Here is a 144,179-nt window from a genome sequence, read left to right on the forward strand (position 1 = left end):
TTTCCTCACCCTCGCAGACCCTGAATCCCTCCGCCTGGGAGCTCTTAAAACTCTTCCTCCTCAAGACCCTAACTGTCCTGCCTGTCGGAGACCTAAAGTCCCTTAATAAGAAACCCCCGATTTCCTCAGCCTCACAGATCCCAAGTTTTCTCACCCTGCGCATTCTACATCAGCCAAAAGATCCCCAGTCCCCTCTGTCTGAGGACCCTAGTTACTTCAGCCCTTGGGACCCAGATCTCCTCAAGCCGAGCGACTTCTCCCTTGGACGTAGAACCTACGTTATGCCCAGATTTTTCTGAGTGTCCAGGAGGAGATCCTCAAAACCCTTCTTGGAGAAACATTCCCTCTGCTGTACTGGAACAGAGTCCTGATTTGAACCTGACCCCAGTCCAGCAGTTAGGGGTTTCCGGGTCTCCTCAAAAATCCATCACCCACAGACACATCCCTCCCAGTGCCTTCCCTCAGAGGGGCTGAATTGTAGGGGAACCAAAGAAACCAAATCTAGTTCACATTAGGCTGATCTGTCATATCTAGTCAGGATCCGTCCATCCCACCAATACCCTCACCCTGACTTTCCCCTCACCTTCCTGCCCTGGACACTCCACCCAAGGAAGACACACCAGGCTCTGGACACTGGTCTGGGCTCTCTCAGCACCTTCTTCTTCCACAGGCTCCTTGGCCTTGAGCACTCCAATGGCCATGAGGCCGAACAGGTCTCCAGAGGAGAGCACTGAGGGAGATCCCGGGAGAACAGAGTGGAAGCCCACGGTGAGAGTTGGAGGCGGCAAACCTGGGCTCTAAGCCAGCTCTATAGGAAGGACATGGCGCTGGTCCGTGAAGCACCACAGACTGGTTGCCCAGGCAACTGAGTGAACTCCCCTGTGACTGTACACAGCTTGGGAATGCCTGATCCTGTCTGAGATGGTGGGGTGGAGTGGGACAAAACAGGACACTAGCTTCGTCAACTGCCCTGTGTCCAGGGAGAGTTAGGAAAATGCTCAGTGTTTGTTCAGTTAGGCAGGACACAGTCGGGAAGGAAAGCCTTCATCCCAGGTCTCACAAAGACCATCCAGTAGCTTCAGGCTACTCCCTGCACAAAAGGTGGAGGAGAAGGCTCAGCTCTAAGGTCTGACTTAGATTAGTAAATCACTGATGAAACCTATTATTTTCCTTAGGCCACAGATGCTTTCAAAGACATCTCCGTATACTTCTCCAAGGAAGAATGGGAAGAGATGGGAGAATGGGAAAAAATCCGATATAGGAATGTGAAAAGAAACTACGAAGCGCTGATTGCTATAGGTAACAGGAAGTCCTGGGCGCCTGTGAGCCTGGGAAACATGAAACAGGTCTTCAGCCTCAGTGTTCACTTGCCGGCTCTTAGGTGGCTTCATCTGCTCACAGTTCCCTTTTGTGTGGAGACTAACCTGGAGGAAATGTTGACAGTTTTGTACCAAAGGGAGGATGACCTTGCAGTGCAGAGCTCACCTCTTGCCTTGTTCTAGATTCCCCCAGTCCATCCCACTGATTCCCTGACTTTGTGACACTTCCCATTGCTTCTGTGCTTTGTTTCTCCTTCTTAGAACAAATATTTTGCTTCTTTCCAGGTTTCAAAGCCACTCGACCGGATTTCATGCATCACCGCAGACAGGTCATCAAACCCCAGGTAGATGACACTGAGGATTCTGATGAAGAATGGACACCAAGGCAGCAAGGTGAGAGGCCAAGAGGATTTGGAGGTGTCTTCCTGAAACCAGCCTGGGCTTAGGTCTCACTACATCTCAGCCATTAGCAAAGAAAACATAATTTTCAGCATTCCGAAGTGGTTGTGGCTGAATATTTACATAAGTCTGAATGAAGATGAATGTATAGGTTTTCCAGTGTAATTCTCAAAAGTTTTATGGTTAAAATTTATCATTCTTTTTAAAAGGAATTATTTTTGCTAAACATTCTTAGTGAAAGGCAGTTAAAGAAACCTTAGAAATAAATTCACCAAACAGATTTAATACTAATCTCATTGGTTATTGGATTAAATCTCTTCGATGAGGAAATGATTATCATATTATGTCAAGATTATTTATGTATGTATATAAAACAAAACCCATGATCTTCTTACCCTAAGGTTAAACTAATTCTTTATTTTGATTCTGGGAAAGGGTTTGAGAGAACTATTTATTCTCCATGATATTTCCCACATTTCACTGACCAGAGATGGCATCAGGTAAATAAAATGAAGTACACTCATCATAAAATAGAAGTGAGCAGCTCACTTCCTCTTCTGCTGCTCAGTTTAGAAGAGTTAATCTGCCTAGACTGCAGAAAACAAATTAGATAGTTCTATGATTCTCCATCTATGGATTTCTGTTCTCCCAGATTTTTAAAAATTATTTATTTAGTTTTTGCTGCACTGGGTCTTTGTTGCTGTCCATGGGCTTTCTCTGGTTGCGCTGAGTGTCTTCTCGTTGCAGAGCATGTGCAGGCTCTGTAACTTGTGACACACAGGCTTAGCTGCCCCGCAGAAAGTGGGATCTTCCTGGACCAGCCATCAAACCTGTGTCCTCTGCATTGGCAGGCAGATTCTCATCCACTGTGCACCAGGGAAGTCCCTCTGTTCCATTAGGTTATTAAAACTAGTGAAAGGGACATGAAAACCAAACATTTGGTTGTCTGCAAATGTTTTGACATAAGGAGAGATTCTTCATAGGGAATACATACGCCTCGGTTCACCATACACCTGCACGTCTTTATTTACCTTTTCAACAATTTCTGAGTGTGTGGCACACTGTTGCTAACTATGTGCACGTTAGTATTAGTGGCCATAGTGCTAATCGCTCAGTCATGTCTGACTCTGCCTACCCATAGACTGTAGCCCACCAGGCTCCTCTGTCCGTGGGATTCTCTAGGCAAGAATCCTGGAGTGGGTTGCCATCTCCTGCTCCAGGTGATCTTCCCAACCCAGGAACTGGGCCTGCATCTGTTGCATCTCCTGCATTGCAGGTGGATTTTTTACCGCTGAGCCACAGGGGATATATACACATTGCTGTACAACAAATCTGTAGAAATGTTACATCTTGCGTGAGTGAAGCCCTAACCCACTGAGTAACAATTCTCCAATCCTTCCTCCTCACAGTCCTTGGCAACCACGATTATATTTTCTGTTTCCATGGATTTGGTTAATTTAGATACCTCATAGACGTGGAATCAGGCAATATTTGTCTTTTTTGATTGGTTCATTTCACTTAGTATAATATCATCAAGGCCCATCCATGACAGAGCATATGACAGAAATCTTTTTTAAGGCTTCAAAACATTCCGTTGTGTGCATGTGGATATAAGAGCTGTAACATATATCTTATATATAATCTTTATCTTTTATCCACCAATGAACATTTAGGTTGCTTACACATCTTGCCCATTGGGAATAATGCGGAAATGACCATACATGTGCCCACTATTTATTCAATAACTTGCTTTCAATTTTTTATGGAAATACACTTTTGAGTGGGATTGCTAGATCATACAGCAGTTCTAATTTTCTGTGGAAACTCCATACTGTTTTCTAGAAAGCTTGGAACATTTTACATTGCCAACAATAGTGTATAAGTGTTCCAATTTCTCCATATCCTTACCAAGCTTGCTATTGTCTTCTTATACATATTGCCCATCACAGAAGGTTTCAATTTGTATTTCCCTTTTGATTAGTAATATTGGGCATCGTTTCATATGTTTGTTGGCCATTTGTGTATTTTCTCTGGAGAAATGTCTATTCAATCCCTTCTCTCACTGTTAGTCAGCTCAGACTGCCATAACAAAGCAGACTGCATTCCTTAAGCCACAGAAATTTGTTTTCTTACAATGCTGGAGTGTGGAAATTTGATATCAAGGTGCCATCATGGTCAATCAGGGTCTCTTCCTGGCTTATAGGTAGCCTTCATACTGGTGTATGATTAGTAACTCCTTACCAGATGCATATTTTACAAATCTTTTCTACCATCCTGTAGGTGGCCTTTTCAACTCTGTTCAGTGTCCTTTTCTGCACAGAGGCTTTAAGATTAATCTCATTTGTCTATTCTTACTTTGTTACTAATACTTGTGTACTTGGCACCATATCTAAGAAATCATTGCTGTTTCAGTGTCGTGAAGCTTCACCCTTGTTTTCTTCTAAGAGTCTTATCAAGTCTTGCATTTAGGTCTTCAATCCATTCTGAATTGATTTTTCTTCAAGATGTAAGATGTTCATTATTTTGCATATGGTTATTTTGTTTCCCCAGCACCATTCATTACAGGGATTAAACTTTCCCCATTATCCTGACACCCTAGATGAAGATCATTAGACCATGTATCCAAGAGTTTATTTCTGGCTGTCTATACTGTTCCATTGATTGACATATCTGTCTTTATGCCAGCCAGCTTCCTCAGTGGCTCAGCAGGTGAACAATCTGCCTTCAGTGCAGGAGACACAGGAGATGCGGGTTCACTCCATGGGTTAAGAAGATCCCCTGGAGAAGGAAATGGCAACCCTGTCCAGTGTTCTTGCCTGAGAAATCCCCTGGACAGAGAAGCCTGGTGGGCTACAGTCCAAAAGGTCACAAAAAGTCAAGAAGACTCAGCGACTAAGGATACATTTTTTGCCAAATCTACACTCTTTTGGTTCCTGTACATTTGTAGTATATTCGGAAATCAGAGGCTTCCAGCTTTGCTGTTCTTTCTAAGATTGCTTTGCCTATTTGGGGTGCTCTGAGATTCTGTGTTAACTGTTGGATGGATTTTCTATATCTGAAAAAAATTCCATTGGGATTTTAATAGGAATTGCATTGAATCTTTAAATTGCTTTGGGTAGTATGAACAGCTTAATAATATTAAGCCTCCAAATCCATAAACATGAGACACCTATCTATTTATTTATGTCAGATTCCTTTCAGCAATATTTTGTAGTTTTCAACATATAAGTCTTTCATCTCCTTAAGTTTACTCCTAATTACTTCATTCTTTTCAATGCTATTATAAATAAGATTATTTGTCCAGTGGCTAAGACTCCACACTCCCAATGCAGAGAACTTGGGTTCAGTCCCTAGTCAGGGAATTAGATCCCACATGCCGCAACAAAGACCTGGCACAAACAAATAAATAAAAATAAATATATTGTTTTTTAATTTAGCTGTTCAGTATAGCTTTAAAAAAATAAATAGGATTGTTTTCTTACTTTCCTTTCTGGAATGGTCATTCTTCATGCATGGAAAGATATTTGAATGTTGATTTTGTACCATGCAACTTTCTGTGCAGGATTTTTGTGTTTGTGGATTTAAAGATATTTCTGCACATAAAACCATGCCCCTGTGAACAGACATAATTTTACTTCTTTCTTTCCAAATGGAAGTCTTTTGTTTCCATTTCTAACCTAAAGCCCTGGCTAGCAGTTCTAATATTATGGTGAACAGAAATGTAGATATCAGGCATCCTTGCCTTTTCTCCTTGATCGTAGAAGTTTTCAGGTTTTCACTGATGACTAGGATGTTAGAGGTAGACTTTCAATATATGACCTTTATTATATTGCAGTAACTTCCTCGTATTTCTACATTGATGAGTACTTTTGTCATGAAAGGCTACTAAATTTATTAGATACTTTATGAACATCAGATGAGGCACAGATGAAGTTTCATTTTTTTTTTTTTAATTTTAAGAAAATTATGTAATGCTCCCAATGGAAGCATAGTAGTTGATGATACAGAAATCATCTTCCATTCGTCCTTTGCTAATCATTGTCTTTGTCACTCTCTGGCTTAGATTTATGTCTCCTTAGTTAGAATACCCAGAGTTTGGAAATATTTACCAACCAAAACACTGATTCTCACCATTTTTTAGGTAAACCTTCTTCGATGGCCTTCAGAGTGGAGCACAGTAAACACCAGAAGGTGAGTATTTCCCAAATCCTGTTGCCAAAATGTCCTCCTCATGGATCCAGTCACAGGTGAGAATAGGAGAAAACACAGAGATCCTGGAGACGGCTGCCTTCCTGCCCTGGATCTTTAGCACACTGTCTGATACCATCACCACCTTTACAGTTAGTAAGAACAACAGCAGTAGTAGGCAGTTCTGTTGTTACACTATTTTCATAATATTTCAGACTTTAAGCATTTTATGTGAATAAACTTACTTAAACCTTAAATCAATGCTACAGTACCTATAAGTGGGTATATAGCTATCACCATTATAGATCCAAAAAATGAGGTAAAAAACATTTGATTATATGCCTGAGATCACAGTGTCACTGGTAGTGCAATCTAAACCCATGCACGTTCTCTAAACCCCTTACAAACTGATTAAAACTTCCATAGTTCTATGAAGCTTATTCATACATCTTCATATCATTCATCTGAGAGATGTTTTCAACCTCAGTTCTTTTGTGCTGTGCTAGGGAGGGATATGCTGAGACATCTGACTAAGGGAAGCTTAAGGTCATGCTGGGCAGTTTGTAGAGTGGACAGTCCAAGATGAAGAAGGAGACAGGATCCCTACCTCAGAGCCTCCCACTCCAATAAGAGGAAGCGACTCGCAACCCTGATAAGCCTCAGGTTTATGACTTAAAATCAACAAATAAGAAAATAACAGAAGGACTTCACATAGATTACCCACTTTTGAGTAGAAACTCATCATCTGGGCATCATGTCAAATGCTCATTCTTGCAGGAGGAGTAACAGCTCCCCCTCTGAGGTCTAATAGGCGACTCTTCTGTTTGGAATCATGTGTTTAGCCTGCCCCTGTGTTGTGAGCTTTGGGAGCCTAGCCCACACCCATTCATTCTCAGAAGTCCAGGCCCAGCTCAAAGCCCCTGAGGGACCCTGAATGTTTTGTGAATGAGTGACTCCACATTTAAGCATTCATCTAGGAGTAGAAAGGTCAAAGAATGCTGAAGATAGTGTCTGTGAGCTAGACTTCAAATATAGATGCAGTTTAGGGAATACATTGATACCAGGGATGTACACTCACGTTCTTACTGTATTAAATAGCTCACACAACAATTTGTTGAAGATTATTAAATTTCATGTCCACTATAATATTAAGAATTAGCCTGTATACCAATTAATGGATCAGGAAACTGAGGAGAACCAGCTAGTCATACAGCCTTGTTCAAGGAGAACTGATGTGACCAGCTACTTTAATTCCAAATATTGTCTCTAGGACATGGCAACCTGCAACTTTCATCTCATTTTCTTTATTGTCTAAATGTGTATCTGCTGATCGTCTTTTCTCCTCTTAATCTCACGGCTTTGTCACCTTATTTGCCAGATGTGTTTTGTCCCCTCTGTAATTTTCCATACTTCCGCATCCATCAAAGGGCCACTAATTAATAGAAACCCCGGAACTCTCTACAAGCCCTCTCTTCTTTCCCTGACCTCCAGCTATTCTCCCTGCCTTGCTCTCACTTTTATGCAGAAAGTTGAAGGGGAAGAACCTTAAGATATGAATTCTAGTTTTGATTCACTATCCACCTAGGTCCTTTTATTACTCTCCAGTGTTCAGACCCTCCCCCCATATCAGGTATTTCCAAGAATTGTCAAAGTATTAACTAAAGTCATGCATGTGAAAACACTTCATAAAGTCCTAAAGAACTAAAGAAATGCATGTTGTCTTTTACTCACATGGAAGAGAAAGGCCAGGGCACCATTAAGTAAGGAATCTAGTTTGAAGGAATTGCCGGGAGCAGCAAAATCGCTGAAGACAAGTGGCTCCCAGCAGGCTCAGAAACCAGTGCCCCATCACAGAAAAGCAAGGACCCCTGGACAGCACCCCAGACAAAAAGTCGGTAAGAGAAAATTTGGGGAGTTCCTCTAATTAGTTCCTTTAATCCCTGTAGAAAAACTAATCAGTATGGCCTAGGTGTGTGGCATGGACTTTGGGTAGGTGAGGTTTAAGGTGGACTGATCTGAGACATGAAGTTAGCACTGGGGCCTTGGGAAAATCTTATTCATTTTCTGAGGTCCTGATTGCTATCTGTAAAGTGAAGATAAGGATACATAACTCATAGTGCTTGAAAGCCTTACATTAAATGCAAAAGTCTGACACCTACAAGTAGTTCAATAAACCCATCTGTGATGATGGGAACCGTGCTTTGTTAGTGTTTATGCCTAGACCTCTGCTCAGTGCCTTACATGTCATGTGCCCTTAGCATATATTTTCTGAGTAGATGTGTTGGTGAACTATTTCCTAAGTAGGAAGGTTGGGAAGTTACACCTACTAACGGGCAGTGCAGGATGCTATCACTGAACTGGGCATCTGTGGTCAGTGGAGCCTCAGTATCCTGAACCAGTAGTTAAAGGGAGAAGAAACAAAGTATAGAGAAGGGACTTCCTGGGGGTGAAGTGCTTAAGGCTCCCCGCTTCCACTGCAGGAGGTATGGGTTCCATTCCTGGTCAAGAAACTATGATCCCACAAGCCATGCAGTGTGGCCAAGAAATAAATAATGTAACATGAAAACATAAAATTACAAAAGTAAAAGTTTGAAAACTACATGTAAGAAAGTTTTAACAAAGTGTATAGATGGACAGGTAGGAGATCTCACACTTTCTGATAAAACAGGGACTAACTCCCCAGACCCCACCAGCCTTGCTTAGCTTCTGTTCTCCATCTTAGAACTCAGAAGAAAGGAGACTGGAGTGAAGAGGTACAGTCTACGGGAAAGAAAGGGCCACGTGTACCAAGAGGTCAGCGAGCCCCAGGATGACGACTACCTCTGTGAGTGACCCTGTTGGCCCACTCACGGAGAAGGGGCTACGAGGCCTTGGTCCACTAACCTCACCTCACCATTTGGTCCCCCGGCCATCCCCTTCCTCTATGACTTGGGGTGCAGGATCAAGGCCAAATGCCATGAATGCCCCAGTTCTTTCTGAAGGGCGTTACGACCAGCAACATCACGATACCTCCTCTCATCCCTGTTCTCACCTCCAGATTGTGAGGAGTGTCAGAACTTCTTCATCGACAGCTGTGCTGCCCATGGGCCCCCAAGCTTTGTAAAGGACTGTGCAGTGGAAAAGGGGCATGCCAATCGCTCAGCCCTCACTCTGCCCCCTGGGTTAAGCATCAGACTGTCGGGCATCCCTGACGCTGGGCTTGGAGTGTGGAACGAGGCGTCCGATCTGCCGCTGGGCATGCACTTTGGCCCCTATGAGGGCAAGATCACAGACGATGAAGAGGCCGCCAACAGTGGATACGCCTGGCAGGTGAGAAGCACCCATTTCCCTGTCCTCTGGCCTCTAACTGCTTGTGTGTGGTGGGGGGTACTTCATGTCTACATGTGAGGACGCAGATGGTGATAACATGGATGGCAATGACACAGTCAGCCCTGTGTACTGTGTGCCCTGGGCGTGAACACAGGACTTCCATCTAAAGGTCAGAGGAGAGGTGGGACCACAGTGTACAGACACAGAGGAGTTCCATCTAAAGGTCAGAGGAGAGGTGGGAACACAGTGTAGAGACACTCAGAACCTCTATCTAAAGGTCAGATTAGCGGTGGGACCACCTTGGTACACACTCACAGGACTTCTATCTAAAGGTCAGAGGAGAGGTGGGACCACAGTGTACAGACACTCAGGACCTCTATCTAAAGGTCAGAGGAGAGGTGGGAACACAGTGTAGAGACACTCAGGACCTCCATCTAAAGGTCAGAGGAGAGGTGGGAACACAGTGTACAGACAGACAGGACCTCTATCTAAAGATCAGAGGAGATGTGGGACCACAGTATACAGACACTGAGGACTTCTATCCAAAGGTCAGAGCAGAGGTGGGACCACAGTGTACAGACACTCAGGACCTCTATCTAAAGGTCAGAGGAGAGGTGCAAACACAGTATACAGACATCAGGACCTCTATCTAAAGGTCAGAGGAGAGGTGGGACCACAGTGTACAGACACTCAGGACCTCTATCTAAAGGTCAGAGGAGAGGTGGGAACACAGTGTACAGACACTCAGGACCTCTATCCAAAGGTCAGAGGAGAGGTGGGACCACAGTGTACAGACACTCAGGACCTCTATCTAAAGGTCAGAGGAGAGGTGGGAACACAGTGTACAGACACTCAGGACCTCTATCTAAAGGTCAGAGGAGAGGTGGGACCACAGTGCACAGACACTCAGGACCTGTATCTAAAGGTCAGAGGAGAGGTGTGAACACAGTGTACAGACACACAGAAGTGACTCCTCCTTTGTGGAGCCCTTGCCTTCAATGAACCAAGAGACTCAGACTTGGAATGATGAGTAAGGGCTTACTGTGTGGTCCGACTGGCAGTTGAATCCATGCAGGCTCAAAAGCATCAATGACTACAGAGGGAAATAGCTCTTCTATTGCTTCCTACCGATAAAAAAAAAAAAAAGACATCTTGTAACTTTTTTTCTGACACTCAGATAACCAAAGGGAGGAACTGCTACGAGTATGTGGATGGAAAGGACACGTCTTGGGCCAACTGGATGAGGTGAGTGCAGTGAGTCTGCAGTGTGTAGACATCAAGACTCCCTCCATCCCACGCCCCTTTCCTTCTCAACCTGGCTCCCTCAACAGCTTTCACATCTTCTTTCCTCTTTTCCCTCCATATCATGTTCTTTCATTTCAAAAGACACTAGAAAGTGGGAAATAAAAATATGGCATGTGCCGTCAAGATGCAAGTCTATACGCTGAACAAAACTGGTGGACTTGAAAACAACTTGAGGAGTCTAGATTCACCAGGGACACTTTAACTGACTTAGTGGACACTTACCGCACACTTTATGTTTCAGTTTAGACAGTGAACTTCGTTACTGAAGCAGATCACACAACCCATGTCCTTTTGGAGAACATACTGCAAACAGACATTAGCCAATTGATTTTAGGAAGAGTAACCTTATTTTTTTCTCTTTGAGTAACTACACAGCGCCAGGAAAACCTAATACAGGAGACCTTGGCTCTATGTGGGCAACAATCTCCTCAGGCTTGGTTCCAGTGAGAAGTGGGCCCTGAGGTCTCAGAAGGAATGGGGGGCAGGATGGCTCTGAGTGGGGCCATTTTCTGAGGGCCTCTCCTTTCATCAGGGCAGGCAGACAGTGAACAAACAATTACTGTTCCGTGTCTCAAGCTATATCAGAGCTCTCTCCAAGTGTCCGTGGGAGAGGGTGGGCAAGCGAATAGGACCCTGGATACACGTGGGAAGATGGGAGAAAGCCTTGGGAGAGAAGGCAGGCTGGGGTGAGTGCTGAGGGCTGCGTGTTAGCCAAGGAGCACCAAGTCCTGTGGATGGAAGAGAACTTAATTCAGAGTTTAGAGGAGCTGGAGGTCACCAGCCTCACGGACAGTCCAGGTGGAGATTAGTCTGGAACTGGGCTCCGGAAAATGGCTAATTAGGTAAGGAGAGAAAGGCATGGGAATTCACATTGGCCTGGTCGAAGGTGTGAATAGAAGGTCCACATGAGGGGCGGCCTCAGAGGCGGAAGGCAAGGAGCTGGGCATGGTCGGAAATTGGAGGGCACTCATCACTTGAGGTTTCTTTCCTTTTCCCGGCCTCGCCCCCAGGTATGTGAACTGTGCCCGGGACGATGAGGAGCAGAACCTGGTGGCCTTCCAGTATCACGGGCAGATCTTCTACCGAACCTGCCAGGTGGTCAGGCCAGGCTGTGAGCTGCTGGTCTGGTACGGGGACGAGTATGGTCAGGACCTTGGCATCAAGCGGAACAGCAGGGGGAAGAGTGAGCTCGCGGCCGGGAGAGGTGAGTGTCAGCCCTCTTCCAGCACCCCACCCCATCCTGGGAGCCTCCATGGTCCGATTTAGAAGCAGAGGACAATCCAGTCCAAAGTCAGTTGAGTTGCAAATAAAATGCCTCAGTATTTGATTATTTTCATATGATTGTTAGGAAAAATTTTTATATTAAAAATGCTAGTTCTAATTTTTAATATTTCATGCAAAATAATATGTAACATCTCCTTCTGCTGAAAGGCTTAGGAGCAAAAGGCAAGTTTTCTAGCACCTACCAGCTCTCTGCCCTTTATCTCTTTCTTCCTTAATTTCTCCCATTATTTTTTTTAAACTAAAATAAAGATTTTATTTTAAAATATTTATAGGGCAAAGATATTTTAAGAGTCACACTAGGAAATTTATGAATGACATCTGCCAATTTAAAGAAAGTAAGTGGAATTCCTTAGTCATCAGTATTTTTTAATTAATTAATTTACTTATTTATTTCATTTATTTTTATTAGTTGGAGGCTAATTACTTTACAATATTATAGTGGTTTTTGTCATACATTGACATGAATTAGCCATGGATTTACATGTATTCCCCATCCCGATCCCCCCTCCCACGTGCCTCTCAACCAGATCCCTCTGGGTCTTCCCATTGCACCCGGCCTGATCACTTGTCTCATGCATCCAGCCTGGGCTGGTGATCTGTTTCACACTAGATAATGTACATGTCTCAATGCTGTTCTCTTGAAACATCCCACCCTCGCCTTCTCCCACAGAGTCCAAAAGTCTGTTCTGTACATCTGACGCTTTTTCTGTTTTGCATATAGGGTTATCGTTACCATCTTCCTAAATTCCATATATATGTCTTAGTATACTGTAATGGCCTTTATCTTTCTGGCTTACTTCACTCTGTATAATGGGCTCCAGTTTCATCCGTCTCATTAGAACTGATTCAGATGAATTCTTTTTAATGGCTGAGTAACATTCCATGGTGTATATGTACCACAGCTTCCTTATCCATTCGTCTGCTGATGGGCATCTAGGTTGCTTCCATGTCCTGGCTATTATAAACAGTGCTGCGATGAACATTGGGGTGCACACATGTGCAGTGATGTGCATTCAGTTACTGTTCCAGTCTGTTGTCATGTGAGTTCACACTCTGTGCCAGACGGGGCTCCACGCACCGAAACAGACAGAACCACTGCCCTGGGGCAGCAGGGGCTTCATACCAGACAGGGGCTGGTGCTCTGAGGAAAACCAGCGCAGGGACCTTGCCTCAGGTCAGCGTGAGCAGAGGGTGGGGTGTGGTGCAGGACGGTGCGGCAGGGTCTCTGCAGAGATAACACCTGCGTGAAAGGATTCCAGGCAGGGGAGCAGCCAGTGCCTCAGACCCAGGGCCGGGAAGAGAGGCCATGCCAGGGGTCGCAGGAGTAAGCACAGAGGGAGAGGAAGGAGGCTGGACGGGACACGGAAGCCTCAGGGCCTGTGTCCACGTGCAGGCCCCAGGGGCCTTCCTGGGTGACACAGAACAACCGCGAGGCTTTCAGCTGCAAGCGACATGTTCTCTGTGCTAAGACGATGCTTTGGTTCACTTTTGGGAAGAGACAGCAGCGGGGAGTCCCCTCAGAGGTCAGTTCATTGCCACACATGAGGGGAGAGTGGGCTGGCTGAAGATGCTTGGGACTGAGGGTGTGAAGAATCTGGCTGGAGATGTATTTTTAAACAGGGCTTCCTAGTGCATGCTAAGTGGACTAAGCCTGAATGAAATAAATGAGGTATGAATACTGCTGAGGCTTGAGAAAGGATATGCCTTTATTTTATGATTTATGGGAAACAGAGAGGAGCAATTTGTGAACCAATTGGGGCAGCAGGAGCCAGAGACCTGTGGTCAGTGGGACCTGGGCCGCTCGGTCTCATCCAGTCTCAAACCCACTTCCTGCAGAGATCGGCACAAAGGCTGCTCTTTGAACAAGGAGCCTCAAATTCAGCTCTACTCACCTGCTCTAACCACCCCCTGTGCTGCCTCCCATATGCAGAGAGCTCCAGGCCAGGCATCCCTAACTTAACAGACCCTTTACCCTCACAGGAAGCCTCTCAGGAGATTCCACCTAAGTCATCAAGTCTTATCTCTCAGTAGGGTAAATATCTGTGGCCACTGTGACGTAACTTTTCAGATAACTACACGCAGGGAAAGTCCCTGCGATCCATCTCTATCAGGAGAGACACTGCCTTTGATGCTGCTGGAAGGTCCCTATCAGGGTGATATGTAGAAAAGGCCCTTGACACAAGCTTCCTGGATTTCTGTAGAGGTAGAGAATAAGAGTGGAATGGAAAAGTGGACTGTAAAGACACACTCAATGGGAGACAAATCCTCCCCTGTCAACACTTAGATGATTACTGGGGAGGGCCTGACCATGGCAAACCAGCTACCTGACCAAAAGCTTCCTCTTTCAGCAGAACCGAAGCCCAAGATCCACCCATGTGCCTCCTGCTCTCTGGCCTTCTCCAGTCAGAAATTCCTCAGCCAACACACCCAACGCAGTCACCCCTCTCAGACCCTCCTGAGACCATCTGAAAGACAACTCCTCCAACCAGAGGATCCCTGCCCAGGCAATCAAAATCAGCGATATTCAGATCCACACAGCCCGAGCGAAAAACCTGAGGGCCGGGAGGCCAAGGACAGGCCCCAACCTTTGCTTAAAAGCGTAAGGCTGAAGAGGATTTCAAGGGCCTCTTCCTACTCACCCAGAGGAGAAATGGGGGGTTCTGGGGTGCATGAGAGAATGAAAGACGAGCCCAGCACAACCCAGAAACTGAATCCAGAGGACACAGGCACATTGCTCACGGGGGCAGGGGTCTCAGGGATTATGAGGTTCACGTACGGAGAGTGTGGGCAAGGCTCCAAGGACAGGTCAAGTCTCACCACACACGAGAGGACACACACAGGGGAGAAGCCCTATGTTTGTGGGGAGTGTGGACGAAGCTTCAATAAGAACTTCAACCTCATCACACACCAGAGGACACACACAGGGGAGAAGCCCTATGTTTGCGGGGAGTGTGGGCGAAGCTTCAGTCAGAAGTCCGTCCTCGTCAGACATCAGAGGACACACACAGGGGAGAAGCCCTATGTTTGCAAGGAGTGTAGGCGAAGCTTCAGTCAGAAGTCCATCCTCATCATACACCAGAGGACACACACAGGGGAGAAGCCCTATGTTTGCAAGGACTGTGGGCGAAGCTTCAATGATAAGTCAAATCTCATCTCACACGAGAGGACACACACAGGGGAGAAGCCCCATGTTTGCAGGGAGTGTGGGCGAAGATTCCGTCAGAAGGCCCATCTCGTCAGACACCAGAGGACACACACAGGGGCGAAGCCCTATGTTTGCGGGGAGTGTGGGCGAAGCTTCCGTCAGAAGTCAGCCCTCAACACACACCAGAGGACACACACAGGGGCGAAGCCCTATGTTTGCGGGGAGTGTGGGCGAAGCTTCCGTCAGAAGTCAGCCCTCATCACACACCAGAGGACACACACAGGGGAGAAGCCCTATGTTTGCGGGGAGTGTGGGCGAAGCTTCAGTCAGAAGTCAGCCCTCATCAGACACCAGAGGACACACACAGGGGTGTAGCCCTATGTTTGCAGGGAGTGTGAGTGAGTCATGACCAACAAACCACACCTTAGCCACAGGAGGATTACTGCAGCCACCCCATGCTTCAGCTCTAAGGGGGCCTCAGAGGAGGTCTGTGACCCGTTACTGTCCCCAGAAGTATCACGAGAGACTTCCCAGGTGGTCCAGTGGCCAAGACTCCAATGCAGAGACCCACGTTCAATACCTGATTGGGGAACTAGCTCTCACAGGCTGCAACTAAGACACAGCACAGCCGAATAAATAAATATATGATAAATATTTTAAAGAAAGAGTGTGATAAGCACAGAATTACTTGCTAAATAGACCTTCCACTTTCGTGACAGGAGAGGAGGTAGATAAACAGCAGAGGGTTTCTTAAGTGTTCTGGAGATGTTCATGCCAATTGCCTTCGTGGTATTTTAGGTCTCCTTTTCTAATAAATTTTGTCTCCAAACAAATCTGAAGCCCAGACTATGTACTCATTCCCCCCTTATCACTGACAGTAGTGGGGTCCAGTCTTAGCTGAACCCCGGGGAAGGCAGAATTGTGGAGCCAAGTCAGTTAGGTCACTGGACAGTCAATCCTGGGTCCAGGGAGAGGAATGCACAGTGGAGTCAGACTCACCAGAGAAGGGAATTCCCTGGCCTCCTGGGAAGTGTGGCCTCTCCTCCTTATAGACCTCGGCTCTCCTTTGGCCTCTCCTGGTGGCCCTCTGGTTCCCTCTGACTTCTGTAGCTGCAAAGGTGAAGGCCACGTGCACGTGTGTGTGTGAGCACGCTCGCCTGACTCAGCATGGTCCTCCTGGTCTCTGCCGCTCCTTCGGGGTCATCACAGCATCTGGACTCCAGATGTGACCACAGGGGTCCAGTTCTCAGCCCTGCCCCCAGCAGCTGCGTGAGCTGGGGCAAGATGCTGAACCTCTCTGTGTCTCTAATCTCACTGTGATACAAGGTGGGAGCACCAGCATTTTGGTCTGATGCGTAAGCAGAGGCGGAATCTGGCAGAGGCTAGCTGAGAACGCAAGCCCCATCTTTGCTGTCTTTTGTGTTTTTTTCTTTAATATTTTTTATTTTTTTAATAGAAGGATAATTGCATTGCAGAATTTGTTTTCTGCATGTCCTCCAGCCCCCACAACTTCCAGGTCTTCAGAGCTAGACGAGGAAGGGGCCGTTCAGGCACTAGGACGCCCTGATGAGGGGGTGTGAGGTCAGGGGTGCTAAGGGAGGGCGACCTCCCTTCCAACCGCTGCTGTTCCTGCTGAGCTGGGCAGCCCCAGAGCCCGTCCACAGACAGGCAGTGCCCACATTCGTCCCCCTGCAGAGAACAGAGCCTGGAGCCGCGTTTGCATGAAATCCCTGACCGTCCCCCATCTTACCCCCACACGGAGGGTCCTTGAAGACCACACCGCGGCTTCTCTCTGCATGGGCCTCGTACCTGTGCCCGTGCGCTCTGGGCAACGCTGTTGCAACCCTGAAATTCTTAACCATGGAATACTTCATCCTTACACTTCCCTTTCATGAGTGAAGTCTGATGGGCCCCGGGGTGAGCTATGAGCAGAGCAGATGCACACACAGCACGGGTCCTGGGGTGACCAGGCTGCACAAGGGGACAAAGTGGACACAAAGCCCCCCCACCTTGGGTGAGTGAGGGTGGGGACAGCACCAGGAAGCCACGCTTGCTTAGACCTGGAACCGAGCTCCGACACAGAGTGGAGGCAATGGGGTTCTTAAGGTCGACCACACCCTCCCCTCTGTGAATGACCTCTGCCCTGGCCTGATCCTTCCAGAAGGGGTTCAGGAGGCTGAAGTCCGCCCGGCCACCAGAAGACACCAAGGGGAGAGTGGGCCACGGGGCGGCGGGGGAGGATGCGAAGTCCAGGACTCGGGGCAACGGCCCTCAGTTCCCTCAGTGTGCCAGGCTTGTGAAGCGTCTCTACATGAACCGCGTCAGTAATAACCACCCACTATTATTCTCCGGTTTCTATGCTTTCTTAAAGGAACGCGTTTGTCTGTGGCTTGGTTTCCCTACAGGAAGGGAAGCCATGTAAACTCCCCATCTTCTGTGGCTTCAGGCCGGGGCCACGGGAGGGAGATTTAGGGGTGGTGTAGGCAGAGGGGCTTCAACTGAAAAACGGTGGGGATCCAGAAACCTGCAGGGGCTTCTCACCTGCACCTCCCACCAGAGCTGGGCCTGGAATCCCCTGGAAGGCTGAGCAGGTCAAACCTTCTCCCTCCCCTCCCCTCCGCTCCCCTCCCTTCAAAAAGCTGGCTCCTGGGGCCAGCCCAAAACACCCCCAAATTCCCCATCACCCAAGCCCCACACAGGCCCTCCCTCACAGAAGTGGGATGACCTGGATGGTGGCACAGATGGTGTGTGACCCCAGAGCTGGGGGTCTCAGCTGACCTTGACAAAGGGGATTGATGCTTTACACAGCCTCCCAGCCCAGGGAGCTGCCAGCCTCCACAAGCCATGATCTGAAGCGGAGCTGGGAGATGGGGAGTGGGAATGCGAGCTCTCTGAGGTCCCATGCTGTTCCCAGGACAGCGGCCAGGCCCCACCTGACACCGTGGCTGCCCTGCACGGTCACACAGGACACCAGCAGTCACGGGACGGACAGCCAGCTGCCTCCGCCGCACGCTCCACCCTGACCACAGCGGCACCATAGCTGTACCTGCCCCGCCTGGGCACAGCTCTGCTTGGCTGCCGGGGCTCGGGGACCCTGGGTGAGTCGGTGAGGGCAGAGCTCCAGAGGCCAAGATTGTCTTCAGCCACCAGACCTGCCCTGCTTACTGGACTCATGAGCCCAGCCAGTATCTGAAACCAAGATGCCTTTGGGAGAATGACTCCACAGACGCTGACCTCAGAGCTCAGACTCCTGAAAACTTACTAAACAGATTATTTATAGTCTTTTTTTAAATAGGATGTTGGCAGGAAGCGGGGGGGGGGGGGGAATGACTCCCTTGGTGGTGCTGTGGTTAAGAATCCACCTGCCAATGCAGGAGACACGGGTTCAATCCCTGATCTGGGAAGACCCCACGTGCCGTGGAGCAACTAAGTCCGTTCACAACTACTGCAGCCCAAGAGCCTAGAGCCCCTGCTTCCCAACCAGAGCAGCCACCACAGGGAGAAGTTCAGCGCAGAAACGAGAGAGCAGCCCCCACGCCCGACAGCCAGAGAAAAGCCCGCAGAGCAGCGAAGACCCAGCAAGCCGAAAATAAATAAATAACCTTGCTTTAAGTAGGAGATCGCAGCATTCTCTGCTGATCCAGAGCCTAGGACTCAGCTCCCAACAGAGGGGGCCACGTTCAATCCCTGGTCAGGGCACTAGATCCCACATGCTGCAACTGAAGGCCCTGCATGCCACAGCTAAGACCCAGCGCAGCCAATTAAATGAATACGTAAAAGTAGGAGGCTGTTCATCTGTCACCATAGAAAACTGCGACATTTTAGGAAAAGAAAAAAAAAAAGACTTTATTTTGCTAGTGCTCATGGTTGATTGCAAAAATTTTCTCATAATACACAGCTGTTTAAAAAAAAAAAAAAAGAAATTTCGAAAATACAGAAACTAAAATCCACCCATAAATGTGTGGGGAACATCAATTACTGAAGCATCCGGCCACCACACATGGGAACACACGTCCGTGTTTTTCCTCTACAAAGAGGCTTTCAGCCTCCACCCGTCTTCCCACCAGCCTCTGCTCTGCTCACCAAGAAGACTGCGCTTTGGCCTCATGGCCGGGGGGGGGGGGGGGGGGGGGGGTGGTTTCTGTTGAACTCAGGGAGGTGGAGGAGCAGGGCTGTGTGGTTGGGGGCACCGTCTGGCCTGCAGTGAGGAGAGAAGCGCGAGTGTTCCACCTCTGGGTCCAGTAACTCCAGGAGCCTCGGGGAGCCGCCCGGGAAGAAGCCTCTCAAACACCTTCCCTGCAGTCTCCACAGTTACAGCACGTCCCACGTCTCGGGGTTCAGCTGTGGGTTAACAAGTCCTCTCTTGTTGGACAGAAAAGTGTTTCCTCAGAGAATCTGCCTGGATCTTGGCCTCGGTTGGTACAGATGTAACAGGCAGTACGTTCAGGGCTCAGGGGAGTTAGTTCTGAAGCTCTCTGGGTTTAGGGCTACAGCACCTCCTCACCTCCACCCCTTCCACGGTCATGGAGCCTTCTCTTCCAGGGGAAGGTGTTTGGCAACATCAGCCACAAAGACACATACTGAAGAGGAGAAAGCCCATGGCAGGCGGGTCTGGGTGTTCCTGGGGGAGCAGAGAGGCCTTGGACACTCCATGCTGGACCCCTGCCCCACCAGCTTCTCCTCCTTCTCGCTGGGCATGCAGCTTTCACCTGCTGGGTGCCCGCCAGTGAGGGGCTCCCAAGACACCAAGCTGGGGTTGGCGATGGGGGAGCTGGATGCCAGGGAACCCGAGACCCTGCAGCAGGTCATTGCACTGTGGACGAGGGCCGGCCTCGCTGACCGGTTAGGCCCTGTGCGTTCAGGACACCCTCTCTGGACCCCGGGTGGAGGTGCTGCTGCCCCCAGGGCCCACCTGGGTCTTAGGAGGTGGAAGAGAGACCGGGTTGTCCTTCCCACCTCCTGCCCAGAGAATGACAAAGGCCAGTTCCCAAAAGTCAGAACAGGGTGGGCAGAGTGAGTTTTGGGTCTCACAAGCTCCTTGTGAAAAGGGTTCACTGCTGCCTGGATCACTCTTGGCTGGTTCCCCTTCTGTGTTGTCTTCACATGAAATCTCACAAGGACGAGGCAGTCCAGGTGCCGACAGCATCACTTGCCCAGGTGCTGAACCCTCCTTATTTATTATGGGCAGTGAGACAGGGTGGCTGGTGTGACGCTCCCCTGGACCAGAGAGGAGACCCCCCCAGGCTGTGTCTCTTCTACTCATGAGACCCAGGTGGGCACTGAGGGCAGAGCACCTCCACCGGGGTCTGGAGAGGGTGTCCTGAATGGACAGGGCCTAACTGTCCAGTGTGGCTTCAGGGGGTACAGGCAAGAGGGGCACTAACTCCTTTCTAAATATTTCAGACAACCACTGAGTTCCTTTTGGTTTTTGGTTTCAGATCTTTTTATATGGTCCATTTTCAGAGTTTTTATTGAATCTCTTACAATATTGCTTCCATTTTATGTTTTGATTTTTTGACTGTAAGGCATGTGGGATTGTTACCAAGTCCAAGCTTGTTCTGCACACCTCACAACAGGCCGATTAATCAGAGCTGAGATGCTGAGGCAAAGAATATGACTTTACTTGGAAAGCCAGCAGATTGAGAAGATAGCAGACTAATATCTCCAAGAAACCATCTTGTCAGGGTATGGATGCCAGTGTCTTTTACAGAACACAGAGCTGGGAGGTAATGAAATAAAGTAAAAAGGCCAGTAATCTGGCAAATATCTCCTGGAATGGCCAGTCTCGGGAGGAGATGTGTTACGTTCTCCCTCCTCTAGCCATCCACAGGTGGACAGGTCCTGGACAGAGGCACAGAGGCGGGGTTTCCTGAGGCAGGCCATTATGTATGGACAGCATCCCTGTAGCAAACAGGCCAACAGGAAGCAAAAGTTAAAGTAAAACTTTCAACATGGAGTCAGATTTTGTTCTTCCCTGTAACAATTCCCCAGTGTCAGCGTCCATTCCACAATCTTATGGGAAAAGGGGTGATGATTGTTCTAATTGCCCCACTAGTTGCATCTTTTGGGGAGTGCCCACCACTGGTGCCAGTGTGCTGAATGTTGAGATTTGTCTCTTGTTGTTCTTTGGAAAGTCTCTACTTCATATGGATAGACATAATAATATTATAATACAGGTGTTGAGAGTTGTTTTATTCAGTACAAATCTTTTAGGACTTCAAAACCAGGGGGCAGCATCTAAAGTTAAGGAACTTAGCACTTTTCTGTGTGTGGGAAGATGCACCAGCCATCTCACTGAAATCATCCCCTTTGATACATACCTTACCACCTGGGACCAGCATCCTGACTTCTCCTTCCTGAGTTTCCTCGGGGATCACAGTGGGGAGTGGCTGCAGTCTGATGGCTGCTGGAAAGCAGGTATTCTTTTCTTTCCTGAGGTTCCTCAGAGCTCACCATGAGGAGTGGCTTCAGTTTGATACCTTCTAGAGAGTAGGAGGGGGAACCTGTGTCCCCATTGAGATCATCTCAGCACAGAGAGCAAGCATGTCCTGTGCCTCCAGACAACCTTCCAATGTTCAGGGCTCAGCGTTCAGCCTGCAGGATCCACAGCCGTGAGCTCAGCCACCATGGCCTGCACTTAGCTGCTATTTAGCCCTGAAACCTGTACTGCAGGAGGCCCTCTAAATGTGCCATCCTGTCCAGGAAACTCTCAGTCACACCCTCCAAGCCTGACCCAGGCCCAGCTCTGCTGAGAGGGTCTCACTGGGGACCAAGGTTCCCCCTCCTGCTCTCCTGCATTCCATACCTGAGTGGGGAGAAGGCAGGGGCTGGGGGCACAGTGCCTCCAAGCAGGTAGGGCAGACGTTCTCCCATCATGCCTTGTGGTCCATCCATGGGAACACAGTCTAATGTCACTTTTAGCAGCAGAGGACATGTGTCCCCAGATCCGGCCCACCCTATAGGAAATGTGAGCTGTGAACACTAACACAGGAAACCCCAAGTGACCTGCTTAGGCTGGAAGACTAGTTCCTGGCATGTGACCTGAAGTCTCAAAGTAGCTTCTCATTGGGATTAGCCTTCTCCAGACATAGCTTGGGGGCAGCAAGAGTGCAATAAGTGGCCCCCAGCTGGGGCAGCCACATGGTGCCTCTCGACAGCCCTGTGGAAACTGTGCACCAGAGTGACCAGGAGCCCACATTCACCCAGCAGATGGCTTCTGAGAGGTCCGTGACAGACTAAAGCAACCATGAGCCTGTACTCACAGCAGACAGCCTCTGAGAGGTCTGTGACAGACCAGAGTGACCACAAGCGTGTATTCACCCAGATGATGGCCTCTGAGAGGTCTGTGACAGTCCAGAGTTTCCAGAAGCATGCATTCACCCAGCTGATGGGCTCTGAGGGGTCTGTGACAGACCAGAGTGACCACAAGCATGTATTCACCCAGATGATGGCCTCTGAGAGGTCTGTGACAGGTCAGAGTGACCACGAGCCTGCACTCACCCTGCGGATAGCCTCTGAGAGGTCTGTGACAGACCAGAGTGACCACAAACCTGCATTCACACAGAGGACAGACTCTGAGAGGTCTGAGACAGGTCAGAGTGATCGCGAGCCTGCCCTCACCCAGTGGTGAATTCTTGACTGGAGAATCCCATGGACAGAAGAGCCTGGTGGGCTACAGTCCATGGGGTTACAAAGAGTCAGACACAACTGAGCGCCTGAGCACACACACATGAAACAGAAATGGACTCAGGGACAGAGGGAACAGACTGGCGCTCTCCGAGGAGGAGGGGGCAGTGGAGGGATGGAGTGGGAGGCTGGGGTCAACAGATGTAATTTTTGTAAGTAGAATGGATAAACAAGGCCCTGCTGCATAGCAGAGAACCATATTCAGTATCCAATGATGAACTATAAAAGAATATTTATAAAAAGAATGTATATGTGTGTATAAGTGTATCCCTGAGCTATGCAGCAGAAATTAACACATTGTAAACCAGCTATACTACAAAAAAAAAAAAAAAAATACTGATCAAAAAAAAAAAAAACAAACAAAAAAACAGACACTAGCCAATTACAACAGACACTCAACCCAGGAGCACCAAGTCCCGAGCAGTCAGAACATGGACCAACCAGTCAGAAGAGGGGCCGACAGGAGACGGGGTCCCACGGCGGCCCACAGGCTGGCTAGGAGCCCTGGGCGCCGTAAGCCTCAAGTGTCGCTGGAGGAAATGAGAATTCTACCCACACGACTCCCCCTCCAGCTCAAAACAAAGCGGCTCTGCTTCCCCTGACCCCTTAACTGAGGGGCCCCGGGACGCCCTGGCTTGGTTCTGGGACCAGGAATGTACTGGTCGGATCCCAATGCAGGGGAGGTCTGTGAGGGCAGCTCTGGAGTGGGTGGGCCAGGATGAGCGCAACAGCTCTGCCCGTTCCTCGAAGATCGGATGAAACAGAGCCCAGGAGGCCGGAAAGTGTTCTAACGAAGGGCAGGCCCCACGTCGGTGCCTCCGCTCTCAGGCTGAGGCCCAGCGCTGGCCCCATGTGCCGGTCTGCAGAGCGTTCTGCACACGCCCTGATGCCTCAGCTGCTGAGCCCCAAGGAGAAGGCTTGTGATGGCAGCCATGCCCACAGGCACCAGCAGCACTGACCATCTGGCTCCCGGCCCAACAGCGAGGTCCAGCTGAGACCAGTGGACACGTGGTCAGTGGTGCTCCAGGGTGGGCCCCGTGTCACCAATAAATGGCAGTGTCACAGTGCAGGCCAGCAGGACTCAGCCTGGCAGATTGCTAGACTCAGCGGGGACACACCGACCCACGAACACTTCCGGCCCTGGGTCAGGCAGAGACCCAAACAGGCAGACAACTGCAGAGAGCAGGGTCCACGGCACAGACAAGGTGCACCCATCCACGGGCAGGGAAGGGGCACCATCTCAGGGGGCACCCTTAATCCCCCAGCTTAAGCATAAAGGTGGTAGGAGGTGGTAGGAACAGCCTTGGAGCTGCTTTTAAGTCATGCAGGGCAGGACATGCAGGTGCATGAAGGCCAGAGGGAATGTACCATAGAAAACAGAGTGTCTGGGGAACAGACGGGCTTGGGTGGAGCTGAGCTCAAGGGGGCTGGGAGTCCGGACCCAGAAACCCTGTACGCCTCTCTCCCATCTTGGCCTCCTAATCTACTTAACCCCCACTCTGCAGCCTGACGCCGCCTGTCCTGCGCATCTCCACACTCGGACCGGCCACTCATTCACAGATATTTGCTTAGCACCTGCCTCTGGCCAGGTCGTGTTCCAGGCATGGGACAGCCGTGAGGAGACAGACAATAACCCCAGTCCTTGGGGAGCAGAAACTCTACCAGAGGCCAGATGCACCGCTCCTGAGGCCGAGCCCCGGCCTTGCCCTCCTCACCCACCGGCCGGCCCGCTGGAGCTCTGGGGCCAGATGCAGTTCTGTCTGAACATCCCCGCTCCTCCAGAAGGCGCCTCTCTGGACTCGCCGCCCGTCAGCCCCTGCCTCCCCGAGTCCTGTGTCCTTCTCGGCACAGACCACCATCTGAAACGGCATCGCCGCCACCTGTGTGACCTCAGTGTACCTGGCGATGTCACGTCCTCGGTGAAGGAAGTTCCCGGCTGCCCTCACGCCCTTCCTGCTGAGTTCCCACCACAGATTCCGTCAGGGTGGCCTGGAAGGACTCTCCACATGGGTGTGGAGCAGGGGCTCAGTGGGGCCGGAGAGAGTGGGCCCCTGGGCCGCTCCAGTGGTCAGGGTAGACAGGGACCTCCCAGCAGTGGCTCGGACTGGCCGGCAGGCCGATCAGCTTCCTTCTCCCTGGGACCACGAGGGGGCAAGGCTCTCATTGCTGCCCAGGAAGGGCTGTCAGTTCCACAGTCCTGAGCACCCTGTGAGCTGTTACACGTTTTACCTATGTGATCTCAACTCCCTGAGGCAGAACGCTCTGGGCTACACACTTGGAAGGATCTAGTGGAGTGGTTTCAGTTCAGTTCAGTCGCTCAGTCATGTCCGACTCTTCGCGACCCCATGGACTGCAGCACACCAGGCCTCCCTGTGCATCACCAACTCCTGGAGTTTACTCAAACCCATGTCCATTGAGTCGTTGAGGCCATCCAACCATCTCATCCTCTGTCGTCCCCTTCTCCTCCCGCCTTCAGTCTTTCCCATCATCAGTCAGACATGACTGAGCAACTGAACTGAACTGATGCGACTGTGAATAAATGCAAGAGGAAGAAATCAAAGTCCTGTCCCCTTTGTTTATCATACTGCTTCCTGAATGTGAGCCCTTCCTTCTATGAGTCCCTAGACTTCTCAAGGGGGGCAGGCAAAGGTCTTGAGGTATGAGCCTGCTGGGTTCCCCTCTCTGCCGACTGAGAATTGAAGCCAGCTTTCTATTTCCTCCAGACTCAGTCTCCATGTTCTTTTATTCAGCTCAGCGGGCAGAGAAGGCCAAGATTTTGGTCAGCAACAATACCACTAACCTGATCACCAGGTTAATCTGAATTAACACCACCATGCATAGCCTACTAATTAGACTCACAAGCCTACTCCTCCTTAATCAATGATAACAGCCTCAATTTCTCAATTGTTTTCTCCCACTCCCTATGGACACCACCACTGATTTTAACTACATGGTTATGACCCCTTATACTAATAGTCAACACCTCATATTAAAAGAATCTCTATCAGAAAAAAAATATTATCACTGCTAGTCATACTATAATTACTTTAATTATAACATTTAGTGCCATAAAATTCATTCTTTTATATATTCTATTTGGAGCAACACTAGTTTCAACACTCATTATCATTACCCAAAGAGGAAATCAAGCAAAACACCTTAATGCAGGTCTCTATTCATTTTATACCCTAGTTTGTTCTCTCCCCCTCTTAGGAATACTTGTCTACATTCAAAATACAGTAGGACCTTTAAATAGTCTAATGCTGAGCCCAATCAGTATCCAACTCTTGATCCAATGGTTTCATATGGTTAGTATGCATAATTGCCTTTACAGTAAAAATACAATCTTATGGCCTCCACCTTTGACTACCTAAAGCACATGAAGAGGCCCCTATTGCAGGCTTCATAAATCTGGCTATGCTGCCAGCACTACTAAACTTTGTATGCTATGGTATACTACAAATTATGAATTACAATAATTTGAAACCCACTAACAGACTTCATAGGGTATCCACTCATTCTATTGTCCTTATGAGGCATACTTATAACCAGCTCAATTTGCTTATGCCAGACAGACCTAAAATCAATCACTGCATACTCTTCTGTCAGCCACATAGCACTTTGCTATCCTTACCCGAACACCTTGAAGTGGTATAGGAGCCACAGCCCTAAGAATTGCCCATAGTCTTACATCCTCTGTATTGTTCTGCCTGGCAAATTCAAATTACCAGGTCCATCGCCAAACAATAATCCTAGCCTAAAGCCTACAAATGTCCCTCCTACTAATAGCAACCTGATGATTACCAGCAAGTTAAACAAACCTAGCTCTACCCCCAACTATTAACTTGACTGGAGAGCTATTTGTAGTAATATCCTTCTCGTGATAAAACATTGCAATTATTTTAATAGGAATCCATATAGTAATTGCTGCCCTATACTCTTTATATATACTCATTACAACACAGTGAGGCAAATACACACACCACATAAACAGTATCTCTCCATCTTTTACATGAGAAAATGCTCTCATATTATTACCCATCCTACCTCTTCTACTCCTATCCTTAAACCGAAAAATTATTCTAGGCCCCTATACTGTATATATAGTTTAGAAAAAAACACTTGATTGTGAATCTAGTAAGAGAAGACAATACCTTCTTATTTACCACAGAAGTATATAAGAATTGCTGGTTCCACACTCCCATGACTAACAGCATGGCTTTTTCAAACTCTCCATTGGTGTTAGGAACCAAATAATTGGTGCAACTCCAAACAAAAGTAATAAATTAAATTTCCTCTTTCACTCTCGCCTCACTATTTATATCATCCATCATAATAACAAGCACTAACATTTATAAAACCACCACATACCCTCTATATGTAAGATTCTCTCATATGCCTTCACCATTAGCTTAGCTCCAACAATAATATTCATGTATACAGACCAAGAGATAATTATCTCAAACTGGCACTGAATCACACTACAAACCCTTAAGCTATCATTCAGTTCTAAAATAGATTATTTCTCAATAATGTGTGCTGGTGGCCCTATTTGTCATATGATCAACTATAGACTTCTCAATATGATCCATTCACTCAGACCCCAACATTAACTGATTCTTCAAACACTCCTTTTCCTTGTTACAATACTAATTCTTGTTACCACTAATAATCTCTTCCAATTACATACTGGCTGAGAAGGAGCAGGGATTACATCCTTTCTGCTCATTGGATGATGGTGTGGATGGCAGATGCAAACACGGCAGCACTACAGGCAATTTTGTATAACACCTCAGTCGCTCAGCTGTGTCCGACTCTTTGCGACCCCATGGACTGCAGCCCACCAGGCCCCTCAGTCCATGGGATGTTCCAGGCAAGAATCCTGGAGTGGGTTGCCATTTCCTTCCCCAGGGCCAAAACACCTCAGCAAAGCTCAAAGACTGACTGGAAAGAGGAGGCAGACGGCTGGCTTGTGCTGCATGGGTGTGGGGATGCAGGGCACGGGGGCGTGGATGTGAGAAAGCGGGGCCAGGGGGGTGTGGACCTGTTTTGTATAACCCTGCGCTGCTGCTGCTGCTGCTAAGTCGCTTCAGTCGTGTCCGACTCTGTGTAACCCCATAGACGGCAGCCCACCAGGCTCTTCCGTCCCTGGGATTCTTCGGGCAACTACACTGGAGTGGGTTGCCATTTCCTTCTCCAATGCGTGAAAGAGAAAAGTGAAAGTGAAGTCACTCCGTCGTGTCTGATTCTTCGCGACCCCATGGACCACAGCCTACCAGGCTCCTCCATTCATGGGATTTTCCAGGCAAGAGTACTAGAGTGGGGTGCCATTGCCTTCTCCAAACCCTAGGCTGATACAGGTTTTATTAAAACAACAGCATGATTCTTACTTAACTTCAATGCTTGACACTTACAACAAATTTTTATCCTCAGTTCAGTTCAGTTGCTCAGTCGTGTCCAACTTTTTGCGACCCCAAAACCTCAGCACGCCAGGCCTCGTCGTCCATCACCAACTCCCAGAGTTTACCCAACCTCACGTCCATTGAGTTGGTGATGCCATCCAACCATCTCATCCTTTGCCGTCCCCTTCGCCTCCTGCCCCCAATCCCTCCCAGCATCAGGGTCTTTACCAATGAGTCACCTCTTCCCATCAGGTGGCCAGGGTATTGGAGTTTCAGCTTCAACATCAGTCCTTCCAATGAACACCCAGTGCTTACTTCCTTCAGGATGGAATGGTTGGATCTCCTTGCAGTCCAAGGGACTCTCAAGAGTCTTCTCCAACACCACAGTTCAAAAGCATCAATTCTTTGGCGCTCAGCTTTCTTTATAGTCCAACTCTCACATCCATGCATAACTACTGAAAAAACCATAGCCTTGTCTAGACGGACCTTTGTTGGCAATGTAATGTCTCTGCTTTTTAGTATGCTGTCTTGGTTGCTCATAACTTTCCTTCCAAAGAGCAAGCGTCTCTTAATTTCATGGCTGCAATCACCATCTGCAGTGATTTTGGAGCCCTGTTTCCACTGTTTCCCCAACTATTTGCCATGAAGTGATAGGACCAGATGCCATGATCTTAGTTTTCTGAATGTTGAGTTTTAAGCCAACTTGTTCACTCTCCTCTTTCATTTTCATCAACAGGCTCTTTAGTTCTACTTCACTTTCTGCCATAAAGGTGGTGTCATCTGCATATCTGAGGTTATTGATATTTCTCCCGGTAATCTTGATTCCAGTTTGTACTTCCTCCAGCCCAGCATTTCTCATGATGTACTCTGCATATAAGTTAAATAAGCAGGGTGACAATATACAGCCTTGACATGCTTCTTTTCCTATTTGGAACCAGTCTGTTTTTCGAAGTCCACTTTTAAAGTTGCATCCTGACCTGCATACAGGTTTCTCAACAGGCAGGTAAGGTGGTTTGGTATTCCCATCTCTTTCAGAATTTTTCACAGTTTATTGTGATCCACACAGTCAAAGGCTTTGGTATAGTCAATAAAGCAGAAATACATGTTTTTCTGGAACTCTCTTGCTCAACTTGATTCAAATTGCCTCTATTAGGTTTAGTATTAGCTGCACCAGGAAAATTTGCCAATTTGGGCTACACCCACAATTACCCTCAGCAATAGAGGGCCCACATCAGTCTCAGCCCTACTCCACTCAAGCACAATAGTAGTAGCAGATATGTTCCTATTCATCCACTTCTAGCCTCTGACAGACAGCTATAAATGTACCCCATCAGTTACATTATGCCTAGCGGCTATCACAACATTTATAGCAATATGTGCCATTACCCAGAATGATATCAAAATAAATCATTGCTTTCTCCACCTCCAATCAATTAGGCCTCAGGATAGTAACAATTGGCATCAACCAACTCTACCCAGCATTCCTCTTTCTCCAAAACAATGCTCTTGACTTTTTCAAAGCCATTCTATTTATGTAACCCAGATTATTCACAACCTAAATGATGAACAAGATATTAAAAAAATAGGAGGCCTGTTTAAAGCTATGCCTTTTACTACAACCGCCCTTATCATTGGCAGCTTAGCATTGACAGGAATGCCTTTCCTCACTGGATTCTACTCTAAAGACCTAAATATTGAAACTGTGAATATGTCTTATACCAATGCCTGATCCCCTGCACAAACTGCCTCCTCACTCACAGCCGTCTCCAGCATCCTCACTATCTTCTTCATCCTACTAGGATGGCCTCAATTCTCTACTCTGATTATCATTAACAAGAACAACCCCCTCCTAATCAATTAAATGCATACTAGTTGGAAGTATTTTTGCTGGCTTTATTATCTCCAACAATATTCCCCCAACAGCAGTTCCACAAATAACCATACCTCACTACCTCAAAAGAACTGCCCTGGCCCTGAATATTCTAGGCTTCATCTTGGCACTCAAAACTAGCAGTAACACAAAATCTGAAGTTCAACTATTCAAATGTATTCAAGGATACTTTTCCACTATCATACACCGCCTGACCCCTTATTTAAACTTAATCAGCCAAAAATCTGCATCCCCCTTCTAGACTGAATCTGAGGAGAGGATATTTTGCCAAAAACCACCTCCCTTATTCAAATAAAAATGTCTGTATTAGTATCAGATCAAAAGGGGCTAATCACACTGTATTTCCTCTTTCCTTATCACCTTACTCATCAGCATAATTTAAATTTACACAAGTAATTTCTGTAATAACAATTAATTATGACCAACTAGTAACATGGTCGGTTCCCCTTCTCTACAAGCTCATTTATGGCAGCACTTACTATAGTCCACTTACTATCTCTCCATGAAACAGGATCAAATAACTCAGTAGGAATTTCATCTGATATAGACAAGATCCCATTCCATCTATATTATATATTTAAAGACATCTTGGGTGCCTTGCTACTAGTTCTGGGGTTAAAAATACTAGTCCTATTTTCACCTGACCTACTAGGAGACCCAGATAGCTACATCCCGGCAAACCTCTCAACACACCTTCACACATCAAGCCAGAATGATACTTCTTATTCACATATGCAGTCCTATGATCAAGCCCTAACAAACTAGGCAGAATTTTAGCCCAAATCTTTTCTATCCTAATCTTAGTATTAATGCCATTACTTCATACATGCAAACGACAATGCATGACATTCTGACCATTCAGCCAGTGCTTATTCTGAATTTTAGTAGTGAACCTCTTAAGACTTGCATGAATTGGAGGACAACCAGTAGAACATCCCTTTATCATCACTGGACAACTAGCATCTATTATATGTTTTTCCTTATCCTACTATCAATGCCAGTAGCTAGCATTATCTAAAATAATCTAAAATGAAGTGAAGTCTTCGTAGTATATCCATGCTTCTGGTCTTGTAAACCTGAAAAGGAAAACAATAAAACTCCCTAAGACTCCCTGCACAACTTTGTGTCAGCAACTAGTATTACTCCTTGATGGTGAACAGTAAATAAAAATAATCTAATATTAGGTTATTAATTGCACTGTTAACCCAACAGAGGCATCCACTCAAGCAAAGATGAAAAGAGGAAAAAGAACTCGGCAAACATAAACGCTGCCTGTTTACCAAAAACATCATCTCTAGCATCACTAGTATTAGAGGCACTGTGTGCCCAGTGACAATCGTTAAAGAGCTGTGGTACCCTGACTGTGCAAATGTAGCCTAATCATTGGTTCTGTAAATAAGGACTTGTATAAATGGCCACACAAGGGTTTTACTCTTACTTCTCATCAGTGAAACTGACCTTCCCATAAAGTCAGGGGAAAAAACCAATGAGACGAGAAGACCCTATGGAACTTTAATTAATTAGCCCCCCAAATAAAATTAAACCATTAAGGGATAACAGAACTTTTAATGAGCTAATAATGATTTTGATTGGGGTGACCTTGGAGAACAAAAGATCCTCCAAGTGACTTTTAAAGCCAAGACCTCCCAGACAAATCAAATTATCAATTATTGATCCAAGAAATTGATCAATGGGACAAGTAACGCTAGGGATAATAGCACAGTCTTATTTTAGAGTTCATATTAACAACAGTGTTTACAACCTTGATGTTGGATCAGGACACCTGAATGGTGTGACCAGTATTAAAGTTTTGTTTTGTTCAACAATTAAAGTTCTACATGATCTGAGTTCAGACCAGAGTCATTCAGGTCGGTTTCCATCTATTATACAATTTTCCCAGTAGGAAAGGACAAGAGAAATAAGGCCAACGTTAAATAAGTGCCTTAAAATAATGAATAATTTTATCTTAATGGATAAGTAAACATTTCCACCCAAAAACAGGCCTTATTTAAGGTGGCAGAACCTGATAACTCCATAAAACTTGAACCTGTATGATCAGAGATTTAAATCCTATCCTTAACAAACTGTTCATAATATTCTAATAGTTGTTATGCCCATCTTCCTAGCTATGGCACTCTTAACACTAGTAAAATGAAAAGTTCTAGGCTATACACAATTCTGAAAAGGCCCAAATGTTGTAGGGCCATACAGCCTACTCCAAACTATTGGCGATGCAGTCAAACTATTTATTAAAGAAGCCCTATGACCAGCCACATCCTCAGTTACTGTACTTATCCTTGAACCTATCTTTGCCCTGAGCCTAGCTTTAACCATATGAACTCCTCTACCCAAACCATCAGTTAAGTCGTTCAGTCATATCTGACTCTTTGTGAGCCCATGGACTGCAGCACGCCAGGCCTCCCTGTCCACCACCAACTCCTGGAGTTTGCTCAAACTCATGTCCATGGAGTCAGTGATGCCGTCTAACCCTCTCATCCTCTGTTGCCCCTTTCTCCTGTCGCCTTCAATAATTCCCAGCATCAGGGTCTTTTCCAATGAGTCAGTTCCTCACATCAGGTGGCCAAAGTATTGGAGGTTCAGCTTTAGCATCAGTCCTTCCAATGGATATTCAGGACTGATTTCCTTTAGGATGGACTGGACCTCAGTGCTGTCCAAGGGACTCTCAAGAGTCTTCTCCAACACCACAGTTCAAAAGCATCAATTCTTCAGCTCTCAGCTTTCTTTATAGTCCAATTCTTACATCCATACATGACTACTCTATAGTCCAACTCCCACACCCATATATAGATGAAAAACCATAGTTTTGACTAGACGGACCTTTGTAAGCACAGTAATGTCTCTGCTTTTTAATATGCTGTCTAGGTATTCTTCTCTTCTTTTCTTTCTTTTCTTCCAAGGAGCAAGCGTCTTTGAATTTCAAGGCTGCACTCACCATCTACAGTGATTTAGGAGCCCCAAAAATATAAAGTCAACCACTGTTTCCATCGTTTCCCCATCTACTTGCCATGAAGTGATGGGACCAGATGCCATGATCTTAGTTTTCTGAATATTGACTTTTAAGCCAACTTTTTCACTCTCCTCTTTCACTTTCATCAAGAGGTTCTTTAGTTCTTCTTCACTTTCTGCCATAAGGGTGGTGTCATCTGCATATCTGAGGTTATTGAAATTTCTCCCAGCAATCTCCATTCCAGCTTGTGCTTCATCCAGTCCAGCACTTTGCATGATGTACTCTGCATATAAGTTAAATAAGTAGGGTGACAATATACAGCCATGACATACTCCTTTTCCTATTTGGAACCAGTCTGTTATTCCATGTCCAGTTATAACTGTTGCTTCCTGACCTGCATACAGATTTCTCAGGAGGCAGGTCAGGTGGTCTGGTATTCCCATCTCTTGAAAAATTTTCCACACTTTATTGTAATCCAAACAGTCAAAGTTTTGGCATAGTCAGTAAAGCAGAGATAAATGTTTTTCTGACATTCTCTTGCTTTTTTGATGATTCAGTGGTTGTTGGCAATTTCATTGCTGGTCCCTCTGCCTTTTCTAAATCCAGCTTGAACATCTGGAAGTTCATGGTTCATGCTCCGTTGAAGCCTGACTTGGAGAATTTTGAGCATTACTTTGCCAGCATGTGAGATGAGTGCAGTTGTACCATAGTTTGAGCATTCTTTGGCATTGTCTTTCTTTGGGATTGGAATGAAAACTGACCTTTCCAGTCCTGTGGCCACTCCTACGTTTTATAAATTGGCTGGAACATTGAGCACAGCACTTTCACAGCATCATCTTTTAAGATTTGAAATAGCTCAACTGGAATTTCATCACCTTCACTAACTTTGTTCATAGTGATGCTTCCTAAGGCCCACTTGATTTCACATTCCAGGATGTCTGGCTCTAGGTGAGTGATCACACCATTGTGATTCTCTGGGTCACGAAGATCTTTTTTGTACAGTTCTTCTGTGTATTCTTGCCATCTCTTCTTAATATCTTCTGCTTCTGTTAGGTCCCTACCATTCCTGTCCTTTATTGTGCCCATCTTTGCATGAAATGTTCCCTTGGTATCTCTAATTTTCTTGAAGAGATCTCTAATCTTTCCCATTCTATTGTTTTCCTCTATTTCTTTGCACTGATCACTGAGAAAGGCTTTCTTATCTCTCCTGGCTCTTCTTTGGAACTCTGCATTCAAATGGGTATATCTTTCTTTTTCTCCTTTGCCTTTCACTTCTCTTCTTTTCAGAGCTATTTGTAAGGCCTCCTCAGACATCCATTTTGCCTTTTTGCATTTCTTTTTCTTGGGGATGGCCTTGATCACTGCCTCCTGTACAATGTCACAAAGCTCCATCCATAGTTATTCAGGCACTCTGTCTAGCAGATATAATCCCTTGAATCTGTTTGTCACTTCCACTATATAGTCATAAGGGTTTTGATTTGGGTCATACCGGATGGTCTAGTGGTTTTTATTATTTTCTTCTATTTCAGTCTGAATTTGGCAATAAGGAGTTCATGGTCTGAGCCACAGTCAGCTCCCAGTCTTCTTTTTGCTGACTATAATGAGCTTCTCCTTCTTTGGCTGCAAAGAATATAATCAACCAGATTTCGGTATTGACCATCTGGTGATGTTCATGTGTAGAGTCTTCCCTTGTGTTGTTGGAAGAGGGTGTTTGCTATGATGAATGCATTCTTTTGGCAAAACTCTATTAGGGTTTGCCCTGCTTCATTCTGTAGGCTAAATTCCAAGGTTATTGGGAATTCCAAAAATTCCAGGGTTTGCCCTGCTTCATTCCAAGGCTAAATTTTCCCGTTACTCCAGGTATTTCTTGATTTCCTACTTTTGCATTCCAGTCCCCTTTAATGAAAAGGACATCTTTTTGGGGTGTTAGTTATAGAAGGTCTTGTAGGTCTTCATAGAACCATTCAATTTCAGCTTCTTCAGCCTTATTGGTCGGGACATAGACTTGGATTACTGTGATATTGAATGGTTCGCCCTGGAAATGCAGAGAGATCATTCTGTCATTTTTGAGATTACATCCAAGTACTGCATCAGACTCTTTTGTTGACAATCAGGGCTACTCCATTTCTTCTAAGGAATTCTTGCCCAAAAGACATAATGGTCATCTGAATTATATTCACCCATTCTAGTCCTTTTTATTTTGCTGATTCCTGAAATATCAATGTTCACTCTTACCATCTCCTCTTGACCACTTCTAATTTGCCTTGATTCATGGACTTAACATTCCAGGTTCCTATGCTATATTGCTCTTTACAGCATCGGACTTTACTTCCATCACCAGTCACATCCACAACTCGGTGTTGCTTTTGCTTTGGCTCTGTCTCTTCATTCTTTCTGGAGTTATATCTCCACTGATCTCTAGAAGCACATTGGATACCTACCGACCTGGGGAGCTTATCTTTCATTATCCTATCTTTTTGCCTTTTCGTACTGCTCATGGGGTTCTCAAAGCAAGAATACTGAAGTGGTTTGCAATTCCTTTCTCCAGTGGCCCATGTTTTGTCAGAAATCTCCACCATGACCCGTTCGTCTTGGCTGGCTCTACACAGCATGGTTCATAGTTTCACTGACTTAGACAAGGCTGTGGTCCATGTGATCAGATTGGTTAGTTTTCTGTGATTGCGGTTTTCAGTCGTCTGTCTGTCCTCTGATGGAAATCCAATTTTCTGTTGAAGATCGAGGCTGTGTTCCCTCTCTGTTTTTTGACATGAGGCCAAACTATGGTGGAGGTGATGAAGATAATGGCGACCTCCTTCAAAAGATGCCATGCGGGCCCTGCTACAGTCAGTGTCCCCAACCCTGCAGCAGGCCACCACCAACCCACGCCTCCAGCAGAGACTCCTGGACACTCACGGGAACGTCTTGGTCAGTCTCCTGTGGGTCACTGCTCCTTTCTCCTGGGTCCTGGTGTGCACTAGGTTCTGTTGTGCCCTCCAAGAGTCTGTTTCCCCAGTCCTGTGGACGTTCTGGCAGCTCTGTGGTGGGTTAACGGTGAACTTCTCCCAGAGGGCTTATGCCATACCCAGGTCTACTGCACCCAGAGTCCCTGGTCCTGCAGCAGTCCACTGCTGACCCGTATCTCCTCAGGACACACCCAGACACAGTTCTGTCTCAGTCTCTGTGTGGCTGAGGTCCTGGTGGGCACAGGGTGCGTTTGAGCCCTCTGAGTGTCTCTGGCAGGTGTGGGGTTCGATTCTGAATGTGATTGTGCCCCTCGTACCAGGCTTCTCCTTTGCCCCTGGACGTGGGGTATCTCCTCAGAGTCACTCGAGTGTGATGCAATTGCTGCTCCAGCATATGATAGAAACATCAGTCAGTCAGTTCAGTCACTCAGTCGTGCCCGACACTTTGCGACTGCATGGACTCCAGCACACCAGGCCTCCCTGTCCATCACCAACTCCCGGAGTTTACTCAAATTCATGTCCATTGAGTCATGATGCCATCCAACCATTTAATTCTCTGTCGTCCCCTTCTGCTCCTGCCTTCATTCTTTCCCAGCATCAGGGTCTTTTCCAGTGAGTAAGTTCTTTGCATCAGGTGGCCAAAGTATTGGAGTTTCAGCTTCTACATCAGTCCTTCCAATTAACATTCAGGACTGATTACCTTTAGGATGGACTGGCTGTGCGAGGGTAACAGGCAGGAAGGCCAGGGGTCTCCAAATGGAGGAAAGAGGCTGCAAGTGCCAGACATTTTTATCTCTCTTAAGTGGCAGGAGGAAAAAAACTAGTGATATTTTTCTTCTCTATACAAATTTAAAAGGAGGTTTCTCTTAAAATGCTGTGTTGCCATGACACCTGGTTTCATCTGAAGCTAACTATTCTCAAACCTTGAGTTAACCAATACCTTGCTTTTTCTTATGGAAATGTTGTCTTAAGCTATGTTAATGTACCCCAGACTCTATCTTCAAGTTAGTTCCCACAAATGGCCCAACCTACTTACTCAGATATTGTTCCCCTAATCTATGTAAACAAAACTATTTGTTGGTATTCTGCTCTTCTACAAGATTCAGGTCAGTCATTTTATGGCCAGGGATGAATTATCTGGTGCCATTCTAAATTTTATGACACTCCTTTCTTTTCATTAACAGACTGTGAGTGACTATATAACATACAGCTAAAGAGAAGGAGGAGGGTACTCTTTTGCCCCCTTCTGACGCCTATGTCAGAAGCTTTCTCTATCTCCTTTATACTTTAATAAAACTTTATTACACAAAAGCTCTGAGCAATCCAGCCTCGTCTCTGGCCCCGGATTGAATTCGTCTCCTCCGGAGGCCAAGAATCCCGGCGTCTTACTTTCAGAAACAACCTTTCAGCTGGATCTCCTTGCAGTCCAAGGGACTCTCAAGAGTATTCTCCAATACCATAGCTCAAAAGCATCAATTCTTCAGTGCTCAGTTTTCTTTATAGTCTAACTCTTACATCCATACATGACTACTGGAAAAACAATTCCCTTGACTACACGGATCTTTGTTTGTAAAGTACTGTCTCTGCTTTTTAACAGGCTGTCTAGGTTGGTCATAACTTTTCTTAAAAGGAGTAAGCGTCGTTTTATTTCATGGCTGCAATCACCATCTCCAGTGATTTTGGAGCACAAGAAAATAAAGTCAGTCACTGTTTCCACTGTTTCCCCATCTATTTGCCATGAAGTGATGGGACCAGATACCATGATCTTAGTTTTCTGAATGTTGCAGACGCTGCTGGTAAGTCGCTTCTGTCATGTCTGACTCTGTGCGACCCGGTAGACAGAAGCCCACCAGGCTCCCCCATCCCTGGGATTCTCCAGGCAAGAACATTGGAGTGGGTTGCCATTTCCTTCTCCAATGCAAGAAAGTGAAAAGCGAAAGGGAAGTCACTCAGTCGTGTCCAACTCTTCGTGACCCCATGGAGTGTAGCCTACCAGGCTCCTCCAACCATGGGATATTCCAGGCAAGAGTGCTGGAGTGGGATGCCATTGCCTTCTCCTCTAAATTTTCAACTTTATGCAAGCTTTTTCACTCTCCTCTTTCACTTTCATTAAGGGGCTCTTCAGTTCTTCTTCACTTTCTACCATAAGGGTGGTGTCATCTGCATATCTGAGGTTATTGGTATTTCTCCCAGAAATCTTGATTCCAGCTTGTGCTTCCTCCAGCCCAGCGTTTCTCATGATGTACTCTGCATATAAGTTAAATAAGCAGGCTGACAATATACAGCCGTGACGTACTACTTTTCCTATTTGGAACCAGTCTGTTGTTCCATGTCCAGTTCTAACTGTTGCTTCCTGACCTGCATACAGGTCAGGTGGTCTGGTATTCCCATCTCTTTAAGAAATTTCCACAATTTATTGTGATCCACACAGTCAAAACTTTGGCATAGTCAATAAAGCAGAAATAGATATTTTTCTGGAATTCTCTTGCTTTTTCAATGATCCAGTGAATGTTGGCAACCTGATCTCTGGTTCCTCTGCCTTTTCTAAAACCAGCTTGAACATCTTGATGTTAACATTTCACATATTATTGAAACCATTATATCTACTAGTGTGGGCAAAAATCCCTTAGAAGAAATGGAGTAGCCATCATAGTCAACAAAAGAGTCTGAAATGCAGTACTTGGATGCAGTCTTAAAAACGACAGAAGGATTTCTGTTCATTTCCAAGGCAAACCATTCAATATCACAGTAATCCAAGGCTATGCCATGACCAGTAGTGCTGAAGAAGCTGAAGTTGAACAGTTCTATGAAGACTTGTAAGACTGGAATGCAAAAGTAGAAAGTCAAGAAACACCTCGAGTAACAGGTAAATTTGGCCTTGGAGTACAGAATGAAGCACGGCAAAGGCTAATAGAGCTCTGCCAAGAGAATGCACTGGTCAAAGCAAACGCCCTCTTTGAAAAAAGTTGTCTTAAAACTCAACAATCAGAAAACTAAGATCCTAGCATCTAGTACCATCACTTCATGGCAAATAGATGGGAAAACAATGGAAACAGTGACAGAATTTATTTGCGGGGGGGGGGGGGGGGGGCTCCACCAGTCTTCAGCAAAACGTGAACTGTGAACTTCCAGATGTGCAAGCTGGGTTTAGAAAAGACAGAGGAACCAGAGATCAAACTGCCAACATCCGCTGGATCATTGAAAAGCAAGAGAGTTCCAGAAAAACATCTATTTCTGCTTTATTGACTATGCCAGAGCCTTTGACTGTGTGGATCACAAGAAACTGTGGAAAATTCTGAAAGAGATGGGAATACCAGACCACCTGACCAGTATCCTGAGAAACCTGTATGCATGTCAGGAAGCAACAGTTAGAACTGGACATGGAACAACAGACTGGTTCCAAATAGGAAAAAGAGTAGGTCAAGGCTGTTGTTGTCACCTTGCTTATTTAACTTATATGCAGAGTACATCATGAGAAACCCCGGGCTGGAAGAAGCACAAGCTGGAATCAAGATTGCCAGGAGAAATGTCAATAATCTCAGATATGCATATGACACCACCCTTATGGCAGAAAGTGAAGATGAACTAGAGCCTCTTGATAAAAGTGAAAGAGGAGAGTGAAAATGTTGACTTAAAACTCAACATTCAGAAAACTAAAATCATGGCATCTGGTCCCATCACTTCATGGCAAATTGATGGAGAAACAGTGGAAACAGTGGCTGACTTTATTTTTGGGGGCTCCAAAATCACTGCAGATGGTGACTGCAGCCATGAAATTAAAAGACTCTTACTACTTGGAAGGAAAGTTATGAGCAACCAAGACAGCATATTAAAATCAGAGACTACTTTGCCAACAATGGTCCATTCAGTCAAGGCTATGCTTTTTCCAGTGGTCATGTATGGATGTGAGAGTTGGACTATAAAGAAAGCTGAGCACAGAAGAACGGATGCTTTTGAACTGTGGTATTGGAGAAGACTCTTGAGAGTCCCTTGGACTGCAAGGAGATCCAACCAGTCCATCCTAAAGGAGATCAGCCCTGAATGTTCATTGGAAGGACTGACAATGAAGCGGAAACTCCAATAGTTTGGCCACCTGATGCGAAGAGCTGACCCATTTGAAAAGACCCTGATGCTGGGAAAGATTGAGGGCAGGAGGAGAAGGGGATGACAGAGGATGAGATGGTTGGGTAGCATCACCAACTCAATGGACATGGGTTTGGGTAGACTCCGGGTGTTGGTGATGGACAGGGAGGCCTGGTGTGCTGCGGTTTATGGGGTCTCAAAGAATCAGACATGACTGAGCGGCTGAACTGAACTGAACTGAACTGAAAATCACTGCAGATGGGGACTGCAGTCATGAAATTAAAATAGGCTTGCTCCCCAGAAGAAAAGTTTTGACTAACCTAGACAGCGTATTCAAAATCACAGACATTACTTTGTTGACAAAGATCTGTCTAGTTAAAGCTATGATTTTTCCAGTGGTCGTGTATGGATGTGAAATTGTATTATAAAGAAAGCTGAGCACTGAGGAATTGATGCTTTTGAACTGTGGTGTTGGAGAAGTCTTTAGAATCCCTCAGACTCCAGGGAGATACAACCAGTCCATGCTAAAGGAAATCAGTCCTGAATATCCATTGGAAAGACTGATGCTAAAGCTGAAACTCCAATACTTTGGCCACCTGATGTGAAGAACTGACCATTGGAAAAGACCCTGATGCTGGGAAAGGTTGAAGGCAGGAGGAGAAGGGGACAACAGAGGATGAGATGGTGGGATGGCATCCCTGACTCAATGGATATGGATTTGGGTGGACTCCAGGAGTCAGTGATGGACAGAAGGCCTGGCGTGCTGCAGTCCATGGGGTCACAAAGAGTTGGACATGACTGAGCAACTGAACGGAACTAAATCACTATTATTAACAGTCTCCTTCCTATGAATTTGAGCAATATACCCCTGATTCCAACATGCCCATGAATACATTTACTCACAAATATTTTCTATCCGTAACACTAAGCCCTATGCATATGACACATATCCTTATCCATCCTATTATCAAGTACTCTTCCACAAGCATAACAAATGTGTCTGACTAGAGTTACTTTGAGAGAGTAAATAATAGGGATTTAAATCCTTTATATCTAGAATTATAGGAATTGAACAGACCCCTAAGAATCCAAAGTTCTTTGTGCTACCAAATTACACCACATTCTATATGTAAGGTCAGCTAATTAAACTATTGGGCCTGTACCCCAAAAATGTTCATTTATACCCTTTCTGTACTAATAAGTCCCATCATCTTTATCATTATCCTATCAACTATTTTCTCAGGATTTATTGTCATTATAATTATCTCCATTGATTACTTATCTGATTTGGCTTTGAAATAAATACATTAGGCATGATCCCCATCATAATAAATAATTCAACCCAGAAGCAACAGAAGCATCAACTAAATACTTGACACAATCCACTACATCAATATGACTCATGATAACTGTCATTATCTATTATTCTCAAGCCAAAGGACTGTCACAAAACTATTTAATCCAACAGCATCCATATTAGTAACAATAGCCTTATGAATAAAACTGGAAATATCTGCATTTCACAACGGAGTACCAGAAGGTATACAAGACATTTTACTAACATCTGGCTTAATCCTATGAACATGACAAAAACTTGCACCCATGTCTGTGCTATACCAAACTTCACCATCAATTAATTTAATAGTGTACTGTGTGCAGGGCTTAGTCGCTCAGCCGTATCTGACTCTTTTGGACTCCAGGGACTGTATCCCACCAGGCTCTTCTGCTGTGGGCATTCCCCAGGCAAGAATACTGGAGTTGGTTGCCATGCTCTCCTCCAGGGAATCTTCCCAAGTCAGGGATCAAGCCCAGGTCTTCCACATTGCAGGCAGATTCTCTATCATCTGAGCCAGCAGGGAAGCCCAAGTTGATACAAGCTATATCCACATTATCCATTATAATTGGAGGCTGAGGATGGTGAAATCAGATGCAGTATGAAAAATCACAGCCTAGTCATCAGCGGCCCACATAGGATGTATCACCCCCATCCTATTATGTAATCCCACTCTGACAGCACTAAACCTTGCTGCTGCTGCTGCTGCTAAGTCGCTTCAGTCGTGTCCGACTCTGCAGTCCCATAGACGGCAGCCCACCAGGCTCCCCCGTCCCTGGGATTCTCCAGGCAAGAACACTGGAGTGGGTTGCCATTTCCTTCTCCAATGCATGAAAGTGAAAAGTGAAAGTGAAGTTGCTCAGTCGTATCCGACTCTTAGCAACCCCATGGACTGCAGCCTACCAGGCTCCTCCATCCATTGGATTTTCCAGGCAAGAGTACTGGAGTGGGTTGCCATTGCCTTCTCCACTAAACCTGGTTATATTATCTTAACTTCCACCATATTCAGAATGTTCATAACCAACTCCACCACTACCACATTATCACTATCACATACATGCATCAAGATACCTATCATAACAACCCTTATCCTCATCATTCTATTATCAATAGGGGCCTTCCACCACTATTAGGACTGAGACCCAAGTGAATAATTACTGAAAAAACAACAACAACCAAAAAAAGCATTGTTTTACAAACAGTAATAGCAATCATGGCACTACTGTACTTCAACATATGACTCACACACTCCACAGCACTAAACTTATTCCTCTCCACAAATAACAGAGAAAACATGACGATTCTACACTATGAAACAAATAACACTCCTATCCACAATAATTGTAATAGCCACAATATTTTCACCCATAACACCAATTCTCTCAGTGCTGGAATAGGAATTTAGGTTAAATAGACCAAGAGCCTTATGAAACAAATGACACTCCTATCCACAATAACTGCAATAGCCACATATTTCTACCCATAACACCAATTCTCTCAGTGCTGGAATAGGAATTTAGGTTAACTAGACCAAGAGCCTTCAATGCCCTGTGTGTTGTGGGCTTAGTCGCTCAGTCATGTCCGACTCTTTGTGATCCCATAGACTGTAGCCCACCAGGCTCCTCTGTCCATGGGATTCTCCAGGCAAGAATCCTGGAGTGGATTGCCATTCCCTTCTCCAGGGGATCTTCCTGATCCATGAATGGAACCCAGGTCTCCTGCATTGCAAGCAGATTCTTTACTGTATGAACTACAGGAAAATTCCTGTACTACAAGGATGTTCCTTATACTTCAAAGTTCTAAGCAAGTATAATTTACTTAATTCCTGTTCATAAGGTGTGCAAGATTATATCTTACATCAATTGAATGCAAACCAGCCACTTCAAGCTAAACCCTCTCTAGACTGGTGGGCTATAACCCCACGAACTTTGAGTTAACAGCTAAATACCCTGGTCAACAGACTTTAACTTACTTCTATTTCAAAAGGAAAAAGGAAAAAAAAAAAAAAAGTGGTATAAGTCCCAGCAAATTGAACCGGCTTTTTTGAATTTGCAATTCAACGTGAAATATTCATCACAGGACTTAGTAAAAAGAAAAAGTGGATTAAACCCCTGTCTTTAGATTTACAGTCTAAAGCTTACTCAGCCATTCTGCCTATGTTCATTAACTGCCTATTATTTTCAACTAACCGTAAAGATATCGGTACTATATACTTACTAGTGCTTGAGCCGGGAGGCAGTGTTGCAGTGAAAGAGAAAAAGGAGGAATGAGTTTTTCTCCTTTCTTTTCTGACAACAAAGAAGATAAAGAGAAGAGTGAGCAGGCCTGAACATTCCTAACTTTTCTTTTTCCTGTAACTGCTCCTCACGCTGAATGTCTGGGACTAAGTTTGCTTTTCTGTCCCTAAACTCTGCAGGAGCTACACTTGGCACCTATGTTCCTTTGACTCTGCGCTAAATATATCTCCTATCTGCTGCTTACCCTTAGAACACTCTTCCCCTTGTAGTTACGTATCAGAAAGAAGGCCACAGAGTCACCGAATGCCAGACTCAGTTACTAGGTTATTGACGTCAGTCTCCCACTGTCTTTGAAACAATGCAAAAGGAAGAAATCAAGATCCTATTCCCTTTGCTCCTCATCACTGATTCCTGACTGTGAGCTCTTGCCTTCTATAAGCCCCTAGATTCCTCATGGGGGGCAGGGCACAGCTCTCGAGGCATAAGCCTACTGCGTTTCTCCTCTCTGCCTGCTAAGAACAAAAGCCACCTTTCTATCTCCTCCAAGCCCGGTCTCCATATTTTTCGTTCAGCGTCAGTGGGCAAAGAAGGCCAAGATTTTGGCTGGCAACAGTAGGCACAGCCCCAAGGTTCTTAATCTGTGCTGGGTTGGGCCAACCTGGAACTCGACTTGGAGATGACCAAGTTTATAATGTAATTGTAACAACTCATGCATTTGTAATAATTTTCATTATAGTACTCCCTATTATGATTGGAGGCTTTGGTAACTGATTAGTTTCCCTACTAGCTGGAGCTAATGACATAGTTTTCCCTGAATAAATAAGCTTCTGACTTCTCCCTCCCTCTTTCCTCTTACTGCTTGCATCACCAATTGTTGAAGCAGGCACTGGCACAGGCTGAGCTGTCTACACCTTTAGCCAGAAATCTAGCTCATGCTGGAGCTTAAGTAGACTTTACTATTTTTTCTCTACACCTAACAGGTGTTTCTTCTATCTTAGGTGTTATCAATTTTATTACTACAACTATTAATATAAACCCTTGCCATATCCCAATATCAAACACTGCTATTCATGTGATTAGTCCTAATCACAGCCATATTACTATCACTACCTGTATTGGCAGCTGGTATTTTTACTATGCTATTAACAGACTGAAATGTAAATACAGCTTTCTTTGATCCTGAAGGAGGAGAGGACCCAATACTGTATCAACATTGATCTGATTTTTCCGACATTCTGAAGTATATCTTTTGATTTTGCCAAGATTTAGAATGATTTCACATATTGTAACCTATTATTTAGGGAAAAATAAACATTCAGGTGCATGGGAATGGTCTGAGCTATAGTGTCAACTGGATTCTTAGGATTTATTGTATGAGAACATCGTATATTCACAGTAAGGATGTATGTTGACACACAAGCCTATTTCACATCAGCCACTATAATTATTACCAGACCAACAAGAGTAAAACTGTTCAGTTGATTAGCAATGCCTCATGACAGTAACATTAAATGATCCCCAGCTATAATGTGAGTCCTAGGTTTTGTATTTCTTTTCACAGTCAGAGGGTTAACAGGAACTTTCCTGGCTAATTCATCTTCAGATATTTTCTTCATGATATACACTATGTAGTTACATAGTTGCATTATGTACTTTCAGGGGGAGATTTGCTATTACAGGGGGCTTTCTGCACTGAATCTCATTATTCTCAGGCTATACTCAACTTGACATGAGCAAAAATTCACTTCATAAATGTATTTGTAGATGTTAACATAACCTTTTTCAAAACCACTTTCTAAGCCTGCTTGGAATACCACAACAATATTCTGACCACCCAGATGCATACACAGTATGAAATACTATTTCATCTATAGGCCCATTCATTTCTTTAACCACAGTAATACCAATAATTCTTATTACCTGAGAAGCATTTACATCAAGATGAGGTCTTAATAGTAGACCAACCATATCACACACTCAAAGAACCTATGCACATCATTTTAAAATAAATAAGGGAGGAATCAAACCCCCAACTACTGATTTCAAGCCAAAATCATAACCATGATTTCTTTTTGTATTTAGGAGATATTAGTAAAATATAATATCACTTTGTTGAAGTTAAGTTATAGATGAAAAAATCTGTATATATCAATGGCATATCCTCTACAACTAGACTTTCAAGATGCAACACCAGCCATCATAGAAGAATTCTTACACTTCATGATAACACATTAGTAATTGTTTTCTTAGTCAGCTCACTAGTAGTTTACATTATCTCACTTATTTTGACAACAAAACTCACACACACTAGCACTATAGACACACAAGAAGTAGACTATCCGAACAATCTTACCAGCTATTATTTTCATCTTAATTGCCTTTCTATCTCTATAAATTTTATACATAAGAGACAAAATTAACACTCCATGCCTTATGGTATAAACTATCAGTCACTAAAGATATTGAAGCTATGAATATACAGATTATGAAGACTTGAATTTTGACTCCTATATAATTCCAACATCAGAGTTAAAGCCAGGGTATTTGGAAGTAGATGATTGGGTTGTTTTACCTATAGTGATAGTTAAACAAATGTTAATTTCCACAGAAGATGTGCTACACTCATGAGCTGTGCCTTCTCCTGGACTAAAATCAGATGCCATCCCAGGGCACCTATATCAAACAATTTTTCTAACACTAATTCAGTTCAGTTCAGTCGCTCAGTCATGTCTGACTCTTTGCGACCCCGTGAACCACGGCACACCACACCTCCCAGCCCATCACCAACTCCCGGAGTCCACCCAAACCCATGTCCATCAAGTTGGTGATGCCATCCAACCATCTCATTCTCTGTCGTCCCCTTATCCTCCTGCCATCAATCCCTCCCAGCATCTGGGTCTTTTCAAATAAGGCATCTCTTTGCATCAGGTGGCCAAAGTATTGGAGTTTCAGCTTCAACATCAGTCCTTCCAATGAACATCCAGGACTGATCTCCATTAGGATGGACTGGTTGGATCTCCTTGTGGTCCAAGGGACTCTCAAGCATCTTCTCCGACACCACAGTTCAAAAGCATCAATTCTTCTCTGCTCAGTTTGCTTTATAGTCCAATACTCACATCCATACATGACCACTGGAAAGATAATACACTTGACTAGACAGACCTTTGTTGACAAAGTAATGTCTCTACTTTTTAATATGCTGTCTAGATTGCTCATAACGTTCCTTCCAAGGAGCAAGTGTCTTTTAATTTCATGGCTGCAATCACCATCTGAAGTGATTTTGGAGCCCAGAGAAATAAAGTCAACCACTGTTTCCACTGTTTCCCCATCTATTAAACATGAAGTGATGGGACCGGATGCCATGATCTTAGTTTTCTGAATGTTAAGCTTTAGCCAATATTTTCACTCTCCTCTTTCACTTTCATCAAGAGGCTCTTTAGTTCTTCTTCTCATTCTGCCATAAGGGTGATGTCATCTGCATATCTGAGGTTATTGATACTGCTCCTGGCAATCTTGATTCCAGCTTGTGCTTCCTCCAACCCAGCGTTTCTTATGATGTACTCCGCATATAAGTTAAATAAGCAGGGTGATAATATACAGCCTTGACGTACTCCTTTTTCTATGTGGAACCAGTCTGTTGTTCTATGTCCAGTTCTAACTCTTGCTTCCTGACCTGCATATAGGTTTCTCAAGAGACAGGTCAGGTGGCCTGGTATTCCCATCTCTTTCAGAATTTTCCACAGTTTCTTGTGACCCACACAGTCAAAGGCTTTGGCATAGTCAATAAAACAGAAATAGATCTTTTTCTGGAACTCTCTTGCTTTTTTGATGATCCAGTGGATGTTGGCAATTTGATCTCTGGTTCCTCTGCCTTTCTAAATCAGCTTGAACATCTGGAAGTTCACGGTTCATGTCCTGCTGAAGCCTGGCTTGGAGAATTTTAAGCACCAATTTACTAGTGTGTGAGATGAGTGCAATTGTGGGGTAGTTTGAGCATTCTTTGGCATTGCCTTTCTTAGGGATTGGAATGAAAACTGACCTTTCCAGTCCTGTGGCCATTGCTGAGTTTTCCAAATTTGCTGGCATATTAAGTGCAGCACTTTCAGAGCATCATCTTTTAGGATCTGAAATAAGTCAACTGGAATTCCATCACCTCCACTAATTTGTTCATAGTGATGCTTCCTAAGGCCCACTTGATTTCACATTCCAGGATGTCTGGCTCTAGGTGAGTGATCACACGATCATGATTATCGGGGTCATGAAGATCTTTTTTGTACAGTTCTGTGTATTCTTGCCACCTCATCTTAATATCTTCTGCTTCTGTTAGGTCCCTACCATTTCTGTCCTTTATTGAGCCCAGCTTTGCATAAAGTGTTCCCTTGGTATCTCTGATTTTCTTGAAGAGATCGCTAGTCTTTCCCATTCTATTGTTTTCCTCCATTTCTTTGCATTGATCACCGAGGAAGGCTTTCTTATCTCTCCTGGCTCTTCTTTGGAACTCTGCATTCAAATGGGAATATCTTTCCTTTTCTCCTTTGCTTTTCACTTCCCTCTTTTCACAGCTATTTGTAAGGTCTCCTCAGGCAGCCATTTTGATTTTTTGTATTTCTTTTTCTTTTCTGTATTTTTGGGGATGTTCTTGATTTCTGTCTCCTCTACAATGGCATGAACCTCCATCCATAGTTCATCAGGCATTCTGTCTATCAGATCTAGTCCCTTAAATCTATTTCTCTCTTCCACTGCATAGTCATAAGGGATTTGATTTAGGTCATACCTGAATGATCTAGTGGTTTTCCCTATTTTCTTCCATTTCACTCTGAATTTGGCAATAAGGAGTTCATGATCTGAGCCATAGTTGGCCCCTGGTCTTGTTTTTGCTGACTGTATAGAGCTTCTCCATCTTTGGCTGCAAAGAATATAATCAACCTGAATTTGGGGTCGTCCATCTGTTGATGTCCATGTGTAGAGTCTTCTCTTGTGTTGTTAGAAGAGGGTGTTTGCTATGACCAGTGCATTTTCTTAGCAGAACTCTATTAGCCTTTGCCCTGCTTCATTCTATACTCCAAGGCCAAATTTGCCTGTTACTCCAGGTGTTTCTTGACTTCCCACTTTTGCATTCCAGTCCCCTTTAATGAAAAGGACATATTTTTAGGGGTGTTAGATCTAGAAGGTCTTGTAGGTCTTCAGAGAACTGTTCAACTTCAGCTTCTTCAGCAATTACTGGTTGGGCCATAGACTTGGATTACTGTGACATTGAATGGTTTGCCTTGGAAACTAACAGGGATCATTCTGTTGTTTTTGAGATTGCATTCAGTTACTGCATCTCAGACACTTTTGTTGACTATGATGGCTACTCCACTTCTTCTAAGGGATTCCTGCCCACAGTAGTAGATATAATGGTCATCTGTGTTAAATTTACCCATTCCAGTCCACCTTAGTTTGCTGATTCCTAGAATGTCGATGTTCACTCTTGTCATCTCCTGTTTGACCATTTCCAATTTGTCTTGATTCATGGACTTAACATTCCAGGTTCCTATGCAATATTGCTCTTTGTAGCATCAAACTTTGTTTCTATCACCAGTCCCATCCACAACTGGGTGTTGTTTTCGCTTTGGCTCCATCCCTTCATTCTTTCTGGAGGTGTTTCTCCAATGATCTTCAGTAACATATTGGGCATCTACCTACCTGGGGAGTTCATCTTTCAGTGTCTTATCTTTTTGCCTTTTCACACTGTTTATGTGGTTCTCAAGGCAAGAATACTGAAGTGGTTTGCTGATCCCTTCTCCAGTGGACCACCTTGTAACCCTAACCCTAACCCACACATCTTAGTTCACTTATTCTTCAAATGTCAATGTTCACTCTTGCTATCTTCTTCTTGACCACTTCTAATTCACCTGGATTCATAGACCTAACATTCCACGTTCCTATGCAGTATTGCTCTTTATAGCATCAGACTTTACTTATACCACCATACACACCCACAACTTTTTCCTTTTTGACTTAGCCTTTTCATTCCTTCTGGATTTATTTCTTCACTCTTCTCTGGTAGCATATTGGGCACCTACCAACCAGGGGAATTCATCTTTCAGTGTCATATCTTTTTGTCTTTTCATACTGGACAACTGAATATTAAATGCCAGCTGAATTGCTAGGCAGTTTATATTCAGGAGGATTCAGGGTTTTGTAGTTGTTCGGTTGCTAAGTCTTGTCTGACTCTTTGTGACCCCATGGACTGCAGCATGCCAGGCCTCCCTGTCCCTGACTATCTCTGGGAGTTTGCTCAAACTCATGTCTGTTGAGTGGGTAAAGCCATCCAACCATCTCATCCTCTGCTGCCCACTTCTCCTCCTTTCCTCAATTTTTCCCAGCATCAGGGTCTTTTCCAATGAGACAACTCTTTGCCTCAGGTGGCCAAAAGATTGGAGCTTCAGTCCTTCCAATGAATATTCAGGGTTGATTTCACAAGAACTTTCTCTTCAACACATACAAATTATTAGTACAGCTCAATTAAAAAAAAAAAAAAAAAAAAACTCAACCAAAAAAAAATCATCCAAAGGTCTAAATGCATGTTTCTCTAAATAGGTCATAGAGATGGTGATGAAAGGACATGAAAAGATGCTCAGCATCACTAGTTCTTTCAGAAAGGCAAATCAAAAGTACCATGAGATATCACCTCACATTGGTCAGAATGGCCACATCAAAAACCTACAACAATAAATTCTGCAGAGAGTGTGGAAAGAAAGAAAGCCTCCTACACTGTTGGTGGGAATGTAAATTGGTACATCCATTAGGTAGAACATTATGGAGGTTCTTTTAAAAACTAAGCACATGGATTTCTGATTCATATCAATGTATGACAAAACCCACTGAAATGTTGTGAAGTGATTGGCCTCCAACTAATAAAAAAAATAAAAATAAATAAAAACTAAACACAGAAGTACCCAGTGACCCAGAAATCCAATACCTAGAAGTAGATCCAGAAAAAAAGCAAAATTTTAAAAGACACCTGCACTCCAAAGATCATGGCAGCACTAGGTACAATAGCCAAGACAGGGGAGCAACTTAAGTGTACAAGGACAGACGAACGGATACAGAAAATGAGGTACATATACACAATGCAATATGGCTCAGACATAAAGAAGGATGAAATAATGCCATTTCCAGTTACAGGGAAGAAACTAGAGGTGATCAAACTAAGTGAAATAACTGAGAAAGGGAAAGATAATAGAGAGTATCACTTCTGTGGAATCTAAACATGGATACAAATGAGCGTCATTACAAAATGCAAACAGATTCACAGACTCAGAAACTTACGCTTACCAAAATGGAAAGGTGGCAGGGGGTGGGGGGAGTAATGAGCTGGTACAGATCGATATTTACACGTCAAAACTGGTGCGGTTTTTGTTGTTTAGCTGTCTCAGTCGTGTCCGATTCTTTGCAACCCCATGGACTGTAGCCTGCCAGGACAAAGGATGTTCATGGGATTCTCCAGGCAAGAATACTGGAATGGTTTGCCATTTCCTTCTTCAGGTAATGTTCCCAACCTAGGGATCGAGCCCAGGTCTCCTGAAAGTCTCCTGCATTGCAGGAGGATTCTTTACCAACTGAGCTATCAGGGAAGCACGGTCCACTGAAAATCACCATTCAAAATGACACGTGCACCTTGATTTTCAGGGCAGCACTCTTTCAATAGGCAAGACATGGAATCCACCAAAAGGTCCAGTGGAAGAAAAGTGAGGACAAGGCGGTACATCTATAACTGGAACACCACTCAACCATAAAACAGAGTGAAACAAGGATGCTGTCAGCAGCATGGTGTACTAAGAAATCATCACCCCAAGTGAGGGAACTCAGACACAGAAAGAGAAATATCATGAGATATCACTTACGGGCACAATTTATAAATTCATACTAATGATCTAAATACAAAATGGACTTCATAGCCTGCGAAAATCAAATTATGAGTATCAAAAGAAATTTAGAAAGAAGGGATAATTAAGAGTTTAGGATTTACATACACACTAATATCTAACAAATGATAAGCAAATAGGACCTAGTGAAAACAACAGGGAACTCTAATAAAGAGACTGTAATAATTTATATGAGGAAAAAAATGGAAAGAGAATAGATTCACTTCTATGTAAAATGAAATTAAGTTACTGTACAGCTAAAACTAATAAAACAATGGAAATCAACCTGACTCCAATAGAAAATAAAAATTAAATTACAGAAAATTCATCTAGGGGACCCCAGACAGTGGCGACCCTACAGATTAGGTCTGTGATACACTATGATGTAAATATGACACCGCCAAGGGTTTTCACCTGGCAGAACACAGAGCAGCAACCCATTCAAAGGTGCCTGACCTCATGTGAATGTCACAAGATTAAGAGAAGAAAGACCACAGGTTAATCAGGGCAACGCCCTCAATTCAGATGTTGGGGATCTCCAAGGGGCAAGACACACAGAGGTGAAGAGCAGACATGGGGTCTCTGGGCACAGGATCCAGACCCGTGTGGATGGGGTGAGACCCACATGGTTCCCAAACCCTGCATCTGGGGCCGCATGACTCTTGGTTAGGACGCCAGGTCCCTGATGGCTGGGCCCCAAAGGCAGAAACGAGTGGGTTCCTGGAACCTCCTGGGTTCCTGGAAGCTTCTCTCATCCCAGAGAAGTCCTCCTCTCCTGCCCTTCGGTTCTCTCTGATACTGTTTTGACAGCTGTCACGATAATGCTGAACACACTACCTTGGTTCCAGTGGGCTCCGTTCTTTGTTTTCCCACTGAGGTGTTGAGAAGAGACACCAGGCGCGGGGCTAGAAGACGAGGGGCAGGTCTGGTGTCTGCTGAGCAGGGACAGCCGATGGGAAGGTGATCACATAGCAACCTCACCTGCTGCCCGTTGGTTTTTTTGCCTGATCCTTGTACCCTGGAATCAATTAGCCAGGTGAACCTGCCTCCCTACTCAAACTGAATGTGCTGGAAAACTGGAATAATTACCAAGTAGCCCACCTGAGGAGTCTCCATGAGCCTCAGGGCAGGTGAGCTTGGCAGGAGGAAAGACTAAGAGCCCTACGGCAGCACTGACCCCTGGGAGGGCCATGGAACCCCACTCAGAGGAGGGCACATTACCCAGAGAAGCCCACCTCAGCTCCAGACCCCAGACCTCTGAGCACTGACATTCAGACACAGGCACAGAGTTTTCCAGGACGGAGGCCAGGCCCAGTCCACACCCAGGTCTCCACGTCCTCGTGCACACAGAACATGGTCAGGTGTTAATATTCTCATTGCAGAAAGCAAGAAGTCTTGTCTAAACATAATCAGTGCAGACAAGATTGAAAAGTCCAAGTATTCATCCTTCAGACATGTTTGACTGTTTGTGACCACATGGACTGTAGCCCTCCAGCCTCCTCTGTCCATGGGATTCTGCAGGCAAGCATACTGGATTCAGTTGCCATTCCCTTTTCCAGGGGAACTTCCCAATCCAGAGATGAAACCAGTTCTCCTGCACTGCATGCAGATTCTTTACCATCTAAGCCACCAGGGAAATTCCTAGACAAGACAGAGAGGTCTAAATCTACCATGCAGACAGAACTTGGCCAGGTTTAAACTAGAGTTAAGTTGCTCTCCTGGAGGCACAGGTCATACACATGCAGGGTCTCTCATCATTGGACAGCGGCCTCACCCTCAGGTGGGAACTAGCAAGCAAGTTTCTTAAAGAAAAAATCATCACTGGCTCCCACATGTCACCCACATCAGGAAACCGAAAGAATCTTTGCCATTAAACACTTTAACAGGCAAAGCAAAACTGTTACCAGTATCTTTGGTCATGTGGTGGTCAGGATCCAGGGAAGATCCAGGCATTTCTTAGAGTTGAGTCCAGTGTCTTGTAAAGACAGACAGACAGTGCCCTGATTCCTTCTCCCATGCTTCCAGCAGGAGGCAGCCACACTGGAAGCCTTCTAGAAAAGGATACTCTTTATCAGAATAAGAATTGTTAAAATGGAAAGCATACTAGTTAGTATTTGCCAACCTAAAATATTCTTCAAACCTTGGCCCTCAGATCTTTGCAGTTCCCACTGGTTCCTTTGTGTTCAGATTGTCAGGGTAGAAACAGTCCATTGTTTCAAATTGGTTTCTTCTAATTCTGTTATTTGCTATTATATGAATGAAAGGTCACACTTGAAAAAATATATAAGAAAATTCTTGCAAAAAAAAAAATGGAGTCAAGGAGCCCATAAGCTGTATGAACTCTGCCTTCTAATAGTTTCAATTTCAAAGACTGAGGGCAGGAGGAGAAGGGGATGACAGAGGAGGAGATGGTTGGATAGCATCACCAACATAATGAACAGGAGTCTGAGCAAACTCTGGTAGATGGTGAAGGACAGGGAAGCCCGGCATGCTGCAATCTATGGGGTTGCAAAGGGTTGGACATGACTGAGCAACTGAACATCAAGCTTCAATTTTCTGCCTGGAGAAACCTGATAAAATAGGCACCCTGATTTTGTCACTTCTCTGTTTAAACTCTCCTAAAATGAAATTGATATTCATATCAACATGTAAGAGTTTCTGAGTTTTAAGATGTCACATCAAGGTAAGAGATGCTGGTGAGAATAGAACGCTGCTGGTGGACAAAACGTTCTTCAAATAAAGCTCTGTTTCAAACTGGATTTAAATACAACACTACATGGGTACATGAAGTATGAACCAAGAGCCTCAATATAGAAGGCAATATGTAAAAACAAATTTGATATCCCATATGTGAGAGTAAAAGCTACTGGTTTTTGCAGTAGTCATGTATGGATGTGAGAGTAGGACCACAAAGAAGGCAGAGCACTGAAGAACTAACGCTTTTGAACTGTGGTGCTAGAGAAGACTCTTGAGAGTCCCTGGGTCTGCAAGGAGATCAAACCAGTCAATCCTAAAGGAACTCAGTCCTCAACATTCATAGGAAGGACTGTCACTGAAACCAAAGCTCCAGTCTTTGGTCCCCTGATGTGAAGAGCCGACCCACTGGAAAAGACCCTGATGCTGGGAAAGGTTGAAGGCAAATGGAGAAGGGGATGACAGAGGAAGAGATGGTTGGATGGCATCACTGACTCAACTGTCATGAATTTGAGCAAGCTTCGGGAGTTGGTGATGGGCAGGGATTCCTGGCGTGCTGCAGTCCATGGGGTCACAAAGAGTCAGATACAACTTAGCCACTGAGCAGCAACTACAACAACATGAAGTGAATGTTTCTTGTCAAACCTGCATTTGGTATGCACAAACTGGCTCAGAACACTCTCCAACCCAGATTGTCTCTAAGCTGATGAAGTGTGTCACAAGTGTATGAACCAAAAGATAATGGATTCACTCCAGGATGGAATAGAATGTTACTTTGAACAGTCTGTAAAACTTACAGAGTCTGTAATCCACTCAAGATTTCAAATAATAAAACATTCAACTGAAATTTAAAGCCTCTTGGAAAGTTGCATCCTCTCTATGAAAACATTCCATAGATTTCTTTTCATAATCATTTTTCACAGTGATAACACTTTAACTCTTCAGTTGCTGATATTATTACCAAGATGAACTTGTCCTCATGGGTATGGGAGATGAAGTGGATCCATTGTGATTGCTCCTGGTCAAATGACTCTCGCAATTTCTAATTATGTTCTATATCCACAATGTTTATTTTTACATCCATCGAAGTCTACTTCTCAGATCTTTATGTACAATAGATATCTGGTGAGTTCAGATTATATTAAACACTCTTTCCATAGCTTTTCCAATGTCAATTGAATCAGAACAAGGTGAAGCAAGGAGAAGTGTTGAAGTTTTAAATGATCTCTAAGGACCCTAAAAAAAAAATAAATTAGAAATCCTAACCATTACTGGTCTATACAAAAGAATCACAATGTGTCTTTTTCATGAAATTGCAACAATTGACTAACGAGAGTTGCAACAAGTTGGAGTTATGCTTGATTTGAATTGAAACAGTTTGGATGTGGGCATATGAGGATATATAGGATGATACATACTTAAGGAGGTAACAAGTATGAATCCAAAAATTTATAAGGTGTACTTTGTAAAAAAAGGTGAAACATTTAACTTGTTTTCACTATCTGGCCCTTCCAGACTTTGCCATCATCTACTGACTCCCCTGTGGACTTGTTGGTTTAATGCCTTCAGAATAAAACTAGTCACATGCATCTTGCTTAGCTATGTTCTCTTTGTTTGAAAATGTTTATGTTTCTCTCTCCTAGTATGCTCTTATAAATGCCACTATCTGTATCACTTATTTTGTCTATAAGGTGGTCTCCTTCATTGTCCACTGTGTAACCATCCTCCGTGTATACAGATATTTACATGTCTATGTATATAGACATATCTATGTCTATATGTGTCTATAAAAGATATTTATATCTGTATATACATAGTTATGTCTATATGTACATATATATTTATATGTCTATGTATATAGATATTTATGTCTCTATGAACCTAGGTATTTATACATCTATGTACCTAGAATGTATATTACTTTTTTTCCCATTTATTTTTATTAGTTGGAAGTTAATTACTTTACAATATTGTAGTGGTTTTTGTCATACATTGACATCAATCAGCCATGGATTTACATGTGTTCCCCATCCCGATCCCCCCTCTCACCTCCTTCTCTACCCAATCCCTCTGGGTCTTCCCAGTGCACCAGGCCCGAGCACTTGTCTCATACATCCAACCTGGGCTGGTGATCTGTTTCACCCTAGATAATATACATGTTTTGATGCTGTTCTCTCAAAACATCCTACCCTCGCCTTCTCCCACAGAGTCCAAAAGACTGTTCTGTACATCTGTGTCTCTTTTTCTGTTTTGCATAGATAGTTATGTCTATATGTACATATATATTTATATGTTTATGTATATAGATATTTATGTCTCTATGAACCTATGTATTTATACATCTATGTACCTAGAATGTATATTTCTATGCATATAGACATTTGTATATCTATGTACCTAGACATTTATATCTCTATCTGGACATTTACGTATCTAAGTACCTAGATATTTACATTTATGTACACTTATGTATATACAAATAGATGTCTTACCAGTATAACAGGGCCTGTAGAAAAGGGAATGTTCCTATAAAAAGACCTGACTCTGCAACTGAACAAAAACAAAAGAGAAAATACACTCGGTTCACCTGCCACCAACAACACATGGTATATCAATGTTACTACAATATGAAATAAAGGTTACTTTAAAAAAAATAATGCTTAGGGGGACTTCCCTGCAGTCAGTGGTTCAGATTCTGTGCTTCAAATGCAGGGGGCGAGGGTTCGACACTTGGTCGGGGAACTAAAAATCCCACATACCACATGGCACTGCCAGTAAATAAAAAAAAAAATTATTACAATAAATAAATAAGAAAGTTCAGAAAGAACACACAAGCTTTTGGGTGTTTCTTCAGGTACCTTCCATATTGAATTACAGTCTTGAGTTAAAACTTGAAAGTTTCAACTTTCAAGGTAATCACAACTGGGCATGAAAAAGTCCTGACGCCTTGTGTCCATTCCCTGCAATAGCAACCTTAAAACATGCTTATGAGAACATTTCATGCAAAGATGGGCTCAGTAAAGGACATAAATGGTATGGAGCTAACAGAAGCAGAAGATATTAAGAAGTGGTGGCAAGAAAACACAGAAGAACTGTACAAAAAATATCTTCATGAACCAGATAATCACGATGGTATGATCACTCATCTAGAGCCTGACATCCTGGAATGTGAACTCAAGTGGCCTTAGGAGACATCACTGCAAACAAAGCTAGTAGAGGTGATGGAATTCCAGTTGAGCTATTTCAGATCCTAGAAGATGATGCTGTGAAAGTGCTGCAATCAATATGCCAGCAAATTTGGAAAACTCAGCAGTGGCCACAGGACTGGAAAAGGTCAGTTTTCATTCCAATCCCAAAGAAAGACAATGCCAAAGAATGCTCAAACTACTGCACAATTGCACTCATCACATACACTAGCAAAATAATGCTCAAAATTCTCCAAGCCAGGCTTGAGCAATACATGAACTGTGAACTTCCAGATCTTCAAGCTGGTTTTAGAAAAGGCAGAGAAACCAGAGATCAAATTGCCAACATCCACTGGATCATTGAAAAAGCAAGAGAGTTCCAGAAAAAAATATCTATTTCTGCTTTACTTACTATGCCAAAGCCTTTGACTGTGTGGTCACAATAAACTGTGGAAAATTCCCGAAAGATGGGAATACCAGACCACCTGACCTGCCTCTTGAGAAATCTGTATGCAGGTCAAGAAGCAACAGTCAGAACCAGACATGGAACAACAAACTGGTTCCAAATCAGGAAAGGAGCATATCAAGGCTATATATTGTCACCCTGCTTATTTAACTTCTATGCAGAGTACACCATGAGAAATACTGGGCTGGATGAAGCACAAGCTAGATTCAAGATTGCTGGGAGAAATATCAACAATGTAGATGGCACAACCCTTACGGCAGAAGGTGAAGAAGAACTAAACAGCCTCCTGATGAAAGTGAAAGAGGAGAGTGAAAATGTTGGCTTAAAGCTCAACATTCAGAAAACTAAGATCATGGCATCTGGTCCCATCACTTCATGGAAAATAGATGGGGAAACAGTAGATGACATTATTTTGGAGGGCTCCAAAATCACTGCAGATGGTGACTGCAGCCATGAAATTAAAAGACACCTATTCCTTGGAAGAAAAGTTATTACCAACCTAGACAGTATATTAAAAAGCAGAGATGTTACTTTGCTAACAAAGGTCTGTCTAGTCAAGGCTATGGTTTTTCCAGTGGTCATGTATGGATGGGAGAGTTGGACTATAAAGGAAACTAAGTGCTGAAGAATGGATGCTTTTCAACTGTGGTGTTGGAGAAGACTCGAGAGTCCCTTGGACTGCAAGGGGATCCAACCAGTCCATTCTAAACGAGATCAGACCTGAGTGTTCATTGGGAAGACTGAGGTTGAAGCTGAAACTCCAAAGCTTTGGCCCTGATGTGAAGAGCTGACTCATTTGAAAAGACCCTGATACTGAGAAAGATTGAGGGCAAGAGGAGAAGAGGACGACAGAGGATGAGATGGTTGGATGGCATCACCGACTCAGTGGACACGAGATTGGGTAAACTCCGGGAGTTACTGATAGACAGGGAGGCCTGGCATAGTACAGTCCATGGGGCTGCAAAGAGTCAGACACGACTGAGTGATTGAGTTGATCTGATAAGGGGAAAGAATATGAAGAAGAATAGATATCTATATCTATATCAAGAATAGATATCTATATGTATACCAGACCAGCTGGAATGTAAGGGATGCTGATGGTGACTGGTTCTGACTCTCAAGACTTCAATCAACTGAAGCTTGGAGTCTCCCACAGCCCAAGACCCTTAATGAACATGCCTGTAAAGTTAAAGTGTTAGTCACTCACTCATGTCTGACTCTTTGCAACCCCATGGACCACCAGCCTCCTCTGTCCATGGGATTCTCCAGGCAAGAATACTGGAGTGGACTGCCCTGCCCTCCTCTTGGGATCTTCCTCATTTAGGGGTTGAATCCGGGTCGTCAGCTATGCAGAGATTGTTTACCATCTGAGTCACCACAGAAGCCGGAACATGCCTGTACTCATAGATTAAAGCTTACCCAACTTTGTGGTTTACAGAGACACTGCTCTGGAAAGCTCCGTGGTGTTCTCCATAGTTCTGCAAGTAATACACTTTTCCTTCCCATGAGCTTTGGCTGGGTTGTACCTTCTGGCTCTACACCCACCAAGAGGTAAACTCACTTTTCTGGTAACATTTCTCCATCCAGACTCCCAACCACCACTTGACACTAATTCTACAGTCAGTCGCTTTGCTTCCAATACATGAAAAATCACATTATTTTTCTGTGAGCAAAGCTACCTAAGGGCCAGAAACAGTGTCCTTATTTTATCTTGTGAAGCCAGTAGGTGTCAAGCAAACTCAGCTCAGTGGATCCACAGTCCTCCAGATCGATGCCTCGGCTTACAGAAAACACTTACAGGCTTTGAGGTTTTACTTATACCTCATTTCTGAAGGCTGCTCATACCTACATTAAATATACAGATGGCTCATCAGTGCCACTTCCACTTTCAGGTTAAAAATCCTCCAAGTTTTTTCTAACATCCTTATTCCATGCGTTGTGTTTAAATCTTTGACCACACGGTGTTTATCTTGTGTCTCATCAGAATGGAGCTAATTACACCATTTTCCCTTGAATAATGCAGTACTCACCACATAAGAGTTCTTGCCAAAACTGGATTTGACAAGGTACGGCACAGGGGGGCCTAGGATAAACTCCGGGAGCACGGTTACAGTCTGGTGGAGCCGATATACCAGTTGAGGGAACTGGAAGGAAACATTCAGCCTGAGGACAACCCACTTGAGGATCCAGGCCTAAGCGGCCATGCCTGAAAACAAAGAAACCAGCCACGAGGCGCCTTGCGCTGGAGGCTTGACAGACATGCCCACAGAGCAGCCAATCCCTGAGTGGAGGGGCGGGGCCCCCATCACGCTCCCCACCCTCCGGGCGCCTATTGGCCAGACTGCCTCAGTCACAACGCCGATTGGTCGCTTGTGCCTGACAGGGTACAGGCAGGCTGCTGGCCCTTCACTTCACCTCATCGCCCAAGGACTGGACGTCGCTGAACCTCTATAGTGCTCCTGGGGACAGGGTGGGCAGCGCGGCAGGACAGCAGGGAGGCTGACGGGAACGAGCCCTGCGCAGCCCTAATAAACCCTTAGCCTGATGGCTGCAAATTCCAGGGTGGGAGGCCCGAAATCCTGTCAACTTTGAGTAACCTGAGTCCTAATCTGAAGGGGGCTTGCATCTCGTCAGCTTCAGGGATTACAAGTCCCTTCACCCACAGAAACACTGAATCCCCTAGTGCTGCGACCCTCAAATACCTAGATTAACCCTAGTTCCCCTCAGCCTGAGGCACCCTAAAAATACCACCCTCAGAGAGACCAAATTTCCTCAACCTCGGAGACCCTGAATCCCTCCGCCTGCGAGCTCTTAAAACTCTTCCTCCTCAAGACCCTAACTGTCCTGCCTGTCGGAGCCCTAAAGTCCCTTAATAAGAAACCCCCGATTTCCTCAGCCTCACAGATCCCAAGTTTTCTCACCCTGCGCATTCTACATCAGCAAAAAGATCCCCAGTCCCCTCTGTCTGAGGACCCTAGTTACTTCAGCCTGTGGGACGCAGATCTCCTCAAGCCGGGTGACTTGTCCCTTAGACGTAGAACCTACATTATGCCCAGATTTTTCTGAGTCCCCAGGAGGAGATCTTCAAAACCCTTCTTGGAGAAACATTCCCTCTGCTGCATTGGAACAGAGCCCTGATTTCAGCCTGATCCCAGTCCAACAGTTAGGGGTTTCCAGGTCTCCTCAAGAATCCCTCCATCACCCACAGACACATCCCTCCTAGTGCCTTCCCTCAGAGGGGCTGAATTGTAGGGGAACCAAAGAAACCAAATCTAGTTCACATTAGGCTGGTCTGTCATATCTAGTCAGGATCCGTCCATCCCACGAATACCCTCACCCTGACTTTCCCCTCACCTTCCTGTCCTGGACACTCCACCCAAGGCAGACAGACCAGGCTCTGGACACTGGTCTGGGCTATGTCAGCACCTTCTTCTTCCACAGGCACCTTGGCCTTGAGCACTCCAATGGCCATGAGGCCGAACAGGTCTCCAGAGGAGAGCACTGAGGGAGATGCCGTGAGAACAGAGTGGAAGCCCACGGTGAGAGGTGGAGGCGGCAAACCTGGGCTCTAAGCCAGCTCTATAGGAAGGACATGGCGCTGGTCCCTGAAGCACCACAGACTGCTTGCCTGGGCAGCTGAGTGAACTTCCCTGTGACTGTACACAGCTTGGGAATGCCTGATCCTGTCTGAGATGGTGGGGGTGGAGTGGGACAAAACAGGACACTAGCTTCATCAACTGCTCTGTGTCCAGGGAGAGTTAGGAAAATGCTCAGTGTTTGTTCAGTTAAGCAGGACACAGTCAGGAAGGAAAGTCTTCATCCCTGTCTCACAGAGACCATCCAGTAGCTTCAGGCTACTCCCTGCACAAAAGGTGGAGGAGAAAGCTCAGCTCTAAGGTCTGACTTAGATTAGTAAATCACTGATGAAATCTATTATTTTCCTTAGGCCACAGATGCTTTCAAAGACATCTCCATGTACTTCTCCAAGGAAGAATGGGAAGAGATTGGAGAATGGGGAAAAAATCCGATATAGGAATATGAAAAGAAACTACGAAGCGCTGATTGCTATAGGTAACAGGAAGTCCTGGGCGCCTGTGAGCCTGGGAAACATGAAACAGGTCTTCAGCCTCAGTGTTCACTTGGCCCGCTCTTAGGTGGCTTCATCTGCTCACAGTTCCCTTTTGTGTGGAGACTAAGGAAATGTTTACAGTTTTGTACCAAAGGGAGGTTGACCCTGCAGTGCAGAGCTCACCTCTTGCCTTGTTCTAGATTCCCCCAGCCCATCCCACTGATTCCCTGACTTTGTGACACTTCCCATTGCTTCTATGCTTTGTTTCTCCTTCTTAGGACAAATGTTTTGCTTCTTTCCAGGTTTCAGAGCCACTCGACCGGATTTCATGCATCACCGCAGGCAGGTCATCAAGCCCCAGGTAGATGACCCTGAGGATTCTGATGAAGAATGGACACCAAGGCAGCAAGGTGAGAGGCCAGGAGGATGTGGAGGTGTCTTCCTGAAACCAGCCTAGGCTTAGGTCTCAACTACATCTCAGCCATTAGCAAAGAAAACATAATTTTCAGCATTCTGAAGTGGTTGTGGCCAAATATTTCCATAAGCCTGAATTAAAATGAATGTATAGATTTTCCAGTGTAATTCTCAAAAGTTTTATGGTTAAAATTTATCATTCTTTTTATTTTATTATTTTTTTATCATTCTTCTTACAAAGAATCATTTTTGCTAAACATTCTTAGTGAAAGGCAGTTAAAGAAACCTTAAAAATAAATTCACCAAACAGATTTAATACTAATCTCATTGGTTATTGGATTAAATCTCTTAGAAAAGGAAATGATTAACATACTATGTCAAGATACATTATTTATTTATGTCTATAAAACAAAACCCATGATTTTCTTACCCTAAGGTTAAACTAATTCTTTATTTTGATTCTGGGAAAGGGTTTGAGAGAACTATTTATTTTCCATGATCTTTCCCACATTTCACTGACCAGCGATGACATCAGGTAAATAAAATGAAGTACACTTATTATAAAATAGAAGTGAGCAGCTCACTTCCTCTTCTGCTGCTGAAACAGTTTAGAAGAGTTAATCTGCCTAGACTGGAGAAAACAATTTAGATAGTTCTATGATTCTCCATCTATGGATTTCTGTTCTCCCAGATTTTTAAAAATTATTTATTTAGTTTTGGCTGCACTGGGTCTTTGTTGCTGTGCACAGGCTTTCTCTGGTTGCGGTGAGTGTCTTCTCATTGCAGAGCACGTGCAGGCTCTGTAGTTTGTGACACACAGGCTTAGCTGCCCCGCACAAAGTGGAATCTTCCTGGACCAGCCATCGAATCTGTGTCCTCTGCATTGGCAGGCAGATTCTCATCCACTGTGCACCAGGGAAGTCCCTCTGTTCCCTTAGGTTATTAACACTAGTGAAAGGGACATGAAAACAAACATTAAGTTGTCTGCAAAGGTTTTGACATAAGGAGAGATTCTTCATAGGGAATACATACGCCTTGGTTCACCATACACCTGCACGTCTTTATTTACCTTTTCAACAATTTCTGAGTGTATGGCACACTGTTGCTAACTATGTACACTTTAGTGTTAGTGGCCATAGTGCTAATGGCTCAGTCATGTCTGACTCTGCCTACCCATAGACTGTAGCCCACCAGGCTCCTCTGTCCGTGGTATTCTCTAGGCAAGAATCCTGGAGTGGGTTGCCATCTCCTGCTCCAGGTGATCTTCCCAACCCAGGGATTGGGCCTGCCTCTGTGGCATCTCCTGCATTGCAGGTGGATTTTTTACCACTGAGCCACCGGGGATATACATACACATTGCTGTACAACAAATCTGTAGAAATGTTACATCTTGCGTGACTGAAGCCCTAACCCACTGAGTAACAATTCTCCAATTCTTCCTCCTCACAGCCCTTGGCAACCACGATTATATTTTCTGTTTCCATGGATTTGATTAAGTTAGATACCTCATAGAAGTGGAATCGGGCAATATTTGTCTTTTTTGATTGGTTCATTTCACTTAGTAAAATATCATCAAGGCCCATCCATGATGTAGCACGTGACAGAATTCGTTTTTAATGCTTCAAAACATTCCATTGTGTGCATGTGGATATAATAGTTATAACGTATATCTTATATATACTCTTTATCTTTTATCCACCAATGAATATTTAGATTGCTTACACATCTCTCCCATTGGGAATAATGCGGCAATGACCGTACATGTGCCCACTATTTATTCAATGTCTTGCTTTCAATTCTTTATGGAAATACACTCTTGAGTGGGATTGCTAGATCATACAGCAGTTCTAACTTTCTGTGAAAACTCCATACTATTTTCTATAAAGCTTACAACATTTTACATTGCCAACAATAGTGTATAAGGGTTCCAGGTTCTCCATATCCTTACCAAACTTGCTATTGTCTTCTTATACATATTGCCCATCACAGAAGGTTTCAATTTGTATTTCCCTATTGATTAGTAATATTGAGCATCTTTTCATATGTTTTTTGGCCATTTGTGTATTTTCTCTGGAGAAAAGTCTATTCAATTCCTTCTCTCACTGTTAGTCAGCTCACACTGCCATAACAAAACAGACTGCATCCTTAAACCACAGAAATTTGTTTTCTTACAATGCTGGAGCATGGAAATTTGATATCAAGGTGCCATCATGGTCAATCAGGTTCTCTTCCTGGCTTATAGGTAGCCTTCATACGGGTGGGTGTATGCTTATCCGATGCATATTTTGCAAATCTTTTCTACCATCCTGTAGGTGGCCTTTTCAACTCTGTTCAGTGTCCTTTTCTGCACAGAGGCTTTAAGATTAATCTCATTTGTCTATTCTTACTTTGTTACTAATACTTGTGCCCTTGGCACCATATCTAAGAAATCATTGCTGATTCAATGTCGTGAAGCTTCACCCTTGTTTTCTTCTAAGAGTCTTATCAAATCTTGCATTTAGGTCTTTAATCCATTCTGAGTTGATTTTTCTTCAAGATGTAAGATGTTCACTATTTTGCATATGGTTATTTTGTTTCCCCAGCACCATTCATTATAGGGATTAAACTTTCCCCATTATCTTGACACCCTAGATGAAGATCATTAGACCATGTATCCAAGAGTTTATTTCTGGCTGTCTATACTATTCCATTGATTGACATATCTGTCTTTATGCCCGCCGTCTTCCTCAGTGGCTCAGCAGGTGAACAATCTGCCTTCAGTGCAGGAGACACAGGAGATGCAGGTTCAATCCATGGGTTAAGAAGATCCCCTGGAGAAGGAAATGGCAACCCTGTCCAGTATTCTTGCCTGAGAAATCCCCTGGACAGAGGAGCCTGGTGGGCTACAGTCCAAAAGGTCACAAGAAGTCAAGAAGACTCAGCGACTAAGCACACATTTTTTTGCCAAATCTACACTCTTGGTTCCTGTACCTTTGTAGTATGTTCTGAAATCAGAGGCCTCCAACTTTGCTGTTCTTGCTAAGATTGCTTTGCCTATTTGGGGTGCTCTGAGTTTCCTTGTTAACTGTTGGATGGATTTTCTATATGTGAAAAAAATTCCATTGGGATTTTAATAGGAATTGCATTGAATCTTTAAATTGCTTTGGGTAGTATGAACAGCTTAATAATATTAAGCCTCCAAATCCATAAACACGAGACACCTATCTATTTATTTATGTCAGATTCCTTTCAGCAATATTTTGTAGTTTTCAACATATAAGTCTCTCATCTCCTTAAGTTTATTTCTAATTACTTCATTCTTTTCAATGCTATTATAAATAAGATTATTTGTCCAGTGGCTAAGACTCCACATTCCCAATGCAGAGAACTTGGGTTCAGTCCCTAGTCAGGGAACTAGTTCCCACATGCTGCAACAAAGACCTGGCACAAACAAATAAATAAAAATAAATAGTTTCTTTAATATAGCTCTTGACTACAGCTTTAAAAAAAAATAAAAAATAAATAGGATTGTTCTCTTATTTTTCTTTGTGGAATGGTCATTCTTCATGCATGGAAAGATATTAGAATGTTGATTTTGTACCATGCAACTTTCTGTGCAGGTTTTGTGTGTGTGTGGATTTAAAGATTTTTCTCACATAAAACCATGCCCCTGTGAACAGACATAATTTTACTTCTTTCTTTCCAAATGGAAGCATTTTGTTTCCATTTCTAACCTAAAGCCCTGGCTAGGAGTTCTAATATTATGGTGAACAGAAATGTTGATAATGGGCATCCTTGCCTTTTTTTCTTGATCTTTTTCACTGATGACTATGATGTTAGAGGTAGACTTTCAATATATGACCTTTATTATATTGCAGTCACTTCCTCCTGTTTCTACATTGTTGAGTACTATTGTCATGAAAGACTAGTAAATTTATTACATTATGAACATCAGATGAGGCACAGATGAAGTTTCATATTTTTTTTTTAATTTTAAGAAAATTATATAATGCTCCCAGTGGAATCATGGGAGTTGATGATACAGAAATCATTTTCCATTCCTCCTTTGGTAATCATTGTCTTTGTCACTCTCTGGCTTAGAATTATGTGTCCTTAATTAGAATACCCAGAGTTTGGAAACATTTTCCAACCAAAAAACTGATTCTCATCTTTTTTTAGGTAAACCTTCTTCGATGGCCTTCAGAGTGGAGCACAGTAAACACCAGAAGGTGAGTATTTCCCAAATCCTGTTGCCAAAATGTCCTCCTCATGGATCCAGTCACAGGTGAGAATAGGAGAAAACACAGAGATCCTGGAGACGGCTGCCTTCCTGCCCTGAATCTTTAGCACACTGTCTGATATCATCACCATTTTTACAGTTAGTAAGAACACAGTTAGGAAGCTTACCGTCTGGTCCGACTGGCAGTTGAATCCATGCAGGCTGAAGAGCACCAATGACTGCAGAGGGAAATAGCTCTTCTATTGCTTCCTACCAAAAAAAAAAAAAAAAAAAAAAAGAAAGAAAGAGGAAAGCTTGTAACTCTTTCTCTGACACTCAGATCACCAAAGGGAGGAACTGCTATGAGTATGTGGATGGAAAGGACATGTCTTGGGCCAACTGGATGAGGTGAGTGCAGTGAGTCTGCAGTGTATAGATGTTGATACTCCCTCAATCCCACACCCCTTTCTTTCTCAACCTGGCTCCCTCAATAGCTTTCACATCTTCTTTCCTCTTTTCCCTCCATATCATGTTCTTTCATTTCAAAAGACATTAGAATGAAGGAAATAAAAATATGGCATGTGCCATCAAAATACAAGCCTACATGCTGAACAAAACTGGGGTACTTGAAAACAACTTGAGGAGTCTAGATTCACCAGGGACACTTTAACTCACTTAATTGACACTTACCAAGCATTTTATATTTCAGTTTAGACAGTGAACTTCATTACTGAAGCAGATCACACAACCCATATCCTCTTGGAGAACATACTCCAGACAGACATTAGCCAACTGATTTTAGGAACAGTAACCTTAATTTTTCTCTCTTTGAGTAACTGCACAGTGCCAGGATAACCTAACATGGGAGACCTTGAGTCCATGTGGGCAACAACCTCCCCAGGCTTGGTTCCAGTGAGAGTGGGCCCTGAGGCCTGGGAAGGAATGGGGGGCAGGATGGCCATGAGCAGGGACATTCTCTGAGGGCCTCTCCTTTCATCAGGACAGGCAGACAGTGAACAAACTATTACTGTTCCTTGTCTCAAGCTATGTCAGCGCTCTCTCCAAGTTTCCATGGGAGGGGGTGGGCAAGTGAATATGACTCTGGATACACATGGGGAGATTAGAGGAAAGCCTCAGGAAAGAAGGCAGGCTGGGGTGAGTGCTGAGGGCTGCGTGCTAGCCGAGGAGCACCAAGTCTTGTGAATGAAAGAGAACTTAATTCAGAGTTTAGAGGAGCTGGAGGTCACCAGCTTCATGGACAGTCCAGGTGGAGACGAGTCTGGAACTGAACTCTGGAAAATGGCTAATTAGGTAAGGAGAGAAAAGCATTCCAGCCAGGAAGAGGACTGGAAACAGGATCTGAAAATGGGAATTCACATGGCCTGGTCGAAGGTGTGAACAGAAGGTCCACATGAAGGGCGGCCTCAGAGACGGAAGGCAAGGAGCTGGGCATGGTCGGAGAGTGGAGGGCACTCATCACTTGAGGTTTCTTTCCCTTTCCCGGCCTCGCCCCCAGGTATGTGAACTGTGCCCGGGACGATAAGGAGCAGAACCTGGTGGCCTTCCAGTATCACAGGAAGATCTTCTACCGAACCTGCCAGGTGGTCAGGCCGGGCTGTGAGCTGCTGGTCTGGTATGGGGACGAGTATGGCCAGGACCTTGGCATCAAGAGGGACAGCAGGGGGAAAAGCAAGCTCACGTCCGGGAGAGGTGAGTGCCACCCCTCTTCCAGCACCCCACCCCATCCTGAGGAGCCTCCCTGGGCTGATTCCAAAGCAGAGTACAATCCAGTCTAAAGTCAGTCAAGTCGTCATTAATATGCCTCAGAATTTGATTCATTTCATATGACTGTTAGTAAAAAATTTTATTTTAAAAATGCTAGTTCTAATGTTCAATATTTCATGCAAAAAATATGTAACATCACCTTCTGCTGAAAGGCTTAGAAGCAAAATGCAAGTTTTCTAGCACCTATCAGCTCTTTCCCCTTTACCTGTTTCTTCCTCATTTCCTCCCATTTCTAAGCGACACATGTACAGTGATGCGCATTCAGTTACTGTTCCAGTTTGTTGTCATGTGAGTTCATACTCTGTGCCAGACGGGGCTCCACACAGGGAAACAGACAGAACCACTGCCCTGGGGCAGCAGGGGCTTCATACCAGACAGGGGCTGGTGCTCTGAGGAAAACCAGCGCAGGGAGCGTGCCTCGGGTCAGCGTGAGCAGAGGGTGGGGTGTGGTGCAGGACGGTGGGGCAGGGTTTCTGCAGAGATAACGCCTGCGGGAAAGGATTCCAGGCAGGGGAGCAGCCAGTGCCGCAGCCCCAGGGCCGAGAAGAGAGGCCAGGCCAGGGGTCGCAGGAGTAAGCACAGAGGGAAGGGAAGGAGGCTGGACGGGACACGGAAGCCTCAGGGCCTGTGTCCACGTGCAGGCCCCAGGGGTCCTCCTGGGTGACACAGAACAACCGCGAGGCTTTCAGCTGCAAGCAGCATGTTCTCTGTTCTGTGACGATGCTTTGGTTCACTTTTGGGAAGAGACAGCAGCGGTGAGTCCCTTCAGAAGTCAGTTCATTGCCAGACATGAGGGGAGAGTGGGCTAGCTTAATATGCTTGGGAGTGAGGCTGTGAAGAGTCTGGCTGGAGATGTATTTTTAAACAGGGCTTACTACTGCATGTTAAATGGACTAAGCCTGGATGAAACAAATGAGGTATGAGTACTGGTGAGGCTTAAGAAAGGATATGCCTTTATTTTATAATTTATGGGAAACTGAGAGAGGAGCAATTTGTGAACCATTTGGGGCAGCAGGAGCCAGAGACCTGTAGTCAGTGGGACCTGGGCCGCTCGGTCTCATCCAGTCTCAAACCCACTTCCTGCAGAGATCGGCACAAAGGCTGCTCTTTGAACAAGGAGCCATAAATTCAGCTTTACTCACACCTGCTCTAACCACCCCCTGTGCTGCCTCCCATATGCAGAGAGCTCCAGGCCAGGCGCCCCTAACTTAATAGACCCTTTCCCCTCACAGTGAGACTCTCAGGAGATTCCACCTAAGTCATCAAGTCTTATCTCTCAGTAGGGTGAATACCTGTGGCTACTGTGATATGACTTTTCCGATAATTACACGCAGAGAAAGTCCCTGCAGATCCATCTCTATTAGGAGAGACGCTGCCTCTGATGCTGCTGGAAGGTCCCTATCTGGGTGATATGTAGAAAAGGCCTTTGACACAAGCTTCCTGGATTTCTGTAGATGTAGAGAATAAGAGTGGAATGGAAAAGTGGACTGTAAAGACACACTCAATGGGAGACAAATCCTCCCCTGTCAACACTTAGATGATTACTGGGGAGGGCCTGACCATGGCAAACCTGACCAAAAGCTTCCTCTTTCAGCAGAACCGAAGCCCAAGATCCACCCATGTGCCTCCTGCTCTCTGGCCTTCTCCAGTCAGAAATTCCTCAGCCAACACACCCAACGCAGTCACCCCTCTCAGACCCTCCTGAGACCATCTGAAAGAGACCTCCTCCAACCAGAGGATCCCTGCCCAGGCAATCAAAATAAGCGATATTCAGATCCACACAGGCCGAGCGACAAACCTGAGGGTCAGGAGGCCAAGGACAGATCCCAACTTTTGCTGAAAAGCATAAGGCTGAAAAAGATTTCAAGGGCCTCTTCCTACTCACCCAGAGGATGAATGGGGAGTTCTGCGGTGCATGAGCTAATAACAGAAGAGCCCAGCACAAGCCAGAAACTGAATCCAGAGGACAAATTATTCACGGGGGCAGGGGTCTCAAGGATTATGAAAGTCAAGTATAGAGAGTGTGGGCAAGGCTCCAAGGACAGGTCAAGTCTCATCACACACGAGAGGACACACACAGGCTAGAAGGGCTATGTTTGCGGGGAGTGTGGGCTAAGCTTCCAACACGGGTCAAATTTCATCAGATACCAGAGGACACACACAGGAGAGAAGCCCTATGTTTGCAAGGAGTGTGGGTGAAGCTTCAGTCAGAAGTCAGTCCTCATCAGACACCAGAGGACACACACAGGGGAGAAGTCCTATGTTTGTGGGGAATGTGGGTGAAGCTTCAGTGATCAGTCAAATTTCATCTCACACACGAGGACACACACAGGGGAGAAGCCCTATGTTTGCAAGGAGTGTGGGCGAAGCTTCAATCGGAAGTCCCCCCTCATCACCCACCAGAGGACACACACAGGGGAGAAGCCCTATGTTTGTGGGGAGTGTGGGCAAAGCTTCAGTCAGAAGTCCCATCTCATCATGCACCAGAGGACACACACAGGAGAGAAGCCGTGTGTTTGCAGGGAGTGTGAGTGAGTCATGACCAACAAACCACATCTTAGCCACAGGAGGATTACTGCAGCCATCCCATGCCTCAGCTCTAAGGGGACCTCAGAGGAAGTCTATGACCCATTACTGTCCTGAAGAGTATGAGAAGAGACTTCCCAAGTGGTCCAGTGGCCAAGACTCCAATGCACATTCAATACCTGATTGGGGAACTATCTCCCACATGCTGCAACTAAGACACAATGCAGCCGAATAAATATATATGTATATAAATAAATATTTTAAAGAAAGAGTGTGATAAGCACAGAATTACTTGATTAAATAGACTGTCCACTTTCATGACAGGAGACGAGGTAGATAAACAGCAGAGGGTTTATTAAGTGTTCTGGAGATGTTCATGTCAATTGCCTTCATGGTTTTTTGTACTCCTAATAAATTTTGTCTCCAAACAAATCTGAAGCCCAGACTATGTACTCATTCCCCCCTTATTACTGACAATAGTGGAGTCCAGTCGTAGCTGAACCCCTGGGAAGGCATAATTCTGGAGCCAAGTCAGTTAGGTCACTGGACAGTCAGTTCCTGGGTCCAGGGAGAGGAATCTAGGGTTTGAGACAGACTCACCGGAGAAGGGAATTCCCCGGCCTCCTGGGAAGTGGAGCTTCTCCTCCTTATAGACCTCGGCTCTCCTTTGGCTTCTCCTGGTTGGCCTCTGGTTTCCTCCGACTTCTGTAGCCACGTGCATGTGTGTGTGTGCGCGCGCGCCTGGCTCAGCATGGGCCATCTGATCTCTGCCGCTCCCTCGGGGTCATCACAGCATCTGGACTCCAGATTCGACCACAGGGGTCCAGTTCTCAGCTCTGCACTCAGCAGCTGTGTGAGCTGGGGCAAGATGCTCAACCTCTCTGTGTCTCTGTTCTCATCTGTGATACGGGGTGGGAGCACCAGCCTTTTGGTCTTTTCATAAGCACAGGCAGAATCTGGCAGAGGCTGGCTGAGAACAAAACCCCACCATTGCATTCTTTGTGTTTTTTTCTTCAATCTTTTTTTATTTTTTAATAGAAGGATAATTGCTTTACAGAATTTGTTTTCTGCATGTCCTCCAGCCCCCACACCTTCCAGATCTTCAGAGCTAGACGAGGAAGGGGCCGTTTAGGCACTGGGCTGCCCTGATGAGGGGGTGTGAGGTCAGGGGTGCTAAGGGAGGCTGACCTCCCTTCCCACCCCTGCCGTTCCTGCTGAGCTGGGCAGGCCCAGGGCCCCTCCACAGACAGGCAGTGCCCACAGTCGTCACCCCTGCCGAGAACAGAGCCTGGAGCCGCGTTTGCAGTAAATCCCTGTCCAGCCCCCATCCCACCCCCACACGGAGGGTCCTTGAAGCCCATACCGCCGGTTCTCTATGCATGGGCCTCACACCTGTGCCCGTGCGGTCTAGTCAATGCTGTCACGACCTTGAAATTGTTAACCATGGAATACTTCATCCTTACACTTCCCTTTCATGAGTGAAGTCTGATGGGCCCCGGGGTGAGCTGTGAGCACAGCAGATGCACACACAGCACGGGTCCCAGGATGGCCAGGCTGCACGAGGGGACAAGGTGGACACAAAGCCCCCCCACTCTGGGTGAGTGAGGATGGGGACAGCACCAGGAAGCCACGCTTGCTTAGACCCGGAACTGAGCTCCGACAGAGAGTGGGGGCAATGGGGTTCTTAAGGTCGACCACACCCTCCCCTCTGTGAATGACCTCTGCCCTGGCCTGATCCTTCCAGAACGGGTTCAGGAGGCTGAAGTCCGCCCGGCCACCAGAAGACACCAAGGGGAGAGTGGGCCACGGGGCGGCGGGCGGAGGGTGCGAAGTCCAGGACTCGGGGCAACGGCCCTCAGTTCCCTCCGTGTGCCAGGCTTGTGAAGCATCTCTACATGATCCGGGTCAGTAATAACCACCCATGATTATTTTCCTGTTTCTCTCATGCTTTCTTAAAGGAATGTGTTTGTCTGTGGCTTGCTTTCCCTACAGGAAGGGAAGCCACGTAAACTCCCCATCTTCTGTGGCTTCAGGCCGGGAACACGGGAGGGGGAGTTAGGGGTGGTGCAGGCAGAGGGGCTTCAACTGAAAACGGTGGGGACCCAGAAACCTGCAGGGGCTTCTCACCTGCACCTCCGACCAGAGCTGGGCCTGGAATCCCCTGGAACCCTGAGCAGGTCAAAGCTTCTCCCTCCCCTCCCCTTCACTCCCGTCCCCTCAAAAAGCTGACTCCTGGGCCAGCCCACAACACCCCCAAATCCCCCATCACCCACAGCCCCACACAGACCCTCTCTCACAGATGTGGGATGACCTGGATGGTGGCACAGATGGTGTGTGACCCCAGAGTTGGGGGTCTCAGCTGACCTTGAGCAAGGGGGTTGGTGCTTTACACCAGCCCAGGGAGCTGCCAGCAGCCACAAGCCATGATCTGAAGCGGAGCTCGGAGATGGGGAGTGGGGATGCGAGCTCTCTGAGGTCCCATCCTGTCCCCAGGACAGCGGCCAGGCCCCACCTGACACCGGGACTGCCCTGCACGGTCACACAAGACACCAGCAGTCACGGGACGGACAGCCAGCTGCCTCCGCCGCACGCTCCACCCTGACCACGGCGGCCCCGTGGCTGTACCAGCCCCGCCTGCACGTGGCTCTGCTTGGCTGCCAGGGCTCGGGGACCCTGGGTGAGTGGGTGAGGGCAGAGTTCCAGAGGCCAAGCCTGTCTTCAGCCGCCAGACCGGCCCTGGTAACCAGACTCATGAGCCCAACTGGTGTCTGAAGCCTTTGGGAGAATGACACCACAGACGCTGACCTCAGAGCTCAGACTCCTGAAAACTTACTAAACAGATTATTTTTAGTCTTTTTTTAAACGGGGATGTTGGCAGGAAGGGGGGAGGGGTATGACTTCCTTTGTGGTGCAGTGGTTAAGAATCCACCTGCCAATGCAGGAGACACGGGTTCAATCCCGGATCTGGGAAGACCCCACGTGCTGTGGAGCAAGTAACTCCGTGCAGAACTACTGCAGCCCAAGAGCCTAGAGCCCGTGCTTCCCAACCAGAGCAGCCGCCACAGGGAGAAGTTCAGCGCAGAAACGAGAGAGCAGCCCCCACGCCCGACAGCCAGAGAAAAGCCCGCAGAGCAGCGAAGACCCAGCAAGCCGAAAATAAATAAATATCCTTCTTTTAAGTAGGAGGTCGCAGCATTCCCTGCTGGTCCAAAGGCTAGGACTCTGAGCTCCCAACACAGGGGGCCACGTTCAATCCCTGGTCAGGGCACTAGATCCCACATGCTGCAAGTGAAGACCCTGTATGCCACAGCTAAGACCCAGCGCAGCCGATTAAATGAATACTTAAAGATAGGAGTCTGTTCATCTGTCATCAAGAGAAAACTGCAACATTTTAGAGAAAGAAAAAAAAAAAACACAAAGATCTTATTTTGCAAGTTCTCATGGTTGATTGCAAAAAATTCCTCATAATATTCAGCTGTTTAAAAAAAAGAAATTTAGAAAATACAGAAACTAAAACCCACCCATAAATGTGTGGGGAACACCAATTATTGCAGCATCCGGCCACCACACACAGGAATACATGTGCATCTTTTTCTTCTACAAAAGCTTTCAGCCTCCACCGCGCTCCCCACCGGCCTCTGCTCTGCTCTCCAAGAAGATTGCGCTTGGGCCTCTTGACTGGGGGGTTTCTGTTGAACTCAGGGAGGCAGAGGAGCAGGGCTGTGCAGCACCGTCTGGCCTGCAGTGAGGAGAGAAGCGCGAGTGCTCCGCCTCTGGGTCCAGTAACTTCAGGGGCCTCAGGGGAGCCTCCCAGGAAGAAGCCTCTAAAATGCCTTCCCTTCAGTCTCCACAGTTACAGCAAGCCCCATGTCTCAGGATTCGGCTGTGAGTTAACAAATCCTCTCTTGTTGGATGGAAAAGTGTTTCCACAGAGAATCTGTCCAGATCTTGGCTTCAGTTGGTCCTCTTGTTGGACATGAAACATGTTTCCACAGAGAATCTGCCCAGATCTTGGCCTAGTTTGGTTCTCTTGTTGGACATGGAAAGTGTTTCCACAGAGAATCTGCCTGGATCTCAGCCTCGGTTGGTACAGATGTAACAGGCAGTACGTTCAGGGCTCAGGGAAGTTAGTTTTCAAGCTCCCTGGGTTTAGGGCTACATCGCCTCCTCACCTCCACTCCTTCCACAGTCATGGAGCATTCTCTTCCAGAGGAAGTTGTTTGGCAACATCAGCCACAAAGACACATACTGAAGAGAAGAAAGGCCATGGCAGGCGGGGCTGGGTGTTCCTGGGGGAGCAGAGGGGCCTTGGACACTCCATGCTGGACCCCTGCCCCACCGGCTTCTCCTCCTTCTCGCTGGGCATGCAGCTTTCATCTGCTGGGTGCCCACCAGTGAGGGGCTCCCAAGACACCAAGCTGGGGTTGGCGATGGGGGAGCTGGATGCCAGGGAACCCGAGACCCTGCAGCAGGTCATTGCACTGTGGACGAGGGCCAGCCGCACTGAACGGTTAGGCCCTGTGCACTCAGGACACCCTCTCTGGACCCCAGGTGGAGGGCTGCTGCCCCCACTGCCCACCTGGGTCTCAGGAGGTGGAAGAGAGACCAGGTTGTCCTTCCCACCTCCTCCCCAGAGAATGACAAAGGCCAGTTCCCAAAAGTCAGAGCAGGGTGGGCAGAGTGAGTCTTGGGTCTCACAGGGTCCCTGTGAAGAGGGATTCACTGCTCCCTTGATCCCTCTTGGCTGGTTCCCCTTCTGTGTTGTCTTCATACCAAATCTCACAAGGACGAGGCAGTCCAGGTGCCCACAGCATCACTCGCCCAGGTGCTGACAACCCTCCTTATTTATTATGGGCAGTGAGACAGGGTGGCTGGTGTGACACTCCCCTGGACCAGAGACGAGACCCACCAGGGTGTGTCTCTTCTACTCCTGGGACCCAGGTGGGCACTGGAGGCAGAGCACTTCCCGCTGGGGTCTGGAGAGGGTGTCCTGAATGGACAGGGCTTAACTGACCAGTGTGGCTTCAGGGGGTATGGGCAAGAGGGGTACTAAATCCTTTCTAAATATTTCAGACAACCACTGAGTTCCTTTTGGTTGTTGGTATCAGGTCTTTTTATATGGTCCATTTTCAGAATCTTTATTGAATTTATTACAATATTGCTTCCATTTTATGTTTTGATTTTTTGACTGCAAGGCATGTGGGATTGTTACCAAGTCCAAGCTCGCTCTGCTTGCCTCATAAGAGGCCAATAAGTCAGAGGCGAGGTGCTGAGGCAAGGAATACAACTTTACTTGGAAAGCTGGCAGAAGGAGAAGATAGCAGACTAACATCTCGAGGAAACCATCTTGTCAGGGTCTGGATGCCAGTATCTTTTATACAACACAGAGCTGGGAGGTGAGGAAATAAAGTAAAAAACCATTAATCTGGCAAATATCTCCTGGAATGGCCAGTCTCAGGAGGATATGTGTTACTTTCTCCCTTCCTGTAGCCATCCATAGGTGGACAGGTCCTGGACAAAGGCAGAGGGGCTAGGTTTCCTGGGGCAGGCCATTATGTATGGACAGTATCCCTGTGGCAAACAAACCAACAGGAAACCAAAGGTTAAAATAAAAGATTTAATTTGAAAAAAAATTTTTTTTAAACATGGAGTCAGATTTTGTTCTTCCTTATAACAATTCCCCACTCTCAGTATCCATTCCACAATCTTATGGGAAAAGGGGTGATGATTGTTCTAACTGCTCCATCAGTTGCATCTTTTGGGGAGTGTCCACCATTGGTGCCAGTGTTCCAAATGTTGACATTTGTCTTCTTTTGTTGTTCTTTGGAAAGTGTCTACTTCATATGTGTAGACATAAAAATATTTATAATCTAAGTGTTGAGAGTTAAGTTTTTTCAGCAAGAATGTTTTAGGATTTCAAAAATGCAGGCAGCATCTAAAGGTATGGAATTTAGCACTTTTTATGTATGGGAAGATGCCAGAGTCATCTCATTGAAATTATTCTTTTTGATACACACCTCACCATCTGGGGCCAGTATCCTGTCTTTTCCTTCCCAAGTTTCCTCAGGGCTCCCTGTGGGGAGTGGCTGCAGTCTGATGGCTGCTAGAGAGTAGGAGGGGAACCTGGGTCCCCACTGTGATCATCTCAGCAGAGAGAGCAAGCACGTCCTGTGAGTCCAGACAACCTTCCAATGTTCAGGGCTCAGCGTTCAGCCTGCAGGATCCACAGCCGTCAGCTCAGCCACCATGCTCTGCACTCAGTTGCTATGTAGCCCTGAAACCTACACTGCAGGAGGCCCTCTAAATGTGGCATCCTGTCCAGCAAACTCTCAGTCACACCCTCCAAGCCTGACCCAGGCCCAGCTTTGCTGAGAGGGTCTCACTGGGGACCCAGGTTCCCCCTCCTGGTCTCCCACATTTCCTTCGGTTCTGTGTGATATTAACTGTTTTTACAGCCGTCATACTAATGTTGAACACACTACCTTCATGCTGGCAGTCTCGGTCTTTTGTTGTCCCACTGAGATTCCATGAAAACACATCAGACACTGGGCTGGGAGAGGAGGGGCAGGTCTGGTCTCTACTGAGTATGGACGTCTACTGAAAGGAGATCACAGTTGCAACCTCACCTGCTGCTCCCTTCTCCCCATGCTCGTGCTAGTGAATTGGAATAATTACCAGGTAGCTCACCTGAGGAGTCTCCAGGAGCCCCAGGGATGGGGAACCGCTCAGGGGTAAAGAGGGAATAGGCACAGGCTTGTATAAAATGATACTGTAAAGCACTGATTCCTAAACACAAGTCAAGTGAAGCTCACATGTGTTCTTCCCTTTTCCTTAGATGGTCTCCCTCTTTTTCTTAGCTGGTCTCCCTCTGCACATGATTCTGGCCCATGCAGATGGGGTGAGACACAGTTCCCAGACCCCCCAACCTGGGGTCACACATTCCCTTGGTCAGGGCACCATGGCTGTGGTCGGTAGGCCGCTAATGTGTAAACAAGCCAGGCCCATGTGGTCAAAGCTGTAGTTTGTCCTGTAGGCATGCATGGATGTGAGAGCTGGACCATAAAGAAGGCTGAGCACTGAAGAACTGATGCTCTCAAACTGTGGTGTTGGCAAACACTCTTGAGAGTCCCTTGGACTGCAAGGATATCAAACCAATCAATCCGAAGGGAAATCAACTGTGAATATTCATTGGACGGACTGACGCTGAAGCTGAAGCTCCAATACTTTGACCACTTGATGGGAAAAGATGACTCATTGGAAAAGACCCCAATGCTGGGAAAGATTGAAGGCAGGAGGAGAAGGGGATGACAGAGGATGAGATGGTTGGATGGCATTGCCGACTCAATGGCCATGAGTTTGAGCAAACACCAGGAGATAGTGGAAGACAGAGAAGCTTGGCGTGCTGCAGTCCATGTGGTCACAAACAGTTGGACATGACTTAGAGACTGAACGACAACAACCAGGTAGCCTCTCTGTGTCTCGATGAGCCCCCAGGGGAGGTGAACGTGTCAGAGGGAAAGACTAAGAGCCCTGCCTCAGCACTGACCCCCGGGAGGGCCATGGAACCTCACGGTTACCCAGAGAAACCCACCTCAGCTCCAGACCCCAGACCTCTGAGCACTGACATGCAGGCACAGGCACGGAGTTTTCCAAGACAGAGGCCAGGCCAGGTCTGCACGCAGGTCTCCACGTCCTACTGCACAGAGAACCCCGCCAGGTGTAAATGTCCTCACTGTAGAAGAACACGTCTCATCTAAACATAATCAGTGTAGACAGGACTTGCAGAGGTCTGAATCCACCATGTAGACAGAACTTGGCCAGGTTCAAAGTCGCCTAGGGCTGCGCTCCCAGGAGGCACAGGTCACACCCCCGGGTCTCTCATCGTTGGACAGGGGCTCACCCGCCTGTGAGAACTGGGACGTACCTTTCTTGAAGAAGAAATCATCACTGGCTCCACACTTCACCCACATCAGGAAACGGAACAAAAGCTTTGTCACTAAACATTTCGGCAGGCAAAACAAAACTGTGAGCACGTTCTGGGGCCACGTGGTGGTCAGGGCCCGGGGAGAGCCAGGAACCTGGTGGAGCACAGCCCAGCGTCCTGTGAGGACAGACCGGAAGTGGCCCGGCTGCCGCGTCCTGGGCTCCCAGCAGGAGGCGCTGCCCGGGTCGCCCAGGCAGGACTGACCGGAAGTGGCCCGGCGGCAGCATTCCGGGCTCTCAGCCAGAGGCGCTGCCCGGGTCACCCAGGCAGGACTGACCGGAAGTGGCCCGGCGGCAGCATTCCGGGCTCCCAGCCAGAGGCGCGGCCCGGGTCGCCCAGGCAGGACTGACCGGAAGTGGCCCGGCGGCAGCATTCCGGGCTCCCAGCAGGAGGCGCGGCCCGGGTCGCCCAGGCAGGACTGACTGGAAGTGGCCGGCGGCAGCATTCCGGGCTCTCAGCCAGAGGCGCTGCCCGGGTCACCCAGGCAGGACTGACCGGAAGTGGCCCGGCGGCAGCATTCCGGGCTCTCAGCCAGAGGCGCTGCCCGGGTCACCCAGGCAGGACTGACCGGAAGTGGCCCGGCGGCGCATTCCGGGCTCCCAGCAGGAGGCGCGGCCCGGGTCGCCCAGGCAGGACTGACCGGAAGTGGCCCGGCGGCAGCATTCCGGGCTCCCAGCCAGAGGCGCGGCCCGGGTCGCCCAGGCAGGACTGACCGGAAGTGGCCCGGCGGCAGCATTCCGGGCTCCCAGCAGGAGGCACTGCCCGGGTCGCCCAGGCAGGACCGTCCTGTAGCGTCCACGGGGAGAGCCGGTCCGTCCATCCTGCTGGTCAGTTAGGGAGGGAGTGCGCTCCGGCACTGCTTCCCCGCAGGGGCGGGGGTAGGGAGGTGGGCCTGACAGCTCCTAGGCTCCTGGTCAAGTGACTTCGTGCCGGGGTTGATGACCACAGGGCACCGTGCTGCATCCAAGCGGAGAACGCGGGCAGAGGTGGGACACAGACGCCATCTGAGCAGAGCGCCTGCGGGGAGCTCCCACCTGCGCCCGCCTGCCCACCTCGGGCCCCAAGCCCACCCCATGACCCATTACCACACACACACACACACACACACACACAGCACACACACATATAGCACACACACACGCTCACACACACTCACACACACTCCCAGGCCACACACAGCACGTGTCCGCCAACAGGCGCGCACACACGCACAGCACACACACGGGGAGTAAAGTGAATACCCTAAAGTGCGCCTTTCTAAACACAAGTGAAGCTCACGTGCATTCTTCCCTTCTTCTGAGCTTTGATGGTTTCCAAAATAAAAAAGTTTATAAAGTAGTTAATGGTGAATGACTTTTAGATCATGGGATTTTCTGAAGTTATTCCACAAATACTACAAGAGGTGAGAGATGAATGAAGATATTCCGTATGTCCCTCAACAGAAGAATGGACAAGCAGAACGTGGTCCATCCACACAATGAATGTTCTCCAGCCTGAAAGGAAGGCAGTTCTGACACAGGCTAAAGCGTGGATGGACCTTGAAGACATTATGCTCAGTGACATAAGGCAGACACGGAAGAACAAATGACGTTTGAGTCCACTCATACAAGGCCCCTAGAGCAATCGGCTCCATAGACACAGAAAGCAGGACGGTGGGTGCCAGGGGCTGAGCGAGGGGAAAGGGGACTAAGTGTCTCATGGGGACTGTCTGGGTTTTGCAAGACAGAAGTAGCGACTGAACAACACCATGCACAAGCATGCACTGCAGGAGCATTTACAACAGCTGAGACATGGAAGTAACCAAAATGTACATGGACAGATGAATGAATAAAGAAATCATATATGTATAGAATGGAATATGATTCAGCCATGAAAAAATAATGCCATTTGCAGGGATAATCTAGAACTAGAACAATCATAGTAAGTGAAGTACTTCAGAAGGAGAAACTGATACCAATGAGCTATTTTATAAAAGTGAAATACATGCACAGTCAGGAAACAAACATTGTTTGTTTGTGGAAGGAGAGTGGTGGGTGGAAGTGATAAATTACGAGGTTGGGATTCATTTATCCTCACAAATACATATAGAATATAGAATCGGCACCTACTTTAGAAAGGGTGGTGTACTACATACTCTATAATAACGTGTATGTGAAAAAAACAAAGATGACTCAGAATGTGTTTGGGGATAACTGATGAAGAATCTCTCCACCAACAAACACAACACTGTCAGTCAGCTATCCTCCAAAAAAAGTATACACTAACTTTAAAAAAGAAAAACAAGGATTAATGAGCCACAGGCTTCTGGCATGTGCCAGAAGAAACCACGGACTAGGAGTCACCCTAAGGCTCTGGTTACTGTAGCAACAGGACTAGGGCATGAAGAAATCCTGTCTCCTTGTGGCCATCTCCCACTACAGAAACTTCAAAGCTATTGCCTATGCTGCAGTGAAATATGAAAAAAGTTTTTTTTTTTTTTTTTTTTTTCTCTTTGGCCTTTTGATTCCTTCTCTACTTTAGCTGTTCCTGATCTACAGTCTGTGTTGATAACTGTTTCCTTCTTTTCAGAAGATTAACTTATTGACTGTTTTGAAACAATGCAAAAAGCAACAAGAACATAGGAAACTTATACCTTTGTGGAAATGTTTTTTGGAGGCAACAGATGGCTTTAATCCCTAAGCTGGAAGAGGAGAAAACACAGTAGATTTATGGCTCAAGAACTGTGTCTCCCCTGATAGGGAATCGAGGGGATCACACAGTTGGGGCTCATATTCAGAGGTTGGAGATAAAGAGAAAACATATAAGGGTTCTATATTCTTTCTTTTTGCATTGCTTCAAAATAGTCAATAGGCTGGTGTCAGGGAGCCCAGTAACTTAGGTCCAGCAGGCAGTCACAGGAGTTGGGGCCATTGTCTTTTGTAGATTGCACTGAAGCTTTCTTTCTGTAATGCAAAAAGAGAAAACAAATTATAAGGGGAGGTTTGCAGAGAAAGTACCATAAAGTTAAGCACCAGGATGTGACTAGCATAAAATTAAAAGATAATAGATATGAAATATGGCTCATGCAGAGTTAGAGGGTGATAGGTGTGGGATATCCCTGGAGAAGGGCATGGAAACCCACTCCAGTATTCTTGCCTGGAGAACTTCATGGACAGAAGAGGCTGGTGACCTACAGTCCATGGAATCACAAAAAGTCAGACACGACTGAGTGACTAACACACACACACACACACACACACACACACAGGTGCAGGATTAGCTTACATAACAGGTTAGTCTTCTGAAAAGAAGGAGACTTAACTATCAATGCTGGCTGTAGCTCAGTAACAGTTAAAGTAGAGAAGGACTCAAAAGGCAAAAGAGAAAAAACTATTTCTTATTTCACTGCAACACTTAAAAACACTTCATATTCACAAGGACTGCTGGGCTCTAAATGATACCAGCACTTTAAAAATGTCCATGGGTAACTAACCGAAAACAAAAACTGGGTAGACTGTGAAGATGAAAATTTCCAGTCAATTCCACACACACTAAAATCAAAGCCCATAAAAATATGCTGCACATCAGGAATTGTTAGAGATGTGCAAATAAAACCACAGTGAGGGAACACTGCAGCTGTTTGAAAGGCCATCCTCAGTCTACAAAGGAAAATGGTGGAGAAGACACAGAGGAAAGAGAACATTCACGGTGCTGATGAGATGTAACTGCTGAGAATCACTGTGGAGAGGAGTATGGAACTGCCTTTGTTAATTTTTAGTAAGACAAACATATTGATTCCAGCCCAGGTCACAGGGGGACTTAAAACATGTCCTGCTCGGCATTCTCTCATCTCAGCACCACCAAAGGCAGAAGGTGCCTGAACAGCGGCCTGGCCTGAAGTAGCAGACAGCCTCGGTGAGGGACGCATCAGTCAAGTCTCTGCCTAGTCAGGCGGTTAATGAGGCTCCCCGCTCACAGCAAAGGACTCCTTAACTCCAAATTCATTTTGCACAGAGAAGAGGAAAGAATCAGACATAAACTATAAACTAAATCAAATATCTTTATTTTTAAATATAAAAAATGAAGGATAAAAGCAGTAAAAATTACACTCCAAGTGAATAAATTACAAACCAAGTCAACTATATATTCTGACATATATAAAACAGAGGAGGAGGAGGAGGATGCTGCTGTTGCTAAGTCGTTTCAGTCGTGTCCGACTCTGTGCGACCCCATAGATGGCAGCCCACCAGGCTCCCCCGTCCCTGGGATTCTGCACGCAAGAACACTGGAGTGGGTTGCCATTTCCTTCTCCAATGCATGAAAGTGAAAAGTGAAAGTAAAGTCGCTCAGTCGTGTCCCACTCTTAGTGACCCCATGGATTGCAGCCCACCAGGCTCCTCCTTCCATGGGATTTTCCAGGCAAGAGTACTGGAGTGGGGTGTCATTGCCTTCTCCGGAGGAGGATGGAAGCCACACAAACTACTGTGAGTGAGCGGCCCATGACTGGTGGGTACCACCTGGGTTCTCCAGTCGACTCTGCCGCCAAACTTGGCTGCAGATGCCGGCCGGGAACCAGAGCTGCTCTGCCCATCACACCGGGAGGAGCTTTCTCTGTCGCCGGGCGCAGAGAGAACCCAAATCTGTGCCTTCAGGCGCCTCTTCTGCCAGGCTCCATGCAGAAGGCTCAACCTGAGCCGTGTTCTTCATGTTCTTCTCCTTCAGGTAAATGGTGATAAAATGAGGCGAAGGAAGTGCCTAGAAGTTGGGCACCTCCCCTTTCTGCAGCTGCTTTATTTTCTTCTCCTTCTGTAAGTGACTTTTTTGTAACAAAACAGAAAGGGCGAATTTCCACAGTTCTCACTGGGATTTTGGGTTTCAAAGGTACCCGTCTTGGGGCGATTGTTGGGCTGTTATGACTCCTGTCTGCTCTTCACCCTCGTCCTCTTGGGTGGGTTTGGGTTCTTTGCTTCCAAACAAAGGCAGGAGTCCTGGGGACAGTGAGTGGAATTTCTTTCTTATCGGGAACACCCACAACACCCAACAAGATATGGTAAGGGCAAGGCTTTGCATAAATTTAAAGTGTTTGTCCTGCAATACCCTCTTTGCTTCTCTCTGTTTGATTCTTTTCTCCATTTCAAAGTCAAAGCCAATAGGCACGGTGGGTGGCTTCTCTGGCAGTTTCTTAGGAAAAATGTGCCCACTGTAAAGAATTCCAGAATCCAGTTACCGTGCTTTAAATTTGTAGAGCCCTGCTTCTGCAGGATTACATTTCTTGGGTTTTCCACTTGTTTCCAACACCTCCACCACCTCTTGCTGCATTTTAATTCTCTTCTCTGACTCTTGCTTCTCACTACTTTTTAGGAACTGCTGTATATGGGAAGAAAAACCTGGAAAAGAATAGATATGTGTTTATGCGTGGCTGAATTAAGTTCCTGTACACCTTATACAAACACAACACTGGACATCAGCTCTGTTCCAATGTAAGATCAAAATGAAATTGCACAGAAAGCAAAAAGCCGGGCGGGGGGGACATGAAAAATGCTGCCTCCTTGTGGCCGTTTTCCATAGCGACAACGTCGACAGCTGTGCTGATGGGCACTTAATACTCAGAAGGCCCATGGGGTTGTGACTAAACAACACCCGCTTTCAAGGAATGTTCTAGGAGCGTTTATTAAAACGTTTATCAAAATCTTCAAGAGTCATTTGCAAGAGGTTTCACTCATACCCTTTACAAAAAAACAGGAAATGTCAACCTTGCTAAATATTAGAGAAATCCAAATCAAAACTACAATGAGGTGTCACCTCACACTGGCCAGAATGGCCTTTGTCAAACACTCAAAGAGCCAAGGCTAGAGCGGGCGTGGAGAAATGAGAACCCTCCTCCATCGATGCTGGAATGTAAACCGGAAACAGCCACTGTGGAAACTGCGTGCGTGCTAAGTCACTTCAGCCGTGTCTGACTCTTTCCGGTCCTGTGGACTGTAACCCGCCAGGCTCCTCTGCCCATGGGATTCTCCAGGCAGGAATACTGGAGTGGGTTGCCACGCCCCCCTCCAGGGGATCTTCCCCAACCAGAGATTGAACCCATGTTTCTTATGTTTCCTGTGTTGGCAGGTGGGCTTTTTACCTCTAGCGCCGCCTGGGAAACCCATGGAGACAGTGTGAAGGTTCCTTAAACAACGAAAATAGGAACAAAATTACAATATTCCTGTCAACTTAAAAAATATTCACCTAAAAGTTGAGTTATGTTTTATTCATTGGGAACTTTTAGGATTTCAAGCCCAGGAGACACCATCTCGGGTAACTCTGAGGGAACTGCTCCCAGGAGGTGAAGGGAGGAGCCAGGTTACACAGAACTCTGTAACGAAGGGCAGGTGGTCTGAACATCAGAAGACTATTGCTACAGAAAGCCAGATACCCTGAGTGAAGGGATTTAGTGCTCTTCTGTGTGCGGGAAGATGCCGGAGTCCGCGCTCCCTGAAATCACTCCTTTCAGGTGCACCTCACCTGTCTGGGGCCAGCGTCCTGTTTTCACGTCCTGAGCTTCCTTTCCTCAGGGCTCGCCTTAGAGCGTCTGCAGTCTGACGGCTGCTAGAGAACAGATACGCCTCTCCTTCCTGAGCGCCCCGAGGGCTCCCTGGCTCACTGGAGGGCTGCAATTGCTGGTGACTCTGACATCCTTGTTTACTGACACAGCAGGAAACAGTCCACTTCTCACTCCCTAACACCCTACACACAAATAAACTCTAAATAGTTTACAGATCTCAATGTGAGGACACTCTAAACCCTTGGGGAAAGTACAGGCAGAAAATGCTTTGTTGTAAATCACAACAGCAAGTTCTATTGGGATCCACATCTTAAGAGTAACAATAAATAAAAATAGGCCAAAGGGATGTAATTAAGCTTAGCAGAATTTTCACAGCTAAGGAACCCCTAAATAAAAGAAAAAGACAACACTCAGAATAGGAAAAATATTTCAAACAAAGATCCCCGCAAAGAATTCATCTCCAAAACATACAGACAGCTCAAGCAGCTCAATATCAAAAAACAAAAATACCCAATAAGAAATGGGCCAAAGATCTCAATGGACATTTCATGAAGAAGGCATACAGGTGGCCATTAAGCACTTGAAAAGGTGCTCAGCACCACTAATGGTTAGAGGAAGGCCAATCAAAAGTCCAGTGAGCTATCACCTCATACCAGTCAGAATGGCCATCTCAGAGAACCTCCAACAATACATGTTTCAGAGGATGTGGAGAGAGGGGAACTCCCCTGCACTCTTGGTGGGAATGTAAATTGGTCCATCGAATAGGCAAAGAGTATGAAGTTTCTTTTTTAAAACTAAACATAGAAATGCCATAGGATCCAGCAATCCCACACCTGGGTATAGATAGGGAGAAAACCAAAATTTGAAAAGACTATGATCACAGCAGAAATAGATGCTTTTTCTGGTACTCTCTTGAATTTTCCATGATCCAGCAGATGTTGGCAATTTGATCTCTGGTTCCTCTGCCTTTTCTAAAACCAGCTTGAACATCTGGAAGTTCAAGGTTCACGTATTGCTGAAGCCTGGCTTGGAGAATTTTGAGCATTAGTTTACTAGTGTGTGAGATGAGTGCAATTGTGCGGTAGTTTGAGCATTCTTTGGCATTACCTTTCTTTGGGATTGGGATGAAAACTGACCTTTTCCAGTCCTGTGGCCACTGCTGAGTTTTCCAAATTTGCTGGCATATTGAGCGCAGCACTTTCACAGCATCATGTTTCAGAATTTGAAATAGCTCAACTGGAATTCCATCACCTCTACTAGCTTTGTTCATAGTGATGCTTTCTAAGGCCCACCTGACTTCACACTCCAGAATGTCTGGCTCTAGGTGAGTGATCACACCATCGTGATTATCTGGGTCATGAAGATCTTTTTTGTACAGTTCTTCTGTGTATTCTTGCCATTTCTTCTTAATATCTTCTGCTTCTGTTAGGTCCACACCATTTCTGTCCTTTATCAAACCCATCTTTGCATGAAATGTTGCCTTAGTATCTTTAATTTTCTTGAAGAGATCTCTAGTCTTTCTCATTCTGTGGTTTTCTTCTATTTTTTTGCATTGATCGCTGGGGGAAGGCTTTCTTAGCTCTCCTTGCTGTGAGAAACATATATGCAGGTCAGGAAGCAACAGTTAGAACCGGACATGGAACAACAGACTGGTTCCAAATAGGAAAAGGAGTACCTCAAGGCTGTATATTGTCTCCCTGCTTATTTAACTTATATGCAGAGTACATCATGAGAAACGCTGGGCTGGAAAAAACACAAGCTGGAATCAAGACTGCTGGGAGAAATATCAATAACCTCAGATATGCAGATGACACCACCCTTATGGCAGAAAGTGTAGAGAAACTAAAAAGCCTCTTGATGAAAGTGAAAGAGGAGAGCGAAAATGTTGGCTTAAAGCTCAACATTCAGAAAACTAAGATCATGGCATCTGGTTCCATCACTTCATGGGAAATAGATGGGGAAACAGTGGAAGCAGTGTCAGACTTTATTTTTTTTTTTGGGGGGGGGGGGGGCTCCAAAATGACTGCAGATGGTGATTGCAGCCATGAAATTAAGACATTTACTCCTTGGAAGGAAAGTTATGACCAACCTAGATAGCATATTAAAAAGCAGAGACATTACTTTGCCAACAAAAGTCCGTCTAGTCAAGGCTATGGTTTTTCCAGTGGTCATGTATGGATATGAGAGTTGGACTGTGAAGAAAGCTGAGTGCTTAAAAATTGATGCTTCTGAACTGTGGTGTTGGAGAAGACTCTTGAGAGTCCCTTGGACTGCAAGGAGATCCAACCAGTCCATCCTAAAGGAGATCAGTCCTGGGTGTTCATTGGAAGGACTGATGGTGAAGCTGAAGCTCCAATACTCATGCCACCTGATGTGAAGAGCTGACTCATTGGAAAAGACCCTGATGCTGGGAGGGATTAGGGGCAGGAGGAGAAGGGGATGACAGAGGATGAGATGGCTGGATGGCATCACTGACTCGATGGACATGAGTTTGAGTAAACTCCGGGAGTTGGTGATGGACAGTGGCGTGCTGTGATTCATGGGGTCGCAAAGAGTCAGACATGACTGAGCGACTGAACTGAACTGAACTGAACTGATGATTACAGCTGCACTAGGACCATAAACAGGACATGGCAGCAATCTAAGAGCAGAACACAGATGAACAGATAAAGAAGATGGGGTACCTAGACATAATACAGTATTATTCAGCCATTAAAAGGGATCAAATAATGACATTTCCAGTCACAGAGAGGAAAGTAGAGGTAATCATTCTAAGTGAAGTAAGGAAGACAGAGCAAGACCAGAATCATATGGCATCATTTCTAGGTGGAATCTAAAAATGGAGACACATGTACTTCTTTACCAAAGAGAAATGGCCTCACTGACATGGTTCCCAAGAAGAAGCTTGCAGTTACCAAGGAGGAAAAGTGGAAGGCAGGGAGGAATGAGCTGGCTCAGATTAACATACACACACCACTCTTTATAAAACCATCCACAAGGACCCACTGCATAGCACAAGGAACCCTCCTCAACACTCCGTAATGACTTACGTGGGAAGAGAGCCTGAATAAGAACATGATATGTCCAGCTATGCATGACTCACACCTGGAAGGACACCCCTCACTCATCACTGTGCTCAGTTGCTCAGTTGTGTCCGACTTTTTGCGATCCCATGGACTGTAGCCTGCTAGTCTCTGCTGTCCATGGAATTTTCCAGGAAAGAATACTGGAGTGGGTTGCCATTTTCTTCTCCAGGGCATCTTCCCAACTCAGGGATCAAGTCTGAATCTCTTGCATTGAAGGAGGAAACAGACAGAACAGGCTTCATCTTGAAAGCAGGACTCCATCTTGGGCCGGGCTGTGGACTTTGAGCTCTATGCCCAGTATCTATGGAAACGACATTCCAACTGGAAAACCAGACACCCTCCCCCCCATGGAAGAGCCCCAGGGCTCGTACCTAGACTCTCCTTTGCCTAAAAGAATACCCTGATTATCTGTGTAACTGAATAGAATCACAGATTCTATTATGCTTATTGGGGTATGACCACAGGCCTATTGATAATTGTCCACTGTTAACTACCTAGGCTTAAGGCATACGAATCACAGGTTTACGGCATATGAATCATGGGTTAACTTTGACTGTATCTTTCTTTTCCTTTGTTCAGACTAGTTTCAGAGAATTTGGGGAGGTGGGTTTGACCGTGTACACTTAGGGTATATAAGGTTTCCACAAAAAACTGGTTGGGGTCCTTGGCTAAGAGGAGACTCTGCCTTGGGCCTGCCGGTGTAATAAACTGCACTCTACTATCTGCATTGTCCTTCTGAGTGAGTTTGTTTCCCAGAACGTGTGGCTACAACATTTGGTGCATTGGCCAGGAAACTCACTTTGAGGAGACAAGTCCCATTTGGGACTACTCCGAGTCCTTGCAGCTTGAATCTTCTAGAGGGGAGAAGGTGCCTTGCCCTTCTGGAAGGATTCTGCTTCTAAACGCCTGGACCTTTCACGTTAGCAGGTAGTGTTCGGCAGCAGGGGAACTGAGCACTCGGGTGAGGGGGAACCCCCCCCCACCCCACCCCGGCAGGGTGGAAGAGGGGCCCTGAACACCTCCTTGGGAGGGACTGGAAGGGGCTTGGACCCACAGGAGCCTGGAATAGGCAGGTGGCAGTGATTGCTTGGTACAAGTTCTTGATACAGAGCATGTTAGGACTTAGGAAGGAAATCTGTGAAGATCATTAGGAGGTGTGTCCACGCCCTCTTGGGGAAAATTATTACCAAGCGATCGCCCGGGGGTTTTTAGAAGAAGAAACTTGGTCCTTGTGTGGTCGTATTCTGCCCTCCCCCGGGAGGTGTCCCATCTGCTGTGAAATTCTTGACTCCCTTGGAATTGTCAGGCTTAGAAGGAGGAGAATACATAAGTGAGTACAAATTGGCTTTTCCAGAGACTGCCTGGGACATGGGATATTTAACTCATCTGTGTCTGATCCGCACCTGATCAAGCCCACCAAGGCAGAATGGACTTTAAAAGTTAAGGGAGAAACAGTCTTGGACGACGTGGTGTTCTGGTTCGGCCATGCTGACTGGCTGGTGAAGACACGCCTATCCCCCTCTGCCTCTGGGATCTGTCAAGTAAGGCAAGGAGGTGGAATGGCAATTTAAATGTTTCATTGAGTGGAAATATCAGAAGTACATAGGGTACTGAGAACTTCGTAGACAGAACGAAAAGGAAAAGTATAAGAAGGTCTGAGAAGGTAAGCAAGATGGGGGGAAGTGAATCTAAGGCAACTGTATTGGCGTGCATGATTTCAAATTTAAAGAAGGGATTTGGAGGAAACTATGGGGTGAAGATGATGCCTAACCACCTCCACATACTCTGTGAGGTCGAATGGCCCCCTGTGGGAGTAGGATGGCCACCAGAGAACACCATGAACTTAAAAATAGTGGAAGCAGTCTATACTGTAGTCACAGGAGAACCAGGTGAAGTATTCATATATTGACTCATGGCTAGGGTTAGCTCAGGAGAAGGCAATGGCACCCCACTCCAGTACTCTTGCCTAGAGAATCCCAGGGATGGAGGAGCCTGGTAGGCTGCAGTCCATGGGGTCCTGAAGAGTCAGACATAACTGAGCGACTTCACTTTCACTTTTCACTTTCATGCATTGGAGAAGGAAATGGCAACCCACAGTGTTCTTGCCTGGAGAATCCCAGGGAAGGGGAAGCCTGGTGGGCTGATGTCTGTGGCATCTCACAGAGTCGAACACGACTGAAGTGACTTAGCAGCAGCAGCAGGGTTAGCTCAAGACCCTCCTACTTGGACAAGGTTCTGTATCCAGAAGGGAAAAGGAAAAATATTAATGGCACAAAAATTGACTGATGATAAAAAAGGAAATTCTACAGGATATGGACGGGGATGGCCTGACCCCTCCCCCATACTGGATGATGACGCGCCCGCTGCCCAGTGTTCCACCAGGACTGGAGGCCGCCTAATGCCCGATCCAGGGCCAGGTGAAGTTCCTGCAGCAGCCGCTGCTCCTCCGCCAGTTCTCCTGGAGATTGTAGAGCCGCCACCTCGGCAGGCTCCGATCCCAGCGATGGAGACCTCCGGTCAGCGCCCCCAGAATTCCACCTCAGCTGGACCTCCTCGATAGTATCCACCTCTCCCGGTGAGTACTGATGGGGAGGGGGAAGAAAACACAGGAATTAGAGGCTGCTTGCCTCCAAGGAACAGGGGGAAAGAACCCCACTGCAGATGCCCCTCGGAGAGCTACAGCAGCCTCCGGGTCAGGACGCATGTGGGCACTACCATCAGCCCCCCACAGCCTATTATTGCCAGCCATTTTCCTCTATGGATGTATTAAACTGGCAGAAACATGCTCCACCCTACTCGGGGGAGCCACAGCCATGATTAGGCCAATGGAGACTATTGTTCGAACCCACCGCCCTATATGGGGTGACATAATCCAACTGCTAGTCTCCTTTGTCAGCCCTGAGGAGAGACACAGGATCCTCACTGAGGCCAGAAAATGGTTCAGAGAAATGGCACCTGAGGGTCCTGCAAACCCGCAGCGGTGGGAGAACTAGCCGCCCCCGGTGAGAGGCCCAACTGCGGCTGTGACACAGAGGAAGGGAGGGTCCTCAAACCCACGGTGGTGGGAGAAACAGCCGCCCCCGATGAGAGGCCCAACTGGGGCGGTGACACAGAGGAAGGGGGCGGGGGGGGGGGTCCTCAAACCCGCAGCGGTGGGAGAACCAGCCACCCCCAGTGAGAGGCCCAACTGGGGCTGTGACCCAGAGGAAGGGGGGGTCCTCAAACCCGCAGCGGTGGGAGAACCAGCCACCCCCAGTGAGAGGCCCAACTGGGGCTGTGACCCAGAGGAAGGGGGGTCCTTGAACCCGCAGCGGTGGGAGAACCAGCCACCCCCGGTGAGAGGCCCAACTGGGGCTGTGACCCAGAGGAAGGGGGGGTCCTCAAACCCGCAGCGGTGGGAGAACCAGCCACCCCCAGTGAGAGGCCCAACTGGGGCTGTGACCCAGAGGAAGGGGGGGTCCTCAAACCCGCAGCGGTGGGAGAACCAGCCACCCCCAGTGAGAGGCCCAACTGGGGCTGTGACCCAGAGGAAGGGGGGTCCTTGAACCCGCAGCGGTGGGAGAACCAGCCACCCCCAGTGAGAGGCCCAACTGGGGCTGTGACCCAGAGGAAGGGGGGGTCCTCAAACCCGCAGCGGTGGGAGAACCAGCCACCCCCAGTGAGAGGCCCAACTGGGGCTGTGACCCAGAGGAAGGGGGGGTCCTCAAACCCGCAGCGGTGGGAGAACCAGCCACCCCCAGTGAGAGGCCCAACTGGGGCTGTGACCCAGAGGAAGGGGGGTCCTTGAACCCGCAGCGGTGGGAGAACCAGCCACCCCCAGTGAGAGGCCCAACTGGGGCTGTGACCCAGAGGAAGGGGGGGTCCTCAAACCCGCAGCGGTGGGAGAACCAGCCACCCCCAGTGAGAGGCCCAACTGGGGCTGTGACCCAGAGGAAGGGGGGGTCCTCAAACCCGCAGCGGTGGGAGAATCAGCCACCCCCAGTGAGAGGCCCAACTGGGGCTGTGACCCAGAGGAAGGGGGGGTCCTCAAACCCGCAGCGATGGGAGAACCAGCCGCCCCCGGTGAGAGGCCCAACTGGGGCTGTGACACAGAGGAAGGGAGGGGCCGCCTGGACAGACATCAGGCGGGTATTTTACAAGGCCTCAAGGGGGGCCCAAAAACCTATGAGTATGGCAAAACCCTCCGAAGTGATTCAAAGGGAAAGCGAATCACCCTCTGAGTTCTACAAAAGACTGTGCGAGGCCTGTAGACTTTATACGCCAATAGATCCAGCCGCTGCTGGGTCTCAGATGGTGATAAATGCAGCCTTTGTGTATCAAGCCTACCCCGAAAATGTCAGATGGGGGGACTCCAAGTGACTCATGAATTTTCATACATCCCTGAATGCCCAGTACCTTTGTTGGGAAGAGACTTGCTGTCTAAATTGGGGGCACAAGTGACCTTTCCCCCCAACCACGAAAGGCCCACTCTTCGAGTGGGTTCAACCACTCATTTACTCTTCCTCTTGGTAACCCCTCAAGATGAATGGAGGTTGCACGATCTCCCAGAAGGGAAAGCAGATGAGCTAAACAGTGGAGAGAGAGAGTTAACTCAACAATTCCCTGAGGTCTGGGCAGAAGACAACCCACCCCCCCACCCCCCACCCAGGCTTGCAAAACAAATCCCACTGGTAACAGAACTCAGCCCGGTACAGTTACGTCAGCACCCGCCTTGGGGCCTGCCAGACCCTGCTAAGCCGTTTACTCTTCACGTGACTGAAAAGGACAAGGCGGCTTTGGGAGTGTTGTCTGAGACTATGGGGACGCGGGACAGACCCGTGACTTATCTCTTGAATCAGCTGGACAATGTTGCCCCCGGGTGGCTGGGATGCTTGCGGGCAGTTGCTGCAGCTGCCTTACTGGTCCGGGAGGCAACCAAGCTGACTTTCAGCCAAGATTTGTTCCTAAAAGTCCCACATGAGGTCAACACCCTCCTGCGAGGGGACCCCCATAAATGGCTGTCAACATCCCAGATTACTCAATACCAGGGACTGTTATGTGAGAACGCCCATGTTACTACTGAGCCTTGTCAAGCCCTGAATCTGGCCACTCTCTTTCTTGTGGGAGAAAGTGGGCCCTCACATGATTGCAAGGAAATACGCTAGCAGACCTGACTTGAGAGACCAGCCAGTCCCGGACCCAGATTAGATCCTGTACCCCAATGGCACCAGCCTGGTGAAACGAGGACAACGACTGTAGGGATGTGCAGCAGTCATGGAAGAAACCATCGTTGAGGCTAGCTCTCTGCCATCACACTGGTCTGCTCAACAGGCTGAACTATATGCTCTAATCCGGGCCCTCCAGCTGTCAAAAGGTAAGAAGACAAACATTTACACAGACTCCAGGTAGGCTTTTGCCACACTACAAGGTTCTGTATAAGGAGAGAGGCCTTTGACAGCTAGTGAAAAAGATATTAAAAATAAGGAAGAAATTAAGACCCTATTAGATGCTGCCTGGGAACCAGAAAGGATCACAGTCATACACTGCTGAGGACATCTAAAAGAGGATACCTCCTGGGCTCATGGAACAGACTGGAAGATAAGACCGCTAAACAAGCAGCTGAGGGCTTGGGGGTGACAAGTGAGGCCCCTATTAAAGCTCTCATATTGACAGAGCTACCTGAGCTAACGCTGGAGTCTCCAAAATACACTGAAGCCCAAAACCAACTAGCCAAAGCAGAAGCAGCCATCAAGACTGAAAAGGGATGGTGGGAATTGCCAAGTGGCAAATTTTGGGTACCGGAGGAACTGGTACCCACTCTGGTAATTCAAACACACCAAGCGACCCATCTTGGCCATGATAAACTGGAAGAGCTAATTTGACAATATTTCTTGGTTCCCCGCTTCTCTTATCTATGCAGGACAAAATCTCAGAACTGCACTGCCTGCTCACAGGCCAATGCTGCCTCTCAGAACAGACAGAAACCTCCAGGGAGTCAGCTGAAAGGCACACTGCCCTTTGAACACCTGAAAGTGGACTTCACTGAAATGAAACCTCACCGACACTACCATTACCTGCTGGTCATAGTATGTACATTCTTGGGATGGGTAGAAGCTTTTTCTACCCAGACTGAAAGAGCATCTAAAGTAGCCTGATGCCTGCTTAGGGAGATAGTTCCCAGATTTGGATTTCCTACCAGCATTGGATCGGACAATGGCCCAACTTTCATAGCTGATTTAGTATAACAAGTAAGCAAAACTTTAAACATCAAGTGGAAACTACATACAGCATATAGGCCCCAGAGTTCTGGGAGGGTGGAAAGAACCAATGAGACACTTAAAGAGACACCCTCCAAGTGGATCTTACAGACTGACTGCTCCTGGGTGGATTTGTTTCCGACGGCTCTGCTCAGACTCAGGATGACCCCACAGTCCCATGGCTCTTCTCCATACAAAACTGTGTATGGGAGGCCCCCTCCCATAATAAAACAGGTGTCAACAAATTTGCCTCAGGTAAGAGGAGATGAGATTTCACAGCAGATGAAACAACTGGGTAAGGTAATAAATCAGGTAACTCAGTTTGTACAAGAAAGCATGCTGTTCCCCTTTGGGAAACAGACTCACGAATCTGTGCCCAGGGATCAGGTGTATTCAAGGACTGGAAACGACTCCTTGGCCCCACGTTGGAAGGGCCCATGTACTGTTGTTCTAACCAGCCCGACTGCAGTTAAAGCTGCAGGTGTTACCCCCTGGATCCATCACGTGAGGGTGAAGAGAGTATACCATGCAGACCTGGAGGACGCCGAGGGGACTACACAAAAGGACCCCACTGATCCCCGTGAAACCAAGATCATCTTAAAGAAGAAAAAGAGATGGAGCTCTACAATCAACTGCTGCTACAAGGACTTGCTGGTATCCTCTTGAGACTAACCATAGTTTCAGTACAAAGAGGGACCTGTGCTATAATTAAAGTTGAATGTTGTGTATATATTCCTGATTTATCTGGCTATATATCAGTCACCCTAGATGACATGAAAGGTCAGATAAAAGTTATGTATGATGATAACCTTCCTTTTTGAACTTAAGTCCTATCTTGGGTGAAGGGTGATTGGTGGAGAGCTATATTTACCATTGTTATAGTTGCCTTAATAGTTCTGCTTTGTGGACCCTTTATTTTACAATGTATTATGAACTTTGTAACCCAAAGTTTGATGTCGTTCTCCCAAATTGGAGGTCGGAGAGTCAGGGTGAAATATATCCCTATGAATGATGCTCATACTATGAGTTAAGAGCATCAGGAGGGGGGAATGAAGGAGGAAACAGACAGAACAGGCTCCATCTTGAAAGCAGGACTCCATCTTGGGCCGGACTGTGGACTTTGAGCTGTACGACCAGTATCTATGGAAACGACATAGCAAATGGAAAACCAGGTCCCTGGATGGAAGAGCCCCAGGGCTCGTCCCTAGACTCTCTATTGCCTAAAGGACTACCCTAATTATCTGTGTAACCAAATAGAGTCATAAATTCTATTATGCTTATTGGGGTATGACCACAGGCCTATTGATAACTGTCCACTGTTAACTACCTAGGCTTAAGGCATATGAATCACAGGTTAACTTTGATTGTATCTTTCTTTTCCTTTGTTCAGACTAGTTTCAGGGAATTTGGGGAGGTGGGTTTGGGCACATACATTTATGACCAGAAAAACTGGTCAGGGTCCTTGGCTAAGAGGAGACTCTGCCTTAGGCCCACTGGTGAAATAAACTGCACTCCACTGTCTGCATTGTCCTTCTGAGTGAGTCTGTTTCTCGGGACGCATGGCTATAACAGGAAAACTGATAGGGAGAGCCAGGCCTATGATTTGGCTATCTGTGGTTTCCTTATATCAGGAAAATACTTACAGTGCAAGATTCTATGTTATGTTAGCATGTTGGTTCCACCAGTACAAGTTAATTACACTGGATAAGTAATAAAATTATCCTCAAACATCATCTCTTCCTGAACAAATATTTAGGTGATATATAATATGATGTTGTGGGTTTTAAAATTGATTTTTAATGTTAATTTTTCTTGTTATTATTTCAAAATGCATGTTGAAAATAAAAAGTCTCTACTATTTTCATAGATTATTAATGAATAGGTTTGCCACAATTTTTCATTTAACATGCTGTAAAAATTCTTCACCAAGTTATGTCCTTATGTTATTAATTAGTGTTTTATTCATAGCATATTTTGTTATTAATTTATCATAGACTGAGTTGCATAAACATCTTATTCAACATTTTAGATATTTCTGATTTTAATAAATGAAATATCATCTTCCATGAAACTTAACATCACTTTATTTCACTCTTAGAATAATTTTTAGGGTTGGGGTTACTTGTGTAAAAAATATAGTCATTTTTATGACTCTAAAAATATTTGCTAAAACATTTCCCAATTAGATAATATGAATGAAGCTGTTTCATTGCAATTTAGAAGATGTCGTTTTTTAAAAACCTGACTTAGAAACCTATTTTATTCTTATGATAGATTCCTCAGTGCACTTTGTATGTGTAAACACTATTTTAAAAGATAAAACATATCAAGATTCCACATCTTCCTGTTGAATTAGACATTACAAAGCAGTTCATAGTAACTGTCTTATTTGACTCTCATAGGTCAACAGCTTGGATAAGTGGTACTCTATTTTATCGGAGAGGACTCAGAAGCTTCATGGTTTCTTCAGTGACACATGACTATGAATCTGTAGCTTCTAGATTTTTTATATTGGAAATTGAACAATTATTATTATTATTTTAATTAACTTTTCATTTTGGAATAATTTTAGATTAATAGAAAAGTTGCCAAGATAATACAGAGTTTCTGTCTACTCCTTAATTATTTTCCCCTAATAATTATCATCTAACATTACTAGTAGTATATTTGTCAAGACTGTGGAATGAACATTGATTATATTACTCTTAAAGAAGCACAAGATTTTAATCATGTTTCACTAACTTTTCCACTTCTATCACTTTTCTGTTCTAGGGGTCAATCCAGGACAACACAGCACATTTAATTACCTTTTAAATAATTTCTGATCATAAACCTTGTGATCATAAACTCTGAGGACCCTGTCCTCTCCATTACCTAAGTATTAACAGAAATTTTGGAAATTCCTTTTATTAAAAAAAAAAAAAAGCAGTTTGATTTGTTCATATTTAATGAGCATTTGATTCTAAAATAGTATTTCTTAGGAACTTCCCTGTCAGGAAGCATTTAACAGGAGGCTTCCTGTTGCTGTTTTGGATCTGTCAGGAATCCTCTGTTCCTTATTAATTCCTGAATATTCAGGAATTAAGAGGAATCTGGGCATCTCCTTCGTTAGTTTTTCAATACAGTGATAAGTACCCTCTTTCTTCTTGTGAACCATAGGATAAAAAGTGATTGTTTACAACTCTCTCTCTCTTTAATATGAATCACCTTATGTTTTGTAAGTCTGGAATTTTAATCTTTATCTTTGCTGAGAATAACTACCTTGTAAGACAGTATATATGCCCACACCATGCTGATTAAAACACCTTTGCTCCATCAGAGCTTGGGTCCCCGTGTCTCTCTCTCTCTCTCTCTCTCTTTCTGGCTGATTCCCTGGAATCCAAAAGTTGGCTGCATAACCCAGGGAATATTAGCCTCTTTCCTTCTTTCACTCTCTCATCGTCGACTCCGGACCACCAGGGTCCAGTTCAATAAAGGACCAACACTTCCCAGATTAGGGAAGTACAGAGCCTAAGAATTACTTGCTGGATTAATATAGAACCTTGCTCCTTTTCTCCACTATTCGTATTATTTGATTTTCTTTGTACAATGACACTACCTGTAAAAGAAGTGGGCTCCTGAGGATCTGGGCTTCCTAGGTGATGCTAATGGATAAGAACCTGCCTGCCAATCCAGGAGACAGAAGAGATGCTGGTTTGACCCCTGGGTCGGGAAGATCCCCTGGAGAAGGGCATGGCAATCCATTCCAATATTCTTGTCGGGAGAATCCCATGGACAGAGGGGCCTGGCATGTTACAGTCCAAAAGGTCACAAAAAGTTGGGCACAGCTGAAGCAACTTAGCACCCACACACGCACACATTTGGGTCTGAAAACTATAAAATTGTATTCAGGATTATTAAAAACTTAAAAGCGTTGCAAATTTAAATGATACCATACCTTCTTTGTGGTAACCAGTAAAACTATTTTATACTTGTGAACATGTAAAAGGACGAGTACAGATATCTGTAAGCCTGGGTCACGGCGAAGCAGAAATCGGGAGTAAAGGATCGTCATTTCTGCTCTGTGTCAAGGCTCTGGGAGCTTGTTCTCACTGACGGCAATTTTCTCCAGTGCATCTAACTGCATTAATGGCCTTATCAATATCAATATTGCCTTATCTGATTCTTCCAAGTAACTTATCAATAGGTATTGTTATTATACACAATTGCAGAACAGAATCTGAGCTCTTGAGAATTTTAAGTAACTTTTCTCATCACATAATATAACTTAGTACAAGAGCTTTGATTTGAACCTACGTTTCTATGAATCTCAACCTGATGTCTTTATTTCATTTCATTGTCTCTGCATATATTGATAGTCTTTACTCTTTAATATATAGTCATTAACTGATCCAATGATCTTATAAGGTTTGTTTCCTGTTCTTGTTTGCTTGATGACATACCTGAATATGTAGTTCAGAGTACAGGTGCTGTTTTGGGATGTCTAGTACCATGGAAACAATTTAAAGTAAGTAAAAAGACGTGTTGTATATACATCTGTGTATTTGCTAGTTTTATTCATATTTTCAATCATTTTCGTTAGCTGTCAGTGCCATTCATAAAAATCAACTCATGTTTAATCCTTTCAGAAAGCCCAATTATTCTTTCAATTCCCTATTTAACAAACATAGATTGTATGTATATGTACACACACACAAACACACACACACTCACTTGCCACTTGACTGATGAATTTCCCATATGCACAAGGAAGGACACAGTCATATTTCCCAGGTTGTTTAGCAGTAAAGAATCCACCTGCCAATGCAGGAGACACAGGTTCAATCCCTGTATCGGGAAGATCCCCTGGAAAAGGAAATGACAACCCACTCCAAGGTTCTTGTATGGGAAATCCTATGGACAGATGAGCCTGACAGGCTACAGTCTTTCGGGTCACAAAAGTCAGACATGACTGAGCAACTAAACAGCAACAAAGGACAGTTATTCTTCAAAGCTGTGTCTTGCTATAAGAAATGAAGTCAAAAGTGGGAGTAATATCTGGATGGTTAATGGAAAAACTTTCTGTGGGTAAGCTGCTTGGTAAGCTTGGTAAGCTGCTTGTAAGTGAGAGAAGAGTCACCAAAATAAGTAAGGGCATTTTATCATAGGCAGCAATTTCACATTTTCCAATTTGACCCTCATTATAATTGTATGATTATATGATTATCAAACTACCACACAATTGCACTCATCTCATATGCTGGTAAATTAATGCTCAAAATTCTCCAAGCCAGGCTTCAGCAATACATGAACCGTGAACTTCCAGATGTTCAAGCTGGTTTTAGAAAAGGCAGAGGAACCAGAGATCAAGTTACCAACATCCGCTGGATCATAGGAAAAGAAAAGAGTTCCAGAAAACATCTATTTCTGCTTATTAACTACGCCAAAGCCTTTGACTGTGTGGATCACAATAAACTGTGCAAAATTCTGAAAGAGATTGGAATACCAGAAAACCTGACCTGCCTCTTGAGAAACCTGTATGCAGGTCAAGAAGCAACAGTTAGAACTGGACATGGAACAACAGATTGGTTCCAAATAGGAAAAGGAGTACCTCAAGGCTGTATATTGTCACCCTGCTTATTTAACTTATATGCAGAGTACATCATGAAAAACACTGGGCTGGAGGAAGCACAAGCTGGAATCAAGATTGCTGGGAGAAATATCAATAACCTCAGATACACAGATGACACCACCCTTATGGCAGAAAGTGAAGAGGAACTAAAGGGCCTCTTGATGAAAGTGAAAGAGAAGAGTGAAAAAGTTGGCTTAAAGCTCAACATTCAGAAAACTAAGATCGCGGCATCTGGTCCCATCACTTTATGACAGATAGATGAGCAAACAGTGGAAACAGTGGCTGATTTTATTTTTCTGGGCTCCAAAAATCACTGCAGATGGTGACTGCAGCCATGAAATTAAAAGGCGCTTACTCCTTGGAAGGAAAGTTATGACCAACCTAGACAGCATATTAAAAAGTAGAGACATTACTTTGCCAACATGAGCAGTTTTTCATGTGCTTATTGGTCATTAGTATTTCTCCTTTTGTCAAACGTCTGTTGAAATATTTTGCTCATATTTAATAGATTTTGTCTGTTAATTGTTGAGTTATAAGAGTTTTTAAAACCATATTGTATATAGAAGTCTTTCATCAGATACATGTTTGTAAAAGTTTCTTCCCTGTCTTTGGTTTACCTAATAATGTTTTAAATATCTTTTGATGGCCAAAATTTTACTTTACACAAAGTCTGATATATGTATTTTTTTTTTCTTCTATGGTTATTGCTTTCTTAGTTTTGTCTATAAAACTTTTGCTAAATCCACATTACAAGGGTATTATATGATGCTTATTATTTTTAAAGTTTTATAGATTTAGTTAACATATTTTAGCTTATGATACTGCTTGAATTAATTTTTGTGTATGGTACTAGATAGTGTTTGAAGTTAATTATTTCCATATGGCTATCCACTTTTTCTGGATCATTTACTGAAGACATTCCTATGCCTTTTGGATATTGGACATCTCTTTTGGATATTGAAGACATTCCTATCCCTTTGGATCCCTTTTGGATTTCAGGAGCACCTTTGTCAAAACTTGACTTACCATCAACGTGTGATGTATTTCTGGACTCTCTCTTCTTTAAGCTGTTTATCAGTTGTAGACTAGCACCACATTTATCACTGTAGCTCCCTAGTAAGTCTGGAGGTTAGCTAATGTACATCCTCCAATCTCGTTCTTTTCCAAGGTTGCTTTGGCTATTGTAGGTCATTTGTGCTTCCATATGAATATTAGAATCAATTTCTACAGAAGTGTCTGCTGGGATTGTGTTTGGGACTGCCCTGAATCTATAGATCATTGTGTAGTGAACTGATGCCTTAACCATTTTGTAAAGTTTTGTTTACTTTTGAACTTTAGGCCTTTTAAGTATTATCACTACTTTACAGCAATCAGCTTATAGCGCCAATACAAGATTCAATAGAAATGGTAGGACTGGACACCTTGCTTTTTTTTTCAGCTCCTAGAGGAAAAGCACTCAATATTCTATCATTAAATAGCTTTTTCATTTGCCCTTTATCAGGCTAAGAAAGCTTCTTACTATTCCTTATATATTGAGAGTTATCACAGATGATTGATGACTTTTGTCAAATGATTGTTTGTAAACACCCTCTTCCAACAACACAAGAGACGACTCTACACATGGATATCACCAGATGGCCAATACCAAAATCAGATTGATTATATTCTTTGCAACAAAGATGTAGAAGCTCTATACAGCCAGCAAAAACAAGACCAGGAGTTGACTGTGGCTCACACCATGAACTCCTTATAGCCAAATCCAGATTTAAATTGAAGAAAGTAGGGAAAACCACTAGACCATTCAGGTGTGACTTAAATCAAATCACTTACGATTATACAGTGGAAGTGACAAATAGATTCAAGGGATTAGATCTGATAGACAAAGTGTCTGAAGAACTATGGATGGAGGCTCATGACATTGTACAGAAGGCAGGGATCAAGACCATCCTCAAGAAAAGAAATGCAAAAAAAGGCAAAGTGGTTGTCTGAGGAGGCCTTACAAAGAGCTGAGTAAAGAAGAGAAGCAAAAGGCAAGGAGAAAAGGAAAGATACACCCATTTGAATGCAGAGTTCGGAAGAATAGCAAGTAGAGATAAGAGAGACTTCCTCAGTATCAATGCAAAGAAATAGAGGAAAACAACACAATGGAAAAGACTAGAGATCTCTTCAAGAAAATTAAAGATACCAAGGGAACATTTCATGCAAAGATGGGCACAATAAAGGACAGAAATCATATGGACCCTAACAGAAACAGAAGATATTAAGAAGAGGTGGCAAGAATACACAGAACTATACAAAAAAGATCTTCACGACCCAGATAATCATGATGGTGTGATCACTCACCTAAAGCCAGACATCCTGGAATGTGAAGTCAAGTGGGCCTTAGGAAACCTCATTATGAACAAAGCTAGTAGAGGTGATGGAATTCCAGTTGAGCTATTTCAAATCCTAAAAGATGATGCTGTGAAAGTGATGCACTTAGTATGCCAGTAAATTTGGAAAACTCAGCAGTGGCCACAGGACTGGAAAAGGTCAGTTTTCATTCCATTCTCAAAGAAAGGCAATGCCAAAGAATGCTCAAACTACTGCATAAGTGAACTCATCTCACACACTAGCAAAATAATGCTCAAAATTCTCCAAGCCAGGCTTCAACAGTATGTGAACCATTAAATTCCAGATGTTCAAATTGGATTTAGAAAAGGCAGAGGAACCAGAGATCAAATTGCCAACATCCACTGGGTCATCAGAAAAGCATAAGAGTTCCAGAAAAACATCTACTTCTGCTTTATTGACTATGAAAAAGTCTTTGACTGTGTGGATCACAACAAACTGGAAAATTCTGAAAGAGATGGGAATACTAGACCACCTGACCTGCCTCCTGAGAAATCTATATGCAAGTCAAGAAGCAACAGTTAGAACAGTACATGGAACAACAGACTGGTTCCAAATCAGGAATGGAGTAAGTCAAGGCTGTATATTGTCACCCTGCTTATCTAACTTATATGCAGAAGACATCATGCAAAATGCTGGTCTGGATGAAGCACATGCTGAAATCAAGATTGCTGGGAGAAATATCAATAAATTCAGATATGCAGATGACACCACACTTATGGCAGAAAGTGAAGAGGAACTAAAGAGCCTCTTGATGAAAGTGATAGAGGAGAGTGAAAAAGCTGGCTTAAAACTCAACATTCAGAAAACTAAGATCATGGTATCTGGTCCCATCACTTCATGACAAATAGGGGGAAACAATGGAAACAGTAACAGACTATTTGGGGGGGCTCCAAAATCACTGCAGATGGTGACTGCAGTCATGAAATTAAAAGATGCTTGCTCCTTGGAAGAAAAGTTATGACCAACCTAGACAGTGTAATAAAAAGCAGAGACATTACTTTACTGACAAAGGTCCATCCAGTCAAAGCTATGGTTTTTCCAGTAGTCATGAATGGATGTGAGATTTGGACCATAAACAAAGTTCAGTGCCAAAGAATGGATGCTTTTGAACTGTGGTGTTGGAGAAGACTCTTGAGAGTCCCTTGGACTACAAGGAGATCCAACCAGTAAATCCTAAAGGAAATCAGTCCTGAGTGTTCACTGGAAGGACTGATACTGAAGCTGAAACTCCAATACTTTGGCCACCTGATGGGAAGAACTGACTCGTTAGAAAATACCCTGATGCTGGGAAAGATTGATGTCAGGAAGAGAAAGGGACGACATAGGATGAGATGGTTGGATGGCATCATTGACTTGATGGACATGAGTTTGAGTAGGCTCAGGGATTTGGTGATAGACAGGGAAGCCTGGTGTGCTGCAGCCCATGGGGTCACAAAGAGTCAGACACGACTGAGTGACTGAACTGAACTGAATCTATTTGAAATGATTATATTGGGTTTCTTTTATTGTGTTAATACAGTGAATTACATTGATGACTTATGCATATTAAACCAATCTTGCATACTTAAGATAAAGTGAGTACTTTATCAAGATTTATTATTCTAGTAGCTAAGCTGGTAAAGAATTCACCTACAATGACTGAGACCTGGGTTCGATCCCTGGGTTTTGAAGATCCCCTCGAGAAGGGAACTGCTACCAACTTCAGTATTCTGGCCTGGAGAATTCCATGGACTATATAGTCCATGGGGTCACAAAGGGTTGGACACAACTGAGTGACTTTCACTCAATCAGTCAAATCATACATATTGCTGGATCAACTTTGCCAATATCTTGTTAAAAATCTTTTGTGGTTTTATGAGAAATACTGGTATAGGGTGTTATTTTTTGGTAATATTTTTGTCAGGTTTCATTTTAAGAGTTATGTTGGCTTCATAAAACCAGTTGTAAAGTCTGTCTTCCCCCTATATTCTCTCAGAGTTTCTGAAGTGTCAGTGCTATTTCTTCCTCATATGTTTTATATAATTCATCAGTGAACCCAGAAATTTGCTTGTGGAAATGATTTTGATAACAAATTCAATTTTTGTATTAGATACAGGACTATATATATATCTTCTGCTGTAGCTTGTATCAGTTTTGATAAGTAGTATTTTCAAGATATTTGTCAACTTTTCTTACTTATTGCCATCCCTGATAATCATAATTTAATTTTCCTTTACTTTTCTTCTTGGTAAATCTAGCTAGGTTTATTAATTATGATGTTTTCCATTGACGTTTATACTTCACCAAGTTCTCATCTTATATTGATATTTTTCTTTATGTAGATTTGAGTGATTTTTTAAACTTCCTTAGATGAAACCTTAAATGCTTGACTTTAAGTAATTTTCTAATATAAATAAAGTATAAAACTTCCTGTAAGAACTATAATACATCACACAAATTTTGATATGTTGTGTTTTTATTGCCATTCATTACTTCATCTTGATTAATTTTTCTTCTATACATTACTGTAAAATGCATTGTTTAATTTTCACATATATGTCAGTTTTAAATATTTTATTATGATTTAATCATATGATGCTCAGGGGGTATACTCTATATGATATCAGTTCTTCTAAATTTATTGAAGCTTGTTTTATGGCCCAGAATATTGTTTCAGTTCAGTTCAGTTCAGTTGCTCAGTCGTGTCTGACTCTTTGTGACTCCATGAATCGCAGCGAGCCAGGCCTCCCTGTCCATCACCAACTCCCGGAGGCCACCCAAACCCATGTCCATTGAGTCGGTGATGCCATCCAGCCATCTCATCCTCTGTCATCCCCTTCTCCTCCTGCCCCCAACCCCTCCCAGCATCAGGGTCTTTTCCAATGAGTCAACTCTTCGCATCAGGTGGCCAAAGTATGGGAGTTTCAGCCTCAGCATCAGTCCTTCCAATGAACACCCAGGACTGATGTCCTTTAGGATGGACTGGTTAGATCTCCTTGCAGTCCAAGGGACTCTCAAGAGTCTTCTCCAACAACATAGTTAAAAAGCATCAATGTTTTGGCACTCAGCTTTCCTCACAGCCCAACTCTCACATCCATACATGACCACTGGAAAAACCATAGCCTTGACTAGATGGACCATTTTTGGCAAAGTAACGTCTCTGCTATTTATTTATTTATTTATTTATTTATTTTGTCTCTGCTTTTTAATATGCTATCTAGGTTGGTCATAACTTTCCTTCCAAGGAGTAAATGTCTTTTAATTTCATGGCTGCAATCACCATCTGCAGTCATTTTGGAGCCCAAAAAAATAAAGTCTGACACTGCTTCCACTGTTTCCCCATCTATTTCCTATGAAGTGATGGGACCAGATGCCATGATCTTAGTTTTCTGAATGTTGAGCTTTAAGCCAACATTTTCACTCTCCTCTTTCACTTTCATCAAGAGGCTTTTTAGTTTCTCTACACTTTCTGCCATAAGGGTGGTATCATCTGCATATCTGAGGTTATTGCTATTTCTCCTGGCAATCTTGATTCCAACTGTGCTTCTTCCAGCCCAGTGTTTCTCATGATGTACTCTGCATATAAGTTATATAAGCAGGGTGACAATATACAGCCTTGACGTACTCCTTTTCCTATTTGGAAGCAGTCTGTTGGTCCATGTCCAGTTCTAACTGCTGCTTCCTGACCTGCATATAGGTTTCTCAAGAGGTGGGTCTGGTGGTCTGGTATTCCCATCTCTTTCAGAATTTTCGACAGTTTATTGTGATCCACACAGTCAAAGGCTTTGGAATAGTCAATAAAGCAGAAGTAGATGTTTTTCTGGAACTCTCTTGCTTTTTCGATGATCCAGCGGATGTTGGCAATTTGACCTCTGGTTCCTCTGCCTTTTCTAAAACCAGCTTGAACATCTGGAAGTTCATGGTTCACGTATTGCTGAAGCCCGGCTTGGAGAATTTTGAGCATTAGTTTACTAGTGTGTGAGATGAGTGCAATTGTGCGGTAGTTTGAGCATTCTTTGGGATTGCCTTTCTTTGGCAATACCAGAATGAAAACTGACCTTTTCCAGTCCTGTGGCCATTGCTGAGTTTTCCAAATTTGCTGGCATATTGAGCGCAGCACTTTCACAGCATCATCTTTCAGGATTTGAAATAGCTCTACTGGAATTCCATCACCTCCACTAGCTTTGTTCATAGTGATGCTTTCTAAGGCCCACCTGACTTCACATTCCAGGATGTCTGGCTCTAGGTGAGTGATCACACCATCATGATTATCTGGGTCGTGAAGATCTTTTTTGAACAGTTATTCTGTGTATTCTTGCCATTTCTTCTTAATATCTTCTGCTTCTGTTAGGTCCACAGCATTTCTGTCCTTTATCGAACCCATCTTTGCATGCAATGTTCCCATCTTGTACTAAATAGTTGGAAAGAACATGTATTCTGTAGCTCTCCTGTGTAGTTAAATATAAATAACAATTAGGCTAAGTTGTTTAATAGTGTTATTCATCTTTTAAATCCTCAATGTATATGTCTGTGCATGCATGTGTGCTCAGTCATGTCTGACTCTTTGCATCTGACTCTTTGTGTCCAAATCTTTGTGTCCACAGACTGTTATCCAGTCTCCTCTGTGCACAGAATTTTCCAGATAAGAACACTGGAGTAGGTTGCCATTTCCTATATCAGGGGATCTTCCCAACCTAGGGATTGAACCCATCCCTCTTGTGTCTCCTGTATTGGCAGATGGATTCTTTACCACTGCACCACCTGGGAAGCTCCTTTGTATATATATATTATTCTCATTGTTCTATCAATTGCTGAGAGAGAGGTTTTATAACTTTCAGTCATTATTGGGGCATTTCCCACTTCTTTTTAAAATTATTTATTTCTTAAAAATTTTGTTTGTTTGTTTGGCTGCACTGGGTCTTTGTTGCTTTGCACAGGCTTTCTCTTGTTGCAGTGTGAGGGCTTCACAGTGTGGTAATTTCTTAGAGTGCAGGCTCTAAGTGTCTGGGCTTCAGTAATTATGGCTTGTGGGCTCTAGAGCGTGGGGTCAGTAGTTGTGGCACACAGGACCAGTTGCTCTACAGCAAGTGAAATTTTCCCAGACCAGACATTAAACCTATGTCCTTGCATTGGCAGGTGGATTCTTCCTTGCACCACCAGGGAATTCTGTCAAGTTCTTCTTTTACTTCTTTAATTCTTAAATTTTGAAGCTATGTGTTTAGGAGTATTGAAGATTGTTACAGCTTTGTATATTTATCATTTCAATTCAGTCACTCAGTTGTGTCTACCTCATTGTGACCCCATGGACTGCAGCAAGCCAGGCCTCGCTGTCCATCACCAACTCCCAGAGCTTGCTCAAACTCATATCCATTGAGTTGGTGATGCCATCCAACCATCTTATCCTCTGTCGTCCCCTTCTCCTCCCGCCTTCAATCTTTCCCAGCATCAGGATCTTTTCTAATGAGTCAGTTCTTCACATCAGGTGGCCAAAATATTGAAGTTTCAGCTTCAGTATCAGTCCTTTCAATGAATATTCAGGACTGATTTCCTTTAGGATGAAGTGATTTGATCTCCTTGTAGTCCAAGGGACTCTCAAGAGTCTTCTCCAACACCACAGTTCAAAAGCATCCATTCTTTGGCACTCAGCTGTTTTTATGATCCAAATCTCACATCCATACATGACTACTGGAAAAACCATAGCTTTGACTAGATGGACCTTTGTCAGTAAAGTAATGTCTCTGCTTTTTATTATGCCATCTAGGTTGGTCATAACTTTTCTTCCTAGGAGCAAGCATCTTTTAATTTCATGACTGCAGTCACCATCTGCAGTGATTTTGAAGCCCAAAAGAATAAAGTTTCTCATTGTTTCCACTGTTTCCCCAACTATTTGCCATAAAGTGATGGGACTGGATGCCATGATCTTAGTTTTTTGAATGTTGAGTTTTAAGCCAGCTTTTTCACTCTCCTCTTTCACCCTCATCTAGAGGCTCTTTAGCGCCTCTTCACTTTCTGCCATAAGGGTAGTGTCATTTGCATATCTGAGGTTATTTTATTGATATTTTCCCCTGTAATCTTGATTCCAGATTGTGCTTCATCTAGCCCAGCATTTCGCATGATGTACTCTGCATGCAAGTTAGATAAGCAAGGTGACAGTATACAGCCTTGTTATACTCCTTTCTCAATTTGGAGCTGGTCTGTTGTTCCATGTACTGTTCTAACTGTTGCTTCTTGACCTGCATACAGATTTCTCAGGAGGCAGGTCAGGTGGTCTGGTATTCCCATCTCTTTAAGAATTTTCTACAGTTTGCTGTGATCTGCATAGTCAAAGACTTTAGTGTAGTCAGTGAAGCAGAAATAGATGGTTTTTTGATGACCTAACAGATGTTGGCAATTTGATCTCTGGTTCCTCTGCCTTTTCTAAATTCAGCTTGAACATCTAGAAGTTCACAGTTCACGTACTGTTGAAGCCTGGCTTGGAGAATTTTGAGCATTACTTTTGCTTGTGTGTGAGATGAAGTATTTTGTATTTATCTTTATTTAAAATAAAGATAAATATTTTATTATTATGATGTCCTTATTTATGTTCAATAGTATTTTTTCTTGAAGACTATCTTACCCAATACTGATATTGCCATTTCAGCTTTGTTACGCTGTTTCCCTCATATATTTTTCCATCCATTAATTAAAGTATTTCTATATCTTTATTTTAAAGTTCAATGCCTATATGTAGCATCCCCCCCCCCCTCCTTAATCCATACTGCAAATGTCTGGCTTTTAATTAATCTATTGGATGTTTAGCTATAATTATTTACATAATTTTTAGTAGTTTTTCTGGTTTACAGTTCATATCCTTAACTTTTCAGTCTAATAGAGTTAGCATTATACTATTTCATATTAATGTAGAAACATTGAAAACATTTGGGTCTATTTACTCTGTTCCCATCTCTGTGCTCTATTTGGCACATGCAGTATATCTTTATATGTTATAAATCCCATTATGGCTATAATCTTTGCTTTATCATTCATAAGTCTAAAAGAATTAAGGGAAAAATTTCATTTTCTTTTACCTTAAAATGGCCTACTGCCATGTTTATTTTTAAGCATATGTTAACTTGATTAAAATTGTAGGACAACAGTTTCTTTCACTATTGAGTTTTGGGAATCCTTTATATATTCCAGATAGTTGTCTACTTTCGGATTTCTAATTAGCAAATTTTCTCTCCCAGCCTGTCTTTTCACAGGGTCTTTTGCAGAGCAAAAATGTTTAGTTTTGATGAAGTCCATTTTATCAGTTTTTCCTTACATGGATTGGAATATTATTGCCAAATGTAAGAATCATTTGCCTAGTCCTAGATCTGAAGATTTTTCTCCTATTCTTTAATAAAATTTTAATAGTTTTACATTTTATATTTCCATATCTGATGTATTTTGAGTGAATTTTTATGTGAAGTATGAGACTCAGGTTGAGGTTTATGTTTCTGCCTGTGGATCTCCAGCTGCCCCAGCACCATTCATTGAAATGTTCTCCTTTCTCCAATGAATTATTTTTTCACATTTGTAAAATATCAGTTCAACAAATTCGTGTGAATCTACTTTTGGACTCTGTATTCTATTCCACTGATCTATGTGACTAGACCTCCACCAATAACATGCAGTCCTCATTACTGTAACTCGCTATTAGGGCTTAATGTTCAGTAGGAGGATTCCTACCTCTTTGTTCTTTTTCATGATTATTTTAGCTGTTCTAGGGCTAGTTGTCTGTTTATATTTTGTAGACCCCGGAAGTAAACAGTTCAACAGATATTCCTCCGGCAAAGATGAGTTTATTTGGGATCAGCAGCGTATTGTAATTTGGGTCTGCGTCTATGGCCAGTGTCTGCCTGGCAAGGGAAGGAGAATGCTTTTCAGAGGGAAAAAGGAAGTGGGCAGGGCTGTAGTAAACACTCACTCAGTCATTTCTGACTCTTTGCAGCTCTGTGGACTGTAGCTTGCCAGGCTCCTCTGTCCATGGGATTTTCCAGGCAAGAATATTAGAAAGGGTTGCTATTTCCTTCTCCAGGGGACTTTTCCTACCCAGGGATTGAACCAGCGTCTCCTGTGTCTCCTACATTGGCAGGCGGATTCTTTACCACTGTGCCACCTGGGAAGCCTCAGTATACAAAAAGTCCATGGCTTTTCATTGGATGAGTCATTCCAGGAAGGAGGAGAATTTCCCTCCAGTAAGACTCTGCTGTTGTCACAGGGAAGGAGAGCCTCCCCTTCTGATCTCCTAATCCTATTTAGTTGAAAGTTTCTGTTAATTAATTTTTTTGCAATATGAACTTTAGAATAAACTTATCTATATTTACACAGGTTTTTCTTTTACTTTAACTCAATAGAAATTACATTAAACCTATAAATCAATTTGGATACAACTATCTTTATTATGTTTAATCTTCCAGTACATGATAAAAACAGTGAATCTTTCCATTTATTTACATCTTTGATTTCTTTCATCAGAATTTTGTAACTCAGTATATAGATCCTGTACATGTTTGCTAAGGTTATGAATAAAGTAGGAGAAATCATTCTACTTAAAACTAAAGCCTGTTAAAGACTACCTAAGTCTTTCATTTATTTTCTGATGTTAATAATAAATGATATTACATTTCTAATTTTGATTTTCTACATGCTCATTGCTATTGATTTTTATGTCTTGATCTGTATCATGTGACCTTGCTGAACTCACTCTTTAATTATAGTTTTATTTATTTAATATGTAGATTTCTTGTGATTCTCCATGTTATACCTTTATGTTTTTTGCACTTGTGAATTTATATCCTTCATCAAATTTGGGAAGCTTTCAGCCATTATTTTTTGAAAACTCTTTCAGCCCCTCTCTGTCTACTTTGATGACACAAAGGTCAGATTCTTTGTTATCATTGTCTTTGCAGCTTTGTTTATTTATTTATTTTTCAGTCTAGTTTCTTTTTCTGTTCAGGTTAGATCAGTTAGACAGAGCTCACTGATTGCACCCTCTGTCGTCTCCACTCTGTTCTTGGGCCTGTCTGTGCTGCGCTGGGCTAAGTTGCTTCAGGCATGTCTGACTCTTTGGGACCCCATGGACTGTAGCCCTCCAAGGCGCCTCTGTCCATGGGATTGAAAGAGTTAAAGCTTAGGCAGGCTGTCCAAGGCCCTTTAAGGAGGGGGTGAACATTCCCCCTCGCCTTTCCTTAAGCCCTGTGCAACAATGTATCTTGCCCTAGAACTGGCCTTTCTTTAGGTCTGAAAGTAATGGTCACACAGCACAATGTCTTACTCATGGAATCACTGTTCTTAGGCTCTATGTTAATGATTATAATTGTAACAGATCTTGCCTGGGAACCTGTTTCTCAAGACTTGTACCCCTGACTACACAGCAACAGTGGATCTTGCCCAGAGAGGTTGCCCAGAACACACTCTCCCTGACTACTCTTATGCCAAAGTTATCTCAGGATGTATGCCTCGGGAAAAGGTCTGGTGGAACTCTTACAACCTTGAGGTATTCTTTTTATCTATTCTCAGCAGCTAATTGAGAAGTAGATAAGGCCCCGCTTAAACTAGGGAGGCAGTTACCCTTTCTATCCCCTTCTGTTGTCTATGTCAGAAGCTTTCTCTGTCCTGTCACTTTAAGTAAAATTTTGCACACAAAGCTCTGAGTGACAGAGATCTTGTCTTTGGTCCTGGAGTTAAATCTTCTTCAGAGACCATGAATCTGGAGGCACCATTCACCATTCACTGTAAGCTATCAGGATTCTCCAAGCAAGAATACTGGAGGGGGTTGCCATTTCCTACTCCAGGGAGGCTGTCTAGCAAGTCTAGAAAGTTAAAAAAACCTGTTACATATCAGTTAATTTTTGATTCTCATTCAAGTTAACTTTCAATCCTCTGTATAATGGGTGATCTTTTAAATTGTATCCCAGGCATATGGACTATATTTTAAGGATGCATGCATCCTTTTAAAATTTTGTCTTAGCTTGCAGTCCTCTATTTATCTTGGCCTAAATTCTATGGTCTGTGGTTCCAATAACTAATTTTCAAAGCTGTCTTCTGCTTCTCTTAGCTTGTGACACGAGGCTGCCACTGGTCTCAGCCAATGCAATTTGAGGGAGCTGGAGGAGCTTCCCCAGGCTTAGTACCTTTGCACCTCTAGGGAAGGGATTCTCCAGTGCGTGGGACAAAGAGCATCTCCTAGACTGGCATGCTGCTGTCTGCCAGTGGTGACAGCAGAATGGTATTTCTTGGCTGTGGAGAAGAGTCATGTACCCTGTGGGGGAGAAGAGAACCTCGTGGACTAGGAAATTGTGGTGGGATTCCCCCAGCTAATGTCCCCTACTACACGGTGTCTCTAGAAAAATGAGTTCAGTCTCAGCTCTGGCAGGGAGAAGAGCAGTTCCTCTGATTATTTAAAGCTATAAGGCTTCCGATCTGTCTCTTTGTTGGTTCAGCCAGTTTTGCCTGGTGATGTAGGTAGGACTCCTGATCGGCCAAGGAGAGGAGTTAGCCTGCCCCTGACTGCTCAGGCAGCTTGCAGTCGGTGTGCAAGACTGTCCAAGAGCCAGAGAGTGTGATCAGTGCTCAGGGTGAACCTAGGTTTTGAAGGGCCAAAGTAGATAGGATTTTACAAGCCTTCTTTAAAGAAAAAAACAAAACAAAACAAACAAAAAAAAAATAGTACTTAGGTATGAAAATGAGTATCGCTTTAGATATATAAAAGAAATCATGTTTAGCAAATCCAAAATTTAAAAAAAAATCTTGTAATGCCACAGACACCTTACATTCAGAAAAATAAAATATTTTTATTAATTAAAAAAACTCACTGAAAAAGAAAAAAAAAAAAAAAAAAACTCACAAGCCAAATTGCAATTGTTTATGAGACATCAGGCTTTCCTGCAGGCTCAGATAGTAAAGAATATGCCTGTAATGTGGGAGACTGTGTTTGATCCCTGAGTTAGCGAGATCCCCTGGAGGAGGAAAAAGTAACCCACTACAGTGTTCTTGCCTGGAAAATATCATGGACAGAGGAGCCTGGCAGGCTATAGTCCATGGAGTTGCAAAGAGTTAGATGCAACTGAGCAACAAATACTTTGAATCAGACAGCACTATAGAAAATGGTAAAGCAGACTCAAATGATTTCAGTTTGATCTGGCTGATTGTATATCTTTTCTGTTGCTGTGTAACTAACTACCATAGACTTAGTAGCTTACAACAACATACATTTATTATCTCAAAGTGTTTGTCAGGAGTCTGGGCACAGCTTACGTGGGCCGTCTGCTCAGGGTCTTGCAAGGTGTCAATGAGGTGTTCTCTAGGGTGAATTATCACCTGGAGGCTTGAGTGGGTGAAGCTGAGCCCAAGCTCTTTCAGTTTGCTGACACAGTCCACTTCTCTGCCGCTATATGACTGAAATGTCTGTTTATTGTCTGGCTGTCAGCTGAAGGCTATCTGCAGTTTCTTGCCACCTGGACCTCTGCCTGGGGTTTCTAAAAAATTGGCAACTTACTTCCTCAAGTCATCAATAGAGAAAAAAATCTCTCTCTGATCAGCTAACAGTGACATCTCATAAATTTTTCCATATTACTAACCTAATCAAGGAAGAGATATCCCATCTCATTTTCATATTTTATTATTTTAGAAGCAAGTCATAGACCCTGCCTACATTCAAGCTGTGATAAGTGCTGTCATAACTGGATGTAATTTCAACATGTAGGAAATTATTCAGTAGGAAAAAGCTTTTAAGGATAGAGATCAAGATGATGGAGTAGAAGGATTTGGAACTCACTTCTCTTTATAAACACATCAAAAATATATTTTTATGTGGAACAATTCTCACAGAAAAGCAACTGTGAACTGGCATGAGACCTCTTATACAACCAAAGCTGCAAGAAAGATGCTCATGTAACTGGGCAGGATGAGAAAGAAAACGACTTTGAGATGGGATTGGAGCTCCTGAGAGGGAGCAGTGAAAGAGGAAAGGTGCCCTTGCCTTGAGAATCCCCTTCAGTGGCTGGGAAGTTCATCAGGACAGATAGAGAGCTGAAGGGGCCTGGAATGTGCTTGCCTAACTCTCCGGGCAGAGAGACAGGAGCTGATGGCTTCCACTTCCCTGCCCTTTCCAGCCCAAAACGTGCCTGGGCGGGGCTGTGAGTATGTGAAGTGCCAGGCACTGATGCTAGGGCTTCAGCTGACGGACCCTTGGAAAGGACTCCATCTAGGCTGCATAGAGATAGCCGGAAGGGTGTGGAGCGTGGTCTGGGCTGACAGCTAGTGCATTCAGGGTGGGGTGTGGGTATGCTGTAGGTGCCCCAAAACGAGCATATACACGGTAGGTGTGGATCAGCCATGAGAGCCCCATTTCCCCCTTGCCATGGCGGGACATGGCTTCAGAGGCTGCAAGCTTTGTGAGCTTGAGGACTGGGCAGAGTGATGATCAGTTCTCTTACAGCAAGGGTCATCCAGGGGCAGGTTCCACAGCAGCAGACTTAGTCTACACATCAGGTGGTGGAAGGCATCACAGAATGGCATGTCCTTGGAGGACAGCCCCTGGGGAGGAGTATGGAGTGGTTCCTTTCCCAGCAGAGCACTCCAGTCCCACCTACATTATACCATAGCTTAGAGCTGCATCTGGGCCAGACATGCCCTGGGAGAGACTTACCAGAGAGGCAAGCCAGGTAGTAGTCGTCAGTACAACCATTTTGATTCCTAAAGCCACAACAGCCCCGCCCCCTGTGTCAGACCACCGCAGGTCTGGGATGAACACAGTGGAGCAGGGGACGTGACCCTGGGCTGTTTCTGGGAAAGACTGAGGACAGCGGTGCAGTTGGCACACAGGCCTCACCTCCTTAGCGACGGAGCACACACTCAACAGGAATAGAGCTTTGCTGAACCTGATCTTCAGGGCTTCTACTCCAGCTGGGGAGCACGCCTGTCCCTGACAGGGCTGCGGCAGCCACAGAGCAAGGAGGAGACCCCACCCAACATCCGGTGCAGGCTCTGGTCACCACAATACCAATCACACCCCCTACCAAGGGAGTAATGGCCAGCACACTCTGAGGAAACGAGTGGCAGGCATCCACACCAAGAACAGCCCAGGCCCCACAAACACTGGAGTCACACAGTCTACACAGAAACTCTCCCGCACAAAAACAGCCCTCAAGAACACTGTATATAATTGTTTCTCCTAATACATGCAGGCAGAGAAACAAGTAAAATGAAAAAGTAGAGGAACCACTCCCAGTTAAAAGAACTAGAGAAATCCCCTAAAAGAACTAACAATGAAACAGACCTCTCCTGTCTACTAGATCCTGCTCAAAAAGGAGGTAATAAAAATACTAAAGGAATTAAAAAAGATTATCAATAGAAATGTAGGTCACTATGACAAGGAGCTAAAATCTATAAAGAGGAACCCATCAAACTTATACAACTCGGTTGCCAAAATAAAAACTAAGCTAAAAGTGATGAGTAGCAAATTAAATAATACAGAGGAATACATAAGGGATGTGGAAAATAGAATAATGGAAATCACCCAATTAGACATCAGGCAGAAAGTCAAAACATTCTCTGACATAAATTGTAGCATACTTTGTTAGGTCAGGCTCCCAAAAGCAAAGTAAACAAATGAGACCTAATCAAACTTCAAGCTTTTGCACTGCAAAGGTTACCATACAGAAAACAAAGAGACAATCTATGGAATGGGAAAAAATATTTGCAAATGTAACAAAGGGGTTAATATGTAAAATATACACACAGCTCATACAACTAAATAACAAAAAGCCCAACTCAATCAAAAAGTGGGTAGATGACCTAAATGGACATTTCTCCAAAAAAAGACCTACAGTAGGCCAAAAGGCACATGAAAAGATGCCCAGCATCACTAATTAGTAGAGAAATGTAAATCAAAACTACAGTGAGGTATCAACTCACACAGGTCAGAATGACTATCATCAAAAAGTCTACAAATAATAACAGTTGGAGGAAGTGTGTAGAAAAGGGAATATTCTTATATTGTTGGTAGAAATATAAACTGGTGCAGCTAGTATGGAGAACAGTATGAAGTTTCCTTAAAAAACTAAAAACAGAGCTACTATATGATCTAGCAGTCCCATTCTTGTGCACACACTGGGAAAAGATGAAAACTAATTAAAAAAGACACATGCACCCCAGTGTTCATAGCAGCACAATTTATAATAACCAGCACATGGAAGCAATATAAGTGTTCATAAACAGATAAATGGGTAAAAAAGATGTAGTATGCATATACAATAAAATAACACTTGGTCACAGAAAAGAATGAAATAAGGCGGCCACTTGCAGCAACATGGATGGACCTTGAGATTATCTTTCTGAGTGAAGTGAGTCAGACAAAGAGACACATATTGTGCATCATGTATATGTGAAATCTAAGAAATAAAAGAAATGAATTGATTTACAAAACAGAAACAGACTCACAGATGCAGAAAACAAATGTATTTTTACCAAAGAGGAAAGGAAGATGAGAGAGAGGAATAATTTAGAAGTATGGGATTAACAGAACCCACAACTATATATAAAATAGCTAAGGAAAAAGGACTTACTGGAACACAAGGAACAATATCCAATATTTTGTTGTAATCTATATTGGAAAATAATCTGAAATATATAAATATATATATATATATATAAATACATAAAACTCAATCACTTTATTGTACACATGAAACTAACACAACACAGTAAAGCAAGTATATTTCATTTAAAAGGCAATTAGTAAAATTAATTATATAATTATAATTATGTAATTTTAATGGTATGATAAGATTGTGTATAAGATAATGAAGACTTGCATTGTGGTCCATAAATGGTTTAAGAGTATTGCAAACTGTTGTCTGTTGCACTGGTTCACTTCTTTGAACCTTGTGTGATGGCATGGTATTGAGAAGTATCATCCTCAAGCATATGTATAAAAGAGAGAGAGACAGACTACATGGAATGTGAATCAGAATGGTCTATTTTGTACAAGGTTTGGTAAAATAAAAAGGAAGACTGCTAATTCAAAATAGGAGTGAAAATGATATTAAAAGTCAAAGAGAGAGAGAAACTGTGAACACATGAGACCTAGCAACAGAGTTTAGGCATGTGATGAATGAGTTGTCCTTGAACATGACCTCCTCTGCTCCTTTCATCCATGGACTATGGAGAACACAAGAGTCCTGGGCATTTTTAAATCCCCTGAACAAAGGGAACAGATTTGGAAATCCTGCGAAAGATTGTGGGTATAAAAGAAATACCTCAAAAAAACAAAAAAAAGAAATACCTCACACCTGCCTATAGTGTCAGTGAACATTAATTAACTAATACTGGAGCCTCAGTTTTCTTATTGATAAAATAAATAATATAAAAATACTATCTGTAAAACAATATTTTACCTGTTGAATACTAAACTCCCTTCTATTTACAAATTCTGTGGTTGTATAAATGCTCTCGAACACTCCTTACTGTACTCTGAAGGAAATCCATCACATATTTCAAGAGGTAAAAGTTGAACTGAATTATGGATTCTCAACTTAGAATAAGTCTTTAACAAGTCTTCACAAAAACTAAAATTTGGAAAATTTTATTGTAAAACTGATCTGGAGGATGTATGGCTTATTCACATAAATACACACATTAATAATTATAGTTGTTATTTGAATTGACTATCAAAAATCAAAAATATGTTACAAATATACACCAATATTGTAGGAGAACATCTATTTCCTCAGTGTAGAAAATGCTAGATTAGGTATATCCAATATTTAGAATTAGTAAAATTTTACTTCCTCATTATTATTCTAAGAAATTTATCTCCCACTTAGAGTACTTATGCATCATCTGAAAGCCATAAAAATGTTTAGAGTTGAGAATCAAGGGTGTAGTAATAATATAAATAAAATAATAATGGTAAAATATGTTTGTAACAACAATCCCAAAAAGAGGGAATTATTACCCTTACTAATCAAGGTTTACAGAGACTTCATTAAGGATTTTATCTAGAAAGGATAGAGCTAGGAAATCAAACCCTGGTCATATTTGGATTTCTGAAGCAAAAATGGCATACTTTTACATATTTTTTATATCTTATAATATGAGTGAATTTCATTATCTAGCATTTACTCATAATTTCCTAAGGATGGCTGATACTGAAACACTATTAGAAGAGCAGTTTGGATAATAATCCCCAAAACATCAACTCCCATGTAACTCTGAGGCATGGATATGAAATTTTCATTATCTCAATGGAAAAAAACTAGATCAGTTCCAGACGTGAAGGCCTGTGACTTGTACAATAAGATAGGACTGTGTCAAAAACCAACAAAGGAGCAAAAATGAATCAACCCATTAGTTAAACTGGCTTCACAGATCTGTTTGTTTTGTTTTGTTTTGTTTTTAAAAGCCAGCGACCCTGTGGACTCATAGTGTCAGAAGCCTGGTATCTCAGCTAATCTGGAATACTAACTACCTAGTCATTTGGCAAAATTCCAAATTTTGTTCTACAATTTGACCAAATGAGAAGCTCTACATTATTATATATCCTGAGACACTGTATCAATTAACAGAGTGCTGAGTCAGTCTTTCTTTTAAGGAAGTGACTGCTTAAATAACACACAGCCACATTTTCAGTAAGATAAGCAAATGTAATAAAATAATTACTGGTACAGTTTTGTATTTCTATCGCTCCCAGTATTTTACTCTTCAAATCCAATTTCTTTCTGACACTCTTAAAGAGTGCATCATAAAAATACCACAAACGATAAAACTGAGAGTCAGTCCCCAGATATGATTTTACAGCAGAGGGACTAACAAAGGAATCTGGTAGATGTTATCCTGCTTTTTACTTCATGCATAGCTTAGAAAAACTTATTTACAAAAAACAAGCTTCACTTGTTGGCTTTCTCCTTCTTTAAATTATTTACTATTATTGTGCAACTGATAGTAAAAATTTGATATCACACAGCTTAAAATACTTTACAATTACACTTAGATCTCATTAAAGTAAATGGCTTACACTTAAATTTTTACAACTAAATATTAAAAATTATTACATTTATTTACTATTATTGTACAACTGATACTACATTTTGACATCACATAACTTAAAATATTTCACAATTACACTTAGAGCTCATTAAAGTAAATGGCAAACACACATACACAGAAGCAAAGAGATTCGTTTGCTTATTTTTTAGCAGAGCTTTCCCTGGAAGTTAGTGACATAGAGAATATCCAAAAAATCATCTTGCCCTAAATGATAGTAATCATATGCATTACTTGTTAGACAAGAGAAGAATAACTAGTTGTTTTTTTTTTTTTTAAAGAATAATACTTAGCAATAAAAATTCTATGGCTATAAAATAAAAGAACATATTCCTTTGGAGTACTTGGCAATAGAAATGTTACATGAATGTTAAAATTTCTAAGTATTTATATTTATATGATTTTATTTGGTAAGACTTTATCTTTTCAACTATAGAGTAAATGATATACAGAGTAACAGATAATAGATTCAAAGTATTAGATCTGATAGAGTGCCTGAAGAACTATGGATGGAGATTTGTGACATTGTACAAGAGGCAGTGATCAAGAAAAAAATGCAAAAAGGCAAAATGGTTGTTTGAGGAGGCCTTACAAATAGCTGAGAAAAGAAGAGAAGCTGAAGGCAAAGAAGAAAAGGAAAGATATGTCCATCTGAATGCAGAGTTCCAAAGAATAGCAAGGAGAAATAAGAAAGACTTGCTCAGTGATCAGTGCAAAGAAATAGAGGAAATAGAGGAAAACAACACAATGGAAAAAACTAGAGGTCTCTTCAAGAAAATTAGATACCAAGGGAGCATTTCATGCAAAGATGGCACAATAAAGGACAGAAATGGTATGGCCCTAACATAAGTAGAAGATATTAAGAAGAGGTGGCAAGAACACACAGAAGAACTATACAAAAAAATCTTCATGACCCAGAAAACCACGATGGTGTGATCACTCACCTAGAGCCAGACATCCTGGAATGTTAAGTCAAGTCGGCCTTAAGAAGCATCAAGACGAACAAAGCTAGTGGAGGTGATGGAATTCCAGTTGAGCTATTTCAAATCCTAAAAGATGATGCTGTGAAAGTGATGCACTTAGTATGCCAGTAAATTTGGAAAACTCAGCAGTGGCCACAGGACTGGAAAAGGTCAGTCTTCATTCCAATCCCTAAGAAAGGCAAAGCCAAAGAATGTTCAAACTACTGCAAAATTGCACTCATCTCACACGCTAGCAAAGTAATGCTCAAAATTCTCCAAGTCAGGCTTCAGCAATACATAAGCCGTGAACTTCCAGATGTTCAAGCTGGATTTAGAAAAGGCAGAGGAACCAGAGATCAAATTGCCAACATCCATTGGATCATCGAAAAAGCAAGAGAGTTCCAGAAAAACATCTACTTCTGCTTTATTGACTATGAAAAAGTCTTTGACTGTGTGGATCACAATTAACTGTGGAAAATTCTTCAAGAGATGGGAATACCAGACCACCTGACCTGCTTCCTGAGAAATCTGTATGCAGGTCAAGAAGCAACAGTTAGAACTAGACATGGAACAACAGACTGGTTCAAATCAGGAAAGGGGTAAGTCAAGGCTGTATATTGTCACCCTGCTTATTTAACTTATATGCAGAGTACATCATGAGAAATGCTGGGCTGGATGAAGCACAAGCTTGAATCAAGATTTCCAGGAGAAATATCAATAACCTCAGATATGCAGATGACACCACCCTTATGGCAGAAAGTGAAGAAAGAACTAAAAAGCCTCTTGATGAAAGTGAAAGAGTAGAGTGAAAAAGTTGGCTTAATACTCAACATTCAGAAAACTAAGATCATGGCATCTGGTTCCATCACTTCATGGCAAATAGATGGGGAAACAATGGAAACAGTGACAGACTTTATTTCTTGGGCTCCAAAATCACTGCAGATGGTGACTGCAGCCATGAAATTAAAAGATGCTTACACCTTGGAAGAAAAGCTATGACCCACCTAGACAGCAGAGATGTTACTTTTCCAACAAAGATCCATCTAGTCAAAGCTATGGTTTTTCCAGCAGTCATGTATGAATGTGAGAGTTGGACACTGGGTGCTAAAAGAAAGCTGGGTGCTGAAGAATTGATGATTTTGAACTGTTGTGTTGGAGAAGACTCTTGAGAGTCCCTTGGACAGCAAGGAGATCATACCACTCAATCCTAAAGGGAATCAGTCCTGAATATGCATTGGAAAGACTGATACTGAAGCTGAAACTCCAATACTTTGGCCATCTGATATGAAGAACAGACTCATTGGAAAAGACCCTGATGCTGGGAAAGATTGAAGGCAGGAGGAGAAGGGGATGACAGAGGATGAGAATGGTTGGATAGCATCACAGACTCAATGGATGTGAGTGAGTAGGCTCCAGGGGTTGGTGATGGACAGGGAGGCCTGGTATGCTGCAGTCCATGGGGTTGCAAAGAATCGGACAGGACTGATCTACAGAGTAGATACAGAGTATCTATATAGAGTGATACAGAGTAACACTTTCATATATCTTACAATGCAGAAGCAGCTGTTGTCCCAGTCCTTCTGTTAGGAGGCCCCAGGAGTAGAGTTCTCTGTGGAATACCAAGTGTCCCCCCTCAGGCTCCCCGAAACATTGGTGAGCTGGTGGTAGAGCCCACGCATAGTTCTATAGCCCCTTCCCTCTTATGGAGTCCGTGTGGGGGCAGCTGCTTCATCTTCATGCTGCAAACAGAGTAAGTGCCCAGGGAAGGTTGTATATTTAAGACAATTAGAAGATACATTTTATGCTCCAACTCCCAGGGCTTCAGAGTTCCAATCCTGGCCACACATGTTGGCTAAGTGGTGTTCCTCAGGACTTGGGATCATATTGGGAAGCATCGATAAGTTCATCCTGTGATTAGGATACTGCATAACATTGCATGAGAGAAATTAACCTTGGATATAATACAACTGGGCTTCCAGGTGGTACAGTGGTTGAGTTTGCTGCCTGCAATGCAGGAGACATGGGTTCAATCCCTGGGTCAGGAAGAGCCCCAGAAGTAGGAAATGGGAACCCACTCCAGTATTCTTGCCTGGGAAATCCCATGGACAGAGGAGCCTGGCAGGCTACAATCCATGGGATCCCAAGAGTTGGACACAACTTAGTGACTAAACAACAACAACAACAACACACACACACACACACACACATATATATTTATACATACATATCCAGATAGAGAATGAGAGTGACTTACTAAATTTTCAGAATTCTTTCCCTAACAAATGCTCAATTTTGTTCACTAAGACAATAGCTCTCAAGTGTCATCCCCAAGCTAGCAGGATTATACCAGAAATGTAAAACCTAAGTTGCTGTTTAGTCCCTCAGTCGTGTCCTACTCTTTGTGACCCCATGGACTGTAGCCCACCAGGCTCCTCTGTCCACGGGATTTCCCAGGCAAGAATACTGTGGTGGGTGGCCATTTCCTCCTTCGGTGGATCTTCCTGACCCAGGGATTGAACCTGTGTCTCCTACATTGCAGGCAGATTCTTTACCACTGAGCCATTAGGGAGGCTCTACCCTAACCCTCCTGAATGAGGAGCTGAGCCCCTCTACCGAGCCCCCGTACGGAACCCCGTACCGAGCCCGTCCACCGGGCCCGTCCACCGAGCCTGTCCACCGAGCCCATCTACCGAGCTCGTCTACCGAGCCCTCGTACGGAACCCCATACCGAGCCCATCTACCGAGCCCCCATACGGAACCCCATACTGAGCCCCTCCACGATCCCGTCTACCAAGCCCGTCTACCGAGCCCCCGTACCGAGCCCACGTACCAAGCCCATCCGCCGAGCCCGGCCACCGAGCCCCTGTACCAATCCCGTCTACCAACCCCGTCTACCGAGCCCCTCTACCGACCCCGTCTACTGAGCCCCCGGACCGAGCCCCCGTACGGAACCCCGTACCGAGCCCGTCCACCGAGTCCATCCACCAAGCCACTCCACCGAGCCGGTCTACCGGGCCCATCTCAGGCCCAGAAATCTACTTTAACAAACCCTCCAGTGATTTTGATGTACAATTAAGTTTGAGTATCTCTAAGAAATCCTTAGCTTAAGGGTTAGCTATAGGGAATACATTTGTTCTGTTTCTGGTGATCCAAAATCAAACTGGAAACATTATTTTAAAGTATTTTTTAAAAGATATAACAATTGCTTTTTTATAAAAACTGAGCTGTGGCAGGTGTCATTGAAATCTCAGATTTCAAGTTAACAAAAGAGCTTCCCTTTAAAAAGGAAAAGTTAGTAACAAAATAATAGCTACCACCTTTGTAGTGTTTACTGTGGCTGTGAAGAAGACATTGTCCTAAGCACTTTATATATAAGAACCCATTTAATCCTCAAATTGGGCTTCCCAGTTGGCTCAATGGATAAAGAATCCGCCTGCATGCAGGAGGCACAGGAGACTTGGGTTTGATCCCTGGGTCGGAAAGATCCTCTGGAGGAGGGCACGGCAACCCACACCAATATTCTTGCCTTGAGAATCCCATGGACAGAGGAGCTTGGTGGAGTATAGTCTGACAAAGTGTAGGACACAACTGAAGCTGCTAAGCACGCAATCCTCAAATAAACTCATGTAGGTAAATACTATAATTTTTCCCAGTTTACAGATGGGAAAGCTAGGGCCTAGAGAGGTTAATGTGATTTGCCCAAAGCATGGATCTAAGAGGAAAGTTAGGCACAGAGGAATGAATGGTAGAAATGGGATGCTAACTCTAACTAGATATTTATTTTCATAGTCCTTATTTTAATCATAAGGAAATACTGCCGCTTATGATAAATTGTTTTAAGTACCTAATTTTTATGACTAACCCATTTATTATTTAAAAGTAGTGCATAGGTATGTAAATACTATTTGAAGATGGGTGCAAATGGAGTCTTTTTGTCCTAATCAGGCCAGTCCACATGTTAGGATCATGTCAGCACTGTTTGCTTGTTTGTATTTTAATTTGAGGGACATTAAAGTGGCCTGCACCATCAGTTCCCCCACTTTCCTTCACTCTCTGATGTCTTACACTTGCAGCAGAAAAGTTCTAGATTAAGAGAACAAAAGTCAAAATTGAATCATAAAAACAGAAGGTCACACACACTGAGTCAACTCCCAGACTTGAGTCAGTTTATAGATTGAAAAGTCCCTGAATAAACAGGAGGTAAGGTCCCCTGAAGGAAGGACTGGGAGACATTACTAAAAATTTACACTACTATTTCCCCAAGCCATCCCTATGGGACCTATGGCCTTTTACTAGGTTAACTGTGCATTGAAGATAGGAAATAATGAGTCCCTGAGCCCATCCTGTTGTTATTTCCCCAGTTTAGAGTGCATAACTGGAAGAAATACTCAGTAGTTGACAGAATGCCCTCACTGGTTCCCTTGACATGTGGAGTGAAGGCGATTATGGTGGAAAAGACCAAGGAGAAGCCAACTAGGGCCACTTTTACCCAGCAAAATAGTAAACCAAAATCAATACAGTAATACCCAGGGATAGAGTAGAGATTAGGGCCATCATCAGGGACTTGAAAGATGCAAACGTGGTGATTCCCACCACATCCCCATGCAACTTGTCTATCTGGCCTGTGCAGAAGACAGAAGTATCTTGGAGAATGACAGTGGATTATTGTAGACGATCAGTTGGTGATTCCAACTGCAGTTGTTGTGGCAGACATGGTTTCATTGCTTTGAGCAAAGTAACATATCCCTTTGTCCCTGGTGTGCAGCTATGATATGACAAATGCCTTTTTCTCCATTCCTGTCTCCAAGGGCCGCCAGAAGTTGTTTGCTTTCAGCTGGCAAGACCAATAATAAACCTTCACTGTTCCACCTCACAGGGATGTAAACTCTCTAGTCCAATGTCATAGTTTACTTCACAGAGATCTTGATCACCTTTCCCTTCCACAAGATATCACACTAGTCTGTTGTATTGGTGACATTGTGTTGATTGGACCTAGTGGGCAAGAAGTAGCAACTACTCTAGGCTTATTGGTAAGATATTTGCATATCAGAGAGTAGAAAACAAATCCAGCAAATATTCAGGGGCCTTCCACCTCAATGAAATTTCTAGCAGTTTGGTGTTGTAGGGCATGTTGAAATATCCCTTCTAACATGAAGGATAATTTGGTGCATCTGGCCCATTCTACAACTGAAAAAAAAAAAACAGGCACAGTGCCTCCTTGCAGCCTTTGGAGTTTGGAGGCAGCATTTTCTCATTTGAGTGTTACTGCAGCTCATTTACCAAGTGTCCTGAATGGCTGACAGTTTTGAGCCAGAACCAGAGAAAGCTCTGCAACAGATTTGGTCTGCTGGGAAAGCTGCTTGGTCACGTTACCCAGCAGATCCAATGGTGTTTGAAGGGTCTATGGCATACAGAGGTGCTGCCTGGAGTCTTTAGCAGACCCTTAGGGTTTTGGACTGAGGCTGAAGCTGAAACTCCAATACTTTGGCCACCTGATGCAAACAGCCAATTCATTGGCAAAGACCCTGATGCTGGGAAAAATTGAAGGCAGGAGGAGAAGGGGATGACAGAGGATGAAATGGTTGGATGGCATCACTGATTCAATGGACATGAACTTGGGCAAACTCCGAGAGATGGTGAGGGACAAGGAGGCCTGTCGAGCTACAGTCCATGGGGCAGCAGAGTCAGACATGACTTGGTTATTGAATGATAACAATAACTGGGTTTTGGAGCAAAATCCTGACATCCCCTGCAGAGAACTACTTTCCTTTTGAGAAATCACTCTTGGCCAGCTAAGGGTCTTAGCAGAGAAAAAATTCTTAAGCATTGGCCACCAAGTACTATGGGATCTAAGCTCCTGGTCATGAACTGCCTGTTATCTGATCCATCAAGCCATAAGAATGGGTGTGCATTGGAGCACTCTATCATCACATGGAAGTGGTATATATATGATTGGGCCTGAGTAGGCCCAGAAGGCACAGATTACATGAAGAAATAGCCCCAATGTCCGTGGTCCCCACTCCTGCCACACTGACTTCTCTTTCACGCTCAGAATAAACCTGCCATCAATTCACAGAGGAGAAAAACACTCAGGCTTGATTTACAGATGGTTCTGCAGGATACACAGGCACCAGCTGTGGACAGCTACAACACTACAGCCCCTCTCTGGGACAGCCCTGAAGGACAGTGTTTAAGAAAATCCTCCCAGTTAGCAGAACCTTGGGCAAGACACCTGGTTGTTCACTTTGATTGGAAGGATAAAAGGCCAGATGTATGATAATGATGCATGGGCTATATGATTCATCAATATTCATCAATGATTCATCAATGACCACATGACCATTTGGTTGGAATGAACATGGTTGGAAAACCAATGACAAGGAAATTTGAGGGAGAGGTATGTGGGCAGACTTCTTTGGGCAAAAACATGAAGCTATCTGTGTCCTGTGTGAATGCTCCTCAAAGGGTGACCTCAACAGAGGTAATCAAGCAAATAGGATGAACCATTCTTTCTACCAGCCAATCCCTATCCCCTGCCACACATCATTGCCCCTTGGATTCATGGTGGCACGGAGAGAGGTCAGCACAGGTTCAGCACCATGAATTTCTCACCAAGAATGGTGAGACCCTGCAATACAAGAGACTCTTTTCAGTCTTTGTGTCGGGAAAGATCCCCTAGAGAAGGAAATGGCAACCCACTCCAGTATGCTTGCCTGGAAAATTCCATGGACTGAGGAGCCTGGTTGGCTAGAGTCCATGGGGCCAAAGAGTCAGACACAACCGACCGACTAATACACACACGGCTGGAGGCTGAGCACCCACTCCGCCAGCAGAAGAGCCCGACCCTGAGTCTTCAGCATGGTATCACTCCATGAGTCAATCGGCCAGCTACCAGGTGGCAGGTTGACTGCTTGGGGCTCTTAGCCCATGGTGGGGCAGCATTTTGTTCTTACTGGAATAGATGCTAACTGATATGGATTTGCTTGCCTTGCAGGTAAGATTTCTGCCAAAACTACCAACTGTGTTCTTTTTTTTCACTACATCACGGTATTTCACACAATGTTGCTTCTGACTGAGGAACACACATATAGCAAAAGTGTGGCAATGGGTTTATATTCACGGAATTCACTGGTGCCATGTTCCTCACCATTCGGGAGGAGCTGGGTTGAAATAATGGTGAGACAGCTCTTTGAAGATTTGGCTACAGCACCAAGTGGCAATGCCTTGCAAAGCTGAGGTGAGGTTCTCCCCAGGAGGCTGTATTTGCTCTGACTCAGTATCCAAAATACAGAGCTATTCTTCTGCAGCCAATATCCATGAATACAGGGATCAAGGGGAGGAAACGGGAGCAGAGCCTCTATTACCCACCATGAATCCATTAGCACAGTTCATGTTTCCTCTTCCTGTGACCTCATGCTCTGCTGGCCTACAAGCTTTAGTACCAGAAGGAGGAAGGCTTACACTAGGAGGACAAGCAATGAACTGCATTAAACTTAAAGTTAAGAACCATCACCCTGGCAGTTCGGACTCTTCAAGCCTCTGAATCAACAGGTAAAGAGAAGGGTGTAACTATACTGAATGAAGTGACTGATCTTGATTACCAAGGGGAAACTGGATTCTACTCAACAATGAAGGTAAAGAAGAGTATTCTGGAATACAGGAAGTCTCTTAGGGCATATCTTGGTATTACCATGCCCTGCATTAATGTCAACGGAAAACTACAACAACCCGATCCAGACAGGACTACTAGTGCGCTATGCTCTTTAGGAATGAAGGTTTGGGTAAGTCCACCAAGTGAAAAATCAAACCATTTGAAGTGTTGTCTGCAGACAAAGGTAATGGGTAGAGGAAGAAGGCAATTATAAATGCCAGCTATGACCATGTGACGTGTTACAGAATTGGGAATTAGTGTTCCTTATTTTGTATATATTGTGTGTATACCAGATGCCTTTGTGTTCCTCTCCTATTCCTTTATCATGTCACATAAGATGTACTGACTTATTATCATGGTACTTATATATTAATTTTATATCATAGTATTTAAGTTACCAGATATCAGAAGGGTATATGTCACTCAAGGACTTAATCTTCTGGGGAAGGGGTGATTGTGTTTTCACACACATGTTTTCTACATACTTGTAGAAGTATAGTCCTATCAGGTTAGGTGGAATTATTAACTTTTATTGTCTATGTTCAAAGGTGAAGTATGGTATGTATGGATGTATGTAAGGAGGTATCTATGGGTGCCAAGTTGACACGGAGTAGACTCGTGATAGTCAGTTTTATGTGTCAACGTGACTGGGCCATGGGGTGCCCAAATATGTAGTTAGGCATCCTGGGTGTGTCTATGTGGGTGTTTCTGGATGGCATTACTATTTGAATCAGTAGACTGAGCAAAGCAGACTGCCCTGCAAAACAGTGAAGCTGATTCTCATATGATCAGCTGGATGCCCAGAAAAAGTGGCATTAGGGAGAATTTACTCTCTCTGTCTGAGCTGGGATATCAGTTTTCTCCTACCTTGGACTTGGACTAGAATACCATTATCTCACCTGTGTCTCCAGCATGCCAACGGCAGATTGTGAGACTTCTTAGTCTCCAAAAGCAAATAAGCCAATTTCATATATCAATACATATTCTCTTGGTTCTCTGGAGAAGCTTGACTAGTACAGACAGCTTCTGAGACTTTCCATCAGCCAGGCTGTGCTGTACGTTGCAGTTTCTCCCTTTTATTACTGTGTGGTATCCACTGTGAGAATATGAGGGTGGGTACTTTGGGATATTTGCATTTGGTGCTATGAGAATAGCTATTAGAAACATTATTGTGCATGACCTTTGCTAAATATTTGCACTTACTTGAGCATATACCTTTAAAAATTAAAATCATAAAGTACATGTCTAGTTTTATTAGATACTTCCAAATGACTTTCTAAAATGGTAAACCAGCTCATGAGAGTTCCTGTTGCGCTCCACGCTCACCTTGGTTTTGCCACTCTTTTTAATTTTAAACATTCAGGGAAGGCAAACTTTGAAGTGAGTAAATGTACATCTTTGATATCTCTGCCTGTGTCCAACTGAGAAACTTTCCCCTGTTTTTCATTTTCCTTATTCCTAGGGCCTTTCACTCAACTGCCTAAATTATCCTAGCTCCTACTAAGATGTTAGTTGATAAAAATGAAATACAAAACTAGAAGCCAGCAAGCATCATCAACCTACAGATTTGTTTTAAAAATGTAGTCAGTTGCCCACATTTATATATGAAGTGATTTCATATAACATTTTTAATTACAAGCTTTTTTGAAGAAAAGGGGAAAAAAAACCAAACCAGAACATCTATGAGGTAGCATTAGTGTTACTTACAAACTATTTTCTTTCCTTCCAGGTATATAATAAGATTGTATTTTTTACTCATTTAAAGTTGGTTGTATCTATGTTGGGTTGACCAATGCATTGTGACTGTAGGTGAGGTGCTTCGCTTCCAGCAGAAACTTAAAGATCCAGCCTGTGAGTTGCATTGTGACCTCCGCACACCTTGGCAATTATGAAGGACTGGATCCATATGGAGTCTTAACCAGCACGCATCCTTGAGAAACGGATGAGCAGAGGTATTCTGACAGCTTGCACTGGACATAGCGGGTAAGTGGGGGACAAACCTTTTCCCTTATAAGCCACTAAGACTTTGGAGTTGTCACCACAGGTAACCTAAACCACCCTGAGTGGTAATATGTCCATGTGACTGTCACACACTCTGATGGCTCAATCTGTGGATGCTGGTCATCAGCTTCCCCTTTAGATGCTATCTGTGGTCTTGTTTGCAAAAATCCCTGGTGGTTATTCCTCATTCACGAATGTCACTTAGAAGGCCTCTGTAAGAATTTCAGTTGTTTTTAATAGACAGCTTTAGGTTCACGGCAATACTGACCAGAAGGCAGACACTGAACATTTACCAACTGTCCTCACACATGCATAGTCTCTCCATTATCAACATTCCCTATCAGAGTAGTACACTTATAAAAAGTGATGAAACTACACTGACACATCATCAACGCACAAAGACCACAGCTTAGATTAGGGTTCAGTATTGGTGTTTTACATTTTATGGGTATGGACAAATTTACAATGACATGGATTCACCATCATAATTTCACTGCTCTAAAAATCCTATGCTCTGACTGTTCATTCCTCCATCTATTCCAACCCCTGCCTAGTAACCATCGATCTCTTTCTCTTTCCATAGATTTTTTTTTCCCCAGAATATCATATAGTTGACATCATACAGTAAGTAACCTTTTAAGACTGACTTCCTTCACTTAGTTAACAGCCTCTAAGTTTCCTCCATGTCTCTATGAACTAGTTTATTGCAGGTTTTTAGGTGGACATTTTTTCAACTTCTTTGGGTAAATACCAAGGAGCATGACTGCTGTGATCACACAGTGAAAATGTTTCACTTTGTAATAAATTGCCAAAGTGCCTTTAAAAGTGGCTGCACCATTTTGTATTTCCAGTAGCAATTAATGCGAGTTCCCGTCATTCCACATCCTCACTAGCACTTGCTGTTGTCAGTATTCTGAATTTTGACCATTCTAATCAGTAGGTAGTGGTATCTCACCATTGTTTTAATTTGTATTTCCCTGATGACATATAATGTGGAGCACCTTTCATATGATATTTTTACCATATATATCTTCTTTTAGTGAGGCATTTGCTAAGGCCTTGGGTTGTTTATTTCAGTTGTTTTCTTACTGTTGAATTTTAAGAGTTCTCTGTATTTTTTATAACAGTCCTTTATCCAATATGTCTTTTGTAAATATTTTTCTCCCACTCTGTGGCAGCCTGTCTCGAGGGAGCACACATTCCTAGCTCCTCCATGGAGTAAAGTTCATAGTGTCAAGCCTCCGTAAGAAAGGGCTGTGGTTTTTGACTCTGCCTGAGACAGGGAGAGTGAATGTCAATCTGCATCCTTCTACAGAGCTATTGCACTAAGTTCCCTACATATAAATGAGTTCAGTTCCAAGAGCATATTCGTAAGTTCACTTTGTTCATTAAGTCAAAGTTAGCCAAAGTACCAAACAACAAAATCAGCTATATAGTACTATACTGTAATAGGTTTATAATACTTTCCACACAAATAACACATAAAAAACCACAAAAATAAAGAAAACACTTTAATCTTACAGCACAGTACCTCAGAAGGTACAGGAGTGAGTACGACAGTTGGTGCACGGGGGCCGCCATCGAGTGAAGAGGCAAGAACACTGACCGACTGGAGGAGGGGCAGGAGGTGGGAGCGGTAGAGTTTAAGGACCGTTAGCAAGAGGAGACGGAGGCCAGGCTGCAATTTCACTCATGCTTCACGTTGAGAGCACAGGTTCTGGCTCCCTCCAAGAACCAGATGCACGTTCACATCTTTGAAAGTTCACAACATGAAGGTTTGCATGCAGGGTACTTATTGTCCTCCCAAAGAACACAGCCATGTACTCTCAACAGCTTTGTCAGGACAAAGATAACATGTTTCTCACTCCTGTTTTCTCAATTGATTATAAAGTGACCTCTTGAAAATGCAAAAAATATGAGCACATTCTCTCTTAGAATGTTATAAATCTATCAGTGAAGAAAATGGCACAATCTCTCCCTGATACCCATTTCCAGGCAGATGCTATAGCCATATCACAAACAAACGGCACAGATTACATGCAGACAGAAATACACAAAGACAAATAGAACAAAAAGAAATATACAAACAGAGAAAACATAACAAAAATGCAAATGTTAAAACTGATGAATAAATAAACTCATTGAAATATTGTAGCAGTACCCAGAATAATTTCCATAGCTGACTAAGTCTGCTAGACCTCTGAATAAAATATTCTCACACCCCCAGGCATGTCTTCTGTCAGGCCAGCAGGAAGACTGGATGATATCTGGGCAAACTGTATCTTTCTGCCCATTAAATGTACTTCCCTTCTCCTAATCAAGGTAGTGGTTTGATTCTGTCTGTGCTCATCTGATATTGTGCCACCAAAAATTAAATTACCTCAGTTCAAGTGAATCTGTCAAATGCTAAATATCCTTTTACAAAAAAATCTAAAAGCAGTTATATTAATAAAAAAAATAAACTCAGATGTGAATGGTAGCCGTGAAAGTAAAGATACAAGTGTACCGACGTTTAAAATAAAATAACCTCTATGTAATCCATGACATAGTCACTTTTAAAGTGTCTATTTCTGCAACAGAGTAATTCAGTTCTTCCACCATAGTTAGAGGACTGCTGTGAGATGAGTCTGGATGATTGAAATGGGCCCTGTTTGCATGAGTTTAAAATAATATAGAATTAATTAAGAATAATTCATAATTAAAATATCATTGTTATGAAAATACCTTGAAATGCTTTAAATCAAATTTCTGGTGTGATTGCCAGAATACTGGACAAAAAAGGGGGATGTGTAATCACAGTTCTGGTTCTAGTATTAATTTCTGGTATCAATTTGGACACATGAACTAGGCCTTTCCAGCCTTCTCAGTTGTACATTAGAATGTAGAGCAGATAGTTCTTCCTGTTCCTTCTATCTCTAAAACCCTTTGCTTCTATTTATTAAAATGTACTGATTAGACCTGGCATAATTCTGGCTAGGAAAACGAGTATATTTTAGTGAAGAAAGCTAAGAGCTTGTGCTGCCTCCTTCTGTAGGTTTGTTTTATTCAGTTTTATGCTGGAGAGGGGAGAAACAGCTGCAAGCAGCAATTAAAATTAATTTAAAAAGCTAGATAAATATTTTGTCATTTTAATTATTCTCACTGGCATCCCTCATTTACCTATCCTTGCATAAGCAAGAGTCTAAAATTTGTTTATTTTCTAAATTGGTTTTGCTTGTTTTTAGCAAAAAAAAAAAAAGTAAATAATGTTCAATGACTGTTCTTGAAAATAACTGAGCAAACATGCTCTTGAAATTTTCAGAAGAAACATGGTTTCATCCATTTTTCCAAGATAAATTTTTCTGTATCCTGGATCATAAGACAGTTGCTCCTATATTAACTGAATGATGATTTACATAATAAACAATAGTGGAAACAAACATTTTTCAGACAATTGGAAATTCTGTATGAATGCCATCTGACAGAAACATTGCATATGTTATCTAAAACAGAAAACAAAGGACTATCTTTTTTAGTCATTGCAAACAATTAATAATTCACAAGGAGAAAATTATTTTAATTGTTATGTTGATGTCTGAGCACTCTGCCTATGTTCTTGGCACTAATAAACCATGTCATTTCCATTGCTGGAATGTTCAAAGTAGATAATGTGAAAATCTAAAAGTGCTAACTAAAGTACAGTTGACTCCTGAACAATGTGGGCAGTGGGAATCAGAAATCCACATGTAACTTTACAGTTCTGCATCTGTGGATTCAACCAAGTGTGGATCATGTGGTATTGTGCTACATATTTACTGAAAAAAGCTGCATACAAGTGGACCTGTAGTTCAAACCCTTGTTCTAAGGAAAACTGCATAATTAAAACCTATTTCCATACAAAGCCAAACTCCTAGGAAATTTAGAGAAATCTGCACAGCAGCAAGTAAGGAAAAATCTGAAAATTCTATGTATTACACAGGCATCTTCTTTGGCTTCCAAGAGTTGCCAATTTCTGATTTGATTTCACCAATTGTGGCAAGGCAGTGGGCCTAAGCGATAAATGCATTGTATTAAAGACCCTCCCAATAACATGGGAACCCTCTAAGGGACACAATCCAGTATAAAAGAGAAACCAGGGAAAAAAAGTTTGGCAAATGAGAATTAATAAAAAGCTTGACTGCACTAGTCTGTGCCAGAGGTAGGGAGAAAACTGTCCATTGAGAATTCACAATCAAGATTTGTACTTGTCTAGGGTTTCACATTTAAAACATATACAGGACCTGGGAAGCACCAAATTGACAGCATAACATAAAAAGTGGTCTTCAGTTGGTTGCACCATTGGGCCACCAGAGGAAGGAAAAACATACCCTCAGACAAGACCTCCTTAGAGCCTCCTGGGCTTCCCAGTTATAATCCTAAAATTTAAAAAAATACGTGAGGCAACATGCCACCATTCATCCTGTTTCTCTTCCTCTGTGCTAACACAGAAAGGAACCAGAGATCACACAGAGACGCAAGAGGCACGCGCGGCACAGTGGTTTAAGGTGCCGTCTCTGCAGTCACCTTCAACAGTGGCTCTTGGACACTTATGCAACTGGATGGCTCTGCACAAAATAACTAACCCTAGTTTTCCCATCTCTAAAATGGGTATCATCATAGTAACTTATCTAACATGTAAGAATTCAATGAGTTACTACACAGAGAGTAGTTAGAACCAGAAGCATGCATATAATACAAAAACACTAAAAAGGAATACCTGCCCCTATCATCGTTAGCATCACAGTTAGCATCTTTGCTATTACAAGTAACTGGTTACATTATCCACCTATTTCATGATTAGGATTTTTTTCCTCAAAATCTACCCAGATGCATGTAAGTCTGGCCTGCATTTAATTTTAAAGTAAACCTAGAAATTATATATAACAAAATTATTTGATTTCACATGACTGGTCCTTTGTTGATATCAGCAGTAGAGCTAAGAACCATGGGAAAATGTAATGGGCAACCATTCAGCTATCTAATTATATGTGTCTAAAACTTATTTTTAGAATTTATTTTTTTAACTACACTTATATATAGGTTTCCAATGTAAATCATTTGCCTTATAATGTGTTATGTTACTGTACATATATTTTGATTTCTTAGAATCCAAAAACTGTTACGTGGATAGATGCTCTAAGACACACACTCGGTTGGTAAACAGAATATAGCTTTGATCTCAAGAGCGGATGCACCACAGCCATTGCAGCCCTAGGCCTCTCCCTGCCCCACCACACTTGCCAGAGCACGGACCACCAGCCTGCTCTGGGGGCCGGGAAAACAGAGTTAAGACAGCTGGCTGCCTCATCAAGTTTCCTGTTGGAACTTTGAACTTATGAGCTCACTAGGCTTTTGTATCAGCTAAATTCTGCCCGTTCTGCAACCCTTCTCTTCCAGGACCTTTCAAGTCTCTCCCCTTCTTTCCAACTCCCTTCATTACAATTCCATTTGAGGGAAGAGATTCCTCAGTACTCCCATCTGCCTACTATGAACCCCTGAAAAATTTTAGTTTTATCTCTAAAATATAGAATTGACACCTATCTCATGACATGGTCTGGAGAAGATTAATTTGCATTTATTTTATATTAGAAACTCTTGGGAAGCTTCATATCTAGTTATATATTTAATTCATTTACATTTGCTGAGGGATATAGTACTATTTTGTTTATCTTTGATTCCCCTTAAATAGCCAGCCATGTCTTACAAATAACAGGACTTTTATTCATTCAGCCTTCACTGAACATTTCAGATGTACTAGAGACTGTTCCTGGCTTCAGCGTAGGTTAATGAATAACTCAAATTTACTGACTGACCTTTTCAACTGAATTATGTCACAAGTCATGTACCTACAGAATGTGGCAGAGACAGGAGGTGTCCTAGTTCCCACATTTATTCCCTTCCCAGCACTCTTACTATTATTCCTCATCAGAAAGAATAACACTTTCAAGATAACTCAAAAGTGACAGGCTTACAATGAGGAAGCAAGCTCCAAAAATCATGGCTTTCATCATCACATCTAGGTCTAATGGGAAGTGAATTTCAAAGCGGTCAGCATCACTCATTGCTGATAACACACCATTCCACTTCCGAGTAATAGTGCCCATGCTAGATATGCCATCAAGTAATCTTACCTAGAAAGACAAGAATGAGACTTTGTGATGATTGAAAAGTGTTAAAATACATGTTTTAATTTTCTAATTAGTAACAATTTCTATTGAGAGAGCATAAAAACAGTTCAGGAAAAGGACTTAGTACTTAATGTAATTTCAAATGAGGAAATCATAGTTAAGAAGGGTTATATACTATGCAACTAGTTAAGACCTAAAAATTAAAAATAGAACTACCATATTACCCGCAATCACACTGCTGCTGCTGCTAAGTCACTTCAGTCGTGTCCAACTCTGTGTGATCCCATAAATAGCAGCCCACCAGGCTTCCCCGTCCCTGGGATTCTCCAGGCAAGAACATTGGAGTGGGTTACCATTTCCTTCTCTAATGCATGAAAGTGAAAAGTGAAAGTGAAGTCGCTCAGTCATGTCTGACTCTTCACGACCCCATGGACTGCAACCTACCAGGCTCCTCTGTCCATGGGATTTTCCAGGTAAGAGTATTGGGGAGGGGTGCCATTGCCTTCTCCAAGCAATCACACTACTGGGCATATATCCTGAAACCATAATTCAAAACGACACATGCACCTCAATGTTCATTGCAGCACTATTTACAACAGCCAAGTTATGTAAGCAACCTAAATGTCCATCTACAGATGAATGGATAAAGAAAATGTAGTACATGTATACAATGGAATATTACTCAGCCATAAAAAGGAGTGAAAGGGTCATTTGCAGTAGTGTGAATGAACCCAGAGTTGGTCATACTGAGTGAATAAGTCAGAAAGAGTAAAACAAATATCATATATTAACACATATATAGAGAATCTAAAATAACGGTACAGAGGAACCTATTTGCAGGGCAAGAATAGAGGCAAATGTAGAGAATGGACTACATCTTAAAATTATCAAGCCGATGCTCTTTCTTCATCTTTAAATGAAGCATTAGGGGAAACTTGTGTCATGAGGTATGATTTGAATTAATTACTAAATTCTTTTCAATATAGCAAAGGATTAGGACTGGGGATTGGGAGGATTTTCCTCCAGCTTAGCAAGCAACATGAAAGAGCAAGGAGGTATGGTACTGTGTACTTCATAAAATCCATATACTCACACGAGCTTTTGTAGGTTAAACTCACTGTCTTTAAGGTATCCTAGGACACCAAAGAACTTCTGCTTCTAAAAGCGAGACCCCGGGACTTACTATATGGTGAATATGTTAATGTCACTTGCTCATGGGAATAATATACTCCATTCTTCCCACTCTTTAGTTCAGCCACATTTTCTCTTTGCTACAGTAACTTTTGTTTTTTTAAATCAGATAAGCAATGCCAGATAATATGGTGAAATAAATATGGGACCTTGAAAAGTTTACTGGATAAACATGATGAACTTAGCTGGATTGTCAAGCATTCAGAAAGGAATCTTTTAAAAATCCTGGAAATAGTTCTATAAATTTCTTTTGTCAAATCTTACTGTTAGATAATAAGAAATTTCTTGTAGACACTGAAAGGCAATATTTTTTTTTTTACTGAAAAACTGCTATAGTATGACCTGTTATAAGCTCTATCTGTATTAAAAAATAGATTAGTTCAGGCTATCTCTCTGAAAGTTTTTAATATTTTTAGTGAGTTATTACTCTTTGTACCTTTATCAACTGCTGAAATCATTAAAAAAAAAGACCTCCCATTTTGGGTAAAGATGATGGAACCCAGTAGCAATCTCTGAAAATGTTTTGATGTCAGCTGGGTAATTAACTCCTTCATCATACTACTATATTCATTTTATTTATTTTTTAAAGCCTTTTAATAAAAGCAATCTTTATTTCTGGGTTGCACTGGCTGCTGCACATGGGCTTTCTCTCTCTGTCACGGCACCCAGGCTCTCTTGCAGTGGCCTCTCTTGTTGGGGGGCACAGGCCCTCTTGCAGTGGCCTCTCTTGTTGGGGGGCACAGGCTCTCTTGCAGTGGCCTCTCTTGTTGGGGGGCACAGGCCCTCTTGCAGTGGCCTCTCTTGTTGGGGGGCACAGGCCCTCTTGCAGTGGCTTCTCTTGTTGGGGGGCACAGGCTCTCTTGCGGTGGCCTCTCTTGTTGGGGGGCATAGGCTCTCTTGCAGTGGCTTCTCTTGTTGGGGGGCACAGGCTCTCTTGCGGTGGCCTCTCTTGTTGGGGGCCTAGGCTCTCTTGCAGTGGCTTCTCTTGTTGGGGGCACAGGCCCTCTTGCAGTAGCCTCTCTTGTTGCGGGGCACAGGCTCTCTTGCAGTGGCTTCTCTTGTTGGGGGCACAGGCTCTCTTGCGGTGGCCTCTCTTGTTGGGGGCACAGGCCCTCTTGCAGTGGCCTCTCTTGTTGGGGGGCACAGGCTCTCTTGCAGTGGCCTCTCTTGTTGGGGGCCCAGGCTCTCTTGCAGTGGCTTCTCTTGTTGGGGGCACAGGCTCTCTTGCGGTGGCCTCTCTTGTTGGGGGCCCAGGCTCTCTTGCAGTGGCCTCTCTTGTTGGGGGCACAGGCTCTCTTGCGGTGGCTTCTCTTGTTGGGGGCACAGGCTCTCTTGCGGTGGCCTCTCTTGTTGGGGGGCACAGGCTCTCTTGCGGTGGCCTCTCTTGTTGGGGGGCACAGGCTCTCTTGCGGTGGCCTCTCTTGTTGGGGGGCACAGGCTCTCTTGCAGTGGCCTCTCTTGTTGGGGGGCACAGGCTCTCTTGCGGTGGCTCCTCTTGTTGGGGGCCCAGGCTCTCTTTCGGTGGCTTCTCTTGTTGGGGGCCCAGGCTCTCTTGCGGTGGCTTCTCTTGTTGGGGGCACAGGCTCTGGTATGCGGGCCGCGGGAGCTGTGGCTCACAGGCGCAGAGTCGGGGCACACGGGCTTAGCTGCTCCACAGCATGTGGAATCTTCCTGGACCAGGGATAGAACCGGTGTCCCTGGACTGGCAGGGGGATCCCTATCCACTGTACCAGGAAAGTCCTATATTCATTTCATGAGTGATATTATAAACCTCAGTTCACTTATATGTGAAAGTGGACTGAAACAAGATCATTCAGAGGCTTATCTACCCACATAGAGAAATTCTAAATACATTATTTTAACATTAGGTTACCTCAAAAATAGAATGAACCACAGCCATAGGTAGAACACGGCCCAAGCACTCCCATTATATCTTCCTTCTTCTCATTCTGGAGGCTGGACACCACCCTGCACAGGTTCCAGTGTTCAGCTACAAAGCCAGTGGTGATACCAGGAGGACACTGCTCCTCCAGCTGCCAGTGAAGCAGAGACAGAGGTGGAGATGCTGCATTTACACACACACACACACACACACACACACACACACACACACACTAGATATGCTCTTCTCTTATTCAAGGACTAGGGAAACTATAGTTGGGAGAGAGAGCCCTTCATGGTTCTTCGGCACTTCACTCTTACACTTCGAGGATATCTTTGAACAAAGAAACTTTGAAGGATGGGGCTATGTTTTCCTTCAGGACACAGAGGAGGCTTGCCTATCGCTTTCTATAAAACAAGCAGCTCCCTTTCTAATTCTATGGTGGGTGTGGTTATAAAAGGGGATATTTGTGGTGATGGAACTGTTCGGCATCTGTATTGTGGTGAATACAGGAATCCACACAGCTGATAAAATGTCATAGAACTAAACACACACACACACGTGACACAAACATGAGTGGAGAAGTCAGAAAAACCAAAAACCTATCATGGGATAAATGTTCCATAAATTGAGTAAGTCTAGAATTTTGATTAGCTTTACTACATCATGTGTGTGTGTGTAGTCAGTTGTGTCCAACTCTTGATGACCCCATGGACTGAAGCCCACCAGGCCCCTCTGTCCGTGGGATCTCCCAGGCAGGAATCCTGGAACGGGTTGTCATCTCCTTCTCCAGGGCACCTTCCCGACCCAGGGGTCAGATCTGTGTCTCCTGCATTGGCAGGTAGATTGTTTACCCTGGAACCACACTACATCACGGCTTACTTTAATCTTGGAAGAAAACTCAAACTGTGAATATGAAGAAAAATTCCTAGTATATCTAAAATAATCAAGGATTATAAATAAAGTTTCATTCCAAATATAAGACTGTTATTACAAAAGCAGTAGTGATAAAGTATGATACCTGGAAATAAATATTAATAACATTCTCCCACCACTGTACTATGTGCCCGGTGCTGTTCAGAGCAGTTATCACTTATTATTATTTAATCCTCAAAAAGATCCAAGTGATGAGTACTATTATTGTCTCTATTATATAGAAAATCAAATCACATAATCATTAAGCATCAGCATTTACTAAATTATTAACATAAATAAATTAACATTTAGCAAATGCTAGTAAACATGTCTTTTAAAAAATCCTGTGGATATTATTGTGCCTATTTTTAAGTACAAGAACACTGGGTCCCAAAGAAGTTAAATAAACTATAGCATTTAAGTGGGTGACATATCTGGAATTCAAAATTCTGGTTGGCCTCTTTTTAAAACTGCTTTCCTTTTCCTTGTAGCAAACCATATTCTGAGTGCTGCACAGTTTGGAGAAGAGTTGGCTTTCCAGGTGGTGCTAGTGGCAAAAATTCTGCCTACCATTGCAGGAGATGCAGGAGATGCGGGTTCCATCCCTGGGTCGGGGAGATCCCCTGGAGGAGGGCATGGCAACCCATTCCAGTATGCTTGCTTGGGAAATCTCATGGACAGAGGAGCCTGGCGGGCTACTGTCCACAGGGTCGCAGAGTCAGACTTGACTGAAGTGACTGAAATACACATGCACAACCAAACCGTAATTCAGAATATCTGCTTTCTAGTTTTGGCACTGCCACCTGCCAAACATAACACCGTCATCAGGCACTTAACTCTTTTGAACCACTCTTTATCTGTAGCAAGACATGGGTTGTGATGGATTGTGTAAAGTCACCTAAAATCTCTTCTAATACTAAAAGTAAGTATATGTTTACCAATACCTTATCTAGGGACCCAAAGGTATTTTAGGTAAGTGTGTGACTACTGTTCTAGTTGACAGGTAAATTTCTAATTCAGTACACACAATTGATAGAACTGTGCACACTGACTAAACAATTCTAATTTGTTCTTGGCCTACCAATTATCACCAAAAGCATGAACCCATAAGAAAATCCCTTGGTGATTTTCCTTAGGTGAATTAATTTAATTGATTAATTAAATTTCCCCCTTCCCCAAATCTTCTTACATACTGACTTGTCAGAGCCAGTGACAATCCCCATCTCGGTGGTTTTGGAAAGAGCACAACCATGTGGTGAAGAGTTGGATCAGGAAGAAACAATGGGTTAGACTTTCATTCTCTGACCTCTTGCCCAGAGGGGGGACAGCAGAAGCGCGTGCACTTGAAAGGTCTCTGCATTGTCATGACTTCTTGGCCCACACAGTCAGTGACCCTGAGCACAGAGGGCCTCAGTGTCTCAGTAGCATTCTGCATAAAGTCCGCTCCAACTTCAGTTACAGTGTAAACCACCTGGTCCAGGTTGTTTTCATCATAGTATCTATAATCAGTTTCAAAGTGTGTTAGTCACTCAGTCTTGTCCAATTCTTTGTGACCCCATGGACTGTAGCCCACCAGGTTCCTCTGTCCATGGAATTCTCCAGGCAAGAATACTGGAGTGGGTTGCCATTTCCTTCTCCGATTAGTTTCAAAACCTGCCATCATTAAAACACAAAATGAGAGAGCCATCTTAAATTAGAAGTAGTGAAAATAGTTCTCAAGATGTTATTCATGCAACATTTGTTACAGGTATAAAGAAAAATAACTTTTTAAAAATTTCATGTGAAACAAATGCAACTGATTCAAACATCAAAATATTTTATAATCCTTATATCTATTTAGATCTTTTAGAATTTAAAACATTTATTTTAATCTCAGGGTAAAATGATTAAACATTTTTTTTCACATAAGAGTAAAGATTGAAACCATATTGAAGAAGACTGATTATGTCTTATATAATACCTATATCCAGAAAATTTGACTTATAAAAGTATTTTGATGAGATTGTATGTTGCATCATGAATTAGTCAGCTTGTGGAAGATGATCAGTGTCATTGCAACTTGCAAATAGGAAAAGGACCAAGAAGAGTTAGAAACTTTATGTTGTAGCCAAACAGATGTGTAGAGCTGTTGCTTTAAGGGTCGGGAATGTTTTACTGATGAAAGACAGTCTCTATGTTGACTGTCCTCATTCTTCCTACTTCCAAAGCAAGGGCCCTGGACTGGAATTCAGCAAATCAAGATTCGCTTGTTATCTGCTAAGTCATTTCGTTTTTCTGCTCTTTCCCACCCCCCGCCCCTTATCTATACAAGTTAATGATAGGAGTGGAGACAAGGACTAAGTGAAGAACCAGGTAATATATAAGATTTGATGATTACATGACTTATAAATAAATACAATTATACAAAGATAATTCTCTTAGCTTCTAAAGGAAATCTTTCCTCTTTGAACCACTAAAATGGATTAATCTAAAGAAGAAAGTGGCTACTGGATAATTCTGATTATAATGTTGCTGATTCAAACTTCCACCTTATTCAAATACTGTTGAACATTGTTGAATTATACATACTTTCCAGAGGTTCAAAATGCTGAAGAACATGTATGTAGTCCAACTGCTGGGAGAGAAAAAAGCAATTAGGAGAGAAATAAAAGAATTAAGGTCAGAATTAGAAAAGAAATTGATCATATATTATAGCATATTAATTGATTTTTAAAGTATCTTTAATAACAGCATCAGGGCTTCCCTGGTGGCTCAGACGGTAAAGCATCTGCCGGCAATGCGGGAGACCCGCGTTCAATCCCTGTGTCAGGAAGATCCCCTGGAGAAGGAAATGACAACCCACTCCAGTACTCTTTCCTGGAAAATTCCATGGACTGAGGCGCCTGGTAGGCTACAGTCCCTGGGGTTGCAAAGACTTGGACATGACTGAGCAACTTCACTTCACTTAATACGAATAGAATTAAAAATATATTTTATCAAGTGAAATTGGCCTATTTGCACCTGATCAGATGGTTATTAGCAGAGATGACCAGATAGGAAAAATGGCTTCCTTCAATTCTACTGTAAAAGATCGAAACATTTATCTAAAATATCAGAAAATCACCTTCCTGCTACAGTGACTGCATTGAGAAGAAGCTGTGTTGACATGGACTGCTCCCAGCTCAGTCCCCTCGATCTCCACTCACTGACATCTGACATGTCTCCCACAGACTGGAGTTGTCAGGAAGTTCATGATGGTTTAATACCGACCAGCCAGAGAAGCCAGTTTTCTCAGTGACTTACGGAGAGTGAATCAGCCAGTGGACTTTACTCAGGAATGTCCAATGTTATATCATTTCACGGGTACTTCTGAGAAAATAACATAGTGAATGCCATTCACGTACACTACTAAACACCAAGATCTTCCCTCAGCACATACTTTAATTAGGAAAAGTTTGGAGGGCAGGCAACATTGGCTAGGATTCGGGCAAAGGAAAGGGAGGTTGGGAATACCATTAGATAAGTTTTTTATCTTCACTTTATTTCAGAATTACTCCCAAGATAGACATTTGACAGTTCCATTACCTATTATATTTGATTCCTTCTAACAGAGGAAATCTCCTTTAGGGCAGACTGATGATACCTTATACAATTTTACATCATTCCTAATCTGTGAACATAGAACATTGACTGAAATGCCATATTTCTTAAACATTTGTTGAATAAGTTAATTAATTTGTTAAATAAGTTAATGAATGCATTTTGAAATGAATTGAAATGATGAGTGTTTAGTCATACCAGTGATTA

General features: G+C 44.0%; 1 protein-coding gene and 1 long non-coding RNA gene across 2 annotated transcripts; one reads left to right on the forward strand and one right to left on the reverse strand.

Moving 5' to 3' along the window:
• The first annotated feature begins 699 nt into the window (after positions 1 to 699).
• Positions 700 to 73,531, forward strand: LOC133073838 (histone-lysine N-methyltransferase PRDM7-like). The gene is given in 14 exon segments (XM_061167832.1): positions 700 to 768; positions 1,176 to 1,299; positions 1,605 to 1,712; positions 5,860 to 5,909; positions 7,645 to 7,801; positions 8,629 to 8,730; positions 8,944 to 9,215; positions 10,393 to 10,460; positions 11,531 to 11,683; positions 68,029 to 68,158; positions 69,831 to 70,037; positions 72,504 to 72,635; positions 72,752 to 72,853; positions 73,253 to 73,531. Coding segments are annotated over 14 exon segments (1,953 nt in total).
• Positions 73,532 to 139,697: 66,166 nt separating this feature from the next.
• Positions 139,698 to 143,710, reverse strand: LOC133074134 (uncharacterized). Its single transcript, XR_009697081.1, has 3 exons — positions 143,676 to 143,710; positions 142,962 to 143,004; positions 139,698 to 142,046 (listed from the first exon to the last, which is right to left on the reverse strand). It is a non-coding gene; the product is annotated as an uncharacterized LOC133074134 (long non-coding RNA).
• Between the last annotated feature and the right edge of the window lie 469 nt (positions 143,711 to 144,179).

This window comes from Dama dama, chromosome 19 (genome assembly GCF_033118175.1).
Source record: "Dama dama isolate Ldn47 chromosome 19, ASM3311817v1, whole genome shotgun sequence".
NCBI lineage: Eukaryota > Metazoa > Chordata > Mammalia > Artiodactyla > Cervidae > Dama > Dama dama.